This window comes from Amblyomma americanum, chromosome 3 (assembly GCF_052857255.1).
Source record: "Amblyomma americanum isolate KBUSLIRL-KWMA chromosome 3, ASM5285725v1, whole genome shotgun sequence".
NCBI classification, from domain to species: Eukaryota; Metazoa; Arthropoda; class Arachnida; order Ixodida; family Ixodidae; genus Amblyomma; species Amblyomma americanum.
In genome coordinates this window covers 49,135,130-49,279,308 of record NC_135499.1, presented here as the reverse complement: position 1 = coordinate 49,279,308, position 144,179 = coordinate 49,135,130, and the positions used below count along the sequence as shown (strand labels likewise).

Genomic DNA, 144,179 nt, shown 5'->3' with positions numbered 1-144,179 from the left:
TTCCTGGGTATTTATGTTTTGCTTGTAAGCGAACCTTGAGAGTGTTCACCAGCGCCACCCTCGTCCACAACGGTGGACGTAGCACGTCCTGTAATACCGCAAGTGTGACGTCTAACGGCGAGGGCGGAAACTGTGCAAGAGCCCTCTTATGCTACCTCTGGCATCAAGACTTCCAGAACCGAGACCCCCGTTAAGCTATTAGTAGACAAAGCAAATGTAGTGTGGGGCTCGTTTGACAAACATATTAAGGAAGCCAACAGTCACCGAAATCAAGGTGCATAGAGGAATGCTTTTTTTTATATCTAGTTCCAATCAATTAGTTTTTTAAGGAAAATTATTTATAAAGCAGCAGAAAAAACAACCATGCCGCCGGTGGGATCCGAACCCACGACCTCCGAATATGGCGTCCGGTGCGCTTACCATCTGAGCTACGGCGACGGCTGTCTAATCTGCTGCTTTCGTAGGTATTTATGTTTTGCGTGTAAGCGAACCTTGAGAGTGTTCACCAGCGCCACCCTCGTCCATAGCGGTGGACGTAGCACGTCCAGTAATACCGCAAGTGTGACGTAGAACGCCATCTAACGGCGAGGGCGGAAACTGTGCGAGAGCCCTCTTATGCTACCTATGGCATCAAGACTGCCAGAACCGAGACCCCCTTTAAGCTATTAGCAGACAAGGCAAATGAAGTGAGGGGCTCGTTTGACAAACATATTAAGGAAACCAACAGTCACCGAAATCAAGGTGCATAGGGGAAAGCTTCTTTTTTATATCTAGTGCCAATCAGTTAGCTTTTTAAATAAAATTACTTATAAAGCAGCAGAAAAAACAACCATGCCACCGGTGAGATCCGAACCCACGACCTCCGAGTATCGCGTCCGGTGCTCTTACCAACTGAGCTACCGTGACGGCTGTCTAATCTGCTGCTTTTGTGGGTATTTATTTATGTTTTTCGCGTAAGCGAACCTTGAGAGTGTTCTCCAGCGCCACCCTCGTGCATAGTGGTGGACGTAGCACGTCCTGTAATACCGCAAGTGTGACGTCTAACGGCGAGGGCGGAAACTGTGCAAGAGCCCTCTTATACTACCTATGGCATCAAGACTGCCAGAACCGAGACCCCCTTTAAGCTATTAGCAGACAAGGCAAATGAAGTGAGGGGGTCGTTTGACAAACATTTTAAGGAAACCAACACTCACTGAAATCAAGGTGCATAGAGGAATGCTTCTTTTTTATATCTAGTGCCAATCAATTAGTTTTTTAAAGAAAATTACTTATAAAGCAGCAGAAAAAACAACCATGCCGCCGGTGGGATCCGCGCCCACGATCTCCGAATATCGCTTCCGGTGCGCTTACCAACTGAGCTACGGCGACGGCTGTCTAATCTGCTGCTATCGTGGGTATTTATGTTTTGCGTGTAAGCGAACCTTGAGAGTCTTCACCAGCGCCACCCTCGTCCATAGCGGTAGACGTAGCACGTCCTGTAATACCGCAAGTGTGACGTAGAACGTCATCTAACGGCGAGGGCGGAAACTGTGCGAGAGCCCTCTTATGCTACCTATGGCATCTAGACTGCCAGAACCGAGGCCCCCGTTAAGCTATTAGCAGAAGAGGCAAATGAAGTGAGGGGCTCGTTTGACAAACATATTAAGGAAGCCAACAGTCACCGAATTCAAGGTGCACAGTGGAATGCTTCTTTTTTATATCTAGTGGCAATCAATTAGTTTTTTAAAGAAATTTACTTATAAAGCAGCAGAAAAAACCACCATCCCGCCGGTGGGATCCCAGCCCACGACCTCCGAATATGGCGTCCGGTGCGCTTACCAACTGAGCTACGGCGACGGCTGTCTAATCAGCTGGTTTTGTGGGTATTTATTTATGTTTTGCGTGTAAGCGAACCTTAAGGGTGTTCACCAGCGCCACCCTCGTGCATAGCGGTGGACGTAGCACGTCCTGTAATACCGCAATTGTGACGTAGAACATCATCTAACGGCGAGGGCGGAAACCGTGCGAGAGCCCTCTTATGCTACCTATAGCATCAAGACTGCCAGATCCGAGACCCCCGTTAAGCTATTAGCAGACAAGGCAAATGAAGTGAGGGGCTCGTTTGACAAACATTTTAAGGAAGCCAACAGTCACCGAAATCAAGGTGCATAGGGGAATGCTTCTTTTTTTATATCTAGTGCCAATCAATTAGTTTTTTTAAAGAAAAACTTATAAATAAGCAGAAAAAACAACCATGCCACTTGTGGGATCCGAACCCACGACATCCGAATATCGCGTCCGGTGCTCTTACCAACTGAGCTATGGCGACGGCTATCTAATCTGCTGCTTTCCTGGGTATTTATGTTTTGCTTGTAAGCGAACCTTGAGAGTGTTCACCAGCGCCACCCTCGTCCACAACGGTGGACGTAGCACGTCCTGTAATACCGCAAGTGTGACGTCTAACGGCGAGGGCGGAAACTGTGCAAGAGCCCTCTTATGCTACCTCTGGCATCAAGACTTCCAGAACCGAGACCCCCGTTAAGCTATTAGTAGACAAAGCAAATGTAGTGTGGGGCTCGTTTGACAAACATATTAAGGAAGCCAACAGTCACCGAAATCAAGGTGCATAGAGGAATGCTTTTTTTATATCTAGTGCCAATCAATTAGTTTTTTAAGAAACATTATTTATAAAGCAGCAGAAAAAACAACCATGCCGCCGGTGGGATCGAACCCACGACCTCCGAATATCGCGTCCGGTGCTTTACCAACCGAGCTCATGCGACGGCTGTCTAATTTGCTGCTTTCATGGGTATTTATGTTTTGCGTGCAAGCGAACCTTGAGAGTGTTCACCAGCGCCACCCTCGTCCATAGCGGTGGACGTAGCACGTCCTGTAATACCGCAAGTGTGACGTAGAACGTCATCTAACGGCGAGGGCGGAAACTGTGCGAGAGCCCTCTTATGGTAACTATGGCATCCAGACTGCAAGAACCGAGGCCCCCGTTAAGCTATTAGCAGAAAAGGCAAATGAAGTGAGGGGCTCGTTTGACAAACATATTAAGGAAGCCAACAGTCACCGAATTCAAGGTGCATAGTGGAATGCTTCTTTTTTATAACTAGTGCCAATCAATTAGTTTTTTAAATAAAATTATTTATAAAGCAGCAGAAAAAACAACCATGCCGCCGGTGGGATCCGAACCCACGACCTCCGAATATCGCGTCCGGTGCGCTTACCAACTGAGCAACGGCGACGGTTGTCTAATCTCCTGCTATCGTGGGTATTTATGTTTTGCGTGTAAGCGAACCTTGAGAGTCTTCACCAGCGCCACCCTCGTCCATAGCGGTGGACGTAGCACGTCCTGTAATACCGCAAGTGTGACGTAGAACGTCATCTAACGGCGAGGGCGGAAACTGTGCGAGAGCCCTCTTATGCTACCTATGGCATCAAGACTGCCAGAACCGAGATCCCATTTAAGCTATTAGCAGACAAAACAAATGAAGTGAGGGGCTCGTTTGACAAACATATTAAGGAAACCAACTGTCACCGAAATCAAGGTGCATAGGGTAATGCTTCTTTTTTATATCTAGTGCCAATCAATTAGTTTTTTTTGAAAATCGCTTATAAAGCAGAAGGGAAAACAACCATTCCGAAGGTGGATACCACCCGCGACCTCCGAATATCTCGTCCGGTGCTCTTACCAACTGAGCTACGGCGACGGCTGTCTAATCTCCTGCTTTCGTGGGTATTTATGTTTTGCGTGTAAGCGAACCTTGAGAGTGTTCACCAGCGCCACCCTCGTCCATAGCGGTGGACGTAGCACGTCCTGTAATACCGCAAGTGTGACGTAGAACGTCATCTAACGGCGAGGGCGGAAACTGTGCGAGAGCCCTCTTATGCTACCTATGGCATCAAGACTGCCATAACCAAGACCCCTGTTAAGCTATTAGCAGAAAAGGCAAATAAGGTGAGGGGCTCGTTTGACAAACAATTAAGGAAGCCAACAGTCACCGAAATCAAGGTGTATGGGGGAATGCTTCTTTTTTTATATCTAGTGCCATTCAATTAATTTTTAAAGAAAATTACTTATAAAGCAGCAGAAAGAACAGCCATGCCGAAGGTGAGATTCGAACTCACGACCACCGAATATCGCGTACGGTGGTTTACCAACTGAGCTAATGCGACGGCTGTCTAATTTGCTGCTTTCGTAAGTATTTATGTTTTGCGTGTAAGCGATCCTTGAGAGTGTTCACTAGCGCCACCCTCGTCCATAGCGGTGGACGTAGCACGTCCAGTAATACCGCAAGTGTGACGTAGAACGCCATCTAACGGCGAGGGCGGAAACTGTGCGAGAGCCCTCTTATGCTACCTATGGCATCTAGACTGCCAGAACCGAGACCCCCGTTAAGCTATTAGGAGAAAAGGCAAATGAAGTGAGGGGCTCGTTTGACAAACATATTAAGGAAGCCAACAGTAACCGAAATCAAGGTGCATAGGGGAAAGCTTCTTTTTTTATATCTAGTGCCAAACAATTAGTATTTTTAAATAGAATTACTTATAAAGCAGCAGAAAAACAACCATGCCGCCGGTGAGATCCGAACCCACGACCTCCGAGTATCGCGTCCGCTGTTCTTACCAACTGAGCTACCGTGACGGCTGTCTAATCTGCAGCTATCGTGGGTATTTATGTTTTGCGTGTAAGCGAACCTTGAGAGTGTTCACCAGTGCCAACCTCGTCCATAGCGGTGGACGTAGCACGTTCTGTAATACCGCAAGTGTGACGTCTAACGGCGAGGGCGGAAACTGTGCGAGAGCCCTCTTATGCTACCTCTGGCATCAAGACTGCCAGAACCGAGACCCCCGTTAAGCTATTAGCAGACAAGGCAAATGAGGTGAAGGGCTCGTTTGACAAACATATTAAGGAAGCCAACAGTCACCGAAATCAAGGTGCATAGAGGAATGCTTCTTTTTTATATCTAGTGCCAATCAATTAGTTTAAAAAAATAATTTATAAAGCAGCAGGAAAAACAACCATGCCGCCGGTGGGATCCGAACCCACGACCTGCGAATATGGCGTCCGGTGCGCTTACCATCTGAGCTACGGCGACGGCTGTCTAATCTGCTGCTTTCGTAGGTATTTATGTTCTGCGTGTAAGCGAACCTTGAGAGTGTTCACCAGCGCCATCCTCGTCCATAGCGGTGGACGTAGCACGTCCTGTAATGCCGCAAGTGTGACGTAAAACGTGATCTAACGGCGAGGGCGGAAACTGTGCGAGAGCCCTCTTACGCTACCTATGGCATCAAGATTGCGAGAACCGAGACCCCCGTTAAGCTATTAGCAGACAAGGAAAATGAAGTGAGGGGCTCGTTTGACAAACATATTAAGGAAACCAACACTCACTGAAATCAAGGTGCATAGAGGAATGCTTCTTTTTTATATCTAGTGCCAATCAATTAGTTTTTTAAAGAAAATTACTTATAAAGCAGCAGAAAAAACAACCATGCCGCCGGTGGAATCCGAGCCCACGACCTCCGAATATCGCGTCCGGTGCGCTTACCAACTGAGCTACGGCGACGGCTGTCTAATCTGCTGCTATCGTGGGTATTTATGTTTTGCGTGTAAGCGAATTTTGAGAGTGTTCACCAGCGCCACCCTCGTCCATAGCAGTGGACGTAGCACGTCCTGTAATACCGCAATTGTGACGTAGAACGTCATCTAACGGCGAGGGCGGAAACGGTGCGAGAGCCCTCTTATGCTACCTATGGCATCAAGACTGCCATACCCAAGACCCCTGTTAAGCTATTAGCAGAAAAGGCAAATAAGGTGAGGGGCTCGTTTGACAAACAATTAAGGAAGCCAACAGTCACCGAAATCAAGGTGTATGGGGGAATGCTTCTTTTTTTATATCTAGTGCCATTCAATTAATTTTTAAAGAAAATTACTTATAAAGCAGCAGAAAGAACAGCCATGCCGAAGGTGAGATTCGAACTCACGACCACCGAATATCGCGTACGGTGGTTTACCAACTGAGCTAATGCGACGGCTGTCTAATTTGCTGCTTTCTTGGGTATTTATGTTTTGCGTGTAAGCGAACCTTGAGAGTGTTCACTAGTGCCACCCTCGTCCATAGCGGTGGACGTAGCACGTCCTGTAATACTGCAAGTGTGACGTCTAACGGCGAGGGCGGAAACTGTGCGAGAGCCCTCTTATGCTACCTATGGCATCAAGACTGCCAGAACCGAGACCCCCGTTAAGCTATTAGCAGACAAGGCAAATGAGGTGAGGGGCTCGTTTGACAAACATATTAAGGAAGCCAACAGTCACCGAAATCAAGGTGCATAGAGGAATGCTTCTTTATTATATCTAGTGCCAATCAATTAGTTTTTTAAAGAAAATTATTTATAAAGCAGCAGGAAAAACAACCATGCCGCCAGTGGGATCCGAACCCACGACCTCCGAATATGGCGTCCGGTGCGCTTACCATCTGAGCTACGGCGACGGCTGTCTAATCTGCTGCTTTCGTAGGTATTTATGTTTTGCGTGTAAGCGATCCTTGAGAGTGTTCACTAGCGCCACCCTCGTCCATAGCGGTGGACGTAGCACGTCCAGTAATACCGCAAGTGTGACGTAGAACGCCATCTAACGGCGAGGGCGGAAACTGTGCGAGAGCCCTCTTATGCTACCTATGGCATCTAGACTGCCAGAACCGAGATCCCATTTAAGCTATTAGCAGACAAAACAAATGAAGTGAGGGGCTCGTTTGACAAACATATTAAGGAAACCAACTGTCACCGAAATCAAGGTGCATAGGGTAATGCTTCTTTTTTATATCTAGTGCCAATCAATTAGTTTTTTTTGAAAATCGCTTATAAAGCAGAAGAGAAAACAACCATTCCGAAGGGGGATCCCACCCGCGACCTCCGAATATCTCGTCCGGTGCTCTTACCAACTGAGCTACGGCGACGGCTGTCTAATCTCCTGCTTTCGTGGGTATTTATGTTTTGCGTGTAAGCGAACCTTGAGAGTGTTCACCAGCGCCACCCTCGTCCATAGCGGTGGACGTAGCACGTCCTGTAATACCGCAAGTGTGACGTAGAACGTCATCTAACGGCGAGGGCGGAAACTGTGCGAGAGCCCTCTTATGCTACCTATGGCATCAAGACTGCCATAACCAAGACCCCTGTTAAGCTATTAGCAGAAAAGGCAAATAAGGTGAGGGGCTCGTTTGACAAACAATTAAGGAAGCCAACAGTCACCGAAATCAAGGTGTATGGGGGAATGCTTCTTTTTTTATATCTAGTGCCATTCAATTAATTTTTAAAGAAAATTACTTATAAAGCAGCAGAAAGAACAGCCATGCCGAAGGTGAGATTCGAACTCACGACCACCGAATATCGCGTACGGTGGTTTACCAACTGAGCTAATGCGACGGCTGTCTAATTTGCTGCTTTCTTGGGTATTTATGTTTTGCGTGTAAGCGAACCTTGAGAGTGTTCACTAGTGCCACCCTCGTCCATAGCGGTGGACGTAGCACGTCCTGTAATACTGCAAGTGTGACGTCTAACGGCGAGGGCGGAAACTGTGCGAGAGCCCTCTTATGCTACCTATGGCATCAAGACTGCCAGAACCGAGACCCCCGTTAAGCTATTAGCAGACAAGGCAAATGAGGTGAGGGGCTCGTTTGACAAACATATTAAGGAAGCCAACAGTCACCGAAATCAAGGTGCATAGAGGAATGCTTCTTTATTATATCTAGTGCCAATCAATTAGTTTTTTAAAGAAAATTATTTATAAAGCAGCAGGAAAAACAACCATGCCGCCAGTGGGATCCGAACCCACGACCTCCGAATATGGCGTCCGGTGCGCTTACCATCTGAGCTACGGCGACGGCTGTCTAATCTGCTGCTTTCGTAGGTATTTATGTTTTGCGTGTAAGCGATCCTTGAGAGTGTTCACTAGCGCCACCCTCGTCCATAGCGGTGGACGTAGCACGTCCAGTAATACCGCAAGTGTGACGTAGAACGCCATCTAACGGCGAGGGCGGAAACTGTGCGAGAGCCCTCTTATGCTACCTATGGCATCTAGACTGCCAGAACCGAGACCCCCGTTAAGCTATTAGGAGAAAAGGCAAATGAAGTGAGGGGCTCGTTTGACAAACATATTAAGGAAGCCAACAGTAACCGAAATCAAGGTGCATAGGGGAAAGCTTCTTTTTTTATATCTAGTGCCAAACAATTAGTATTTTTAAATAGAATTACTTATAAAGCAGCAGAAAAACAACCATGCCGCCGGTGAGATCCGAACCCACGACCTCCGAGTATCGCGTCCGCTGTTCTTACCAACTGAGCTACCGTGACGGCTGTCTAATCTGCAGCTATCGTGGGTATTTATGTTTTGCGTGTAAGCGAACCTTGAGAGTGTTCACCAGTGCCAACCTCGTCCATAGCGGTGGACGTAGCACGTTCTGTAATACCGCAAGTGTGACGTCTAACGGCGAGGGCGGAAACTGTGCGAGAGCCCTCTTATGCTACCTCTGGCATCAAGACTGCCAGAACCGAGACCCCCGTTAAGCTATTAGCAGACAAGGCAAATGAGGTGAAGGGCTCGTTTGACAAACATATTAAGGAAGCCAACAGTCACCGAAATCAAGGTGCATAGAGGAATGCTTCTTTTTTATATCTAGTGCCAATCAATTAGTTTAAAAAAATAATTTATAAAGCAGCAGGAAAAACAACCATGCCGCCGGTGGGATCCGAACCCACGACCTGCGAATATGGCGTCCGGTGCGCTTACCATCTGAGCTACGGCGACGGCTGTCTAATCTGCTGCTTTCGTAGGTATTTATGTTCTGCGTGTAAGCGAACCTTGAGAGTGTTCACCAGCGCCATCCTCGTCCATAGCGGTGGACGTAGCACGTCCTGTAATGCCGCAAGTGTGACGTAAAACGTGATCTAACGGCGAGGGCGGAAACTGTGCGAGAGCCCTCTTACGCTACCTATGGCATCAAGATTGCGAGAACCGAGACCCCCGTTAAGCTATTAGCAGACAAGGAAAATGAAGTGAGGGGCTCGTTTGACAAACATATTAAGGAAACCAACACTCACTGAAATCAAGGTGCATAGAGGAATGCTTCTTTTTTATATCTAGTGCCAATCAATTAGTTTTTTAAAGAAAATTACTTATAAAGCAGCAGAAAAAACAACCATGCCGCCGGTGGGATCCGAGCCCACGACCTCCGAATATCGCGTCCGGTGCGCTTACCAACTGAGCTACGGCGACGGCTGTCTAATCTGCTGCTATCGTGGGTATTTATGTTTTGCGTGTAAGCGAATTTTGAGAGTGTTCACCAGCGCCACCCTCGTCCATAGCAGTGGACGTAGCACGTCCTGTAATACCGCAATTGTGACGTAGAACGTCATCTAACGGCGAGGGCGGAAACGGTGCGAGAGCCCTCTTATGCTACCTATGGCATCAAGACTGCCATAACCAAGACCCCTGTTAAGCTATTAGCAGAAAAGGCAAATAAGGTGAGGGGCTCGTTTGACAAACAATTAAGGAAGCCAACAGTCACCGAAATCAAGGTGTATGGGGGAATGCTTCTTTTTTTATATCTAGTGCCATTCAATTAATTTTTAAAGAAAATTACTTATAAAGCAGCAGAAAGAACAGCCATGCCGAAGGTGAGATTCGAACTCACGACCACCGAATATCGCGTACGGTGGTTTACCAACTGAGCTAATGCGACGGCTGTCTAATTTGCTGCTTTCTTGGGTATTTATGTTTTGCGTGTAAGCGAACCTTGAGAGTGTTCACTAGTGCCACCCTCGTCCATAGCGGTGGACGTAGCACGTCCTGTAATACTGCAAGTGTGACGTCTAACGGCGAGGGCGGAAACTGTGCGAGAGCCCTCTTATGCTACCTATGGCATCAAGACTGCCAGAACCGAGACCCCCGTTAAGCTATTAGCAGACAAGGCAAATGAGGTGAGGGGCTCGTTTGACAAACATATTAAGGAAGCCAACAGTCACCAAAATCAAGGTGCATAGAGGAATGCTTCTTTATTATATCTAGTGCCAATCAATTAGTTTTTTAAAGAAAATTATTTATAAAGCAGCAGGAAAAACAACCATGCCGCCAGTGGGATCCGAACCCACGACCTCCGAATATGGCGTCCGGTGCGCTTACCATCTGAGCTACGGCGACGGCTGTCTAATCTGCTGCTTTCGTAGGTATTTATGTTTTGCGTGTAAGCGATCCTTGAGAGTGTTCACTAGCGCCACCCTCGTCCATAGCGGTGGACGTAGCACGTCCAGTAATACCGCAAGTGTGACGTAGAACGCCATCTAACGGCGAGGGCGGAAACTGTGCGAGAGCCCTCTTATGCTACCTATGGCATCTAGACTGCCAGAACCGAGACCCCCGTTAAGCTATTAGGAGAAAAGGCAAATGAAGTGAGGGGCTCGTTTGACAAACATATTAAGGAAGCCAACAGTAACCGAAATCAAGGTGCATAGGGGAAAGCTTCTTTTTTTATATCTAGTGCCAAACAATTAGTATTTTTAAATAGAATTACTTATAAAGCAGCAGAAAAACAACCATGCCGCCGGTGAGATCCGAACCCACGACCTCCGAGTATCGCGTCCGCTGTTCTTACCAACTGAGCTACCGTGACGGCTGTCTAATCTGCAGCTATCGTGGGTATTTATGTTTTGCGTGTAAGCGAACCTTGAGAGTGTTCACCAGTGCCAACCTCGTCCATAGCGGTGGACGTAGCACGTTCTGTAATACCGCAAGTGTGACGTCTAACGGCGAGGGCGGAAACTGTGCGAGAGCCCTCTTATGCTACCTCTGGCATCAAGACTGCCAGAACCGAGACCCCCGTTAAGCTATTAGCAGACAAGGCAAATGAGGTGAAGGGCTCGTTTGACAAACATATTAAGGAAGCCAACAGTCACCGAAATCAAGGTGCATAGAGGAATGCTTCTTTTTTATATCTAGTGCCAATCAATTAGTTTAAAAAAAATAATTTATAAAGCAGCAGGAAAAACAACCATGCCGCCGGTGGGATCCGAACCCACGACCTGCGAATATGGCGTCCGGTGCGCTTACCATCTGAGCTACGGCGACGGCTGTCTAATCTGCTGCTTTCGTAGGTATTTATGTTCTGCGTGTAAGCGAACCTTGAGAGTGTTCACCAGCGCCATCCTCGTCCATAGCGGTGGACGTAGCACGTCCTGTAATGCCGCAAGTGTGACGTAAAACGTGATCTAACGGCGAGGGCGGAAACTGTGCGAGAGCCCTCTTACGCTACCTATGGCATCAAGATTGCGAGAACCGAGACCCCCGTTAAGCTATTAGCAGACAAGGAAAATGAAGTGAGGGGCTCGTTTGACAAACATATTAAGGAAACCAACACTCACTGAAATCAAGGTGCATAGAGGAATGCTTCTTTTTTATATCTAGTGCCAATCAATTAGTTTTTTAAAGAAAATTACTTATAAAGCAGCAGAAAAAACAACCATGCCGCCGGTGGGATCCGAGCCCACGACCTCCGAATATCGCGTCCGGTGCGCTTACCAACTGAGCTACGGCGACGGCTGTCTAATCTGCTGCTATCGTGGGTATTTATGTTTTGCGTGTAAGCGAATTTTGAGAGTGTTCACCAGCGCCACCCTCGTCCATAGCAGTGGACGTAGCACGTCCTGTAATACCGCAATTGTGACGTAGAACGTCATCTAACGGCGAGGGCGGAAACGGTGCGAGAGCCCTCTTATGCTACCTATGGCATCAAGACTGCCATAACCAAGACCCCTGTTAAGCTATTAGCAGAAAAGGCAAATAAGGTGAGGGGCTCGTTTGACAAACAATTAAGGAAGCCAACAGTCACCGAAATCAAGGTGTATGGGGGAATGCTTCTTTTTTTATATCTAGTGCCATTCAATTAATTTTTAAAGAAAATTACTTATAAAGCAGCAGAAAGAACAGCCATGCCGAAGGTGAGATTCGAACTCACGACCACCGAATATCGCGTACGGTGGTTTACCAACTGAGCTAATGCGACGGCTGTCTAATTTGCTGCTTTCTTGGGTATTTATGTTTTGCGTGTAAGCGAACCTTGAGAGTGTTCACTAGTGCCACCCTCGTCCATAGCGGTGGACGTAGCACGTCCTGTAATACTGCAAGTGTGACGTCTAACGGCGAGGGCGGAAACTGTGCGAGAGCCCTCTTATGCTACCTATGGCATCAAGACTGCCAGAACCGAGACCCCCGTTAAACTATTAGCAGACAAGGCAAATGAGGTGAGGGGCTCGTTTGACAAACATATTAAGGAAGCCAACAGTCACCGAAATCAAGGTGCATAGAGGAATGCTTCTTTATTATATCTAGTGCCAATCAATTAGTTTTTTAAAGAAAATTATTTATAAAGCAGCAGGAAAAACAACCATGCCGCCAGTGGGATCCGAACCCACGACCTCCGAATATGGCGTCCGGTGCGCTTACCATCTGAGCTACGGCGACGGCTGTCTAATCTGCTGCTTTCGTAGGTATTTATGTTTTGCGTGTAAGCGATCCTTGAGAGTGTTCACTAGCGCCACCCTCGTCCATAGCGGTGGACGTAGCATGTCCAGTAATACCGCAAGTGTGACGTAGAACGCCATCTAACGGCGAGGGCGGAAACTGTGCGAGAGCCCTCTTATGCTACCTATGGCATCTAGACTGCCAGAACCGAGACCCCCGTTAAGCTATTAGGAGAAAAGGCAAATGAAGTGAGGGGCTCGTTTGACAAACATATTAAGGAAGCCAACAGTAACCGAAATCAAGGTGCATAGGGGAAAGCTTCTTTTTTTATATCTAGTGCCAAACAATTAGTATTTTTAAATAGAATTACTTATAAAGCAGCAGAAAAACAACCATGCCGCCGGTGAGATCCGAACCCACGACCTCCGAGTATCGCGTCCGCTGTTCTTACCAACTGAGCTACCGTGACGGCTGTCTAATCTGCAGCTATCGTGGGTATTTATGTTTTGCGTGTAAGCGAACCTTGAGAGTGTTCACCAGTGCCAACCTCGTCCATAGCGGTGGACGTAGCACGTTCTGTAATACCGCAAGTGTGACGTCTAACGGCGAGGGCGGAAACTGTGCGAGAGCCCTCTTATGCTACCTCTGGCATCAAGACTGCCAGAACCGAGACCCCCGTTAAGCTATTAGCAGACAAGGCAAATGAGGTGAAGGGCTCGTTTGACAAACATATTAAGGAAGCCAACAGTCACCGAAATCAAGGTGCATAGAGGAATGCTTCTTTTTTATATCTAGTGCCAATCAATTAGTTTAAAAAAAATAATTTATAAAGCAGCAGGAAAAACAACCATGCCGCCGGTGGGATCCGAACCCACGACCTGCGAATATGGCGTCCGGTGCGCTTACCATCTGAGCTACGGCGACGGCTGTCTAATCTGCTGCTTTCGTAGGTATTTATGTTCTGCGTGTAAGCGAACCTTGAGAGTGTTCACCAGCGCCATCCTCGTCCATAGCGGTGGACGTAGCACGTCCTGTAATGCCGCAAGTGTGACGTAAAACGTGATCTAACGGCGAGGGCGGAAACTGTGCGAGAGCCCTCTTACGCTACCTATGGCATCAAGATTGCGAGAACCGAGACCCCCGTTAAGCTATTAGCAGACAAGGAAAATGAAGTGAGGGGCTCGTTTGACAAACATATTAAGGAAACCAACACTCACTGAAATCAAGGTGCATAGAGGAATGCTTCTTTTTTATATCTAGTGCCAATCAATTAGTTTTTTAAAGAAAATTACTTATAAAGCAGCAGAAAAAACAACCATGCCGCCGGTGGGATCCGAGCCCACGACCTCCGAATATCGCGTCCGGTGCGCTTACCAACTGAGCTACGGCGACGGCTGTCTAATCTGCTGCTATCGTGGGTATTTATGTTTTGCGTGTAAGCGAATTTTGAGAGTGTTCACCAGCGCCACCCTCGTCCATAGCAGTGGACGTAGCACGTCCTGTAATACCGCAATTGTGACGTAGAACGTCATCTAACGGCGAGGGCGGAAACGGTGCGAGAGCCCTCTTATGCTACCTATGGCATCTAGACTGCCAGAACCGAGGCCCCCGTTAAGCTATTAGCAGAAAAGGCAAATGAAGTGAGGGGCTCGTTTGACAAACATATTAAGGAAGCCAACAGTCACCGAATTCAAGGTGCACAGTGGAATGCTTCTTTTTTATAACTAGTGCCAATCAATTAGTTTTTTAAAGAAAATTACTTATAAAGCAGCAGAAAAAGCACCCATGCCACCGGAAGGATCCTAACCCACGATCTCCGAATATCGCGTCCGGTGCGCTTACCAACTGAGCTACGGCGACGGCTGTCTAATCTGCTGCTATCGTGGGTATTTATGTTTTGCGTGTAAGCGAACCTTGAGTCTTCACCAGCGCCACCCTCGTCCATAGCGGTGGACGTAGCACGTCCTGTAATACCGCAAGTGTGACGTAGAACGTCATCTAACGGCGAGGGCGGAAACTGTGCGAGAGCCCTCTTATGCTACCTATGGCATCAAGACTGCCATATCCAAGACCCCCGTTAAGCTATTAGCAGACAAGGCAAATGAGGTGAGGGGCTCGTTTGACAAACAATTAAGGAAGCCCACAGTCACCGAAATCAAGGTGCATAGCAGAATGCTTCTTTTTTTTATATCTAGTGCCAATCAATTAGTTTTTAAAGAAAATTACATATAAAGCAGCAGAAAAAACAACCATGCCGAAGGTGAGATTCGAACTCACGACCTCCGAATATCGCGTCTGTGGTTTACGAACTGAGCTAATGCGACGGCTGTCTAATTTGCTGCTTTCTTGGGTATTTATGTTTTGCGTGTAAGCGAACCTTGAGAGTGTTCACCAGTGCCACCCTCGTCCATAGCGGTGGACGTAGCACGTCCTGTAATACCGCAAGTGTGACGTCTAACGGCGAGGGCGGAAACTGTGCGAGAGCCCTCTTATGCTACCTCTGACATCAAGACTGCCAGAACCGAGACCCCCGTTAAGCTATTAGCAGACAAGGCAAATGAGGTGAGGGGCTCGTTTGACATACATATTAAGGAAGCCAACAGTCACCGAAATCAAGGTGCATTGAGGAATGCTTCTTTTTTATATCTAGTGCCAATCAATTAGTTTTTTAAAGAAAATTATTTATAAAGCAGCAGGAAAAACAACCATGACGCCGGTGGGATCCGAACCCACGACCTCCGAATATGGCGTCCGGTGCGCTTACCATCTGAGCTACGGCGACGGCTGTCTAATCTGCTGCTTTCGTAGGTATTTATGTTTTGCGTGTAAGCGAACCTTGAGAGTGTTCACCAGCGCCACCCTCGTCCATAGCGGTGGACGTAGCACGTCCAGTAATACCGCAAGTGTGACGTAGAACGCCATCTAACGGCGAGGGCGGAAACTGTGCGAGAGCCCTCTTATGCTACCTATGGCATCAAGACTGCCAGAACCGAGACCCCCTTTAAGCTATTAGCAGACAAGGCAAATGAAGTGAGGGGCTCGTTTGACAAACATATTAAGGAAACCAACAGTCACCGAAATCAAGGCGCATAGGGGAAAGCTTCTTTTTTATATCTAGTGCCAATCAGTTAGCTTTTTAAATAAAATTACTTATAAAGCAGCAGAAAAAACAACCATGCCACCGGTGAGATCCGAACCCACGACCTCCGAGTATCGCGTCCGGTGCTCTTACCAACTGAGCTACCGTGACGGCTGTCTAATCTGCTGCTTTTGTGGGTATTTATTTATGTTTTTCGTGTAAGCGAACCTTGAGAGTGTTCACCAGCGCCACCCTCGTGCATAGTGGTGGACGTAGCACGTCCTGTAATACCGCAAGTGTGACGTCTAACGGCGAGGGCGGAAACTGTGCAAGAGCCCTCTTATACTACCTATGGCATCAAGACTGCCAGAACCGAGACCCCCTTTAAGCTATTAGCAGACAAGGCAAATGAAGTGAGGGGGTCGTTTGACAAACATTTTAAGGAAACCAACACTCACTGAAATCAAGGTGCATAGAGGAATGCTTCTTTTTTATATCTAGTGCCAATCAATTAGTTTTTTAAAGAAAATTACTTATAAAGCAGCAGAAAAAACAACCATGCCGCCGGTGGGATCCGCGCCCACGATCTCCGAATATCGCTTCCGGTGCGCTTACCAACTGAGCTACGGCGACGGCTGTCTAATCTGCTGCTATCGTGGGTATTTATGTTTTGCGTGTAAGCGAACCTTGAGAGTCTTCACCAGTGCCACCCTCGTCCATAGCGGTAGACGTAGCACGTCCTGTAATACCGCAAGTGTGACGTAGAACGTCATCTAACGGCGAGGGCGGAAACTGTGCGAGAGCCCTCTTATGCTACCTATGGCATCTAGACTGCCAGAACCGAGGCCCCCGTTAAGCTATTAGCAGAAGAGGCAAATGAAGTGAGGGGCTCGTTTGACAAACATATTAAGGAAGACAACAGTCACCGAATTCAAGGTGCACAGTGGAATGCTTCTTTTTTATATCTAGTGGCAATCAATTAGTTTTTTAAAGAAATTTACTTATAAAGCAGCAGAAAAAACCACCATCCCGCCGGTGGGATCCGAGCCCACGACCTCCGAATATGGCGTCTGGTGCGCTTACCAACTGAGCTACGGCGACGGCTGTCTAATCAGCTGCTTTTGTGGGTATTTATTTATGTTTTGCGTGTAAGCGAACCTTAAGGGTGTTCACCAGCGCCACCCTCGTGCATAGCGGTGGACGTAGCACGTCCTGTAATACCGCAATTGTGACGTAGAACATCATCTAACGGCGAGGGCGGAAACCGTGCGAGAGCCCTCTTATGCTACCTATAGCATCAAGACTGCCAGATCCGAGACCCCCGTTAAGCTATTAGCAGACAAGGCAAATGAAGTGAGGGGCTCGTTTGACAAACATTCTAAGGAAGCCAACAGTCACCGAAATCAAGGTGCATAGGGGAATGCTTCTTTTTTTATATCTAGTGCCAATCAATTAGTTTTTTTAAAGAAAAATTTATAAATAAGCAGAAAAAACAACCATGCCACTTGTGGGAACCGAACCCAAGACATCCGAATATCGCGTCCGGTGCTCTTACCAACTGAGCTAATGCGACGGCTATCTAATCTGCTGCTTTCCTGGGTATTTATGTTTTGCTTGTAAGCGAACCTTGAGAGTGTTCACCAGCGCCACCCTCGTCCACAACGGTGGACGTAGCACGTCCTGTAATACCGCAAGTGTGACGTCTAACGGCGAGGGCGGAAACTGTGCAAGAGCCCTCTTATGCTACCTCTGGCATCAAGACTTCCAGAACCGAGACCCCCGTTAAGCTATTAGTAGACAAAGCAAATGTAGTGTGGGGCTCGTTTGACAAACATATTAAGGAAGCCAACAGTCACCGAAATCAAGGTGCATAGAGGAATGCTTTTTTTATATCTAGTTCCAATCAATTAGTTTTTTAAGGAAAATTATTTATAAAGCAGCAGAAAAAACAACCATGCCGCCGGTGGGATCCGAACCCACGACCTCCGAATATGGCGTCCGGTGCGCTTACCATCTGAGCTACGGCGACGGCTGTCTAATCTGCTGCTTTCGTAGGTATTTATGTTTTGCGTGTAAGCGAACCTTGAGAGTGTTCACCAGCGCCACCCTCGTCCATAGCGGTGGACGTAGCACGTCCAGTAATACCGCAAGTGTGACGTAGAACGCCATCTAACGGCGAGGGCGGAAACTGTGCGAGAGCCCTCTTATGCTACCTATGGCATCAAGACTGCCAGAACCGAGACCCCCTTTAAGCTATTAGCAGACAAGGCAAATGAAGTGAGGGGCTCGTTTGACAAACATATTAAGAAAACCAACAGTCACCGAAATCAAGGTGCATAGGGGAAAGCTTCTTTTTTATATCTAGTGCCAATCAGTTAGCTTTTTAAATAAAATTACTTATAAAGCAGCAGAAAAAACAACCATGCCACCGGTGAGATCCGAACCCACGACCTCCGAGTATCGCGTCCGGTGCTCTTACCAACTGAGCTACCGTGACGGCTGTCTAATCTGCTGCTTTTGTGGGTATTTATTTATGTTTTTCGTGTAAGCGAACCTTGAGAGTGTTCTCCAGCGCCACCCTCGTGCATAGTGGTGGACGTAGCACGTCCTGTAATACCGCAAGTGTGACGTCTAACGGCGAGGGCGGAAACTGTGCAAGAGCCCTCTTATACTACCTATGGCATCAAGACTGCCAGAACCGAGACCCCCTTTAAGCTATTAGCAGACAAGGCAAATGAAGTGAGGGGGTCGTTTGACAAACATTTTAAGGAAACCAACACTCACTGAAATCAAGGTGCATAGAGGAATGCTTCTTTTTTATATCTAGTGCCAATCAATTAGTTTTTTAAAGAAAATTACTTATAAAGCAGCAGAAAAAACAACCATGCCGCCGGTGGGATCCGCGCCCACGATCTCCGAATATCGCTTCCGGTGCGCTTACCAACTGAGCTACGGCGACGGCTGTCTAATCTGCTGCTATCGTGGGTATTTATGTTTTGCGTGTAAGCGAACCTTGAGAGTCTTCACCAGCGCCACCCTCGTCCATAGCGGTAGACGTAGCACGTCCTGTAATACCGCAAGTGTGACGTAGAACGTCATCTAACGGCGAGGGCGGAAACTGTGCGAGAGCCCTCTTATGCTACCTATGGCATCTAGACTGCCAGAACCGAGGCCCCCGTTAAGCTATTAGCAGAAGAGGCAAATGAAGTGAGGGGCTCGTTTGACAAACATATTAAGGAAGCCAACAGTCACCGAATTCAAGGTGCACAGTGGAATGCTTCTTTTTTATATCTAGTGGCAATCAATTAGTTTTTTAAAGAAATTTACTTATAAAGCAGCAGAAAAAACCACCATCCCGCCGGTGGGATCCGAGCCCACGACCTCCGAATATGGCGTCCGGTGCGCTTACCAACTGAGCTACGGCGACGGCTGTCTAATCAGCTGCTTTTGTGGGTATTTATTTATGTTTTGCGTGTAAGCGAACCTTAAGGGTGTTCACCAGCGCCACCCTCGTGCATAGCGGTGGACGTAGCACGTCCTGTAATACCGCAATTGTGACGTAGAACATCATCTAACGGCGAGGGCGGAAACCGTGCGAGAGCCCTCTTATGCTACCTATAGCATCAAGACTGCCAGATCCGAGACCCCCGTTAAGCTATTAGCAGACAAGGCAAATGAAGTGAGGGGCTCGTTTGACAAACATTCTAAGGAAGCCAACAGTCACCGAAATCAAGGTGCATAGGGGAATGCTTCTTTTTTATATCTAGTGCCAATCAATTAGTTTTTTTAAAGAAAAACTTATAAATAAGCAGAAAAAACAACCATGCCACTTGTGGGATCCGAACCCACGACATCCGAATATCGCGTCCGGTGCTCTTACCAACTGAGCTATGGCGACGGCTATCTAATCTGCTGCTTTCCTGGGTATTTATGTTTTGCTTGTAAGCGAACCTTGAGAGTGTTCACCAGCGCCACCCTCGTCCACAACGGTGGACGTAGCACGTCCTGTAATACCGCAAGTGTGACGTCTAACGGCGAGGGCGGAAACTGTGCAAGAGCCCTCTTATGCTACCTCTGGCATCAAGACTTCCAGAACCGAGACCCCCGTTAAGCTATTAGTAGACAAAGCAAATGTAGTGTGGGGCTCGTTTGACAAACATATTAAGGAAGCCAACAGTCACCGAAATCAAGGTGCATAGAGGAATGCTTTTTTTTATATCTAGTGCCAATCAATTAGTTTTTTAAGGAAAATTGTTTATAAAGCAGCAGAAAAAACAACCATGCCGCCGGTGGGATCGAACCCACGACCTCCGAATATCGCGTCCGGTGCTTTACCAACCGAGCTCATGCGACGGCTGTCTAATTTGCTGCTTTCATGGGTATTTATGTTTTGCGTGCAAGCGAACCTTGAGAGTGTTCACCAGCGCCACCCTCGTCCATAGCGGTGGACGTAGCACGTCCTGTAATACCGCAAGTGTGACGTAGAACGTCATCTAACGGCGAGGGCGGAAACTGTGCGAGAGCCCTCTTATGCTAACTATGGCATCCAGACTGCAAGAACCGAGGCCCCCGTTATGCTATTAGCAGAAAAGGCAAATGAAGTGAGGGGCTCGTTTGACAAACATATTAAGGAAGCCAACAGTCACCGAATTCAAGGTGCATAGTGGAATGCTTCTTTTTTATATCTAGTGCCAATCAATTAGTTTTTTAAAGAAAATTATTTATAAAGCAGCAGAAAAAACAACCATGCCGCCGGTGGGATCCGAACCCACGACCTCCGAATATCGCGTCCGGTGCGCTTACCAACTGAGCAACGGCGACGATTGTCTAATCTCCTGCTATCGTGGGTATTTATGTTTTGCGTGTAAGCGAACCTTGAGAGTCTTCACCAGCGCCACCCTCGTCCATAGCGGTGGACGTAGCACGTCCTGTAATACCGCAAGTGTGACGTAGAACGTCATCTAACGGCGAGGGCGGAAACTGTACGAGAGCCCTCTTATGCTACCTATGGCATCAAGACTGCCAGAACCGAGATCCCATTTAAGCTATTAGCAGACAAAACAAATGAAGTGAGGGGCTCGTTTGACAAACATATTAAGGAAACCAACTGTCACCGAAATCAAGGTGCATAGGGTAATGCTTCTTTTTTATATCTAGTGCCAATCAATTAGTTTTTTTTGAATATCGCTTATAAAGCAGAAGAGAAAACAACCATTCCGAAGGGGGATCCTACCCGCGACCTCCGAATATCTCGTCCGGTGCTCTTACCAACTGAGCTACGGCGACGGCTGTCTAATCTCCTGCTTTCGTGGGTATTTATGTTTTGCGTGTAAGCGAACCTTGAGAGTGTTCACCAGCGCCACCCTCGTCCATAGCGGTGGACGTAGCACGTCCTGTAATACCGCAAGTGTGACGTAGAACGTCATCTAACGGCGAGGGCGGAAACTGTGCGAGAGCCCTCTTATGCTACCTATGGCATCAAGACTGCCATAACCAAGACCCCTGTTAAGCTATTAGCAGAAAAGGCAAATAAGGTGAGGGGCTCGTTTGACAAACAATTAAGGAAGCCAACAGTCACCGAAATCAAGGTGCATGGGGGAATGCTTCTTTTTTTATATCTAGTGCCATTCAATTAATTTTTAAAGAAAATTACTTATAAAGCAGCAGAAAGAACAGCCATGCCGAAGGTGAGATTCGAACTCACGACCACCGAATATCGCGTACGGTGGTTTACCAACTGAGCTAATGCGACGGCTGTCTAATTTGCTGCTTTCTTGGGTATTTATGTTTTGCGTGTAAGCGAACCTTTAGAGTGTTCACTAGTGCCACCCTCGTCCATAGCGGTGGACGTAGCCCGTCCTGTAATACTGCAAGTGCGACGTCTAACGGCGAGGGCGGAAACTGTGCGAGAGCCCTCTTATGCTACCTTTGGCATCAAGACTGCCAGAACCGAGACCCCCGTTAAGCTATTAGCAGACAAGGCAAATGAGGTGAGGGGCTCGTTTGACAAACATATTAAGGAAGCCAACAGTCACCGAAATCAAGGTGCATAGAGGAATGCTTCTTTATTATATCTAGTGCCAATCAATTAGTTTTTTTAAAGAAAATTATTTATAAAGCAGCAGGAAAAACAACCATGCCGCCAGTGGGATCCGAACCCACGACCTCCGAATATGGCGTCCGGTGCGCTTACCATCTGAGCTACGGCGACGGCTGTCTAATCTGCTGCTTTCGTAGGTATTTATGTTTTGCGTGTAAGCGATCCTTGAGAGTGTTCACTAGCGCCACCCTCGTCCATAGCGGTGGACGTAGCACGTCCAGTAATACCGCAAGTGTGACGTAGAACGCCATCTAACGGCGAGGGCGGAAACTGTGCGAGAGCCCTCTTATGCTACCTATGGCATCAAGACTGCCAGAACCGAGACCCCCTTTAAGCTATTAGCAGACAAGGCAAATGAAGTGAGGGGCTCGTTTGACAAACGTATTAAGCAAACCAACAGTCACCGAAATCAAGGTGCATAGGGGAATGCTTCTTTTTTATATCTAGTGCCAATCAATTATTTTTTTAAAGAAAATTACTTATAAAGCAGCAGAAAAAAAAACCATGCCGAAGGTGGGATCCGAACCCACGACCTCCGAATATCGCGTCCGGTGCTTTACCAACTGAGCTACGGTGACGGCTGTCTAATTTGCTGCTTTCTTGGGTATTTATGTTTTGCGTGCAAGCGAACCTTGAGAGTTTTCACCAGCGGCACCCTCATCCATAGCGGTGGATGTAGCACGTCCTGTAATACCGCAAGTGTGACGTAGAACGTCATCTAACGGCGAGGGCGGAAACTGTGCGAGAGCCCTCTTATGCTACCTGTGGCATCTAGACTGCCAGAACCGAGACCCCCGTTAAGCTATTAGGAGAAAAGGCAAATGAAGTGAGGGGCTCGTTTGACAAACATATTAAGGAAGCCAACAGTAACCGAAATCAAGGTGCATAGGGGAAAGCCTCTTTTTTTATATCTAGTGCCAAACAATTAGTATTTTTAAATAGAATTACTTATAAAGCAGCAGAAAAACAACCATGCCGCCGGTGAGATCCGAACCCACGACCTCCGAGTATCGCGTCCGCTGTTCTTACCAACTGAGCTACCGTGACGGCTGTCTAATCTGCAGCTATCGTGGGTATTTATGTTTTGCGTGTAAGCGAACCTTGAGAGTGTTCACCAGTGCCAACCTCGTCCATAGCGGTGGACGTAGCACGTTCTGTAATACCGCAAGTGTGACGTCTAACGGCGAGGGCGGAAACTGTGCGAGAGCCCTCTTATGCTACCTCTGGCATCAAGACTGCCAGAACCGAGACCCCCGTTAAGCTATTAGCAGACAAGGCAAATGAGGTGAGGGGCTCGTTTGACAAACATATTAAGGAAGCCAACAGTCACCGAAATCAAGGTGCATAGAGGAATGCTTCTTTTTTATATCTAGTGCCAATCAATTAGTTTAAAAAAAATAATTTATAAAGCAGCAGGAAAAACAACCATGCCGCCGGTGGGATCCGAACCCACGACCTGCGAATTTGGTGTCCGGTGCGCTTACCATATGAGCTACGGCGACGGCTGTCTAATCTGCTGCTTTCGTAGGTATTTATGTTCTGCGTGTAAGCGAACCTTGAGAGTGTTCACCAGCGCCACCCTCGTCCATAGCGGTGGACGTAGCACGTCCAGTAATACCGCAAGTGTGACGTAGAACGCCATCTAACGGCGAGGGCGGAAACTGTGCGAGAGCCCTCTTATGCTACCTATGGCATCAAGACTGCCAGAACCGGGACCCACTTTAAGCTATTAGCAGACAAGGCAAATGAAGTGAGGGGCTCGTTTGACAAACATATTAAGGAAACCAACAGTCACCGAAATCAATGTGCATAGGCGAAAGCTTCTTTTTTATATCTAGTGCCAATCAATTAGTTTTTTTAAATAAAATTACTTATAAAGCAGCAGAAAAAACAACCATGCCACCGGTGAGATCCGAACCCACGACCTCCGAGTATCGCGTCCGGTGCTCTTACCAACTGAGCTACCGTGACGGCTGTCTAATCTGCTGCTTTTGTGGGTATTTATTTATGTTTTTTGTGTAAGCGAACCTTGAGAGTGTTCACCAGCGCCACCCTCGTGCATAGCGGTGGACGCATCACCTCCTGTAATACCGCAAGTGTGACGTCTAACGGCGGGGGCGGAAACTGTGCAAGAGCCCCCTTATACTACCTATGGCATCAAGACTGCCAGAACCGAGACCCCCTTTAAGCTATTAGCAGACAAGGCAAATGAAGTGAGGGGCTCGTTTGACAAGCATATTAAGGAAACCAACACTCACTGAAATCAAGGTGCATAGAGGAATGCTTCTTTTTTATATCTAGTGCCAATCAATTAGTTTTTTAAAGAAAATTACTTATAAAGCAGCAGAAAAAACAACCATGCCGCCGGTGGGATCCGAGCCCACGACCTCCGAATATCGCTTCCGGTGCGCTTACCAACTGAGCTACGGCGACGGCTGTCTAATCTGCTGCTATCGTGGGTATTTATGTTTTGCGTGTAAGCGAACCTTGAGAGTCTTCACCAGCGCCACCCTCGTCCATAGCGGTAGACGTAGCACGTCCTGTAATACCGCAAGTGTGACGTAGAATGTCATCTAACGGCGAGGGCGGAAACTGCGCGAGAGCCCTCTTATGCTACCTATGGCATCTAGACTGCCAGAACCGAGGCCCCGTTAAGCTATTAGCAGAAAAGGCAAATGAAGTGAGGGGCTCGTTTGACAAACATATTGTCACGTAATGGTGACGGCAGTCGAAGCAGCGATGAAGACGGACGAAAGGGGCTTCTAAAAGAAAACTGTTTATTGGGCTGACTTGCACCCAAAATGACTGAATCACTCGGCGGCGGCAATGCGACAAGCGTGCTCGGCGGTCGTCGAACAGAATGCCCGCCGCTGTCGGCCGTGCTCATTTTAAAGCTGATAGCGAACATTCGAGATAAAGGGCGCAAAGTTACTAGAACATTCCGGAGCAACGTAGAATCAGCTTTGCCTGGCTGCGATCAGTCGAGATAAATCTAGTCGCGTCTTGCGTCGCAAACAAAGCGATAAGGTGGTGTCGCGGCAGATTTGAAAAACGAACAAACACTGCAAATATTGGCGGCATTACTCCCCTCTCAAAGAAGCATCGACCCGATGCATTAAAACAAATAATGCGACTAGTAAGGGAAAAAAACGGATCTTGCGAAAATAGAGCATGGAAATGCAGCGGCCTTTAGCGCGCATAATACGGCTTCAGACGGACTACATGGACAACTTCTGGTCGTACGCGGCGTCGCTGGGATGCAGTCATTGCGTCAGGGATGTCTTCATAATCCAGTTCACCCAGCCGACGAAGAACCTTGTACGGGCCGAAATAGCGGCGGAAAAGCTTTTCACTCAATCCACGGCGGCGAATGGGCGTCCACACCCAGACTTGGTCTCCTGGCTTGTATTCCGCGTTGCGTCTTCGTAGGTTGTAGCGTCTGGCGTCGGACCGCTGCTGATCTTTGATCCGTAATCGGGCAAGCCTTCGAGCTTTTTCTGCGCGTTGAAGGTAGGCGGCAACGTCGACGTTCTCTTCTTCTGTAACGTTGGGCAGCATGGCGTCTAGCGTGGTCGTGGCATCCCTGCCATGGACGAGCCTAAAAGGCGTCATCTGGGTGGTCTCCTGCACTGCGGTGTTGTAGGCGAAGACGACGTAAGGCAGGATGACATCCCAGGTTTTATGTTCGGCATCGACATACATAGCGAGCATATCGGCGATGGTTTTTTTCAGGCGCTCGGTCAGTCCGTTGGTCTGCGGATGGTATGCAGTTGTCCTCCGGTGGCTGGTTTGGCTGTAGCGCAGGATGGCTTGCGTGAGTTCCGTCGTAAATGCTGTTCCTCTGTCCGTGATGAGCACATCGGGGGCGCATTGTCGAAGAAGAATGCACTCCACGAAAAATTTGGCCACTTCTGCTGCTGTTCCGTTCGGTAGGGCTTTCGCCTCGGCGTAGCGGGTCAGGTAGTCGGTCGCTATGATGATCCACTTATTTCCAGATGTTGACGTTGGAAAAGGGACAAGCAAGTCCATGCCAATCTGCTGAAAGGGTCTTGCGGGAGGTTCAATGGGGTTCAGAAATCCTGCTGGTCGTGTGGGAGGAGTCTTTCGTCGCTGACAATCTCGGCATGTTTTCACATAGTGTGCGACATCGGCAGACAGTCGGGGCCAGTAATACTTGTCTTGAATGCGGCGGAGGGTGCGAGTAAACCCGAGATGTCCAGCTGTCGGCTCGTCGTGTGAAGCCTGTAGAACTTCTTCGCGGAGACAAGTAGGTACAACAAGGAGGTAGGCTGTTTTGTTCGCTGTAAAGTTCTTCTTCACAAGGACCTCATTCTGCACACAGAAAGAAGACAGTCCTCGCTTGAATGAAGCGGGGGGTGAAGAAACCTTGCCTTCCAGGTACTCAATGAGGCCTCTTAGGTTGGGGTCCGAGCGTTGCTGCTGAGCAAAAGAGCTTGCGCTGATGGGTCCCAGGAAGGCGTCCTCATCGTCGTCCAGCGGCGGTGCATCTACAGGGGCTCGTGAGAGGCAATCGGCGTCAGTGTGCTTGCGTCCGGACTTGTAAACGACGGTGACGTCAAACTCCTGGAGACGCAGACTCCATCGAGCGAGTCGGCCAGAGGGATCCTTCAAATTGGCAAGCCAGCAGAGCGCGTGGTGGTCGCTGACCACCTTGAACGGCCGTCCGTAGAGGTAGGGGCGGAATTTCGACGTAGCCCAGATGATGGCAAGGCACTCCTTCTCAGTGGTCGAATAGTTAGCCTCGGCCTTGGAAAGGGAACGGCTAGCGTATGCGATGACCTTCTCCAGCCCGTCACTTTTTTGAACGAGAACGGCGCCTAGTCCCACGCTGCTTGCGTCGGTATGAACTTCAGTATCGGCGTTTTCATCAAAATGCGCAAGGATCGGTGGGGACTGTAAACGACGCTGAAGTTCCTTGAAGGCTTCGGCTTGCGGCGCTTCCCATTTAAACGGCACGTCTGCCTTCGTCAGTTGGGTCAGGGGCTCGGCGATGCGCGAAAAGTTTTTCACAAATCGTCGGTAATATGCGCATAGTCCGAGAAATCTGCGCACTGCTTTCTTATCGGCCGGCGGTTGAAACTGTTCAATAGCAGCTGTTTTCTGCGGGTCTGGGCGTACTCCTTCCTTGCTAACGATGTGGCCTAGAAACAGCAGCTCTTCGTAGGCAAAGTGGCATTTCTCTGCTTTCAAGGCTAGGCCAGACGACTTGATTGCGTCTAGTACTGTTCGAAGTCTTTTGAGGTGCTCTTCAAAGTTCGAGGCGAAGACAACGACGTCATCTAAATATACCAGACAAATCTGCCACTTCAGGCCTGCCAGCACTGTATCCATTACTCGCTGAAACGTCGCTGGTGCGGAACAGAGACCAAATGGCATCACCTTGAACTCAAACAGCCCATCCGGAGTTATGAATGCTGTCTTCTCGCGATCTCTTTCGTCGACCTCAATTTGCCAGTAGCCGCTCTTGAGGTCCATCGATGAGAAATAGTTGGCGTTGCAGAGGCGGTCCAGTGTGTCGTCGATGCGGGGGAGGGGGTAGACGTCCTTCTTTGTTATGTTGTTCAAGCGGCGGTAATCCACGCAGAATCGAAGTGCGCCGTCTTTTTTTCTCACTAGAACAACCGGTGCCGCCCATGGGCTGTTTGAAGGCTGGATGACGTCGCCGCGAAGCATTTCTTCGACTTGGTCCCGGATGGCCTGTCGTTCTCGCGGAGACACACGGTAGGGGCTTTGACGGAGAGGTCGGACGTGTTGATCCGTTATAATGCGATGCTTGGCAATTGGCGTCTGTCGCACCTTCGGCGATGTCGAAAAGCACTCACTGTAGTTTTGAAGCAGATTGCGGATCTGGTCTTGTCTGTTCCGGTGCAGGGCTGGGTTGATGTCGAAAGTGGGCGAGTTCTCTTGGTCAGGCGGATCTTCTGCGGAGGGGTCGGAGAGGACGAAGGAATCTCGTACGTCAGATATTTCGTCGTAGAAAGCAATCGTCGTTCCTCTCTTAATATTGCGGTATTCTTCGCTGAAGTTAGTCAGCAGTACTTCGGCCTGGCCATTGCGGAAATGTGCGATGCCTCTTGCGATGCTGATTCCTCGGTCTAGTAGCAACTGCATGTTCCCCTCGATGATGGCTTCAGTGTTTATGGCTTTCGTGGCGCCTACGGTCACGATAACGCTTGAACGGGGTGGGACGCTCACTTCTTCCTCCAGGACACTTAGGGCAACGTGATTTTCCCGAGTTTTCATCGAAGCGATGGCTTCGTCCGTCGAAAGCGTGATCAGCTTGGATCGCAGGTCGATGATCGCCTGATGCTCATTAAGGAAATCCATACCCAAGATCACTTCGCGGGAGCATTGCGGTAGCACAACAAAGGTCGCAGGTTAGGTATGTCCTTTGACAGTCACTCGCGCTGTGCATCGTCCTGATAGCGTAATGAGGTGGCCCCCAGCGGTGCGAATTTGTGGGCCGTCCCAAGCCGTTGTTACTTTTCTGAGCTGCGCAGCGAATGTTCCATTCATCACCGAGTAATCGGCTCCTGTGTCGACTAGAGCGGTAACTTTCCGGCCGTCGATAGTCACTTCTAGGTCGGAGGTCCTGGCTCTTGCATTGCATGTCGCTCTCGGCGTCGGGTCACGGCTTCGTCGCGTATGCGAGTCACGGGTTGGGCGTGTGGTCGAAGCTCCTCTGGGTGGCGGCGTCGATTTCAAGGTAGCTTGCGTCGTGGTCGAGGTTCTCATTGTGTGCGGCGTCGGTGCAGCGAGTGTCGGTTCTTCATGCGGCGTCGCGGGTACAGCGTCTTCATGGGGCGTGGTCGGTGGAGGATCTTCGGCGTTTAGCTCGTGAGCAACCTCACCTCCAGAGGTTGCTGCCTTTAGTTTCCCCTACGGGGGCTGGGCGACCTTCCTCGTACCGCTGCTGCGTAGCTGCGGCGTGGCGACGCAAAGCGCGAGGTTGACGGCGATGGTGAGCGCGAAAAGCGGTTCGGCGTGTACTCTTCTCGACGCAGGTACTCGTCGATTTCGTGCGGACGTTGTCCGAAGCGTGGTCTTGGGGCGTTAACGGCAAATCCTCGAAGACCGATACGTCGGTACGGGCAGTGACGAAGAATACGGCCGGCCTCACCGCAATGGAAGCACAACGGCCGGTTGTCGGAAGTCCTCCAGGCGTCGCATTTGCTGGGGCTTGAGCGTCGGTTATAGGCTGGGCGGGCGGGGGCTGGGAGGCGGCGTTGTGGAACAAGTGGCTTATCTCGGGGAGGACGTGGGGGTTGTCGTTGCGGCTGGGCAGTCCTTACTGCAGCGGCGTAGGTCATGGCCTGGGGTTCTGTGGCCGCCGGGGTGTTAAGTGCCTGTGGCACTTCTTCCCGTACCACGTCCATCAGAGTCGCTGCTTGTGGCTGTGGGGAGGATGGCAGTAATCGGCGTAGCTCCTCTCGGACGATTTCGCGGATAACTTCCCGCAAGCTGTCGCTGGTGGTGGCCGGCATGTCCGAACGGATTGCACAGGCAGAGGCAGGACAATTGTACTGCCGTGCTCGGACGTCGAGGGTCTTCTCAATCGTGCAGGCTTCTTACATGAATTCCTCGACTGTTTTTGGCGGCTGGCGGACGAGGCTTGCAAAGAGTTGTTCTTTTACGCTGCGCATTAAAAACTGAACTTTCTTTTCCTCGGCCATCTCGGGGTCGGCGCGGTGACACAGGCGCTTCATCTCCTCGACGTAACAGCGGACGGGCTCATTCGGAAGCTGGATCCTGGACTCGAGGAGTCGTTTGGCTCTTTATTTCCTTGCGACACTGGTGAATACCTTCGACAGTTCTCTCTTGAATAGCTCCTATGCCATGTCGTAAGGGACGACTCGTAGTTCTCGTACCACGTGCGTGCGGAGCCATCCAATGAGAATAACCCGTGTCCAATTTCTGCTGCATCATGCCACTTGTTGAACGACACCACGAGCTCAAATTGGTCTAACCATTCTTCAGGGTCTTCGCCTAGGGATCCATTGAAAGTTGGCGCCACCCGCGGCTGCTGTAGTATGATCGGTGTCGACATCTTCGGCGAGATTGCGGTGCTCGTAGCAGCGTCCTTTCGCTGTCTGGTGCGGTCCGGCAGTGCTGGCTCGTCCTCGGGTGCGAAGCGCTGAGGGCTGGCTTCATGACTTGAAGGGGGCGTTCGGAACATGTAAGGCCACCCCGCAACTCCACCAGATGTCACGTAGTGGTGACGGCAGTCGAAGCAGCGATGAAGACGGACGAAAGGGGCTTCTAAAAGAAAACTGTTTATTGGGCTGAATTGCACCCAAAATGGACAGAATCACTCGGCGGCGGCAATGCGACAAGCGTGCTCGGCGGTCGTCGAACAGAATGCCCGCCGCTGTCGGCCATGCTCAATTTAAAGCTGATAGCGAACATTCGAGATAAAGGGCGCAAAGTTACTAGAACATTCCGGAGCAACGTAGAATCAGCTTTGCCTGGCTGCGATCAATCGAGATAAATCTAGTCGCGTCTTGCGTCGCAAACAAAGCGATAAGGTGGTGTCGCGGCAGATTTGAAAAACGAACAAACACTGCAAATATTGGCGGCAATATTAAGGAAGCCAACAGTCACCGAATTCAAGGTGCATAGGGGAATGCTTCTTTTTTATATCTAGTACCAATCAATTAGTTTTTAAAAAAAAACTTATAAAGCAGCAGAAAAAACAACCATGCCAATTGTGGGATCCGAACCCACCACCTCCGAATATCGCGTCCGGTGCTCTTACCAACTGAGCTATGGCGACGGCTATCTAATCTGCTGCTTTCGTGGGTATTTATGTTTTGCGTGTAAGCGAACCTTGAGAGTGTTCACCAGTGCCACCATCGTCCATAGCGGTGGACGTAGCACGTTGTGTAATACCACTAGTGTGACGTCTAACGGCGAGGGCGGAAACTGTGCAAGAGCCCTCTTATGCTACCTATGGCATCAAGACTGCGAGAACCGAGACCCCCGTTAAGCTATTAGCAGACAAGGCGAATGAAGTGAGGGGCTCGTTTGACAAACATATGAAGGAAGCCAACAGTCACCGAAATCAAGGTGCATAGAGGAATGCTTCTTTTTTATATCTAGTGCCAATCAATCAGTTTTTAGAGAAAATTACTTATAAAGCAGCAGAAAAAACACCCATGCCGCCGGTGGGATCCGAACCCACGACCTCCAAATATCGCGTCCGGTGCGCTTACCAACTGAGCTACGGCGACGGTTGTCTAATCTGCTGCTATCGTGGGTATTTATGTTTTGCGTGTAAGCGAACCTTGAGAGTCTTCACCAGCGCCACCCTCGTCCATAGCGGTGGACGTAGCACGTCCTGTAATACCGCTAGTGTGACGTAGAACGTCATCTAACGGCGAGGGCGGAAACTGTGCGAGAGCCCTCTTATGCTACCTATGGCATCAAGACTGCCAGAACCGAGATCCCCTTTAAGCAATTAGCAGACAAAACAAATGAAGTGAGGGGCTCGTTTGACAAACATATTAAGGAAACCAACAGTCACCGAAATCAAGGTGCATAGGGTAATGCTTCTTTTTTTTATATCTAGTGCCAATCAATTAGTTTTTTTTTTGAAAATTGCTTATAAAGCAGCAGAAAAAACAACCATTCCGAAGGGGGGATCCTACCCGCGACCTCCGAATATCTCGTCCGGTGCTCTTACCAACTGAGCTACGGCGACGGCTGTCTAATCTCCTGCTTTCGTGGGTATTTATGTTTTGCGTGTAAGCGAACCTTGAGAGTGTTCACCAGCGCCAGCCTCGTCCATAGCGGTGGACGTAGCCCGTCCTGTAATACCGCAAGTGTGACGTAGAACGTCATCTAACGGCGAGGGCGGAAACTGTGCGAGAGCCCTCTTATGCTACCTATGGCATCAAGACTGCCATAACCAAGACCCCCGTTAAGCTATTAGCAGAAAAGGCAAATGAGGTGAGGGGCTCGTTTGACAAACAATTAAGGAAGCCAACAGTCACCGAAATCAAGGTGCATAGGGGAATGCTTCTTTTTTTGATATCTAGTGCCAATCAATTAGTTTTTAAAGAAAATTACTTATAAAGCAGCTGAAAAACAGCCATGCCGAAGGTGAGATTCGAACTCACGACCTCCGAATATCGCGTCCGGTGGTTTACCAACTGAGCTAATGCGACGGCTGTCTAATTTGCTGCTTTCTTGGGTATTTATGTTTTGCGTGTCAGCGAACCTTGAGAGTGTTCACCAGTGCCACCCTCGTCCATTGCGGTGGACGTAGCACGTCCTGTAATACCGCAAGTGTGACGTCAAACGGCGAATCGGAAACTGTGCGAGAGCCCTCTTATCCTACCTATGGCATCAAGACTGCCAGAACCGAGACCCCCGTTAAGCTATTAGCAGACAAGGCAAATGAGGTGAGGGGCTCGTTTGACAAACATATTAAGGAAGCCAACAGTCACCGAAATCAAGGTGCATAGAGGAATGCTTCTTTATTGTATCTAGTGCCAATCTATTAGTTTTTCAAAGAAAATTATTTATAAAGCAGCAGGAAAAACAACCATGCCACCGTTGTGATCCGAACCCACGACCTCCGAATATGGTGTCCGGTGCGCTTACCATCTGAGCTACGGCGACGGCTGTCTAATCTGCTGCTTTCGCAGGTATTTATGTTTTGCGTGTAAGCGAACCTTGAGAGTGTTCACCAGCGCCACCCTCGTCCATAGCGGTGGATGTAGCACATCCTGTAATACCGCAAGTGCGACGTAGAACGTCATCTAACGGCGAGGGCGGAAACTGTGCGAGAGCCCTCTTATTCGACCTATGGCATCAAGACTGCCAGAACCGAGACCCCCCTTAAGCTATTAGCAGAAAAGGCAAATGAAGTGAGGGGCTCGTTTGACAAACATATTAAGGAAGCCAACAGTAACCGAAATCAAGGTGCATAGGGGAAAGCTTCTTTTTTTATAGCTAGTGCCAATCAATTAGTTTTTAAAAAAATTACTTATAAAGCAGCATAAAAAACAAAGATTCCGCCGGTGGGATTCGAGCCCACGACCTCGGAATATCGCCTCTGGTGCTCTTACCAACTGAGCTACGGCGACGGCTGTCTTATCTGCTGCTTTCGTGGGTATTAATGTTTTGTGTGTAAGCGAACCATGAGAGTGTTCACCAGCGCCACCCTCGTCCATAGCGGTGGACGTAGCACGTCCTGTAATACCGCAAGTGTGACGTAGAACGTCATCTAACGGCGAGGGGGGAAACTGTGCGAGAGCCCTCTTATGCTACCTATGGCATCTAGACTGCCAGAACCGAGACCCCCGTTAAGCTATTAGCAGAAAAGGCAAATGAAGTGAGGGGCTCGTTTGACAAACATATTAAGGAAGCCAACAGTAACCGAAATCAAGGTGCATAGGGGAAAGCTTCTTTTTTATATCTAGTGCCAAAGAATTATATTTTGAAATAAAATTACTTATAAAGCAGCAGAAAAACAACCATGCCGCCGGTGAGATCCGAACCCACGACCTCCGAGTATCGCGTCCGCTGTTCTTACCCACTGAGCTACCGTGACGGCTGTCTAATCTGCAGCTATCGTGGGTGTTTATGTTTTGTGTGTAAGCGAACCTTGAGAGTGTTCACCAGTGCTACCCTCGTCCATAGCGGTGGACGTAGCACGTCCTGTAATACCGCAAGTGTGACGTCTAACGGCGAGGGCGGAAACTGTGAGAGAGCCCTCTTATGCTACCTATGGCATCAAGACTGCCAGAACCGAGATCCCCGTTGAGCTATTAGCAGACAAAACAATTGAAGTGAGGGGCTCGTTTGACAAACATATTAAGGAAACCAACAGTCACCGAAATCAAGGTGCATAGGGGAATGCTTCTTTTTTTATATCTAGTGCGAATCAATTAGTTTTTTAGAGAAAATTACTTATAAAGCAGCAGAAAAAAAAACCATGCCGAAGGTGGGATCCGAACCCACGACCTCCGAATATCGCGTCCGGTGCTTTACCAACTGAGCTACGGCGACGGCTGTATAATTTGTTGCTTTCTTGGGTATTTATGTTTTGCGTGCAAGCGAACCTTGAGAGTGTTCACCAGCGGCACCCTCGTCCATAGCGGTGGATGTAGCACGTCCTGTAATACCGCAATTGTGACGTAGAACGTCATCTAACGGCGAGGGCGGAAACTGTGCGAGAGCCCTCTTATTCGACCTATGGCATCAAGACTGCCAGAACCGAGACCCCCGTTAAGCTATTACCAGACATGGCAAATGAAGTGAGGGGCTCGTTTGACAAAGATATGAAGGAAGCCAACAGTCACCGAAATCAAGGTGCATAGAGGAATGCTTCTTTTTTATATCTAGTGCCAATCAATTAATTTTTTCAAGAAAATTACTTATAAAGCAGTCGAAAAAACAACCGTGCCGCCGGTGGGATCCGAACCCACGACCACCGAATATCGTGTCCGGTGCGCTTACCAACTGAGCTACGGCGACGGCTGTCTAATCTGCTGCTTTCTTGGGTATTTATGTTTTGCGTGCAAGCGAACCTTTAGAGTGTTCACCAGCTCCACCCTCGTCCATAGCGGTGGACGTAGCAAGTCCTGTAATACCGCAAGTGTGACGTAGAACGTCATCTAACGGCGAGGGCGGAAACTGTGCGAGAGCCCTCTTATGCTACCTATGGCATCAAGACTGCCAGAGCCGAGACCCCCGTTAAGCTATTAGCAGACAAGGCAAATGAAGTGAGGGGCTCGTTTGACAAACATATTAAGGCCAACAGTCACCGAAATCAAGATGCATAGAGGAATGCTTCTTTTTTATAGCTAGTGCCAATCAATTAGTTTTTTTAAAGAAAATTACTTATAAAGCAGCAGAAGAGAGAACCATGGCGCCGGTGGGATCGAACCCACGACCTCCGAATATCGCGTCCGGTGCGCTTACCAACTGAGCTACGGCGACGGTTTTTTTTTCGTTATTGCATGGAAGAACTTCTGTAGAAAGGAGGAAACTTCAATCAGACTAGTTCGCGTCTCAAGTTACCGGGCTGCTTAATATGAGCCCCCCATAGCCCTAACTCACCACTGCATCCCCATCAAAACATCAAAATTCAGGGAGGCACACACAAGCATCTAGGCACGGCAGCCAGCTTGGAGGTTCGTCGCGAGCAGCATATACACTCCTCACCAACGCACACTGTTCCCGAAACACAGATTTGGACGATCTTGGTGGCTCGGCATGTCTGTCCATCATACGGCTTTTCCAAAGACTGAATAGTCCCATCAACACAAACACGTCATAAGGCACAACAGAGTTTTTGTCAACAGGCAGAAATCTAATAGTGTATGGTGTAATTTCAATGTCCTTCTTAAGAGTTCGTTGTAGTATGTCCCAAAAGAACATGGCATCACGGCACAGGATAAAGCAATGATCAATTGTCTCAGGCACGTTACACAGACGACAATTCACATTCCAGGGTACAAACATCCCCTTGTCATTAAGAAATGTCTTGACAGGCAGCGTCGCTGTGTGTAGTTTGAAAAAGAACGTTTTAGCGGCTGCCTGAATGCACATCCGCCTAACACGCTTTAGAACACTGATGTCCAAAGACCCCAAATAAGGCTGCCGATACAATGTTGTAGGGAACAAAGACTCAGTGAGAGCCTGGGTCATCTGCTTTCTCGAGAGGCTATACAGGTAATCTAAAGAGAAGCGCACAGTGAGAAAATTGAAAGTGTCAGCAACCTCCTTAAGAAATCTTCATAAAGTCCCCTCGTGAGCCTGCACAGTCGGTGCGAATAAGTAAGGCAAATGAAATCTAAGCCGCCTAATGAGCACAGCTACCAGAAACGGGTCGTTTGCCGATTTGAAAAAGAAAAAACGGGAAACGAGTTGATGCACGAACAGGTGAACAAGGCCCACTCCACCACCCTCTAAGGGAAGGAACAAGTTGTCACGCCTCATCGGCTCCCATTGAGAGCGCCAAACGAATGCTGCAAATATTCTATGTATTGCTTGCACCTTCCTCCTCGCACAATGCAGGACTTGAAGGACATACGCGAGCTTTGCAAACAAAAAATGTTACAGACCTGTGCCCTCGCAAACACTGAGAGTTCCCTACCCATCCAAGCCTGTGTTTGCCGCCGTAGAGTTACAGTTTGTGAATCCCAGTAGGCTGTACTGTTGCGAACTTGGTGCAGCGGAACGCCTAGGTACTCAAGAGGGCTACAGTTCCAGCATATACCACCGAACTGGCTTGGCCTAGTTCCCCAATGACCCAACCAAAAGCCTTTGGATTTCTCTAAATTAAGAGCCGCGCCTGATACATCGCAGAACTGTTTAGTAAAGTTTAGAGCCTCGAGTACACTCTTTTTGTCAGAACAAAAGAGGGCGACATCATCAGCGTAAGCAAAAACTTTAACTTCACATTGAGCCAGAGAGAAACCGCGGATAGCTGCGCTGTTAATTATACTGAGACAGAAGGGTTCCAGATATAGGGCAAACAACAATGGAGACAGTGGACATCCTTGACGAACAGATGCTTCTAATGGTACTGGTTTCGTTAGCTCCTGATTAACAATAACCCTTGTATAGGAGTTCTTATAGCACAGCCGTATGCCATTGAGCAAGACGTCACTAATATTTGCATACTCCAAGACCGCGAACAAGAAATCGTGCCGAACTTTATCAAACGCCTTAGCCAAGTCAATTTGAATCAGAGCTACTTGGCCTATCTCATCTGATACTGTCTCTAATACTGCACGTGCAATTTTGATATGTGTTTGAATACTGCGGCCTCTAATACCACAGACCTGATACGGACCTATCAAGTCCATAATGACGAGCTGCAGACGACTGCTAAGAACCTTGGCAAAAATTTTTTAATCAACATTGCAAAGGGAAATTGGACGATATCCCTCAACAGTTTTCAACCGATTAGTATCTTTGCATTTGGGAATTAATATTGTGTGCCCAGAATAAAAAGTGGGAGGCAGGACACCCACATCATAAGATGCTTTGAAAACTTCCATTAAAAGAGGCACTAGGCAAGGCGAAAATGTTTTATAGAATTCGCTAGTAATACTATCTGGCCCAGGAGATTTCTGGCTCTGCAGGGCAGAAATGGCTGACTGAATTTCATCCAAAGTGATAGGTCCCTTCACTATAGCACACTTCTCATCATCAAGTCGAGGGAAGTTTCCGAGCAAGGAACTGTAATCGAAACCCTGACTTGGATCTTCGCAACTGCCAAACAGCTTCCGATAATAGTCGAAGAAAGCAGCAAGAATACCAGGCGCATCACTGTATGTGCAATCACCATACTGAATTTCCAATATTTCCTTTGCAAGAGCATTCTCTCTTTCATCACTCAGGGCCCGACGAGAAGGTTGCTTATCAAGAAACCTTCCGGGACCTAGATCGTATCAAGGCCCCCTTATATCTGTCTGTCGCAAATTGTTGAAGCTGTGCTTTTACGTTATTAATCTCTTCGAGATAGGCACCCGGGCTTACCCTCTCTAGCTCATGTAGCTCCGTTAGAGTGCGCCCAAGCTCACGAAGGTGGTGTCTCTTCAGGAAAGCGATTCTTGCTGAGGCCTCAATTGCCAAGTTTTTGATCTCCTGTTTAAACAAGTCCCACTTTTGAAAAATGGAAAGATCACGGCGTGACCATACGTCCTTCAAACAAGCAGGTAAAGCACGCTACGGCGACGGCTGTCTAATCTGCTGCTTTCGTGGTTATTTATGTTTTGCGTGTAAGCGAACCTTGAGAGTGTTCACAGCGCCACCCTCGTCCATAGCGGTGGACGTAGCACGTCCTGTAATACTGCAAGTGTGACGTAAAACGTCATCTAACGGCGAGGGCGGAAACTTTGCGAGAGCCCTCTTATGCTACCTATGGCATAAAGACTGCCAGAACCGAGACCCTCTTTAAGCTATTAGCAGACAATGCAAATGAAGTGAGGGGCTCGTTTGACAAACATATTAAGGAAACCAACAGTCACCGAAATCAAGTTGCATAGGGGAATGCTTCTTTTTTTATATCTAGTGCCAATCAATTAGTTTTTCTTGAAAATGCTTATAAAGCAGCAGAAAAACAACCATTCCGAAGGTGGCATCATACCCACGACCTCCGAATATCTCGTCCGATGCTCTTACCAACTGAGCTCGGCGACGGCTGTCTAATCTGCTGCTTTCGTGGGTATTTATGTTTTGCGTGTAAGCGAACCTTGAGAGTGTTCACCTACGCCACCCTCGTCCATAGCGGTGGACGTAGCAGGTCCTGTAATACCGCAAGTGTGACGTAGAGCGTCATCTAAAGGCGAGGGAGGAAACTGGGTGAGAGACTTCTTGTGCTACCTATGGCATCAAGACTGCCAGAACCGAGAGCCCCGTTAAGCTATTAGCATACAAGGCAAATGAAGTGAGGGGCTCGTTTGACAAACATATTAAGGAAGCCAACAGTCACCGAAAACAAGGTGCATAGGGGAATGCTTCTTGTTTTTTATATCCAGTGCCAAGCAATTAGTTTTTTGAAAATTGCTTATAAAGCAGCAGAAGAAACAACCAAGCCGAAGGTGGGATCCGAACCCACGACCCTTGAATATTGCGTCCGGTGCTCTTATCAACTTAGCTACGGCCACGGCTGTCTAATCTGCTGCTTTCGTGGATATTTATTCTTTGCGTGTAAGCGAACCTTGAGAGTTTTCACAAGCGCCACCCTCATCCATAGCGGTGGACGTAGCACGTCCTGTAATACCGCAAGTGTGACATAGAACGTCATCTAACGGCGAGGACGGAAACTGTGCGAGAGCCCTCTTATGCTACCTATGGCATCAAGACTGCCAGAACCGAGACCCCCGTTAAGCTATTAGCAGACAAGGAAAATGAGGTGAGGGGCTCATTTCACAAACATATTAAGGAAGCCAACAGTCACCGAAATCAAGGTGCATAGGGGAATGCTTCTTTTTTATATCTAGTGCCAATCAATTAGTTTTTTAAAGAAAATTACTTATAAAGCAGCAGAAAAAACAACCATGCCACCGGTGGGATCCGAACCCAGGACCTCCGAATATCGCGTCCGGTGCTCTTACCATCTGAGCTATGGCGACGGCTATCTAATCTGCTGCTTTCGCGATTATTTATGTTTTGCGTGCACGCGAACCTTGAGAGTGTTCACCAGCGGCACCCTCGTCCATAGCGGTGGATGTAGCACGTCCTGAAATACCGCAAGTGTGACGTAGAACATCATCCGACGGCGAGGGCGGAAACTGTGCGAGAGCCCTCTTATTCGACCTATGGCATCAAGACTGCCAGAACCGAGACCCACGTTAAGCTATTAGCAGACAAGGCAAATGAAGTGAGGGGCTCGTTTGACAAACATATTAAGGAAGCCAACAGTCACCGAAATCAAGGTGCATAGAGGAATGCTTCATTTTTTATAGCTAGAGCCGATCAATTAGTTTTAAAAAAACTTTACTTATAAAGCAGCAGAAAAGATAATAGCGCCGGTGGGATCGAACCCACGACCTTTGAATATGGCGTCCGGTGCGCTTCCCATCTGAGCTACGGCGACGGCTGTCTAATCGGCTGCTTTCGTGGGTATTTATGTTTTGCGTGTCAGCGAACCTTGAGAGTGTTCACCAGCGCCACCCTCGTCCATAGCGGTGGACGTAGCACGTCCTGTAATACCGCAAGTGTGACGTAGAACGTCATCTAACGGCGAGGGTGGAAACTGTGCGAGAGCCCGCTTATGCTACCTATGGCATCAAGACTGCCAGAACCGAGACCCCCTTTAAGCTATTAGCAGACAAGGCAAATGAAGTGAGGGGCTCGTTTGACAAACATATTAAGGAAACCAACAGTCACCGAAATCAAGGTGCATAGGGGAATGCTTCTTTCTTTATATCTAGTGCGAATCAATTAGTTTTTTAAAGAAAATTACTTATAAAGCAGCAGAAAAAACAACCATGCCACCGGTGGAATCCGAACCCACGACCTCCGAATATCGCGTCCGGTGCTCTTACCAACTGAGCTATGGCGACGGCTATCTAATCTGCTGCTTTCGCGATTATTTATGTTTTGCGTGTAAGCGAACCTTGAGAGTGTTCACCAGCGCCACCCTCGTACATAGCGGTGGACGTAGCACGTCCTGTAAAACCGCAAGTGTGACGTAGAACGTCATCTAATGGCGAGGGAGGAAACTCTGCGAGAGACCTCTTATGCTACCTATGGCATCAAGACTGCCAGAACCGAGACCCCCGTTAAGCTATTAGCAGACAAGGCAAATGAGGTGAGGGGCTCGTTTGACAAACATATTAAGGAAGCCAACAGTCACCGAGAACAAGGTGCATTGGGGAATGCTTCTTGTTTTTTATATCCAGTGCCAAGCAATTAGTTTTTTTGAAAATTGCTTATAAAGCAGAAAAAGAAACAACCATGCTGAAGGTGGGATCCGAACCCACGACCTCCGAATATTGCGTCCGGTGCTCTTACCAACTTAGCTACGGCCACGGCTGTCTAATCTGCTGCTTTCGTGGATATTTATGTTTTGCGTGTAAGCGAACCTTGAGAGTGTTCACAAGCGCCACCCTCGTCCATAGCGGTGGACGTAGTACGTCCTGTAATACCGCAAGTGTGACATAGAACGTCATCTAACGCCGAGGGCGGAAACTCTGCGAGAGCCCTCTTATGCTACCTATGGCATCAAGACTGCCAGAACCGAGACCCCCGTTAAGCTATTAGCAGACAAGAAAAATGAGGCGAGGGGCTCGTTTGACAAACATATTAAGGAAGCCAACAGTCACCGAAATCAAGGTGCCTAGGGGAATGCTTTTTTTATATCTAGTGCCAATCAATTCGTTTTTTTAAAGAAAATTGCTTATAAAGCAGCAGAAAAAACAACCATGCCACCGGTGGAATCCGAACCCAGGACCTCCGAATATCGCGTCCGGTGCTCTTACCAACTGAGCTATGGCGACGGCTATCTGCTGCTTTCGTGATTATTTATGTTTTGCGTGTAAGCGAACCTTGAGAGTGTTAACCGTTGCCACCCTGGTCCATAGCGGTGGACGTAGCACGTCCTGTAATATCGCAAGTGTGACGTAGAACGTCATCTAACGGCGAGGGTGGAAACTGTGCGAGAGCCCTCTTATGCTACCTATGGCACCAAGACTGCCAGAGCCGAGACCCCCTTTAGGCTTTTAGCAGACAAGGCAAATGAAGTGAGGGGCTCGTTTGACAAACATATTAAGGAAGCCAACAGTCACCGAAATCAAGGTGCATAGGGGAATGCATCTTTTTTTATATCTAGTGCCAATCAATTAGTTTTTAAAGAAATTTACTTATAAAGCAGCAGAAAAAACAACCATGCCGAAGGTGGGATCCGAACCCACGACCTCCGAATATCGCGTCCGGTGCTCTTACCAACTGAGCTATGGCAACGGCTATCTAATCTGCTGCTTTCGTGATTATTTATGTTTTCCGTGTAAGCGAACCTTGAGAGTGATCACCAGTGCCACCCTCGTCCATTGCGGTGGACGTAGCACGTCCTGTAATACCGCAAGTGAGACAGAACGACATCTAACGGCTAGGACGGAAACTGTGCGAGAGCCCTCTTATGCTACCTATGGCATCAAGACTGCCAGAACCGAGACCCCCGTTAAGCTATTAGCAGACAAGGCAAATGAGGTGAGGGGCTCGTTTGACAAACATATTAAGGAAGCCAACAGTCACCGAAATCAAGGTGCATAGAGGAATGCTTCTTTTTTATATCTAGTGCCAATCAGTTAGTTTTTAAAGAAAATTATTTATAAAGCAGCAGGAAAAACAACCATACCGCCGATGGGATCCGAACCCACGACCTCCGAATATGGCGTCCGGTGCGCTTACCATCTGAGCTACGGCGACGGCTGTCTAATCGGCTGCTTTCGTGGGTATTTATGTTTTGCGTGTCAGCGAACCTTGAGAGTGTTCACCAGCGCCACCCTCGTCCATAGCGGTGGACGTAGCACGTCCTGTAATACCGCAAGTGTGACGTAGAACGTCATCTAACGGTGAGGGTGGAAACTGTGCGAGAGCCCGCTTATGCTACCTATGGCATCAAGACTGCCAGAACCGAGACCCCCTTTAAGCTATTAGCAGACAAGGCAAATGAAGTGAGGGGCTCGTTTGACAAACATATTAAGGAAGCCAACAGTCACCGAAATCAAGGTGCATAGGGGAATGCTTCTTTTTTTTATATCTAGTGCGAATCAATTAGTTTTTTAAAGAAAATTACTTATAAAGCAGCAGAAAAAACAACCATGCCACCGGTGGAATCCGAACCCAGGACCTCCGAATATCGCGTCCGGTGCTCTTACCAACTGAGCTATGGCGACGGCTATCTAATCTGCTGCTTTCGCGATTATTTATGTTTTGCGTGTAAGCGAACCTTGAGAGTGTTCACCAGTGCCACCCTGGTCCATAGCAGTGGACGTAGCACGTCCTGTAATACCGCAAGTGTGACGTCTAACGGCGAGGGCGGAAACTGTGCGAGAGCCCTCTTATGCTACCTAGGGGCATCAAGACTGCCAGAACCGAGACCCCCGTTAAGCTATTAGCAGACAAGGCAAATGAAGTGAGGGGCCCGTTTGACAAACATATTAAGGAAGCCAACAGTCACCGAGAACAAGGTGCATTGGGGAATGCGTCTTGTTTTTTATATCCAGTGCCAAGCAATTAGTTTTTTTGAAAATTGCTTATAAAGCAGAAAAAGAAACAACCATGCCGAAGGTGGGATCCGAACCCACGACCTCCGAATATTGCGTCCGGTGCTCTTACCAACTTAGCTACGGCCACGGCTGTCTAATCTGCTGCTTTCGAGGATATTTATGTTTTGCGTGTAAGCGAACCTTGAGAGTGTTCACAAGCGCCACCCTCCTCCTTAGCGGTGGACGTAGTACGTCCTGTAATACCGCAAGTGTGACATAGAACGTCATCTAACGGCGAGGACGGAAACTGTGCGAGAGTCTTCTTATGCTACCTATGACATCAAGACTGCCAGAACCGAGACCCCCGTTAAGCTATTAGCAGACAAAGCAAATGAGGTGAGGGGCTCGTTTGACAAACATATTAAGCAAGCCAACAGTCACCGAAATCAAGGTGCATAGGGGAATGCTTCTTTTTTTATATCTAGTGCCAATCAATTAGTTTTTTTAAACAAAATTACTTATAAAGCAGCAGAAAAACAACCATGCCACCGGTGGGACCCGAACCCACGACCTCCGAATATCGCGTCCGGTGCTCTTGCCAACTGAGCTATGGCGACGGCTATCTGCTGCTTTCGTGATTATTTATGTTTTGCGTGTAAGCGAACCTTGAGAGTGTTCACCGTTGCCACCCTGGTCCATAACGGTGGACGTAGCACATCCTCTAATACCGCAAGTGTGACGTAGAACGTCATCTAACGGTGTGGGCGGAAACTGTGCGAGAGCCCTCTTATGCTACCTATGGCATCAAGACTGCCAAAACCGAGAGCCCCGTTAAGCTATTAGCAGACAAGGCAAATGAAGTGAGGGTCTCGTTTGGCAAACATATTAAGGAAGCCAACATTCACCGAAAACAAGGTGCATAGGGGAATGCTTCTTGTTTTTTTATATCCAGTGCCAAGCAATTAGTTTTTTTGAAAATTGCTTATAAAGCAGCAGAAGAAACAACCATGCCGCCGGTGGGATCCGAACCCACGACCTCCGAATATGGCGTCCGGTGCGCTTACCATCTGAGCTACGGCGACGGCTGTCTAATCTGCTGCTTTCGTGGGTATTTATGTTTTGCGTGTCAGCGAACCTTGAGAGTGTTCACCAGCGCCACCCTCGTCCATAGCGGTGGACGTAGCACGTCCTGTAATACCGCAAGCGTGACGTAGAACGTCATCTAACGGCGAGGGTGGAAGCTGTGCGAGAGTCCTCTTATGCTACCTATGGCATCAAGAGTGCCAGAACCGAGACCCCCTTTAAGGTATTAGCAGACAAGGCAAATGAAGTGAGGGGCTCGTTTGACAAACATATTAAGGAAACCAACAGTCACCGAAATCAAGGTGCTTAGGGGAATGCTTCTTTTTTTTATATCAAGTGCCAATCAATTAGTATTTTAAAGAAAACTACTTATAAAGCAGCAGAAAAAAAACCATTCCGAAGGTGGGATCCGAACCCACGACCTCCGAATATCGCGTCCGGTGCTTTACCAACTGAGCTACGGCGACGGCTGTGTAATTTGCTGCTTTCTTGGGTATTTATGTTTGGCGTGCAAGCGAACCTTGAGAGTGTTCACCAGCGGCATCCTCGTCCATAACAGTGGATGTAGCACGTCCTGTAATACCGCAAGTTTGACGCAGAACGTCATCTAACGGAGAGGGCGGAAACAGTGCGAGAGTCCTCTTATGCTACCTATGGCATCAAGACTGCCAGAACCGAGACCCCCGTTAAGCTATTAGCAGACAAGGCAAATGAAGTGAGGGGCTCGTTCGACAAACATATTAAGGAAGCCAACAGTCACCGAAAACAAGGTGCATAGGGGAATGCTTCTTGTTTTTATGTCTAGTGCCAATCAATTAGTTTTTTAAAGAAAATTACTCATAAAGAAGCAGAAAAAACAACCATGCCGCCGGTGGGATCCGAGCCCACTACCTTCGAATATCGCGTCTGGTGCTCTTACCAACTGAGCTACGGCGACGGTTGTCTAATCTCTGCTTTTGTGGGTATTTATGTTTTGCGTGTAAGCGAACCTTGAGAGTCACCAGCGCCACCCTCGTCCATAGCGGTGGACGTAGCACGCCCTGTAATACCGCAAGTGTGACATAGAACGTCATCTAACGGCGAGGGCGGAAACTGTGCGAGAGCCCTCTTATGCTACCTATGGCATCAAGACTGCCAGAACCGAGACCCCCTTTAAGCTATTAGCAGACAAGGCAAATGAAGTGAGGGGCTCGTTCGACAAACATATTAAGGAAGCCAACAGTCACCGAAAACAAGGTGCATAGGGGAATGCTTCTTGTTTTTATGTCTAGTGCCAATCAATTAGTTTTTTAAAGAAAATTACTCATAAAGAAGCAGAAAAAACAACCATGCCGCCGGTGGGATCCGAGCCCACTACCTTCGAATATCGCGTCTGGTGCTCTTACCAACTGAGCTACGGCGACGGTTGTCTAATCTCTGCTTTTGTGGGTATTTATGTTTTGCGTGTAAGCGAACCTTGAGAGTCACCAGCGCCACCCTCGTCCATAGCGGTGGACGTAGCACGCCCTGTAATACCGCAAGTGTGACATAGAACGTCATCTAACGGCGAGGGCGGAAACTGTGCGAGAGCCCTCTTATGCTACCTATGGCATCAAGACTGCCAGAACCGAGACCCCCTTTAAGCTATTAGCAGACAAGGCAAATGAAGTGAGGGGCTCGTTCGACAAACATATTAAGGAAGCCAACAGTCACCGAAAACAAGGTGCATAGGGGAATGCTTCTTGTTTTTATGTCTAGTGCCAATCAATTAGTTTTTTAAAGAAAATTACTCATAAAGAAGCAGAAAAAACAACCATGCCGCCGGTGGGATCCGAGCCCACTACCTTCGAATATCGCGTCTGGTGCTCTTACCAACTGAGCTACGGCGACGGTTGTCTAATCTCTGCTTTTGTGGGTATTTATGTTTTGCGTGTAAGCGAACCTTGAGAGTCACCAGCGCCACCCTCGTCCATAGCGGTGGACGTAGCACGCCCTGTAATACCGCAAGTGTGACATAGAACGTCATCTAACGGCGAGGGCGGAAACTGTGCGAGAGCCCTCTTATGCTACCTATGGCATCAAGACTGCCAGAACCGAGACCCCCTTTAAGCTATTAGCAGACAAGGCAAAGGAAGTGAGGGGCACGTTTGACAAACATATTAAGGAAACCAACAGTCACCGATATCAAGGTGCACAGGGGAATGCTTCTTTTTTTATATCTATTGCCAATCAATTAGTTTTTTAAAGAAAATTACTTATAAAGCAGCAGAAAAAAAAACCATGCCGAAGGTGGGATCCGAACCCGCGACCTCCGAATATCGCGTCCGGTGCTTTACCAACTGAGCTACTTTTTTTTTCTTTATTGCCTGGCTTTAACACAGAAAATTGCACATAACAAACAATCAACAAAAGACAAACGCTATGTACACCCGACTCGAAGTCAGCCAGCATGAGTCTGGCTTCGTCAACTTAAAAATCACGTAGTGTACAGAGTGGCTCTAGTCTTGAGAGCCACTCCGGAGGCTCCGCTGCGGCCTTCTGAATGGCCAGAAACATGTCCATACTTTCTCGAAAGTAGATTCGGGCAGGTCTTGCGTCTCTGTCACAGTGAAAGCCTGCCATTCTCGAGCGCCATATACAGTGGAGGCCTGTCAGCATTATTAAATCATAAGGCACCCCATCCTCATTTTCAACACATAAGTAACGGATGCCATACGGGTCTAGTGGAAATTCTTTCTTTAAGGTTCGCTGTAATACATCTCAGAAATTAACCCCTTCCCAACAGTGTAAAAATACATGGTCTATTGTTTCAGGCTTTCTGCAAATTAAACAGTGAGAACCCCAGGGTAAAAATAATTCCTTTCCCTCTAAAAATTTTTAACCGGTAAGGTTCCGGTGTGCAGCTTAAAAAAGAAGGTTTTGGTTCCTGATGGCACCTGCATGTTTTTACCTCTCTTTAAAACATCTTTGCCTTGGCCTCCACTGTACAAGGCCCTGTACAAGGGCACCGGGAAAACTACATCGCACAAAGCACGGTACAGTTTCTTTCGTTTCACAGTCGACAGAAAGTCATTTGAAAACCGCGCAGAAAGAAACCTTACACTGGCTACGATTTCCCGGTAAAAACCGGTGACCCTACTGTAAACGTCAGCAGTTCCGACTATGTACTCTGGAAGCAGATGCCGCAGCCTAACTTGGCATACGGTACGCAAAAACGGGTCTCTTGTGTCCCGAAGAAACAAAAAACGATTGACCAGCTGTCTCAAAAACAAATGGCCCAGTCCCAGCCCGCCGTCTTGAACCCGTCGGAACAGGTTGCTCCGGCTGCAGCGCTCCCATTCAGACGACCAGACAAAGATGGCGAAAATTCGGTGTAGCTTTTGAATACTTAACCGTGAACAGTGCAACACCTGCATGACGTACCAGAGCCTGCTGATAAAGAACAAGTTGCAAACAGTGGCTCTGGCGAAAATGGACAAGGTCATTCCTTTCCACTTATCAGCTCTTTCCCGTATCTCTTTAATCTGTCCTGTCCAATACTGTTCACTGTCACGGTAAGCAGCGAGTGGAACGCCCAAGTGTTTATCTGGCGTCGTCGTCCAAGGCACGCTGGCAAACCGCTCCGGCGTAGATGCCCACCTTCCGTGCCAAAGTCCGAGGCACTTCGACCAGTTAACCCCGCTTCCAGTAGCTTGGCTGAAATCTCGTACACATTGAACGGCCTCGCTTATGCCTCCCTCGTCAATGGCAAACACAGCAATGTCATCAGCGTACGCCAGAACCTTTACTTCGGCTGCTTGTAAACTGAATCCGGTAATACTTCTGTTTTTCAGTAGCTTCAAACAAAGGGTCTCCACATAAATACAAAATAAAAGGGGGCTGAGGGGACAGCCCTGGCGCACCGAACGCTGCACGCTAATGGGGGCCCCCAGACTCTTGTTAACGATCAATTTCGTCGTGCAGTTCCGGTACGCCAGGGCCACACCCTCGCGAATAACAGAACCAACGTTAACATGGCTTAATACTGCAAACAAAAGTTCATGGGCAACGCAGTCAAAAGCCTTTTCTAAATCGATCTGGAGAATAGCCACCTGACCATTTGTGTCATCACAGGTTTCTAAGACACTGCGCGCAACGTGAATATTTGTAAAAATAGACCGCCCTTTAATCCCGCAGGTCTGATGCGGACCAACTAAGTGATGAATCACGGTCTGCAGCCTTCGCGCCAAAATCTTCATAAAAATTTTGTACTCAACATTAGTGAGTGCTATCGGTCGGTATGCTGTCACCAGTCGTAATCTGTCTGTGTCGTCTGTTTTGGGAATCAGCACAGTATGGGACGACCCATAGGACGGAGGCAGTGCTTTGACTTTAAAAGCTTCGTTAAAGATTACCCTCAAGATCGGGGAAATTACATGTTTAAATTTTTTGCAGAATGCCGTGCTGAACCCGTCCGGTCCAGGCGACTTTCCTGGGTTTAAACTATCTATTGCTTGCTCGACTTCCTCTTGATTTATCTGCTGTTCTAATCTGTCTTTAGTTTCGTCGTCCAGATGCGGCATCTCGGCTAGAAACGCCTCCTTAAATGTGATAACATCTACCGGGTGCGATGGGAAGAGCGCCTGGTAATGCTCGAAAAAGGCTCCTTTGATGTGATCGATGTACGTTTTTGAAACACCTCCCCATTCTATTTCGTTAATGTGATTTCTTTCGGCACGGGTTTTTTCCAAACCAAGTGCTCGTTTCGTTGGCGCTTCCCCTGCAGCCATGTTTTCTGCCCTTGCCCTCACCAACGCTCCCCGATAACGTTCTTCTTCGATTATCTCTAGCTTTTGTTTGGTTTTTCTTATGTCCTCCATCCATTTACCAGGCGCTCGGTATTCCTGTTTTAACATCTTCTGAAGCAGTGTCTTTAGCTCAATTTCCTGTTGTTTTGCTTGATGACGTATACAAGTGGCTCTTTCTATTGCTTTTAATTTTAAAGTTTCCTTAGTGAGCTCCCACTGCTGCCATATCCTCATGTTGCTACTTGGTTCTATTTTTGCTACTTCTTCCCTTACAGCTCGGTTATAAAATTCGTCCTGAAGTAGCTTGTCATTCAACTTCCACATTTCCCATGAAAAACCACTCTGTAAAAAATTTTTTCCAAAAAAAACAGACATTTTCTGGCAGCTGTCCTGCCAGAAAATGTCTGTACAGTTCTGTTTTCCGTTTTTCATTTTTTCGGTTATTTTACAATGTTAGATTTTTATCATTTACCGAAAATCCCTGTAAAATTTCTGTGAAATTTCATTTTCTGTTTCAAAGCAAGTCTGTGATTTTCAGGTTTTTCTTTCTCATTATTTACTGAAAGCTTGTAAAATGTCTGTGAAATTCATTTTTCTGTTTTCAGTTATTCTGTTATTTTACAGTGTTTCTTTTCTGTCATGTGCAGAAAATCTGTGAAATTCACTTTTCTGTTTTCAGTTATTCTGTTATTTTACAATGTTTCTTTTCTATCATGTACAGAAAATCTGTGACTGCAAATTGAGTTTAGTTGTCTGTTTTTGGCTGCCCTGTTAATTTACACACAATTTTCTTTTTGGGTTGCAGAAAATATATTTGAAATTCCTGCAATGTTCTGTTTACTATTAGTTGTTCTTTTATTACAATTTTTTTCCCCGCACAAAATACGGTTTCTGTGCAAGCACAAGGGCTCATTAAATTACAAATACGATCTTTGCGTCGTTTATACCAATGAAAGTGTGATATTACATAATTCGTTGCTCGAGGGAAGTTGCGTGTAGTAATTTAAGAATATCTAAATGTGAAACGTTTGCACAACACACTGATTTTCATCAGTATAGCATTGCCTGAGAACCAAAAGCCAAGCAGCTTGATATGAATGAACACTTTATTAAATCGAAAGTCACATCAGCATCAGCAGTCTTCTATAGCTCGAAAACTATTTCTGAGCCCAACATAATAAAATGTTATACAACACAAGCAACAGAAACTAAAAATCTAGAAGTCATAGTCTTTCAAAGCCGTTGCGAGTGCAGCCACTCTTGGTGACAGGCAGTGCTGCTTCCCGCCATTCTTTTGCACCTTTGTTCCTCTTGCAGGATTAATACCTGCAATAGCCCTGAAAGAAAGAGCCACGAGCTATCACTAACGACCAGGCACAAAAACTTAATTTTTATAGTTGAAAGACAAAAATATATTCGTTCTACACTTGCACAACCACTCTGACAAGGGCGGATGTGTTAAAAAAATCAGGTCTCATATATGATCCGCTACGTAAGAGGGGTAAAAGCTAAGTAAAAAAAAAACACTAATATCTTACCTGTTCCCACCCAGAAATAAAACTCTAGCTTTGTGAGGCGTCACTTTGCTGCTCAAACCTTCTTTTCAAGCTCCTCATAGCGATAAAGTAGCAAGATTCGTTTTATCAACACCCACAGATCAGCATGACTCACAGGCAGTGCTGGGCGGAAAGAGCATACGATGCTTCTACAATGTCATTGTTTACGAGGCATGTGTTGGAGTTTCCGGTCATACAGGTACCATTGGAAACAGAAGTATCTAGGATGCTACTGAAGTAATTTAAGCACCTTGCTTCTCAGTGATCACCTCATTTTACTACCACATATTGAATGACTTGAGATCGACTTTCATCTCCACAAGTGAGGTTTTGATCCAGTGGGTAATGATAAAAGTGTCAGACTCGTTGGTAGCTTATGCACCCTAGGAACTCATAGCCACTACAGTACATGTGGCCCTATGAATGAGGAGGATTGAACGGATAAAACAAGGAGAAACGTGCTTTAATAAAACGTTAGGTCTCTTTTGCCTACCTTGCTACAACGGTTTGCCATGTCAGGACGCACCCCTCTCTCATAAAAAACAGCCTGAAATCCGTACCCCGATTCCATTACCTCAAGTGTGTGTGTGTGTGTGTGTGTGTGTGTGTGTGAGATGCGGCAGAAAAAGAGCGGGAGAGACATTTTTTCCTTCCGATTGATATTTTATATACAGGGTGATTTTTGTCACTTTTGAAGATATGTTTTAAATACTTAGCTACGTCGGTGTGGTCTTGTGAGCTGGACTGTACAGCAAGGCAGACATTAGGTGCCTCAAATGTATCTGTAGTTACATAATTAACTTTGACTGACTTTTCTATTTTTCATCTCAGAAGCAAGGTAGGTTATGTTGCAAAATTGATGGTCGTCAACTTTGAATATGAGCTGTTTTTAAATACTCCTAAATGGCAGTATCATTCCAGACATCGACCAACAAAAATACACATACGAAAGCTCGTTGAGTCAGCTTTCCACCATTGCATATTCATATAAAAATCTCTTCTCGCACTTCTAATGCATGCAGCAAGTACAGGCACAGTTAGTGTATTTTTATGATGTATAAGTTAACTAGATTTCGGCAAGAATACGATGCGCAGTTACGGCATTGTATAGATAGGTAAAGTGGGCCAGCCAATTGAACAAGCTTTCCTTTGAAATATATTGCCGAGTAACAAAATTTAAAAATAAGCCTAACCTTCGATGTTGCCAGATAAATTTTGCAATACAACCTTCCCTTTAAAAAGCAGAAATAGTAAAGTTTGTTAGCTAACTTAAGCTGATTAATCGTCTAATTATTCATCCTTATGAGGTACATAATGTCCACTTTGCAGTACAATCCAGCACAATAGAAAGCACCGGCGCATTTCTCACACTTTTTAAAATAGAAGGCTGCAAAGGTTAAAAAAAAATTAACGTTTATAATACAGTTGCGTGCTTGTCACTTGCTTTGTTTTTGGTGTTGTGCTTTATTATAACAAAACAAACAAAATACCTGATCTCAGACATTCACCTTTACTAGAATGCATCCTTGTCTGTATGCTCTTGCATTAGCCTTCCAGCAGAACTAATAGACAGCACACAGGCGTGATCCGAAGCTGCTGCTGTACTGTTAACTATAGAGATAAAAGGTTTCTTTATGACGTCTCGCTGTTTGACACATATTTTCGAAAATTAGACTGGATAATGAGGGCATGTTATTACATCAGTCAATGGTAAATCAATTATTAATTTCTTGTACTACAATGTTGCTAAAACTCCCTACCTTAAAGCAAATTTTCTTCGCTGCTGCTCCTATACTACAGCACACTACCAAATATCTTTAGTATTATTGTGTCCAAGTGCTAGTTCAATGCCAAACTGAAGAAATGCCAACTTTCACCTCTATAAGCAAACTTCATTGACAGTATGATATTCTCGATGAACACGCACACTGTTCAAAAAGCTTTTCAGTTGAAGTGAATTTTCTTCACGTACACTCAGTTTAGCAGCGTAGTAACCGCTTTTCTAAATAAGGTTTTGGAAGATTGGCAGACTGCAGTATGCATTTGCACAGGGCGTGCTGTGACGTCAGGCAAGTGTACAGGTGAGTGAACATTGGCTTCAGTTCTTACCTCTGTGTGAATTCCAAGCACAGGCTCGTCTCCTTCTGGTACTGGATGTTAAAAGCAAAATGGGCAAAGAACAGCAGCTTGAAGGCCTCGTCTGGCTTCGATGCATGAAGCACTGGATGGGTGTCCACGCAGATTGTGTATGAATTAGCAGTGAGAAAAGTCCATCCTGGAAAAGAGTTGGAAGGAAGCATTATTATTCGCTTTGTCCTTCTGCTTTTATTATGTCTTTCAGTTCCACGTAAAGTCTCTTTATTCAGAGGGGTGGGTCCATCACCATTAGGTTTAGGAGGATAAGTGAAAAACGAGGAAGGGATAACGACGAAGATTGCATTGACCTATATATGATAGGCACATCGAGCCAGCAATACTCATTAAGCATTTCAATCAGCGGGAAGTATCTTAATAAATTGCATACATTTGTCTAATATAATAAAGATTTGCATTTCGGACAAGGTAGCACCATATAGTGCATTTTTCAGCAATTTTTTTAAGAACTGCCCCTTTAGTCAGTCATCAGTATCTTACCTTTCACGCAGATGAAAGGACAGCTTGGCAGATCCCCCAAGTCATCGTCGCTGGCCATCTCCTTATATGAAAAATCCAATTCACATGTGCATTAGCATTAGGATCAGTCAATGGCATGTAATAAAAGAAAAATGTTGCCTTAAGTCCTCAACACAGACGCCATTTCACTTAAATATGAGTTACCATTGCGTCGCACGCTAAAACACACCGCAGAAAGTCTGCTGGCTTTGAGGATAAATTTTTGTTTATGGGCAAGGTTGACATAAAACTTCCAGATTTTTCTGTTATCTCAGTACAAATGTTAGAGACGTGGGTAAAACAATCACTGCACTACTGTTATAAAAGGCAGTGCTGACTTGGTTATTGAGAGGAATAAATTAATGGGACACTTCACATTGTGCATTAACGTGCGACGACTGCAAGGAAATAATGCAAACTACATTTGTCAGTTTTTACCTCTGTTAGCTTGTAGAACAGCTCTTTGTCTTCTCCGAAGATTGCGAGCAGTAGTAGTGGCATGGCTTCGTATTCAACTGCCATTGACTTCCTGTTAGTTTTGGCAGCTTCTATTTCTTGGAGACAAGACTTCACACATTCTTTTTTTACTTGGCTGTGTGCGTAATGAAAAACTTGCCGTCCAACAGTCTTTAGTCGGTCATCGAAAGTCTTTGCAACATTTGAGCCTAGCAAGATGTTTACGTGGTTGGTCAGGTGCTTTGCCTGAAACAGAAATGGCCAGCTTCGCTCAATGTCTCGAATATTTTTGGATGCATTGATAAGCTGACGTTGTGATGCATAAGTCTCTGACATGAGCTGTGCAACCATGGTCTCATCTGGAAACGCAAGCCTGAACTGCGACAGCAAGTCATCTTTTTTCTTCTCCTGTGAGTCAGCAGTCTCGTCAGATGGAAGCTTTGGTTGCCATGCCACACACCCATATGAGTCTCTCTGAATCTTCACTCGTTTGACACTCAAGTCCAGTTCATCGTCCGGTTCGAACTGATGTGGCTGCTCAGAGCTTGGCCTTCGTTTGTTGTTAACACAGTTTTCAAGTTTCCACAAGAGTGTCTCAATACCCGAGCCAATTACTGCCCCATTTAGGGTGTCCTCGAATGTCTTCGGGTAATGGCTCACAATTTCAGCTGCGATGGCCCTCAAGATCTTGCGACCTGGCTTCCTGTTTATGGCAAGAATATTGTCACTCACAAGTCGTACCATTTCATTCAAGTCGCTCTTTACTGGACGCTTCCCTTCTTGACAAGCCTTCATAAGCTGTGGTGGGAAAACCTCCCAAGGTGTAGAAAAGCTTGCACACTGTGTGCTTGTAGGCGATTGAATGTCGTTGGGAGAAAGTGACACTGGTGGGTTGGGCGTAGCCGCTGAGTGAAACCTTTCAAGAAGAATCCTTCTGCTGATGGGCTTTAAAAATTGCAAATCCTCTTCAACCACATACTTCAGATGTTCCAGGGACTCTACACCACATTGCTGCAGCTTCTGGACTGTCAGCTCTACAATCTCCTTGTCCAGGGCTGGCAGCCAGTTGATAATTAGTTGTTCCAACTCCATTGCAGCTATCTGAAACACAGTTCAAACTCCATCAAGTAATCCATGCTTCAAAACAAAAACAGGATAACTGCAGCGGGCAAGGTTGTACTGGATTAATGGTGTGTTGTCAAGCAAGCTGTCGAGCTCAATGCACTTGATTGGACCGTCATTACTTAAGATGTTAAAATACTGCATTCCTGGTTCATACGATGTACGAACAGTTTTTACAAGAAAAAAATGCCGGGCATCTTTTGACAGGATCAACTGTATTTCCCCAAACTTTAGTTCGCCGTTCTGCCGTGACATTACAACTAGCATTTTGCACTCATACAACAGACCCCGAATAGTTGCTTGCTGTGTTGAGAAAATTTCCCCTTCATCAGAAACAACTTCCCGAACTTTGTTCTGAATTTCAGGACTGCAAAGGCTGATCATGAAAGTAGATGCATTGTCGAGAACGTCAGTATTGCTTCCTGTGTTCTTGTAAGCTTGGAAAAGCTGATGCCGCTGAGATAAAGTCAACGTCAAATTCTTGAAATTTTGACAATTTCTAGCACATTTCTTGAAGTAGCTGTGTTTGCTCTCGCATCGCATTGTCCACAATCTGATCAGGGGACCAAACTGCATAATAAGCATTGGATAGTGAAGAAGGTAATGGTGTTTTGGCCTCAATGGAATATTTGGGAACAGAGCTGCTCTGCTTGTCATGTAATCTTCGATGATATCTTGGAGCCTCATAGCCATTGCACTTGTAACTGCTGGCGCAGTAACTAAAAGAACAATTTCTGACAGCAACAGAACCTGCTTCCAGACCTCATTCTCTGTAGACTGAACAGAACCGACTAGGAAGAGGGGAAGAAAACGAACCATATTCCAGTTCTGAATAGCATGGCCTCCAAGTGATTTCCTTGCAGGAACCTCACATGGTCTGTCATTGAGGTCGCTGTGCTTAAAAGGAAAGCCACCTATACGGTTATTGAGATCCTCTAGAGAAATCCACTCACAAACTGTGACAAAATATTGTATATACAAAGAAAGGTCGAATGACACTATGCCTTCAAAAAGATCGTGTGCCAAACAAGGGGGAAGCCCTGGTGCACAAACGTCGAAATACTTCAGATCGTTGAACAAAGACCTAAACTTTACTCCCTTTTCTGCACTTAAGGAACTATCGGCTGCTAAGGTTAGGACAGCACTGTTGTAATTGTCTGGTGTTCTCAGCTCGAATACACCTGACAATGCAAGTGGAGAAAAGAGGTCTCTTTTTTCCGCCAAACAAAACCTGCAGATGTGTGTTGCATTGCTAAAGTTTTCAACAAAGCCACCAATTCCATGGCTTCCAAGATTGTCACCGAGGATTGCGCACACTGTGCCAATCAGACGTGTGCCCTTTGTAGTGACGACTGTGCCTGCTTCGAGCTTTTTCAGATCATCAATCAGGGGTGCAAATATTTTGTCTTGACCAAAGTATTTAAAGTAAGTCTCACTGCAAAGCAAGCAGAGCTTGATGGAGTCAGTTGAGCATCTCTTCCATGAATAAAGATTGCCAAGAATTAAATAAACTGCAAGCAGCTTGTGCTTCTTCTTCGCAGAACCGAGTGGGTTTACGACTTCGAAAGCATCCTGGAAAAGAATTAGCTTTAACGCTTTTGGATGATCCTTGTAAAGTAAAATAGACTTGAAAACACTGCCATCAGTGAAGTCTTTCATTACTCTGTTGGTGTTTGGTAAGAGTTCATCACACTGCTTAACCACAGCTTCATTTTCTAGCATGGCCTCCAGTGTTTTTAATACTGGCACGTAATAGAATGTTGCATCCCTATTTCTTTTGTTTCTTCCCAGTAGTATTGTAACAGGCTCCACAAAGAGAAAGCGTTTCTTGAAATGTAAATTACGGGTGTGCTTACTGCGGAACACACCACCCGGATCTCTGTGCACAGCTAAGACAAGATCTGCTTCAAAAGCTTCGTCGATTATCTTGTCAACTTCTTCACTGCACACAACATGTTTGAGCCTAGCTTTAAGAATGGAAGTCATCATCGAAACATTAGCGGTCTGAATGTCATATATAGCCTCTGCTATCAGCTGCACAGTGGATGAAGGAACATGACGCTCTGACAGCAATCTCAGGTATAGATGAGCGAAAGCATCAGTAACTTCGTCACTGCATGTTTCCTGGCAGTCTCTGAGGGAACCTTCATGAGTACTTGCAATTGGAGCTTCTTCAAGCTCGTTGTCCCAGGAGTTCTCAGCAGACTGAATATTTCCTGTGACAGCTTCTGAAGCAATTGCACTGACCATAGTTTGAACCTGCGATTGTGGAGCTGAGTTTGTGGCCTTTACGTGGTAGCGTGAAAGGTGGGAGGAGAAAGAAGCCTTGTTCTTGTACACTTTGCTGCAGTTCTGAAATGGGCACTTCACCTCTGTCCCTTCGGTAATGTGACATTTCAAGTGTGCCACAAGAGATTTATAATCTTTGCAGAGCTGAATGCAGGCATCCACAGAGCACACAAAGTCACATCTGTGAACAGTTATAGCACTGCGGCTTTCGCCTTCTGCACGTCGTGCTTGTCTGTGTTCACGGCATATGTGGCTGTACACGCTGCCGACTTTACGGAACGTCTTGCAACAACTTCGAAAAGGGCACTTGACGCGGAACTGGTTCACATTTTTGTGCAAAGCGATGTGCTTGTAGAAGGAAGAGAGGGACGAAGTAATGTTGCTGCATATGCTGCAGGAGTACATCGCTGAAAAAACCAGAATGGAAATAATTAAATTTTTATCCACATAACTTTAAGATTGTTGGCTATACAAGGATAGAAACTGGGAGAGTATGGGAGTATGGGAGATGTGCACTTAACCTGCGCCACTAGTTCTTGCCGCCACAGCAGGAAGTAAGCCACCTTTCTTATTTTTCGGCTTTAACGCGTCGCCTTAATTGTACATTTTTTGTCGATCGTGATGCTCATCCTTCCTGCGCTACCACGATTGTACATACGTTAGATAAAAATTGCCTTGAGCTCAGTATGATCAATCATTAATTGGGAGACGCCTCGCATGCTGACTTTCAACCAATTAGTATAGCAGCACCGTAGATACTAATTTGTACTGTGAACAGCATGCATTTGAATACATAAGCTTGAACACACCTGTACTGAACATGGTAGAAGTCGTTTTCTTTTTTTATACTGAAACCCAAACAGTGCCTTACATAGGAGCTGCTATTTAGGCTTGTTCTCTGATATATGCATCTGTCACGCAAAGTAAATGGATGATCAGTGTTAGCTAGTCCACGTTGTACTTCTATCGTCGCATTTGCTTTGAATACCGCGGCCATGCACTAGTGCGTGATGATTGCGGTTTTATTTTGGCTTAGTTACAGGCTCTCTTGACTGAGCTGCAGCGTGATTGCGGATGCCTTAAGTTAGTATCTACTACTTTACAAAGGCCGGGAGCCTTCCGCTCAGGTTGTGAATGCATTTCTGCCAGTTTTTTAGCGCGAAAGCACTAATCCGGAGGTTCCTACCCCAAGAAAATTCTGCTCTTGCTTACTTGTGAAGCAGCTGCATAGCAGCAGCTGCATAGGAACACTATAACAGTTAGCCAAGCATAGTGATGACACTGTGCCTATACATGATAGCCATAACCAGGGTCAACCATGACCCGAACATGAGTTAACTTGGAATTTGGTGCCCGGGCCACCGCCAGATTTCAGCATGGTTCACCCAAAAATTGACCTCAGCCAAACTGGACCAAAACTGATTATAAGTAATCAGTTTTATTCAATACAAGTATATTTAGTCCTCTGCAATGTCCAGTTCAAGTACTGTTAATTTGATTACATTCGGAGAATTTTGGTTATTTAAGTCACTAATTACTCTTCACTAATTAGCGGTCACTAGTCAGGTACTACTAATTGTTAAATTATTGTCAAGTTCAAGTACTGTTTATTTGGTTGATTTTCTGGTAATTTAATTCCCTAATTGCTTTTGACTAATGAAGGGTCACTTATCAGAGGTCACCATTTCTCCTTTACTACCTCCAGGTCAAATACCGTTCGTCTGATTACATTCGGAGCATTTATAGCCATTTTATTCACTAATTGTTTATCGCTAATTAAGGGTCGGTAATTAAGTGTCAGTATTTAGTCCTTTACTACCTCGAGTTCAGGTAGTGTTCATTTCATTGTAATTTAAGCATGCTGTCAAGCATCTACGCCGTTTGCAATTCTGCTCCAGCCTCCGAAGAGAACTGACACGTGCGGGTGACCGACGACCCGTTCCCCGCATAACATGCATCTCACCGTCCAGAACTGTCCGTAATACGTGATATAGTCCAATATGGTAGTCTCATTAGCCGACAAACAGATCAAACAGCATATTCAACATTAAAATTTTCACAGCCATAGCAAAAGCCGTGTGGAATCTATTTGACGCTTATGCCGATACAGCGGCGGCGACCAGGCCGCCGAGCCTACTGAGGCGAAGACATGCTCCACCGCAATACACGGGGGAGCGCAGGCCGCGTAGCAACCGCAAAGCTGGAAACGAACGATCCACCTCCGGGTCGACGTTGCTTGTCGACAGCTAGGCAAGGGCCAAGACCGCAGCTTTGTTTACTCGAGAAAGTTCGCGTACGCATGCAGAGTCTGAACACTCGTGAGTTCAAAGATACCGTGAGCCGAACGGCCTCCGCTCAGCCGTAGCTCCGCGTGAGCAAGATGCGATGCCGCTGCATTCGAAACAACAAGCTGACGCAGGGCTGGAATCTCGCGAGACTGGTTCGGCTCGCGCGAGTGGCCGATGCGCCGGCCGAATGACGACAGTCGGCGCGGCGGCCAATGCCGCGAGCTGAAGCTCAAGCGAGAACCCGAGCCCAGGCAGACCTCAAATTTAACGCACACACCACGTTAAAACACGCTGCAAAGATTTCAGATAGCCTTTAGAGGCAATCGTGAATGCGATGAAAATTAAGGGCTGCGTGGTTGCGGTAGCGAGGCCGCGGCACGATTTAGAAGCTAGCACAATGAAATATGGAATAGACACACGACGCTTGCCGCTACGGCGGCGTCCGCGGCGGCAAGTGATTCGCACGTGAGCGCTCGTCCTGTTCGTTTTAACTTTTAACTGCGTGTCAAAGCTGCACCTTCACCATGAACAGTTTACGGAGCGTAGGCAGCTTGAAACCGCAAGGCGGAGGATGAAAGTTACGCAGGGCTAGGGCTTTCCCGCTATTTAGTGAGATGCGAGCTATGTGCCCATGCCTTAATATTTCGCTACAGTAATCCACCTCCATCGCACGCAACATCTACAATATAGTTTAGAGATTTCCACCGGTGACACAAAGCAAATCACACTGTCTGTATCAAGTGGCAGAGATTGTTTGTTCACTCACCTTTCCAAATGAAACGAATAAATCGATGCACGAAGACACCAAACCCCTCTTCATGCGGAAGTCATCTTGCGAAGTGCAGCTCCGCATCAAAAGCAATCACATAGTACTAGTTGTGCGAAAAATTTGGTTTACTACACTCTAGGCTTTAAAAAATAAACGGATGTTTTTAAGGTGTTCAGGTGCATTATTCGTAGCTTACTTCTTAATAGAGACGCACGTGACTAGACCACGGCGGTCAAAAACAGAAAATGTCTGTTTTTTTGCTTGATCACCTTTCTGTTTTTTCCAGTAACAGATTTTTTCCGTGCGGCAACAGTAAATTTCTGCAAAAACGCCTGTAATTTTACACACTTTTTTTACAGTGCATTCCCCTTCTTAATGAATCCTATGCAGCATTGAACCAAACAGTGGTCAGAAAATGATACCGGCATAACTACATAACTATTGCATTTAGGTACAGTTTCCGCGGATGCATAAATGTGGTCTAGCCGTGCGTGACTTGTGCCCTGGAATCGTGTGTACCTTACAGCACGCATTCCTTCAAGACACTCTGCTACATCCTCGAGGTTGCAGTTCACAATCATTCGTAACAACACTTCGGTGCTTTTGTCTCGGAAACCTCGGAGGCTTGTCTTGTCGCGCGCACTAAGGACACAGTTGTAATCGCCCATAACAATCAGCTGTCTGTCAGTGCGAAGCCGTTCTTCGACGCTTTCAAGAAACGCGGCTCGGTCATTAACCACATTAGGAGCGTAGAGGCAAACAATGCGCCAGTCTATGTTACTGAGCGAAAAATCAATGGACACGTGTCGACCCGACAAGCACGAATGATGACCGTGTACATCTATTCCCGGCAACTTCTTAACAAAAAGAATACAGCCAGCCGATGTGCCTACAGCATGGCTAACGACGGCAAAATACCTAGACGTGAAACGTCGCACCATGCTCCCGGTCTCTTCCTCACCATCGACTTTAGTCTCCTGCACTGCCAGTATATCAATATCTTGCTCCGTTATAAGTCTGTACAGCTGGCTTTGTTTTCTTTTACCTGCCAGGCCTCTGACGTTTAGGGTGGCGACTTTAAACGGAGTTGCAGAAGCCATTTTAACTTAGGAAGAAGAGACCGAAAGCACGGTGCTTACCTCCCGCGCCTAGCATGTCGCTAGACGATGCCGTCGCCGCCGGTGTCATCCGGCGCGATCACGTGCTCCTGGTCAGGAGGCGCCTTGTCGCCGCCACGCTTCTCAGCCGGAACTTTTGGGCGCGGTCTCAGACCGGCCCGGCGTGCTTGGGGCGTCTTTGCCGGCGGTTCCCCGACGCTGGGCTCCGCTGCCTTCTCCCCGTCGGCCTTGGTCTCGGCGTGTGGCCGCTTCGCAGGTGTAGTCACGCCGACGTTCATGCGGGAGTCGTCCTTTTCGTCGTGGCTCTCGCTGGCGGCCTTCCGTTCCACGTGCACGGACGAGCTCGCTCCATCTTTGGGCGTTTTCACAGGCGTCGAAGATGGGTCAGTAGCTGGCGACCCGCTCTCCTGAGCCACAGCCGTGTCGGTGTTGCTACTCGCAACAGCTGGCTGCACCGCCACCCCCCTCCGCTTTGCCCGTGTCGTCGGCACCGCTCGCTGCCTCCTCTGCTTCGACGACGTCCATCAGTTCTGCGGAGACGCTCGCTGCTACATGCCCGGTGGCCGACGCGTAGTTACGAACGCAGTCAGCCTCCGAGTGTCCATAGCGCCGGCATTTCGAACACCTGGGCACCTTGCAATCGCGGCGAACGTGCCCCGTGCCGCCGCAACGAAGGCACTGCATCGGCCGCCCGGGAACCACCACGAGAGCCAACTCGCCAGCGACTCGTACCTGGTGGGGCAGGTCGTCCACCTTCACACCTGGCTTCAGTTTCAGAAGCACGGTCCTCGTGGTGGACCCCTTCTCCTTCATGCCGGCGACGCGGCAACGCTCCCGAGTAACCTCGGTCACGTTGCCGAACGCTGCGAATGCCGTACGGATGTCCTCGTCGGCGACGCCGTGAAGCATCACTTTACCAACTGAGCTACGGCGACGGCTGTCTAATTTGCTGCTTTCTTGGGTATTTATGTTTGGCAGCAGTTTGGCAGCAGTGCACATCTTGACACAGTCACTAACGTTTCCTGCACTTTGCAGCTACAAATCCGGCATTTCATCGACCCAAGTTCCCGGGATCAGCTGTTCGCCGTAACCGGACACGCGCCAGATCTGACACGCGCCAGATCACCGCCCTGAAGGATCGCGGACCTATCGGTAGCTCCTGCGCCTGCGCCAACTGCTGACCCGCCACCTGGATCACCGTTAAATAGCTGCAGCACGTCGTACGGCACCGTAGTTTGGCAGCAGTGCACATCTTGACACAGTCACTAACGTTTCCTGCACTTTGCAGGTAAGCTGAATCTTTCTAGGCACTCTGTCCGTGGTTTTTGCATGTTTGCACTGCTGCCAAATAGTTTCATGCTCTGCACGTATTTCTTTGTACAATCGTAAACCATCTTAGCGCGAGAGTAGTGTATTTTTCATTGGTGCTTCCAAGTGTGCATCGTTTTCTTTTTCTTTTTTCTTTTTTTCTCGTCATCTGCTGTGAACCATGCCTAGCGAACTTGAGAAATTACGGGTTGAATTAAGGAAAGAACTTGCGAAGGACATTGCGGCATTGCGAAGCGTTCTTGAACGTGACTTGAGGAAGGAGCTGCGAGAAGTTTCACAGAGTATAGATAACAGTAGCAAGCAATACGATGACATGGTCAATGAGTGTGCTGCGCTGAAGGCAGAAAACAAATCCTTAAGGGCTGAAAATGCCGCGTTGACCTCTGACCGTAATGCGCTACAAAGTCAAGTGTCTGATTGTGAACTAAGGCTCAACAGCTTGGAACAATATTCCAGGAACCGAAACGTAGAGATCACTGGCCTGCCGGTAACCGAGAAGGAAAACCTTCCTGAGGTTATTGAGAGGATAGAGCAGGTTTTGAATGTACCCGTGACATCCGACGACATTGAAGTGTGCCACTGTGTGCCTACTAAGACCTCTTCGTGCCAGAACATTGTGCTACAGTTTCAGAAACGTTCAAAACGCGACGCCTTCCTTGAAAAAGCCTGAAAACAAAGAATTACCACAAGCGATCTTGGGCACCCTGATGAAGATGCAAATCCTGTCTATATAAATGAGCACCTGTGCCCTTCACTCAAGAAGCTGATGGGACTCACTGTTGCTCGTAAGAAAGATAAGCAATGGAAGTTTGCGTGGACGAGGAATGGCCGCATCTTTGCTAAGAAGGATGTAACTTCGTCAGTGGTCCGGATCGATTGCGTCAATGACCTGGAAAAGATAGTCTAAAGATTTCGTGCGCCTACTGAGATTTCCCTTTTGATTAGGCATGGCTTCCCAGTTCTTTCTACCTGCAGATATCAATAGCCTTTTTGCAAAAAACAAAAAAGTAACGTCATTCTTTCATCTTAACGCACAATCTCTGCGCAGTAAAGAGGATGAAATAATCGCATTTCTTGGCTTGTTTGATTTCGAGTTTGACATAATATTTTTCACTGAGACCTGGTACCGCACTGATCATGAAGCCCTTATCATGCCGCATTATAACTCATACGTGCTAAACCGCCCAAACAAAAAAGGCGGTGGAGTAATGATAGCTGCAAAGGAATCCGTTCGGTGTTCAGTTCTTCCTGACTTTACTAAATCATATGAAGATTTTGAAATACTTTCTCTAAAGGCTGGGCAGAACATTTTTTCTGTTTTGTACAGACCTCCATGTGGTAGCATCCCAAACTTTCTTTCATTTCTTGACACTTTTTTAACATGGATAACAGAAAACAGATTTTACTTAGTCCTTGGCGGCGACATCAACATAGACTTTTCTACACCCTCAACTCAGCAGCGTCAAATAAATAACCTGTTAGACTGTAACGGTTTCAATAATGCCATCATTGATCCAACACGCCTGTCCACATCGACTGCAACTTCAATAGATGCTTTCATTACAAATTTGCATGACAAGTCAATCGTGTCTGGCGTTATCTCTGGCCAGGTTAGTGATCACCTACCGATTTTTTACTTCATAGATAGTCGTATAACAAAGTCCAATAAAACTACTCCGCAACAGCGACAGTTAGTGAATAAGGATACCTTGACACGCTTTCGGTCTAGACTTGAGCAAATAGACTGGAGTCCAGTTTATGAGGTTACAGATCCTGACAAAGCATATGATATATTTATAAGCATCATAAAACCGGTATATATTGAATGCTTCCCATATCGAAGCACCAGAAAACCACAGAGTGCTCGTAAGCCATGGATAAACAAAGAATGCTTAAAGATGATAAAACACAAAAACTACCTTTATAATTGTTTCATTAAGAATAGAAGCAGTGATGACTTTCTTATATTTAAGGCGTACAGAAACAAGGTGACATCATTTCTGCGTCAGGCAAAGAAAGAGTGCTTCCATAATCTATTCAACAAGGATGTTCTGAAGCGAAGTGATAAGGTATGGAAACAACTTAATACCATTATTAACCCATCCAAGAGCATTAATTAACTGGAAGTCATGATAGATGATGAGACGTTATCAGGAAAAAAGCTGGCTGATTCTTTTAACGATTTCTTTGTGTCTGTTGCGCATACTATTCATGACCCTACCTAAATGAGATATCTTGGTCAATCAAACTCGTTTACCGCTTTCCTGGCTCCAACAGACCAAAACGAGATTATGCGATGCTTTAATAGCCTCAAAAATAGCAAGTCGAAGGACGTGGATGGGTTCCTGATCCTACCGTTCAAACATGCAATTGATGTCCTTTGTCCTATCTTAGACCATGTATTTAACTGCTGTTTCGCCCAGGGCACCTTTCCTAGTAGGATGCAAACTGCAAGGGTCATCGTAATTCATAAAGGAGGGGATACTAACAATTTATCCAATTACCGTCCGATATCTATACTCCCGTTATTTTCCAAATGTTTAGAAAAGCTGTTACATAGCAGGATTCTAGGTTTTTGTGAAAAGCATAAGTTGATCACACCCAGTCAGCATGGATTTAGGAAATTACACTCCACTGAGACCGCTCTTCTTACACAGAAGGAGCTGATTTTAGAATCTTTCGAACACAAAGAACTAACACTAGGCATTTTTATAGATTTTTCTAAGGCGTTCGATCGCGTTAATCACGAAACCTTATTACTAAAACTAGACAGATATGGCTTCCGAGGTTGTTTTTATAGTATCATTAAATCATATTTAGAGGCCCGCTTTCAGCAGGTTGTGATTGATAACACACTATCTGACCCCAAGCATATTGCTGCCGGCGTACCGCAGGGTAGCATACTCGGACCGCTACTTTTTAATCTCTACATTAATGATATTGTAAACATTGACCCTAACACAACTTTTGTTATCTACGCTGATGACACCAGCCTATTTTTCAGGGCACCATGTGTATCGAGTCTGGAAGTAAATGCTACGAGGTGCCTACGTTCGCTACACCACTGGTCACTTTCCAATTCGCTGAATATCAATATAAGCAAAACAAAAGCTGTGATTTTTAGACCCCGTAATAAGTCTGTTTCTGAGTTAACGTTATCGATCGGTTCATCAAAAATACACGTTTCCTCTTCCGTTAAAAGCCTTGGTGTCACATTCCACGAGAACTTATCTTGGGATGTTCATTTTGATAATACAGTTGCCAAAATTTCAAGAGTAGTAGGTATCCTGTCCAAGTTTCGGTACTACTTTCCACAATGCATAAAAAAACATTTGTACGACTCTTTGCTCACCAGTGTTATAACTTATTGTTTGTTAGTCCGGGGTACAACCACTGTCTCCAATATTACAAAACTCCATGCACTACAGAAAAAAGCAGTTCGTGCAATTAACAACATCCCAAATGATGTACACACCAAACCTGTCTTTGAGGCATTACACATTGTACCTATTGTGCAATTGTACTCTGTCATGCTCCGCAAAAAGTACACATCAAATATTAATCAAGGAACTGCATTTCTCGCTGATTTGTCTCGACTAACATGCAGAGAACGCCCCTACAATACGCGCATCGGAGACAACTGGTATTTACCGCGAACGCGAACTAACTACGGCAGACAAATGCTGTCCTATAATATCCCGTCCATTTTAAACAATTTGTGAAAAACTGTAATTAGTGAAGAGTAACAGCATATAGTTTCTTTCTTTAGTGTACTAACTCAGCCTGCTTTTATGCCTTCCCTCTTTACGAGATATGTTTGATGGTTATGTGTTTTTTGATGCCCTGAACGTGTTTTATTTTCGATGCAATGTGCTTTTGTTTTAAATATGTCACAGGCATAACATATAATGTACCGTTGTGTGATTGTGGGTTTTTGTGCACAATGTAGTTGCTGTAGGGGGCGGGGACCTCCGTCAAGCCTCTATAGGCTTTTTGTCCCCGCTCCCCACATCCTTGATGTGAAATAAACCTGATTGATTGATTGCGTGCAAGCAAACCTTGAGAGTGTTCGCCAGCGCCACCCTCGTCCATAGCGGTGGACGTAGCACGTCCTGTAATACCGCAAGTGTGACGTAGAACGTCATCTAACGCCGAGGGCGGAAACTGTGCGTGAGACCTCTTATGCTAGCTATGGCATCAAGACTGCCAGAACCGAGACCCTGGTTAATCTATTAGCAGACAAGGCAATGATGTGAGGGGCTCGTTTGACAATCATATTAAGGAAGCCAATAGACACCGAAATCAAGGAGCGTAGAGGAATGCTTCTTTTTTATATCTAGTGCCAATCAATTAGTTTTTAAAGAAAATTACTTATAAACCAGCAGAAAAAACAACCATGCCGCCGGTTGGATCCGAACCCACGACCTCCGAGTATCGCGTCTGGTGCTCTTACCAACTGAGCTACCGTGACGGCTGTCTAATCTGCTGCTTTTGTGGGTATTTATTTATGTTTCGCGTGTAAGCGAACCTTGAGAGTGTTCACTAGCGCCACCCTCGTGCGTAGCGATGGACGTAGCACGTCCTGTAATACCGCAAGTGTGACGTAGAACGTCATCTAACGGCGAGGGCGGAAACTTTGCGAGAGCCCTCTTATGCTACCTATGGCATCAAGACTGCCAGAACCGAGACCCTCTTTAAGCTATTAGCAGACAATGCAAATGAAGTGAGGGGCTCGTTTGACAAACATATTAAGGAAACCAACAGTCACCGAAAACAAGGTGCATAGGGGAATGCTTCTTTTTTTATATCTAGTGCCAATCAATTAGTTTTTTGAAAGTTGCTTATAATGCAGCAGAAAAAACAACCATTCCGAAGGTGGGATCCCACCCACGACCTCCGAATATCTCGTCCGATGCTCTTACCAACTGAGCTACGGCGACGCCTGTCTAATCTGCTGCTTTCGTGGGTATTTATGTTTTGCGTGTAAGCGAACCGTGAGAGTGTTCACCTACGCCACCCTCGTCCATAGCGGTGGACGTAGCACGTCCTGTAATACCGCAAGTGTGACGTAGAACGTCATCTAATGGCGAGGGAGGAAACTGTGTGAGAGACTTCTTGTGCTACCTATGGCATCAAGACTGCCAGAACCGAGAGCCCCGTTAAGCTATTAGCAGACAAGGCTAATGAAGTGAGGGGCTCGTTTGACAAACATATTAAGGAAGCCAACAGTCACCGAAAACAAGGTGCATTGGGGAATGCTTTTTTTTATATCTAGTGCCAATCAATTAGTTTTTTTAAAGAAAATTGCTTATAAAGCAGCAGAAAAAACAACCATGCCACCGGTGGAATTTGAACCCAGGACCTCCGAATATCGCGTCCGGTGCTCTTACCAACTGAGCTATGGCGACGGCTATCTAATCTGCTGCTTTCGAGGATATTTATGTTTTGCGTGTAAGCGAACCTTGAGAGTGTTCACAAGCGCCACCCTCGTCCTTAGCGGTGGACGTAGTACGTCCTGTAATACCGCAAGTGTGACATAGAACGTCATCTAACGGCGAGGACGGAAACTGTGCGAGAGTCTTCTTATGCTACCTATGACATCAAGACTGCCAGAACCGAGACCCCCGTTAAGCTATTAGCAGACAAGGCAAATGAGGTGAGGGGCTCGTTTGACAAACATATTAAGGAAGCCAACAGTCACCGAAATCAAGGTGCATAGGGGAATGCTTCTTTTTTATATCTAGTGCCAATCAGTTAGTTTTTTGAAACAAAATTACTTATAAAGCAGCAGAAAAAACAACCATGCCGAAGGTGGGATCCGAACCCACGACCTCCGAATATCGCGTCCGGTGCTTTTACCAACTGAGCTATGGCAACGGCTATCTAATCTGCTGCTTTCGTGATTATTTATGTTTTCCGTGTAAGCGAACCTTGAGAGTGTTCACCAGTGCCACCCTCGTCCATAGCGGTGGACGTAGCACGTCCTGTAATACCGCAAGTGAGACAGAACGACATCTAACGGCTAGGACGGAAACTGTGCGAGAGCCCTCTTATGCTACCTATGGCATCAAGACTGCCAGAACCGAGACCCCCGTTAAGCTATTAGCAGACAAGGCAAATGAGGTGAGGGGCTCGTTTGACAAACATATTAAGGAAGCCAACAGTCACCGAAATCAAGGTGCATAGAGGAATGCTTCTTTTTTATATCTAGTGCCAATCAGTTAGTTTTTAAAGAAAATTATTTATAAAGCAGCAGGAAAAACAACCATACCGCCGATGGGATCCGAACCCACGACCTCCGAATATGGCGTCAGGTGCGCTTCCCATCTGAGCTACGGCGACGGCTGTCTAATCGGCTGCTTTCGTGGGTATTTATGTTTTGCGTGTCAGCGAACCTTGAGAGTGTTCACCAGCGCCACCCTCGTCCATAGCGGTGGACGTAGCACGTCCTGTAATACCGCAAGTGTGACGTAGAACGTCGTCTAACGGCGAGGGTGGAAACTGTGCGAGAGCCCGCTTATGCTACCTATGGCATCAAGACTGCCAGAACCGAGACCCCCTTTAAGCTTTTAGCAGACAAGGCAAATGAAGTGAGGGGCTCGTTTGACAAACATATTAAGGAAACCAACAGTCACCGAAATCAAGGTGCATAGGGGAATGCTTCTTTTTTTATATCTAGTGCGAATCAATTAGTTTTTAAAGAAAATTACTTATAAAGCAGCAGAAAAAACAACCATGCCACCGGTGGAATGCGAACCCAGGACCTCCGAATATCGCGTCCGGTGCTCTTACCAACTGAGCTATGGCGACGGCTATCTAATCTGCTGCTTTCGCGATTATTTATGTTTTGCGTGTAAGCGAACCGTGAGAGTGTTCACCTACGCCACCCTCGTCCATAGCGGTGGACGTAGCACGTCCTGTAATACCGCAAGTGTGACGTAGAACGTCATCTAATGGCGAGGGAGGAAACTGTGTGAGAGACTTCTTGTGCTACCTATGGCATCAAGACTGCCAGAACCGAGAGCCCCGTTAAGCTATTAGCAGACAAGGCTAATGAAGTGAGGGGCTCGTTTGACAAACATATTAAGGAAGCCAACAGTCACCGAAAACAAGGTGCATTGGGGAATGCTTTTTTTTATATCTAGTGCCAATCAATTAGTTTTTTTAAAGAAAATTGCTTATAAAGCAGCAGAAAAAACAACCATGCCACCGGTGGAATTTGAACCCAGGACCTCCGAATATCGCGTCCGGTGCTCTTACCAACTGAGCTATGGCGACGGCTATCTAATCTGCTGCTTTCGAGGATATTTATGTTTTGCGTGTAAGCGAACCTTGAGAGTGTTCACAAGCGCCACCCTCGTCCTTAGCGGTGGACGTAGTACGTCCTGTAATACCGCAAGTGTGACATAGAACGTCATCTAACGGCGAGGACGGAAACTGTGCGAGAGTCTTCTTATGCTACCTATGACATCAAGACTGCCAGAACCGAGACCCCCGTTAAGCTATTAGCAGACAAGGCAAATGAGGTGAGGGGCTCGTTTGACAAACATATTAAGGAAGCCAACAGTCACCGAAATCAAGGTGCATAGGGGAATGCTTCTTTTTTATATCTAGTGCCAATCAGTTAGTTTTTTGAAACAAAATTACTTATAAAGCAGCAGAAAAAACAACCATGCCGAAGGTGGGATCCGAACCCACGACCTCCGAATATCGCGTCCGGTGCTTTTACCAACTGAGCTATGGCAACGGCTATCTAATCTGCTGCTTTCGTGATTATTTATGTTTTCCGTGTAAGCGAACCTTGAGAGTGTTCACCAGTGCCACCCTCGTCCATAGCGGTGGACGTAGCACGTCCTGTAATACCGCAAGTGAGACAGAACGACATCTAACGGCTAGGACGGAAACTGTGCGAGAGCCCTCTTATGCTACCTATGGCATCAAGACTGCCAGAACCGAGACCCCCGTTAAGCTATTAGCAGACAAGGCAAATGAGGTGAGGGGCTCGTTTGACAAACATATTAAGGAAGCCAACAGTCACCGAAATCAAGGTGCATAGAGGAATGCTTCTTTTTTATATCTAGTGCCAATCAGTTAGTTTTTAAAGAAAATTATTTATAAAGCAGCAGGAAAAACAACCATACCGCCGATGGGATCCGAACCCACGACCTCCGAATATGGCGTCCGGTGCGCTTCCCATCTGAGCTACGGCGACGGCTGTCTAATCGGCTGCTTTCGTGGGTATTTATGTTTTGCGTGTCAGCGAACCTTGAGAGTGTTCACCAGCGCCACCCTCGTCCATAGCGGTGGACGTAGCACGTCCTGTAATACCGCAAGTGTGACGTAGAACGTCGTCTAACGGCGAGGGTGGAAACTGTGCGAGAGCCCGCTTATGCTACCTATGGCATCAAGACTGCCAGAACCGAGACCCCCTTTAAGCTTTTAGCAGACAAGGCAAATGAAGTGAGGGGCTCGTTTGACAAACATATTAAGGAAACCAACAGTCACCGAAATCAAGGTGCATAGGGGAATGCTTCTTTTTTTATATCTAGTGCGAATCAATTAGTTTTTAAAGAAAATTACTTATAAAGCAGCAGAAAAAACAACCATGCCACCGGTGGAATGCGAACCCAGGACCTCCGAATATCGCGTCCGGTGCTCTTACCAACTGAGCTATGGCGACGGCTATCTAATCTGCTGCTTTCGCGATTATTTATGTTTTGCGTGTAAGCGAACCTTGAGAGTGTTCACCAGTGCCACCCTCGTCCATAGCGGTGGACGTAGCACGTCCTGTAATACCGCAAGTGTGACGTCTAACGGCGAGGGCGGAAACTGTGCGAGAGCCCTCTTATGCTACCTATGGCATCAAGACTGCCAGAACCGAGACCCCCGTTAAGCTATTAGCAGACAAGGCAAATGAGGTGAGGGGCTCGTTTGACAAACATATTAAGGAAGCCAACAGTCACCGAGAACAAGGTGCATTGGGGAATGCTTCTTGTTTTTTATATCCAGTGCCAAGCAATTAGTTTTTTGAAAGTTGCTTATAATGCAGCAGAAAAAACAACCATTCCGAAGGTGGGATCCCACCCACGACCTCCGAATATCTCGTCCGATGCTCTTACCAACTGAGCTACGGCGACGCCTGTCTAATCTGCTGCTTTCGTGGGTATTTATGTTTTGCGTGTAAGCGAACCGTGAGAGTGTTCACCTACGCCACCCTCGTCCATAGCGGTGGACGTAGCACGTCCTGTAATACCGCAAGAGTGACGTAGAACGTCATCTAATGGCGAGGGAGGAAACTGTGTGAGAGACTTCTTGGGCTACCTATGGCATCAAGACTGCCAGAACCGAGAGCCCCGTTAAGCTATTAGCAGACAAGGCTAATGAAGTGAGGGGCTCGTTTGACAAACATATTAAGGAAGCCAAGAGTCACCGAAAACAAGGTGCATTTGGGAATGCTTCTTGTTTTTTATATCCAGTGCCAAGCAATTAGTTTTTTGAAAGTTGCTTATAATGCAGCAGAAAAAACAACCATGCCGAAGGTGGGATCCGAACCCACGACCTCTGAATATTGCGTCCGGTGCTCTTACCAACTTAGCTACGGCCACGGCTGTCTAATCTGCTGCTTTCGTGGATATTTATGTTTTGCGTGTAAGCGAACCTTGAGAGTGTTCACAAGCGCCACCCTCGTCCATAGCGGTGGACGTAGTACGTCCTGTAATACCGCAAGTGTGACATAGAACGTCATCTAACGCCGAGGGCGGAAACTCTGCGAGAGCCCTCTTATGCTACCTATGGCATCAAGACTGCCAGAACCGAGACCCCTGTTAAGCTATTAGCAGACAAGAAAAATGAGGCGAGGGGCTCGTTTGACAAACATATTAAGGAAGCCAACAGTCACCGAAATCAAGGTGCCTAGGGGAATGCTTTTTTTATATCTAGTGCCAATCAATTAGTTTTTTTAAAGAAAATTGCTTATAAAGCAGCAGAAAAAACAACCATGCCACCGGTGGAATTTGAACCCAGGACCTCCGAATATCGCGTCCGGTGCTCTTACCAACTGAGCTATGGCGACGGCTATCTAATCTGCTGCTTTCGCGATTATTTATGTTTTGCGTGTAAGCGAACCTTGAGAGTGTTCACCAGTGCCACCCTCGTCCATAGCGGTGGACGTAGCACGTCCTGTAATACCGCAAGTGTGACGTCTAACGGCGAGGGCGGAAACTGCGAGAGCCCTCTTATGCTACCTATGGCATCAAGACTGCCAGAACCGAGACCCCCGTTAAGCTATTAGCAGACAAGGCAAATGAGGTGAGGGGCTCGTTTGACAAACATATTAAGGAAGCCAACAGTCACCGAGAACAAGGTGCATTGGGGAATGCTTCTTGTTTTTATATCCAGTGCCAAGCAATTAGTTTTTTTAAAAATTGCTTATAAAACTGAAAAAGAAACAACCATGCCGAAGGTGCTATCCGAACCCACGACCTCCGAATATTGCGTCCGGTGCTCTTACCAACTTAGCTACGGCCACGGCTGTCTAATCTGCTGCTTTCGAGGATATTTATGTTTTGCGTGTAAGCGAACCTTGAGAGTGTTCACAAGCGCCACCCTCGTCCTTAGCGGTGGACGTAGTACGTCCTGTAATACCGCAAGTGTGACATAGAACGTCATCTAACGGCGAGGACGGAAACTGTGCGAGAGTCTTCTTATGCTACCTATGACATCAAGACTGCCAGAACCGAGACCCCCGTTAAGCTATTAGCAGACAAGGCAAATGAGGTGAGGGGCTCGTTTGACAAACATATTAAGGAAGCCAACAGTCACCGAAATCAAGGTGCATAGGGAATGCTTCTTTTTTTATATCTAGTGCCAATCAGTTAGTTTTTTGAAACAAAATTACTTATAAAGCAGCAGAAAAAACAACCATGCCGAAGGTGGGATCCGAACCCACGACCTCCGAATATCGCGTCCGGTGCTTTTACCAACTGAGCTATGGCAACGGCTATCTAATCTGCTGCTTTCGTGATTATTTATGTTTTCCGTGTAAGCGAACCTTGAGAGTGTTCACCAGTGCCACCCTCGTCCATAGCGGTGGACGTAGCACGTCCTGTAATACCGCAAGTGAGACAGAACGACATCTAACGGCTAGGACGGAAACTGTGCGAGAGCCCTCTTATGCTACCTATGGCATCAAGACTGCCAGAACCGAGACCCCCGTTAAGCTATTAGCAGACAAGGCAAATGAGGTGAGGGGCTCGTTTGACAAACATATTAAGGAAGCCAACAGTCACCGAAATCAAGGTGCGTAGAGGAATGCTTCTTTTTTATATCTAGTGCCAATCAGTTAGTTTTTAAAGAAAATTATTTATAAAGCAGCAGGAAAAACAACCATACCGCCGATGGGATCCGAACCCACGACCTCCGAATATGGCGTCCGGTGCGCTTCCCATCTGAGCTACGGCGACGGCTGTCTAATCGGCTGCTTTCGTGGGTATTTATGTTTTGCGTGTCAGCGAACCTTGAGAGTGTTCACCAGCGCCACCCTCGTCCATAGCGGTGGACGTAGCACGTCCTGTAATACCGCAAGTGTGACGTAGAACGTCATCTAACGGCGAGGGTGGAAACTGTGCGAGAGCCCGCTTATGCTACCTATGGCATCAAGACTGCCAGAACCGAGACCCCCTTTAAGCTTTTAGCAGACAAGGCAAATGAAGTGAGGGGCTCGTTTGACAAACATATTAAGGAAACCAACAGTCACCGAAATCAAGGTGCATAGGGGAATGCTTCTTTTTTTATATCTAGTGCGAATCAATTAGTTTTTTAAAGAAAATTACTTATAAAGCAGCAGAAAAAACAACCATGCCACCGGTGGAATGCGAACCCAGGACCTCCGAATATCGCGTCCGGTGCTCTTACCAACTGAGCTATGGCGACGGCTATCTAATCTGCTGCTTTCGCGATTATTTATGTTTTGCGTGTAAGCGAACCTTGAGAGTGTTCACCAGTGCCACCCTCGTCCATAGTGGTGGACGTAGCACGTCCTGTAATACCGCAAGTGTGACGTCTAACGGCGAGGGCGGAAACTGTGCGAGAGCCCTCTTATGCTACCTATGGCATCAAGACTGCCAGAACCGAGACCCCCGTTAAGCTATTAGCAGACAAGGCAAATGAGGTGAGGGGCTCGTTTGACAAACATATTAAGGAAGCCAACAGTCACCGAAATCAAGGTGCATAGAGGAATGCTTCTTTTTTATATCTAGTGCCAATCAGTTATTTTTTAAAGAAAATTATTTATAAAGCAGCAGGAAAAACAACCATGCCGAAGGTGGGATCCGAACCCACGACCTCCTATTATTGCGTCTGGTGCTCTTACCAACTTAGCTACGGCCACGGCTGTATAATCTGCTGCTTTCGTGGATATTTATGTTTTGCGTGTAAGCGAACCTTGAGAGTGTTCACAAGCGCCACCCTCGTCCATAGCGGTGGACGTAGCACGTCCTGTAATACCGCAAGTGTGACATAGAACGTCATCTAACAGCGAGGACGGAAACTCTGCGAGAGCCCTCATATGCTACCTATGGCATCAAGACTGCCAGAACCGAGACCCCCTTTAAGCTATTAGCAGACAAGGCAAATGAAGTGAAGGGCTCGTTTGACAAACATATTAAGGAAACCAACAGTCACCGATATCAAGGTGCACAGGGGAATGCCTCTTTTTTATATCTATTGCCAATCAATTAGTTTTTTAAAGAAAATTACTTATAAAGCAGCAGAAAAAAAACCACGCCGAAGGTGGGATCCGATCCCACGACCTCTGAATATCGCGTCCGGTGCTTTACCAACTGAGCTACGGCGACGGCTGTCTAATTTGCTGCTTTCTTGGGTATTTATGTTTTGCGTGCAAGCGAACCTTGAGAGTGTTCGCCAGCGGCACCCTCGTTCATAGCGGTGGATGTAGCACGTCCTGTAATACCGCAAGTGTGACGTAGAACGTCATCTAACGGCGAGGGCGGAAACTGTGCGAGAGCCTTCTTATTCGACCTATGGCATCAAGACTGCCAGAACCGAGACCCCCGTTAAGCTATTACCAGACAAGGCAAATAAAGTGAGGGGATCATTTGACAAACATATTAAGGAAGCCAACAGTCACCGAAATCAAGGTGCATAGAGGAATGCTTCTTTTTTTATAGCTAGTGCCAATCAATTAGTTTTAAAAAACATTTTCTTATAAAGCAGCAGAAAAGACAACAATGGCGCCGGTGGGATCGAGCCCACGACCTCCGAATATCGCGTCCGGTGCTCTTACCAACTGAGCTACGGTGACGGCAGTCTAATCTGCTGCTTTCGTGGGTATTTATGTTTTGCGTGTAAGCGAACCTTGAGAGTGTTCACCCTGCCACCCTCGTCCTTAGCGGTGGACGTAGCACATCCTGTAATACCGCAAGTGTGACGTAGAACGTCATCTAACGGCGAGGGCGGAAACTCTGCGAGAGCCCTCTTATACTACCTATGGCATCAAGACTGCCAGAACCGAGAGCCCCGTTAAGCTATTAGCAGACAAGGCAAATGAAGTGAGGGGCTCGTTTGACAAACATATTAAGGAAGCCAACAGTCACCGAAAACAAGGTGCATAGGGGAATGCTTCTTGTTTTATATATCCAGTGCCAAGCAATTAGTTTTTTGAAAATTGCTTATAAAGCAGCAGAAGAAACAACCATGCCGAAGGTGGGATCCGAACCCACGACCTCCGAATATTGAGTCCGGTGCTCTTACCAACTTAGCTACGGCCACGGCTGTATAATCTGCTGCTTTCGTGGATATTTACGTTTTGCGTGTAAGCGAACCATGAGAGTGTTCACAAGCGCCACCCTCGTCCATAACGGTGGACGTAGCACGTCCTGTAATACCGCAAGTGTGATATAGAACGTCATGTAACGGCGAGGACGGAAACTGTGCGAGAGCCCTGATATGCTACCTATGGCATCAAGACTGCCAGAACCGAGACCCCCGTTAAGCTATTAGCAGACAAGGCAAATGAGGTGAGAGGCTCGTTTGACCAACATATTTAGGAAGCCAACAGTCACTGAAATCAAGGTGCATAGGGGAATGCTTCGTTTTTTATATCTAGTGCCAATCAATTAGTTTTTTTAAAGAAAATTACTTATAAAGCAGCAGGAAAAACAACCATGCCGCCGGTGGGATCCGAACTCACGACTTCCGAATATGGCGTAGGTGCGCTTACCATCTGAGCTACGGCGACGGCTGTCTAATCTGCTGCTTTCGTGGGTATTTATGTTTTGCTTGTAAGCGAACCTTGAGAGTGTTCACCAGCGGCACCCTCGTCCATTGCGGTGGACGTTGCACGTCCTGTAATACCGCAAGTGTGACGTAGAACGTCATCTAACGGCGAGGGCGGAAACGGTGCGAGAGCCCTCTTATTCGACCTATTTCATCAAGACTGCCAGAACCGAGACCCTCTTTAAGCTATTAGCAGACAAGGCAAATGAGGTGAGGGGCTCGTTTGACAAACATATTAAGGAAACCAACAGTCACCGAAATCAAGGTGCATAGGGGAATGCTTCTTTTTTTTATATCTAGTGCCAATCAATAAGTTTTTTAAAGAAAATTACTTATAAAGCAGCAGAAAAAAAATCCATTCCGAAGGTGAGATCCGAACCCACGACCTCCGAATATCGCGTCCGGTGCTTTACCAACTGAGCTACGGCGACGGCTGTCTAATTTGCTGCTTTCTTGGGTATTTATGTTTTGTGTGCAAGCGAACCTTGAGAGTGTTCACCCTGCCACCCTCGTCCATAGCGGTGGACGTAGCACGTCCTGTAATTTCGCAAGTGTGAAGTAGAACGTCATCTAACGCCGACGGCGGAAACTGTGCGAGAGCCCTCTTATGCTACCTATGGCATCAAGACTGCCAGAACCGAGACCCCCGTTAAGCTATTAGCAGACAAGGCAAATCAACGGAGGGGCTCGTTTGACAAACATATGAAGGAAGCCAACAGTCACCGAAATCAAGGTGCATAGAGGAATGCTTCTTTTTTATATCTAGTGCCAATCAATCAGTTTTTTTAAAGAAAATTACTTATAAAGCAGCAGAAAAAACAACCATGCCGCCGGTGGGATCCGAACCCACGACCTCAGAATATCTCGTCCGGTGCTCTTACCAACTGAGCTACGGCGACGGCTGTCGAATCTTCTGCTTTCGTGGGTATTTATGTTTCGCGTGTAAGCGAACCTTGAGAGTGTGCACCAGCGCCACCCTCGTCCATAGCGGTGGGCGTAGCACGTCCTGTAATACCGCAAGTGTGACGTAGAACGTCATCTAACGGCGAGGGCGGAAACTGTGCGAGAGCCCTCTTATGCTACCTATGGCATCAAGACTGCCAGAACCGAGACCCCCTTTAAGCTATTAGCAGACAAGGCAAATGAAGTGAGGGGCTCGTTTGACAAACATATTAAGGAAACCAACAGTCACCGAAATCATGGTGCATAGGGGAATGCTTCTTTTTTTATATCTAGTGCCAATCAATTAGTTTTTTAAAGAAAATTACTTGTAAAGCAGCAGAAAAAAAAACCATTCCAAAGGTGAGATCCGAACCCACGACCTCCGAATATCGCGTCCGGTGCTTTACCAACTGAGCTACGGCGACGGCTGTCTAATTTGCTGCTTTCTTGGGTATTTATGTTTTGCGTGCAAGCGAGCTTTGAGAGTGTTCACCCTGCCACCCTCGTCCATAGCGGTGGACGTAGCACATCCTGTAATATCGCAAGTGTGACGTAGAACATCATCTAACGGCGAGGGCGGAAACTGTGCGAGAGCCCTCTTATACTACGTATGGCATCAAGACTGCAAGAACCGAGAGCCCCGTTAAGCTATTAGCAGACAAGGCAAATGAAGTGAGGGGCTCGTTTGACAAACATATTAAGGAAGCCAACAGTCACCGAAAACAAGGTGCATAGGGGAATGCTTCTTGTTTTTTATATCCAGTGCCAAGCAAATAGTTTTTTGAAAATTGCTTATAAAGCAGCAGAAGAAACAACCATGCCGAAGGTGGGATCCGGACCCACGACCTCCGAATATTGCGTCCGGTGCTCTTACCAACTTAGCTACGGCCACGGATGTCTAATCTGCTGCTTTCGCGGATATTTATGTTTTGCGTGTAAGCGAACCTTGAGAGTGTTCACCCTGCCACCCTCGTCCATAGCGGTGGACGTAGCACGTCCTGTAATGCCGCAAGTGTGACATAGAACGTCACCTAACGGCGAGGACGGAAACTGTTAGAGAGCCCTCATATGCTACCTAAGGCATCAAGACTGCCAGAACCGAGACCCCCGTTAAGCTATTAGCAGACAAGGCAAATGAGGTGAGGGGCTCGTTTGACAAACATATTAAGGAAGCCAACAGTCACCGAAATCAAGGTGCATAGGGGAATGATTCGTTTTTTATATCTAGTGCCAATCAATTAGTTTTTTTAAATAATATTACTTATAAAGCAGGACAAAAAACAACCATGCCGCCGGTGGGATCCGAACCCACGACCTCCGAATATGGCGTCCGGTGCGCTTACCATCTGAGCTACGGCGACGGCTGTCTAATCTGCTGCTTTCGTGGGTATTTATGTTTTGCGTGTAAGCGAACCGTGAGAGTGTTCACCAGCGCCACCCTCGTCCATAGCGGTGGACGTTGCACGTCCTGTAATACCGCAAGTGTGACGTAGAACGTCATCTAACGGCGAGGGCGGAAACGATGTGAGAGCCCTCTTATTCGACCTATTTCATCAAGACTGCTAGAACCGAGACCCTCTTTAAGCTATTAGCAGACAAGCAAATGAGGTGAGGGGCTCGTTTGACAAACATATTAAGGAAACCAACAGTCACCGAAATCAAGGTGCATAGGGGAATGCTTCTTTTTTTATATCTAGTGCCAATCTATTAGTTTTTAAAGAAAATTACTTATAGAGCAGCAGAAAAAACAACCATTCCACCGGTGGGATCCGAACCCACGACCTCCGAATATTGCGTCCGGTGCTTTTACCAACTGAGCTATGGCGGCGGCTATCTAATCTGCTGCTTTCGTGGGTATTTATGTTTTGTGTGGAAGCGAACCTTGAGAGTGTTCACCAGCGCCACCCTCGTCCATAGCGGTGGACGTAGCACGTCCTGTAATTCCGCAAGTGTGAAGTAGAACGTCATGTAACGCCGAGGGCGGAAACTGTGCGAGAGCCCTCTTATGCTACCTATGGCATCAAGACTGCCAGAACCGAGACCCCCGTTAAGCTATTAGCAGACAAGGCAAATCAAGGGAGGGGCTCGTTTGACAAACATATGAAGGAAGCCAAGAGTCACCGAAATCAAGGTGCATAGAGGAATGCTTCTTTTTTATATCCAGTGCCAATCAATCAGTTTTTTTAAAGAAAATTACTTATAAAGCAGCAGAAAAAACAACCATGCCGCCGGCGGGATCTGAACCCACGACCTCAGAATATCTCGTCCGGTGCTCTTACCAACTGAGCTACGGCGACGGCTGTCTAATCTTCTGCTTTCGTGGGTATTTATGTTTTGCGTGTAACCGAACATTGAGAGTGTTCGTCAGCGCCACCCTCGTCCATAGCGGTGGACGTAGCACGTCCTCTAATACCGTAAGTGTGACGTAGAACGTCATCTAATGGCGAGGGAGGAAACTGTTCGAGAGACCTCTTATGGCATCAAGACTGCCAGAACCGAGAGCCCCGTTAAGCTATTAGCAGACAAGGCAAATGAAGTGAGGGGCTCGTTCGACAAACATATTAAGGAAGCCAACAGTCACCGAAAACAAGGTGCTTAGGGGAATGCTTCTTGTTTATATATCTAGTGCCAATCAATTATTTTTTAAAGAAAATTACTCATAAAGAAGCAGAAACAACAACCATGCCGCCGGTGGGATCCGAACCCACGACCTCCGAATATGGCGTCCGGTGCGCTTACCACCTGAGCTACGGTGACGGCTGTCTAATCTGCTGCTTTCGTGGGTATTTATGTTTTGCGTGTCAGCGAAGCTTGAGAGTGTTCACCAGCGCCACCCTCGTCCATAGCGGTGGACGTAGCACGTCCTGTAATACCGCAAGTGTGACGTAGAACATCATCTAACGGCGAGGGGGGAAACTCTGCGAGAGCCCTCTTATACTACCTATGGCATCAAGACTGCCAGAACCGAGAGCCCGTTAAGATATTAGCAGACAAGGCAAATGAAGTGAGGGGCTCGTTTGACAAACATATTAAGGAAGCCAACAGTCACCGAAAACAAGGTGCATAGGGGAATGCTTCTTGTTTTTTATATCCAGTGCCAAGCAAATAGTTTCTTGAAAATTGCTTATAAAGCAGCAGAAGAAACAACCATGCCGAAGGTGGGATCCGGACCAACGACCGCCGAATATTGCGTCCGGTGCTCTTACCAACTTAGCTACGGCCACAGATGTCTAATCTGCTGCTTTCGTGGATATTAATGTTTTGCGTGTAAGCGAACCTTGAGAGTGTTCACAAGCGCCACCCTCGTCCATAGCGGTGGACGTAGCACGTCCTGTAATACCGCAAGTGTGACATAGAACGTCATCTAACGGCGAGGACGGAAACTGTTAGAGAGCCCTCATATGCTACCTAAGGCATCAAGACTGCCAGAACCGAGACCCCCGTTAAGCTATTAGCAGACAAGGCAAATGAGGTGAGGGGATCGTTTGACAAACATATTAAGGAAGCCAACAGTCACCGAAATCAAGGTGCATAGGGGAATGCTTCGTTTTTTATATCTAGTGCCAATGAATTAGTTTTTTTAAAGAAAATTACTTATAAATCAGCACAAAAAACAACCATGCCGCCGGTGGGATCCGAACCCGCGACCTCCGAATATGGCGTCCGGTGCGCTTACCATCTGAGCTACGGCGACGGCTGTCTAATCTGCTGCTTTCATGGGTATTTATGTTTTGCGTGTAAGCGAACCTTGAGAGTGTTCACCAGCGCCACCCTCGTGCATAGCGGTGGACGTTGCATGTCCTGTAATACCGCAAGTGTGACGTAGAACGTCATCTAACGGCGAGGGCGGAAACGGTGCGAGAGCCCTCTTATTCGACCTATTTCATCAAGACTGCCAGAACCGAGACCCTCTTTAAGCTATTAGCAGACAAGGCAAATGAGGTGAGGGGCTCGTTTGACAAACATATTAAGGAAACCAACAGTCACCGAAGTCAAGGTGCATAGGGGAATGCTTCTTTTTTATATCTAGTGCCAATCAATTAGTTTTTAAAGAAAATTACTTATAAAGCAGCAGAAAAAACAACCATGCCACCGGTGCGTTCCGAACCCACGACCTCCGAATATCGCGTCCGGTGCTCTTACCAACTGAGCTATGGCGACGGCTATCTAATCTGCTGCTTTCGTGGGTATTTATGTTTTGTGTGGAAGCGAACCTTGAGAGTATTCACCAGCGCCACCCTCGTCCATAGCGGTGGACGTAGCACGTCCTGTAATACCGCAAGTGTGACGTAGAACGTCATCTAATGGCGAGGGAGGAAACTGTGCGAGAGACCTCTTATGCTACCTATGGCATCAAGACTGCCAGAACCGAGAGCCCCGTTAAGCTATTAGCAGACAAGGCAAATGAAGTGAGGGGCTCGTTCGACAAACATATTAAGGAAGCCAACAGTCCCCGAAAACAAGGTGCATAGGGGAATGCTTCTTGTTTTTATATCTAGTGCCAATCAATTAGATTTTAAAAAATTACTTATAAAGCAGCAGAAAAGACAACAATGGCGCCGGTGGGATCGAGCCCACGACCTCCGAATATCGCGTCCGATGCTCTTACCAACTGAGCTACGGTGACGGCTGTCTAATCTGCTGCTTTCGTCGGTATTTATGTTTCGCGTGTAAGCGAACCTTGAGAGTGTGCACCAGCGCCACCCTCGTCCATAGCGGTGGACGTAGCACGTCCTGTAATACCGCAAATGTGACGTAGAACGTCATCTAACGGCGAGGGCGGAAACTGTGCGAGAGCCCTCTTATGCTACCTATGGCATCAAGACTGCCAGAACCGAGACCCCCTTTAAGCTATTAGCAGACAAGGCAAATGAAGTAAGGGGCTCGTTTGACAAACATATTAAGGAAACCAACAGTCACAGAAATCAAGGTGCATAGAGGAATGCTTCTTTTTTATACCTAGTGCCAATCAATTAGATTTAAAAAAAAATTACTTATAAAGCAGCAGAAAAGACAACAATGGCGCCGGTGGGATCGAGCCCACGACCTCCGAATATCGCGTCCGATGCTCTTACCAACTGAGCTACGGTGACGGCTGTCTAATCTGCTGCTTTCGTCGGTATTTATGTTTCGCGTGTAAGCGAACCTTGAGAGTGTGCACCAGCGCCACCCTCGTCCATAGCGGTGGGCGTAGCACGTCCTGTAATACCGCAAGTGTGACGTAGAACGTCATCTAACGGCGAGGGCGGAAACTGTGCGAGAGCCCTCTTATGCTACCTATGGCATCAAGATTGCCAGAACCGAGACCCCCTTTAAGCTATTAGCAGACAAGGCAAATGAAGTGAGGGGCTCGTTTGACAAACATATTAAGGAAACCAACAGTCACCGAAATCATGGTGCATAGGGGAATGCTTCTTTTTTTATGTCTAGTGCCAATCAATTAGTTTTTTAAAGAAAATTACTTGTAAAGCAGCAGAAAAAAAAACCATTCCGAAGGTGAGATCCGAACCCACGACCTCCGAATATCGCGTCCGGTGCTTTACCAACTGAGCTACGGCGACGGCTGTCTAATTTGCTGCTTTCTTGGGTATTTATGTTTTGCGTGCAAGCGAGCTTTGAGAGTGTTCACCCTGCCACCCTCGTCCATAGCGGTGGACGTAGCACATCCTGTAATATCGCAAGTGTGACGTAGAACATCATCTAACGGCGAGGGCGGAAACTGTGCGAGAGCCCTCTTATACTACCTATGGCATCAAGACTGCCAGAACCGAGAGCCCCGTTAAGCTATTAGCAGACAAGGCAAATGAAGTGAGGGGCTCGTTTGACAAACATATTAAGGAAGCCAACAGTCACCGAAAACAAGGTGCATAGGGGAATGCTTCTTGTTTTTTATATCCAGTGCCAAGCAAATAGTTTTTTGAAAATTGCTTATAAAGCAGCAGAAGAAACAACCATGCCGAAGGTGGGATCCGGACCCACGACCTCCGAATATTGCGTCCGGTGCTCTTACCAACTTAGCTACGGCCACGGATGTCTAATCTGCTGCTTTCGCGGATATTTATGTTTTGCGTGTAAGCGAACCTTGAGAGTGTTCACCCTGCCACCCTCGTCCATAGCGGTGGACGTAGCACGTCCTGTAATGCCGCAAGTGTGACATAGAACGTCACCTAACGGCGAGGACGGAAACTGTTAGAGAGCCCTCATATGCTACCTAAGGCATCAAGACTGCCAGAACCGAGACCCCCGTTAAGCTATTAGCAGACAAGGCAAATGAGGTGAGGGGCTCGTTTGACAAACATATTAAGGAAGCCAACAGTCACCGAAATCAAGGTGCATAGGGGAATGATTCGTTTTTTATATCTAGTGCCAATCAATTAGTTTTTTTAAATAATATTACTTATAAAGCAGGACAAAAAACAACCATGCCGCCGGTGGGATCCGAACCCACGACCTCCGAATATGGCGTCCGGTGCGCTTACCATCTGAGCTACGGCGACGGCTGTCTAATCTGCTGCTTTCGTGGGTATTTATGTTTTGCGTGTAAGCGAACCGTGAGAGTGTTCACCAGCGCCACCCTCGTCCATAGCGGTGGACGTTGCACGTCCTGTAATACCGCAAGTGTGACGTAGAACGTCATCTAACGGCGAGGGCGGAAACGATGTGAGAGCCCTCTTATTCGACCTATTTCATCAAGACTGCTAGAACCGAGACCCTCTTTAAGCTATTAGCAGACAAGGCAAATGAGGTGAGGGGCTCGTTTGACAAACATATTAAGGAAACCAACAGTCACCGAAATCAAGGTGCATAGGGGAATGCTTCTTTTTTTATATCTAGTGCCAATCTATTAGTTTTTAAAGAAAATTACTTATAGAGCAGCAGAAAAAACAACCATTCCACCGGTGGGATCCGAACCCACGACCTCCGAATATTGCGTCCGGTGCTTTTACCAACTGAGCTATGGCGGCGGCTATCTAATCTGCTGCTTTCGTGGGTATTTATGTTTTGTGTGGAAGCGAACCTTGAGAGTGTTCACCAGCGCCACCCTCGTCCATAGCGGTGGACGTAGCACGTCCTGTAATTCCGCAAGTGTGAAGTAGAACGTCATGTAACGCCGAGGGCGGAAACTGTGCGAGAGCCCTCTTATGCTACCTATGGCATCAAGACTGCCAGAACCGAGACCCCCGTTAAGCTATTAGCAGACAAGGCAAATCAAGGGAGGGGCTCGTTTGACAAACATATGAAGGAAGCCAAGAGTCACCGAAATCAAGGTGCATAGAGGAATGCTTCTTTTTTATATCCAGTGCCAATCAATCAGTTTTTTAAAAGAAAATTACTTATAAAGCAGCAGAAAAAACAACCATGCCGCCGGCGGGATCTGAACCCACGACCTCAGAATATCTCGTCCGGTGCTCTTACCAACTGAGCTACGGCGACGGCTGTCTAATCTTCTGCTTTCGTGGGTATTTATGTTTTGCGTGTAACCGAACATTGAGAGTGTTCGTCAGCGCCACCCTCGTCCATAGCGGTGGACGTAGCACGTCCTCTAATACCGTAAGTGTGACGTAGAACGTCATCTAATGGCGAGGGAGGAAACTGTTCGAGAGACCTCTTATGGCATCAAGACTGCCAGAACCGAGAGCCCCGTTAAGCTATTAGCAGACAAGGCAAATGAAGTGAGGGGCTCGTTCGACAAACATATTAAGGAAGCCAACAGTCACCGAAAACAAGGTGCTTAGGGGAATGCTTCTTGTTTATATATCTAGTGCCAATCAATTATTTTTTAAAGAAAATTACTCATAAAGAAGCAGAAACAACAACCATGCCGCCGGTGGGATCCGAACCCACGACCTCCGAATATGGCGTCCGGTGCGCTTACCACCTGAGCTACGGTGACGGCTGTCTAATCTGCTGCTTTCGTGGGTATTTATGTTTTGCGTGTCAGCGAAGCTTGAGAGTGTTCACCAGCGCCACCCTCGTCCATAGCGGTGGACGTAGCACGTCCTGTAATACCGCAAGTGTGACGTAGAACATCATCTAACGGCGAGGGGGGAAACTCTGCGAGAGCCCTCTTATACTACCTATGGCATCAAGACTGCCAGAACCGAGAGCCCGTTAAGATATTAGCAGACAAGGCAAATGAAGTGAGGGGCTCGTTTGACAAACATATTAAGGAAGCCAACAGTCACCGAAAACAAGGTGCATAGGGGAATGCTTCTTGTTTTTTATATCCAGTGCCAAGCAAATAGTTTCTTGAAAATTGCTTATAAAGCAGCAGAAGAAACAACCATGCCGAAGGTGGGATCCGGACCAACGACCGCCGAATATTGCGTCCGGTGCTCTTACCAACTTAGCTACGGCCACAGATGTCTAATCTGCTGCTTTCGTGGATATTTATGTTTTGCGTGTAAGCGAACCTTGAGAGTGTTCACAAGCGCCACCCTCGTCCATAGCGGTGGACGTAGCACGTCCTGTAATACCGCAAGTGTGACATAGAACGTCATCTAACGGCGAGGACGGAAACTGTTAGAGAGCCCTCATATGCTACCTAAGGCATCAAGACTGCCAGAACCGAGACCCCCGTTAAGCTATTAGCAGACAAGGCAAATGAGGTGAGGGGATCGTTTGACAAACATATTAAGGAAGCCAACAGTCACCGAAATCAAGGTGCATAGGGGAATGCTTCGTTTTTTATATCTAGTGCCAATGAATTAGTTTTTTTAAAGAAAATTACTTATAAATCAGCACAAAAAACAACCATGCCGCCGGTGGGATCCGAACCCGCGACCTCCGAATATGGCGTCCGGTGCGCTTACCATCTGAGCTACGGCGACGGCTGTCTAATCTGCTGCTTTCATGGGTATTTATGTTTTGCGTGTAAGCGAACCTTGAGAGTGTTCACCAGCGCCACCCTCGTGCATAGCGGTGGACGTTGCATGTCCTGTAATACCGCAAGTGTGACGTAGAACGTCATCTAACGGCGAGGGCGGAAACGGTGCGAGAGCCCTCTTATTCGACCTATTTCATCAAGACTGCCAGAACCGAGACCCTCTTTAAGCTATTAGCAGACAAGGCAAATGAGGTGAGGGGCTCGTTTGACAAACATATTAAGGAAACCAACAGTCACCGAAGTCAAGGTGCATAGGGGAATGCTTCTTTTTTATATCTAGTGCCAATCAATTAGTTTTTAAAGAAAATTACTTATAAAGCAGCAGAAAAAACAACCATGCCACCGGTGCGTTCCGAACCCACGACCTCCGAATATCGCGTCCGGTGCTCTTACCAACTGAGCTATGGCGACGGCTATCTAATCTGCTGCTTTCGTGGGTATTTATGTTTTGTGTGGAAGCGAACCTTGAGAGTATTCACCAGCGCCACCCTCGTCCATAGCGGTGGACGTAGCACGTCCTGTAATACCGCAAGTGTGACGTAGAACGTCATCTAATGGCGAGGGAGGAAACTGTGCGAGAGACCTCTTATGCTACCTATGGCATCAAGACTGCCAGAACCGAGAGCCCCGTTAAGCTATTAGCAGACAAGGCAAATGAAGTGAGGGGCTCGTTCGACAAACATATTAAGGAAGCCAACAGTCCCCGAAAACAAGGTGCATAGGGGAATGCTTCTTGTTTTTATATCTAGTGCCAATCAATTAGATTTTAAAAAATTACTTATAAAGCAGCAGAAAAGACAACAATGGCGCCGGTGGGATCGAGCCCACGACCTCCGAATATCGCGTCCGATGCTCTTACCAACTGAGCTACGGTGACGGCTGTCTAATCTGCTGCTTTCGTCGGTATTTATGTTTCGCGTGTAAGCGAACCTTGAGAGTGTGCACCAGCGCCACCCTCGTCCATAGCGGTGGACGTAGCACGTCCTGTAATACCGCAAATGTGACGTAGAACGTCATCTAACGGCGAGGGCGGAAACTGTGCGAGAGCCCTCTTATGCTACCTATGGCATCAAGACTGCCAGAACCGAGACCCCCTTTAAGCTATTAGCAGACAAGGCAAATGAAGTAAGGGGCTCGTTTGACAAACATATTAAGGAAACCAACAGTCACAGAAATCAAGGTGCATAGAGGAATGCTTCTTTTTTATACCTAGTGCCAATCAATTAGATTTAAAAAAAAATTACTTATAAAGCAGCAGAAAAGACAACAATGGCGCCGGTGGGATCGAGCCCACGACCTCCGAATATCGCGTCCGATGCTCTTACCAACTGAGCTACGGTGACGGCTGTCTAATCTGCTGCTTTCGTCGGTATTTATGTTTCGCGTGTAAGCGAACCTTGAGAGTGTGCACCAGCGCCACCCTCGTCCATAGCGGTGGGCGTAGCACGTCCTGTAATACCGCAAGTGTGACGTAGAACGTCATCTAACGGCGAGGGCGGAAACTGTGCGAGAGCCCTCTTATGCTACCTATGGCATCAAGATTGCCAGAACCGAGACCCCCTTTAAGCTATTAGCAGACAAGGCAAATGAAGTGAGGGGCTCGTTTGACAAACATATTAAGGAAACCAACAGTCACCGAAATCATGGTGCATAGGGGAATGCTTCTTTTTTTATGTCTAGTGCCAATCAATTAGTTTTTTAAAGAAAATTACTTGTAAAGCAGCAGAAAAAAAAACCATTCCGAAGGTGAGATCCGAACCCACGACCTCCGAATATCGCGTCCGGTGCTTTACCAACTGAGCTACGGCGACGGCTGTCTAATTTGCTGCTTTCTTGGGTATTTATGTTTTGCGTGCAAGCGAGCTTTGAGAGTGTTCACCCTGCCACCCTCGTCCATAGCGGTGGACGTAGCACATCCTGTAATATCGCAAGTGTGACGTAGAACATCATCTAACGGCGAGGGCGGAAACTGTGCGAGAGCCCTCTTATACTACCTATGGCATCAAGACTGCCAGAACCGAGAGCCCCGTTAAGCTATTAGCAGACAAGGCAAATGAAGTGAGGGGCTCGTTTGACAAACATATTAAGGAAGCCAACAGTCACCGAAAACAAGGTGCATAGGGGAATGCTTCTTGTTTTTTATATCCAGTGCCAAGCAAATAGTTTTTTGAAAATTGCTTATAAAGCAACAGAAGAAACAACCATGCCGAAGGTGGGATCCGGACCCACGACCTCCGAATATTGCGTCCGGTGCTCTTACCAACTTAGCTACGGCCACGGATGTCTAATCTGCTGCTTTCGCGGATATTTATGTTTTGCGTGTAAGCGAACCTTGAGAGTGTTCACCCTGCCACCCTCGTCCATAGCGGTGGACGTAGCACGTCCTGTAATGCCGCAAGTGTGACATAGAACGTCACCTAACGGCGAGGACGGAAACTGTTAGAGAGCCCTCATATGCTACCTAAGGCATCAAGACTGCCAGACACGAGACCCCCGTTAAGCTATTAGCAGACAAGGCAAATGAGGTGAGGGGTTCGTTTGACAAACATATTAAGGAAGCCAACAGTCACCGAAATCAAGGTGCATAGGGGAATGATTCGTTTTTTATATCTAGTGCCAATCAATTAGTTTTTTTAAATAAAATTACTTATAAAGCAGCACAAAAAACAACCATGCCGCCGGTGGGATCCGAACCTACGACCTCCGAATATGGCGTCCGGTGCGCTTACCATCTGAGCTACGGCGACGGCTGTCTAATCTGCTGCTTTCGTGGGTATTTATGTTTTGCGTGTAAGCGAACCGTGAGAGTGTTCACCAGCGCCACCCTCGTCCATAGCGGTGGACGTTGCACGTCCTGTAATACCGCAAGTGTGACGTAGAACGTCATCTAACGGCGAGGGCGGAAACGATGCGAGAGCCCTCTTATTCGACCTATTTCATCAAGACTGCTAGAACCGAGACCCCCTTTAAGCTATTAGCAGACAAGGCAAATGAGGTGAGGGGCTCGTTTGACAAACATATTAAGGAAACCAACAGTCACCGAAATCAAGGTGCATAGGGGAATGCTTCTTTTTTTATATCTAGTGCCAATCTATTAGTTTTTAAAGAAAATTACTTATAGAGCAGCAGAAAAAACAACCATTCCACCGGTGGGATCCGAACCCACGACCTCCGAATATTGCGTCCGGTGCTTTTACCAACTGAGCTATGGCGGCGGCTATCTAATCTGCTGCTTTCGTGGGTATTTATGTTTTGTGTGGAAGCGAACCTTGAGAGTGTTCACCAGCGCCACCCTCGTCCATAGCGGTGGACGTAGCACGTCCTGTAATTCCGCAAGTGTGAAGTAGAACGTCATGTAACGCCGAGGGCGGAAACTGTGCGAGAGCCCTCTTATGCTACCTATGGCATCAAGACTGCCAGAACCGAGACCCCCGTTAAGCTATTAGCAGACAAGGCAAATCAAGGGAGGGGCTCATTTGACAAACATATGAAGGAAGCCAACAGTCACCGAAATCAAGGTGCATAGAGGAATGCTTCTTTTTTATATCCAGTGCCAATCAATCAGTTTTTTTAAAGAAAATTACTTATAAAGCAGCAGAAAAAACAACCATGCCGCCGGCGGGATCTGAACCCACGACCTCAGAATATCTCGTCCGGTGCTCTTACCAACTGAGCTACGGCGACGGCTGTCTAATCTTCTGCTTTCGTGGGTATTTATGTTTTGCGTGTAAGCGAACATTGAGAGTGTTCGTCAGCGCCACCCTCGTCCATAGCGGTGGACGTAGCACGTCCTGTAATAACGTAAGTGTGACGTAGAACGTCATCTAATGGCGAGGGAGGAAACTGTTCGAGAGACCTCTTATGGCATCAAGACTGCCAGAACCGAGAGCCCCGTTAAGCTATTAGCAGACAAGGCAAATGAAGTGAGGGGCTCGTTCGACAAACATATTAAGGAAGCCAACAGTCACCGAAAACAAGGTGCATAGGGGAATGCTTCTTGTTTTTATATCTAGTGCCAATCAATTATTTTTTAAAGAAAATTACTCATAAAGAAGCAGAAACAACAACCATGCCGCCGGTGGGATCCGAACCCACGACCTCCGAATATGGCGTCCGGTGCGCTTACCATCTGAGCTACGGCGACGGCTGTCTAATCTGCTGCTTTCGTGGGTATTTATGTTTTGCGTGTCAGCGAAGCTTGAGAGTGTTCACCAGCGCCACCCTCGTCCATAGCGGTGGACGTAGCACGTCCTGTAATACCGCAAGTGTGACGTAGAACATCATCTAACGGCGAGGGTGGAAACTCTGCGAGAGCCCTCTTATACTACCTATGGCATCAAGACTGCCAGAACCGAGACCCCCTTTAAGCTATTAGCAGACAAGGCAAATGAAGTGAGGGGCTCGTTTGACAAACATATTAAGGAAACCAACAGTCACCGAAATTAAGGTGCATAGGGGAATGCTTCATTTTATATCTAGTGCCAATCAATTATTTTTTTAAAGAAAATTACTTATAAAGCAGCAGAAAAAAAAACCATTCCGAAGGTGAGATCCGAACCCACGACCTCCGAATATCGCGTCCTGTGCTTTACCAACTGAGCTACGGCGACGGCTGTCTAATTTGCTGCTTTCTTGGGTATTTATGTTTTGTGTGCAAGCGAACCTTGAGAGTGTTCACCCTGCCACCGTCGTCCATAGCGGTGGACGTAGCACATCCTGTAATATCGCAAGTGTTACGTAGAACGTCATCTAACGGCGAGGGCGGAAACTGTGCGAGAGCCCTCTTATACTACCTATGGCATCAAGACTGTCAGAACCGAGAGCCCGTTAAGATATTAGCAGACAAGGCAAATGAAGTGAGGGGCTCGTTTGACAAACATATTAAGGAAGCCAACAGTCACCGAAAACAAGGTGCATAGGGGAATGCTTCTTGTTTTTTATATCCAGTGCCAAGCAAATAGTTTCTTGAAAATTGCTTATAAAGCAGCAGAAGAAACAACCATGCCGAAGGTGGGATCCGGACCAACGACCGCCGAATATTGCGTCCGGTGCTCTTACCAACTTAGCTACGGCCACAGATGTCTAATCTGCTGCTTTCGTGGATATTTATGTTTTGCGTGTAAGCGAACCTTGAGAGTGTTCACAAGCGCCACCCTCGTCCATAGCGGTGGACGTAGCACGTCCTGTAATAACGCAAGTGTGACATAGAACGTCATCTAACGGCGAGGACGGAAACTGTTAGAGAGCCCTCATATGCTACCTAAGGCATCAAGACTGCCAGAACCGAGGCCCCCGTTAAGCTATTAGCAGACAAGGCAAATGAGGTGAGGGGATCGTTTGACAAACATATTAAGGAAGCCAACAGTCACCGAAATCAAGGTGCATAGGGGAATGCTTCGTTTTTTATATCTAGTGCCAATCAATTAGTTTTTTTAAAGAAAATTACTTATAAATCAGCACAAAAAACAACCATGCCGCCGGTGGGATCCGAACCCGCGACCTCCGAATATGGCGTCCGGTGCGCTTACCATCTGAGCTACGGCGACGGCTGTCTAATCTGCTGCTTTCATGGGTATTTATGTTTTGCGTGTAAGCGAACCTTGAGAGTGTTCACCAGCGCCACCCTCGTGCATAGCGGTGGACGTTGCATGTCCTGTAATACCGCAAGTGTGACGTAGAACGTCATCTAACGGCGAGGGCGGAAACGGTGCGAGAGCCCTCTTATTCGACCTATTTCATCAAGACTGCCAGAACCGAGACCCTCTTTAAGCTATTAGCAGACAAGGCAAATGAGGTGAGGGGCTCGTTTGACAAACATATTAAGGAAACCAACAGTCACCGAAGTCAAGGTGCATAGGGGAATGCTTCTTTTTTTATATCTAGTGCCAATCAATTAGTTTTTAAAGAAAATTACTTATAAAGCAGCAGAAAAAACAACCATGCCACCGGTGGGTTCCGAACCCACGACCTCCGAATATCGCGTCCGGTGCTCTTACCAACTGAGCTATGGCGACGGCTATCTAATCTGCTGCTTTCGTGGGTATTTATGTTTTGTGTGGAAGCGAACCTTGAGAGTATTCACCAGCGCCACCCTCGTCCATAGCGGTGGACGTAGCACGTCCTGTAATACCGCAAGTGTGACGTAGAACGTCATCTAATGGCGAGGGAGGAAACTGTGCGAGAGACCTCTTATGCTACCTATGGCATCAAGACTGCCAGAACCGAGAGCCCCGTTAAGCTATTAGCAGACAAGGCAAATGAAGTGAGGGGCTCGTTCGACAAACATATTAAGGAAGCCAACAGTCCCCGAAAACAAGGTGCATAGGGGAATGCTTCTTGTTTTTATATCTAGTGCCAATCAATTAGTTTTTAAAGAAAATTACTCATAAAGAAGCAGAAAAAACAACCATGCCGCCGGTGGGATCCGAGCCCACTACCTCCGAATATCGCGTCCGGTGCTCTTACCAACTGAGCTACGGCGACGGTTGTCTAATCTGTGCTTTTGTGGGTATTTATATTTTGCGTGTAAGCGAACCTTGAGAGTGTTCACCAGCGCCACCCTCGTCCATAGCGGTGGACGTAGCACGTCCTGTAATACCGCAAGTGTGACGTAGAACGTCATCTAAAGGCGAGGGCGGAAACTGTGCGAGAGCCCTCGTATGCTACCTATGGCATCAAGACTGCCAGAACCGAGACCCCCTTTAAGCTATTAGCAGACAAGGCAAATGAAGTGAGGGGCTCGTTTGACAAACATATTAAGGAAACCAACAGTCACAGAAATCAAGGTGCATAGAGGAATGCTTCTTTTTTTATACCTAGTGCCAATCAATTAAATTTAAAATAAAATTACTTATAAAGCAGCAGAAAAGACAACAATGGCGCTGGTGGGATCGAACCCACGACCTCCGAATATCGCGTCCGATGCTCTTACCAACTGAGCTATGGCGACGGCTATCTAATCTGCTGCTTTCGTGGGTATTTATGTTTTGTGTGGAAGCGAACCTTGAGAGTGTTCACAAGCGCCACCCTCGTCCATAGCGGTGGACGTAGCACGTCCTGTAATTCCGCAAGTGTGAAGTAGAACGTCATCTAACGCCGAGGGCGGAAACTGTGCGAGAGCCCTCTTATGCTACCTATGGCATCGAGACTGCCAGAACTGAGACCCCCGTTAAGCTATTAGCAGACAAGGCAAATCAAGGGAGGGGCTCGTTTGAAAAACATATGAAGGAAGCCAACAGTCACCGAAATCAAGGTGCATAGAGGAATGCTTCTTTTTTATATCTAGTGCCAATCAATCAGTTTTTTTAAAGAAAATTACTTATAAAGCAGCAGAAAAAACAACCATGCCGCCGGTGGGATCCGAACCCACGACCTCCGAATATCGCGTCCGGTGCTCTTACCAACTGATCTACGGTGACGGCTGTCTAATCTGCTGCTTTGGTGGGTATTTATGTTTTGCGTGTAAGCGAACTTTGAGAGTGTTCACCCGCGCCACCCTCGTCCATAGCGGTGGACGTAGCACATCCTGTAATACCGCATGTGTGACGTAGAACGTCATCTAACGGCGAGGGCGGAAACTGTGCGAGAGCCCTCTTATGCTACCTATGACATCAAGACTGCCAGAACCGAGACCCCCTTTAAGCTATTAGCAGACAAGGAAAATGAGGTGAGGGGCTCGTTTGACAAACATATTAGGGAAGCCAACTGTCACCGAAATCAAGGTGCATATGGGAATGCTTCTTTTTTTATATCTAGTGCCAATCAATTAGCTTTTTGTAAAGAAAATTACTTATAGAACCGCAGAAAAAACATCCATGCCACCGTTGGGATTTGAACCCACGACCTCCGAATATCGCGTCCGGTGCTCTTAGCAACTGAGCTACTGTGACGGCTGTCTAATCTGCTGCTTTCGTGGGTATTTATGTTTTGCGTGTAAGCGAACCTTGAGAGTGTTCACCCGCGCCATCCTCGTCCATAGCGGTGGACGTAGCACATCCTGTAATACCGCAAGTGTGTCGTAGAACGTCATCTAACGGCGAGGGCGGAAACTGTGCGAGAGCCCTCTTATGCTAGCTATGGCATCAAGACTGCCAGAACCGAGACCCTCGTTAATCTATTAGCAGACAAGGTAAATGATGTGAGGGGCTCGTTTGACAAACATATTAAGGAAGCCAATAGGCACCAAAATCAAGGTGCTTAGGGGAATGCTTCTCTTTATATCTAGTGCCAATCAATTAGTTTTTTAAAGAAAATTACTTATAAATCAGCAGAAAAAACAACCATTCCGAAGGTGGGATCCCACCCACGACCTCCGAATATCTCGTCCGGTGCTCTTACCAACTAAGCTACGGCGACGGCTGTCTAATCTGCTGCTTTGGTGGGTATTTATGTTTTGCTTGTAAGCGAACCTTGAGAGTGTTCACCAGCGTCACCCTCGTCCATAGCGGTGGACTTAGCACGTCCTGTAATACCGCTAGTGTGACGTGGAACTTCATCTAATGGCGAGGGAGGAAACTGTGCGAGACCTCTTATGCTACCTATGGCATCAAGACTTCCAGAACCGAGAGCCCCGTTAAGCTATTAGCAGACAAGGCAAATGAAGTGAGTGGCTCGTTTGACAAACATATTAAGGAAGCCAACAGTCACCGAAAACAAGGTGCATAGGGGAATGCTTCTTGTTTTTTATATCCAGTGCCAAGCAATTAGTTTTTTTTGAAAATTGCTTATAAAGCAGCAGAAGAAACAAACATGCCGAAGGTGGGATCCGAACCCACGACCTCCGAATATTGCGTCCGGTGCTCTTACCAACTCAGCTACGGACACGGCTGTCTAATCTGCTGCTTTCGTGGATATTTATGTTTTGCGTGTAAGCGAACCTTTAGAGTGTTCACAAGCGCCACCCTCGTCCATAGCGGTGGACGTAGCACGTCCTGTAATACCGCAAGTGTGACGTCTAACGGCGAGGGCGGAAACGGTGCGAGAGCCCTCTTATGCTAGCTATGGCATCAAGACTGCCAGAACCGAGACCCCCGTTAAGCTATTAGCAGACAAGGCAAATGAGGTGAGGGGCTCGTTTGACAAACATAATAAGGAAGTCAACAGTCACCGAAAACAAGGTGCATATGGGAATGCTTCTTGTTTTTTATATCCAGTGCCAAGCAATTAGTTTTTTTTGAAAATTGCTTATAAAGCAGCAGAAGGAACAACCATGCCGAAGGTGGGATCCGAACCCACGACCTCCGAATATTGCGTCCGGTGCTCTTACCAACTTAGCTACGGCCACGGCTGTCTAATCTGCTGCTATCGTGGATATTTATGTTTTGCGTGTAAGCGAACCTTGAGAGTGTTCACAAGCGCCACCCTCGTCCATAGCGGTGGACGTAGCACGTCCTGTAATACCGCAAGTGTGACATAGAACGTCATCTAACGGTGAGGACGGAAACTGTGCGAGAGCCCTCTTATGCTACCTATGGCAGCAAGACTGCCAGAACCGAGACTCCTGTTAAGCTATTCGTAGACAAGGCAAATGCGGTGAGCGGCTCGTTTGACAAACATATTAAGGAAGCCAACAGTCACCGAAATCAAGGTGCATAGGGGAATGCTTCTTTTTTTGTATCTAGTGCCAATCAATTAGTTTTAATAAAGAAAATTACTTATAAAGCAGCAGAAAAAACAACCATGCCACCGGTGGGATCCGAACCCACGACCTCCGAATATCGCGTCCGGTGCTCTTACCAACTGAGCTATGGCGACGGCTATATAATCTGCTGCTTTCGTGATTATTTATGTTTTGCGTGCAAGCGAACCTTGAGAGTGTTCACCAGTGCCACCCTCGTTCACAGCGGTGGACGTAGCACGTCCTGTAATACCGCAAGAGTTACGTCTAACGGCGAGGGCGGAAACTGTGTGAGAGCCCTCTTGTGCTACCTATGGCATCAAGACTGTCAGAATCGAGACCCCCTTTAAGCTATTAGCAGACAAGGTAAATGAAGTGATGGCCTCGTTTGACAAACATATTAAGGAAACCAACAGTCACCGAAATCAAGGTGAATAGGGGAATGCCTCTTTTTTTATATCCAGTGCCAATCAATTAGCTTTTTGTAAAAAAAATTACTTATAGAAAAGCAGAAAAAACATCCATGCCACCGGTGGGATTCGAACCCACGACCTCCGAATATCGCGCCCGGTGCTCTTACCAACTGAGCTACTATTTTTTTCTTTATTGCCTGGCTTTAACACAGAAAATTGCACATAACAAACAATCAACAAAAGACAAACGCTATGGACACCCGACTCGAAGTCAGCCAGCATGAGTCTGGCTGCGTCAACCAACTGAGCTACGGTGACGGCTGTCTAATCTGCTGCTTTCGTGGGTATTTATGTTTTGCGTGTAAGCGAACCTTGAGAGTGTTCACCCGCGCCACCCTCGTCCATAGCGGAGGACGTAGCACATCCTGTAATGCCACAAGTCTGACGTAGAACGTCATCTAACGGCGAGGGCGGAAAATGTGCGAGAGCCCTCTTATGCTACCTATGGCATCAAGACTGCCAGAACCGAGACCCCCTTTAAGCTATTAGCAGACAAGGGAAATGAAGTGAGGGTCTCGTTTGACAAACATATTAAGGAAACCAACACTCACCGAAATCAAGGTGCATAGGGAAATGCTTCTTTTTTTATATCTAGTGCCAATCAATTAGTTTTTTTAAAGAAAATTACTTTTAAAGCAGCAGAAAAAACAACCATGCAACCGGTGGGATCCGAACCCACGACCGCCGAATATTGCGTCCGGTGCTCTTACCAACTTAGCTACGGACACGGCTGTCTAATCTGCTGCTTTCGTGGATATTTATGTTTTGCGTGTAAGCGAACCTTGAGAGTATTCAGAAGCGCCACCCTCGTCCATAGCGGTGGACGTAGCACGTCCTCTAATACCGCAAGTGTGACGTCTAACGGCGATGGCGGAAACTGTGCGAGAGCCCTCTTATGCTAGCTATGGCATCAAGACTGCCAGAACCGAGACCCCCGTTAAGCTATTAGCCGACAAGGCAAATGAGGTGAGGGGCTCGTTTGACAAACATATTAAGGAAGTCAACAGTCACCGAAAACAAGGTGCATATGGGAATGCTTCTTGTTTTTTATATCCAGTGCAAAGCAATTAGTTTCTTTGAAAATTGCTTATAAAGCAGCAGAAGGAACAACCATGCCGAAGGTGGGATCCGAACCCACGACCTCCGAATATTGCGTCCGGTGCTCTTACCAACTTAGCTACGGCCACGGCTGTCTAATCTGCTGCTATCGTGGATATTTATGTTTTGCGTGTAAGCGAACCTTGAGAGTGTTCACAAGCGCCACCCTCGCCCATAGCGGTGGACGTAGCACGTCCTGTAATACCGCAAGTGTGACATAGAACGTCATCTAACGGTGAGGACGGAAACTGTGCGAGAGCCCTCTTATGCTACCTATGGCATCAAGACTGCCAGAACCGAGACTCCCGTTAAGCTATTACCAGACAAGGCAAATGAGGTGAGGGGCTCGTTTGACAAACATATTAAGGAAGCCAACAGTCACCGAAATCAAGGTGCATAGGGGAATGCTTCTTTTTTATATCCAGTGCCAATCAATTAGCTTTTTGTAAAGAAAATTTCTTACAGAACAGCAGAAAAAACATCCATGCCACCGGTGGGATTCGAACCCACGACCTCCGAATATCGCGTCCGGTGCTCTTACCAACTGAGCTACGGTGACGGCTGTCTAATCTGCTGCTTTGGTGGGTATTTATGTTTTGCGTGTAAGCGAACCTTGAGAGTGTTCACAAGCGCCACCCTCGTCCATAGCGGTGGACGTAGCACATCCTGTAATACCACAAGTGTGACGTAGAACGTGATCTAACGGCGAGGGCGGAAACTGTGCGAGAGCCCTCTTATGCTACCTATGGCATCAAGACTGCCAGAACCGAGACCCCCTTTAAGCTATTAGCAGACAAGAGAAATGAGGTGAGGGGCTCGTTTGACAAACATATTAAGGAAGCCAATAGTCACCGAAATGAAGGTGCATATGAGAATGCTTCTTTTTTTATATCTAGTGCCAATCAATTAGTTTTTTTTAAAAAAAATTACTTATGAAGCAGCAGAAAAAACAACCATGCAACCGGTGGGATCCGAACCCACGACCTCCGAATATCGCGTCCGGTGCTCTTACCAACTGAGCTATGGCGACGGCTATCTAATCTGCTGCTTTCGTGGGTATTTATGTTTTGTGTGGAAGCGAACCTTGAGAGTGTTCACCAGCGCCACCCTTGTCCATAGCGGTGGACGTAGCACGTCCTGTAATTACGCAAGTGTGAAGTAGAACGTCATCTAACGCCGAGGGCGGAAACTGTGCGAGAGCCCTCTTATGCTACCTATGGCATCAAGACTGCCAGAACCGAGACCCCCGTTAAGCTATTAGCAGACAAGGCAAATCAAGGGAGGGGCTCGTTTGACAAACATATGAAGGAAGCCAACAGTCACCGAAATCAAGGTGCATATAGAAATGCTTCTTTTTTATATCTAGTGCCAATCAATCAGTTTTTTTAAAGAAAATTACTTATAAAGCAGCAGAAAAAACAACCATGCCGCCGGTGGGATCCGAACCTACGACCTCCGAATATTGCGTCCGGTGCTCTTACCAACTTAGCTACGGACACGGCTGTCTAATCTGCTGCTTTCGTGGGTATTTATGTTTCGCGTGTAAGCGAACCTTGAGAGTGTTCACCAGCGCCACCCTCGTCCATAGCGGTGGACGTAGCACGTCCTGTAATACCGCAAGTGTGACGTAGAACGTCATCTAACAGCGAGGGCGGAAACTGTGCGAGAGCCCTCTTATGCTACCTATGGCATCAAGACTGCCAGAACCGAGACCCCCTTTAAGCTATTAGTAGACAAGGCAAATGAAGTGAGGGGCTCGTTTGACAAACATATTAAGGAAACCAACAGTCACCGAAATCAAGGTGCATAGGGGAATGCTTCTTTTTTTATATCTAGTGCCAATCAATTAGTTTTTTAAAGAATATTACTTATAAAGCAGCAGAAAAAAAAACATTCCGAAGGTGAGATCCGAACCCACGACCTCCGAATATCGCGTCCGGTGCTTTACCAACTGAGCTACGGCGACGGCTGTCTAATTTGCTGCTTTCTTGGGTATTTGTGTTTTGCGTGCAAGCGTGCCTTGAGAGTGTTCACCCTGCCACCCTCGTCCATAGCGGTGGACGTAGCACATCCTGTAATATCGCAAGTGTGACGTTGAACGTCATCTAACGGCGAGGGCGGAAAATATGCGAGAGCCCTCTTATACTACCTATGGCATCAAGACTGCCAGAACCGAGAGCCCCGTTAAGCTATTAGCAGACAAGGCAAATGAAGTGAGGGGCTCGTATGACAAACATATTAAGGAAACCAACAGTCACAGAAATCAAGGTGCATAGAGGAATGCTTCTTTTTTTATACCTAGTGCCAATCAATTAGATTTAAAAAAAATTACTTATAAAGAAGCAGAAAAGACAACAATGGCGCCGGTGGGATCGAACCCACGACCTCCGAATATCGCATCCGATGCTCTTACCAACTGAGCTACGGTGACGGCTGTCTAATCTGCTGCTTTCGTGGGTATTTATGTTTCGCGTGTAAGCGAACCTTGAGAGTGTTCACCAGCGCCACCCTCGTCCATAGCGGTGGACGTAGCACGTCCTGTAATACCGCAAGTGTGACGTAGAACGTCATCTAACAGCGAGGGCGGAAACTGTGCGAGAGCCCTCTTATGCTACCTATGGCATCAAGACTGCCAGAACCGAGACCCCCTTTAAGCTATTAGTAGACAAGGCAAATGAAGTGAGGGGCTCGTTTGACAAACATATTAAGGAAACCAACAGTCACCGAAATCAAGGTGCATAGGGGAATGCTTCTTTTTTTATATCTAGTGCCAATCAATTAGTTTTTTAAAGAATATTACTTATAAAGCAGCAGAAAAAAAAACATTCCGAAGGTGAGATCCGAACCCACGACCTCCGAATATCGCGTCCGGTGCTTTACCAACTGAGCTACGGCGACGGCTGTCTAATTTGCTGCTTTCTTGGGTATTTGTGTTTTGCGTGCAAGCGTGCCTTGAGAGTGTTCACCCTGCCACCCTCGTCCATAGCGGTGGACGTAGCACATCCTGTAATATCGCAAGTGTGACGTTGAACGTCATCTAACGGCGAGGGCGGAAAATATGCGAGAGCCCTCTTATACTACCTATGGCATCAAGACTGCCAGAACCGAGAGCCCCGTTAAGCTATTAGCAGACAAGGCAAATGAAGTGAGGGGCTCGTATGACAAACATATTAAGGAAGCCAACAGTCACCGAAAACAAGGTGCATAGGAGAATGCTTCTTGTTTTTTATATCCAGTGCCAAGCAAATAGTTTTTTGAAAATTGCTTATAAAGCAGCACAAGAAACAACCATGCCGAAGGTGGGATCCGGACCCACGACCTCCGAATATTGCGCCCGGTGCTCTTACCAACTTAGCTACGGCCACGGATGTCTAATCTGCTGCTTTCGTGGATATTTATGTTTTGCGTGTAAGCGAACCTTGAGAGTGTTCACAAGCGCCACCCTCGTCCATAGCGGTGGACGTAGCACGTCCTGTAATATCGCAAGTGTGACAAAGAACGTCACCTAACGGCGAGGACGGAAACTGTTAGAGAGCCCTCATATGCTACCTAAGGCATCAAGACTGCCAGAACCGAGACCCCCGTTAAGCTATTAGCAGACAAGGCAAATGAGGATAGGGGCTCGTTTGACAAACATGTTAAGGAAGCCAACAGTCACCGAAATCAAGTTGCATAGGGGAATGCTTCGTTTTTTATATCTAGTGCCAATCAATTAGTTTTTTTAAAGAAAATTACTTATAAAGCAGCACAAAAAACAACCATGCCGCCGGTGGGATCCGAACCAACGACCTCCGAATATGGCGTCCGGTGCGCTTATCATCTGAGCTATGGCGACGGCTGTCTAATCTGCTGCTTTCGTGGGTATTTATGTTTTGCGTGTAAGCGAACCTTGAGAGTGTTCACCCGCGCCACCCTCGTCCATAGCGGTGGACGTTGCACGTCCTGTAATACCGCAAGTGTGACGTCTAACGGCGAGGGCGGAAACTGTGCGAGAGCCCTTTTGTGCTACCTATGGCATCAAGACTGTCAGAACCGAGACCCCCTTTAAGCTATTAGCAGACAAGGCAAATGAGGTGAGGGGCTCGTTTGACAAACATATTAAGGAAACCAACAGTCACCGAAATCAAGGTGCATAGGGGAATGCTTCTTTTTTATATGCAGTGCCAATCAATTAGCTTTTTGTAAAAAAAAATTACTTAAGAACAGCAGAAAAAACATCCATGCCACCGGTGGGATTCGAACCCACGACCTCCGAATATCGCGTCCGGTGCTCTTACCAACTGAGCTACGGTGACGGCTGTCTAATGTGCTGCTTTCGTGGGTATTTATGTTTTGCGTGTAAGCGAACCTTGAGAGTGTTCACCCGCGCCACCCTCGTCCATAGCGGTGGACGTAGCACATCCTGTAATACCACAAGTGTGACGTAGAACGTCATGTAACGGCGAGGGCGGAAACTGTGCGAGAGCCCTCTTATGCTACCTATGGCATCAAGACTGCCAGAACCGAGACCCCCTTTAAGCTATTAGCAGACAAGGGAAATGAAGTGAGGGGCTCGTTTGACAAACATATTAAGGAAACCAACACTCACCGAAATCAAGGTGCATAGGGGAATGCTTCTTTTTTTATATCCAGTGCCAATCAATTAGCTTTTTTTAAAGAAAATTACTTATAGAACAGGCGAAAAAAACCATGCCACCGGTGGGATTCGAGCCCACAACCTCCGTATATCGCGTCCGGTGCTCTTACCAACTGAGCTACGGCGACGGCTGTCTAATCTGCTGCTTCCGTGGGTATTTATGTTTTGCGTGTAAGCGAACCTTGAGAGTGTTCACCAGCGCCACCCTCGTCCATAGCGGTGGACGTAGCACGTCCTGTAATACCGCAAGTGTGACGTAGAACGTCATATAAAGGCGAGGGCGGAAACTGTGCGAGAGCCCTCTTATGCTAGCTATGACATCAAGACTGCCAGAACCGAGACCCTCTTTAAGCTATTAGCAGACAAGGCAAAGGAGGTGAGGGGCTCGTTTGACAAACATATTAAGGAAACCAACAGTCACCGAAATCAAGGTGCATAGGGGAATGCTTCTTTTTTTATATCTAGTGCCAATCAATTAGTTTTTTAGAGAAAATTACCTATAATGCAGCAGAAAGAACAACCATGCAACCGGTGGGATCCGAACCCACGACCTCCGAATATCGCGTCCGGTGCTCTTACCAACTGAGCTACGGACACGGCTATCTAATCTGCTGCTTTCGTGGGTATTTATGTTTTGTGTGGAAGCGAACCTTGAGAGTGTTCACCAGCGCCACCCTCGTCCATAGCGGTGGACGTAGCACGTCCTGTAATTCCGCAAGTATGAAGTAGAACGTCATCTAACACCGAGGGCGGAAACTGTGCGAGAGCACTCTTATGCTACCTATGGCATCAAGACTGCCAGAACCGAGACCCCGGTTAAGCTATTAGCAGACAAGGCAAATCAAGGGAGCGGCTCGTTTGACAAACATATGAAGGAAGCCAACAGTCACCGAAATCAAGGTGCATATAGGAATGCTTCTTTTTTATATCTAGTGCCAATCAATCAGTTTTTTTAAAGAAAATTACTTATAAAGCAGCAGAAAATACAACCATGCCGCCGGTGGGATCCGAGCCCACGACCTCCGAATATCACGTCCGGTGCTCTTACCAACTGAGCTACGGTGACGGCTGTCTAATCTGCTGCTTTGGTGGGTATTTATGTTTTGCGTGTAAGCGAACCTTGAGAGTGTTTACCCGCGCCACCCTCGTCCATAGCGGTGGACGTAGCACATCCTGTAATACCGCAAGTGTGACGTAGAACGTCATCTAACGGCGAGGGCGGAAACTGTGCGAGAGCCCTCTTATGCTACCTATGGCATCAAGACTGCCAGAACCGAGACCTCCTTTAAGCTATTAGCAGACAAGGGAAATGAGGTGAGGGGCTCGTTTGACAAACATATTAAGGAAGCCAACAGTCACCGAAATCAAGGTGCATATGAGAATGCATCTTTTTTTATATCTAGTGCCAATCAATTAGTTTTTTAAAGAAAATTACTTATGAAGCAGCAGAAAAAACAACCATGCCACCGGTGCGATCCGAACCCACGACCTCCGAATATCGCGTCCGGTGCTCTTACCAACTGAGCTACGGTGACGGCTGTCTAATCTGCTGCTATCGTGGGTATTTATGTTTTGCGTGTAAGCGAACCTTGAGAGTGTGTAACCAGCGCCACCCTCGTCCATAGCGGTGGACGTAGCACGTCCTGTAATACCGCAAATGTGACGTAGAACGTCATCTAACGGCGAGAGGGAAACTGTGCGAGAGCCCTCTTATGCTACCTATAGCATCAAGACTGCCAGAACCGAGACCCCCTTTAGGCTATTAGCAGACAAGGGAAATGAAGTGAGGGGCTCGTTTGACAAACATATTAAGGAAACCAACAGTCACCGAAATCAAGGTGCATAGGGGAATGCTTCTTTTTTTATATCCAGTGCCAATCAATTAGCTTTTTGTAAAAAAAATTACTTAAGAACAGCAGAAAAAACATCCATGCCACCGGTGGGATTCGAACCCACGACCTCCGAATATCGCGTCCGGTGCTCTTACCAACTGAGCTACGGTGACGGCTGTCTAATGTGCTGCTTTCGTGGGTATTTATGTTTTGCGTGTAAGCGAACCTTGAGAGTGTTCACCAGCGCCACCCTCGTCCATAGCGGTGGACGTAGCACGTCCTGTAATACCGCAAGTGTGACGTAGAACGTCATCTAAAGGCGAGGGCGGAAACTGCGAGAGCCCTCTTATGCTAGCTATGGCATCAAGACTGCCAGAACCGAGACCCTCTTTAAGCTATTAGCAGACAAGGCAAATGAGGTGAGGGGCTCGTTTGACAATCATATTAAGGAAACCAACAGTCACCGAAATCAAAGTGCATAGGGGAATGCTTCTTTTTTTTATATCTAGTGCCAATCAATTAGTTTTTTAAAGAATATTACTTATAAAGCAGCAGACAAAACAACCATGCAACCGGTGGGATCCGAACCCACGTCCTCCGAATATCGCGTCCGGTGCTCTTACCAACTGAGCTATGGCGACGGCTATCTAATCTGCTGCTTTCGTGGGTATTTATGTTTTGTGTGGAAGCGAACCTTGAGAGTGTTCACTAGCGCCACCCTCGTTCACAGCGGTGGACGTAGCACGTCCTGTAATACCGCAAGAGTGACGTCTAACGGCGAGGGCGGAAACTGTGTGAGAGCCCTCTTGTGCTACCTATGGCATCAAGACTGTCAGAATCGAGACCCCCTTTAAGCTATTAGCAGACAAGGTAAATGAAGTGAGGGGCTCGTTTGTCAAACATATTAAGGAAACCAACAGTCACCGAAATCAAGGTGAATAGGGGAATGCCTCTTTTTTTATATCCAGTGCCAATCAATTAGCTTTTTGTAAAAAAAATTACTTATAGAAAAGCAGAAAAAACATCCATGCCACCGGTGGGATTCGAACCCACGACCTCCGAATATCGCGCCCGGTGCTCTTACCAACTGAGCTACTATTTTTTTTCTTTATTGCCTGGCTTTAACACAGAAAATTGCACATAACAAACAATCAACAAAAGACAAACGCTATGGACACCCGACTCGAAGTCAGCCAGCATGAGTCTGGCTGCGTCAACCAACTGAGCTACGGTGACGGCTGTCTAATCTGCTGCGTTCGTGGGTATTTATGTTTTGCGTGTAAGCGAACCTTGAGAGTGTTCACCCGCGCCACCCTCGTCCATAGCGGAGGACGTAGCACATCCTGTAATGCCACAAGTCTGACGTAGAACGTCATCTAACGGCGAGGGCGGAAAATGTGCGAGAGCCCTCTTATGCTACCTATGGCATCAAGACTGCCAGAACCGAGACCCCCTTTAAGCTATTAGCAGACAAGGGAAATGAAGTGAGGGGCTCGTTTGACAAACATATTAAGGAAACCAACACTCACCGAAATCAAGGTGCATAGGGGAATGCTTCTTTTTTTATATCCAGTGCCAATCAAGTAGCTTTTTTTAAAGAAAATTACTTATAGAGCAGGCGAAAAGACAACCAAGCCACCGGTGGGATCCGAGCCCACTACCTCCGAATATCGCGCCCGGTGCTCTTACCAACTGAGCTACGGCGACGGTTGTCTAATCTGTCCTTTGTGGGTATTTATGTTTTGCGTGTAAGCGAACCTTGAGAGTGTTCACCAGCGCCACCCTCGTCCATAGCGGTGGACGTAGCACGTCCTGTAATACCGCAAGTGTGACGTAGAACGTCATCTAAAGGCGAGGGCGGAAACTGTGCGAGAGCCCTCTTATGCTACCTATGGCATCAAGACTGCCAGAACCGAGACCCCCTTTAAGCTATTAGCAGACAAGGCAAATGAAGTGAGGGGCTCGTTTGACAAACATATTAAGGAAACCAACAGTCACAGAAATCAAGGTGCATAGAGGAATGCTTCTTTTTTTATACCTAGTGCCAATCAATTAAATTTAAAAAAAAATTACTTATAAAGCAGCATGAAAAACAACCATGCCACCGGTGGGATCCGAACCCAACACCTCCGAATATCGCGTCCGGTGCTCTTACCAACTCAGCTATGGCGACGGCTATCTAATCTGCTGCTTTCGTGATTATTTATGTTTTGCGTGTATGCGAACCTTGAGAGTGTTCACCAGTGCCACCCTCGTTCATAGCGGTGGACGTAGCACGTCCTGTAATTCCGCAAGTGTGACGTCTTACGGCGAGGGCGGAAACTGTGCGAGAGCCCTTTTTTGCTACCTATGGCAACAAGACTGCCAGAACCGAGACCCCCTTTAAGCTACTAGCAGACAAGGCAAATGAAGTGAGGGGATCATTTGACAAACATATTAAGGAAACCAACAGTCACCGAAATCAAGGTGCATAGAGGAATGCTTCTTTTTTTATAGCTAGTGCCAATCAATTAGTTTTTTAAAGAAAATTACTTATAAATCAGCAGAAAAAACAACCATTCCGAAGGTGGGATCCCACCCACGACCTCCGAATATCGCGTCCGGTGCTCTTACCAACTGAGCTATGGCGACGGCTATCTAATCTGCTGCTTTCGTGATTATTTATGTTTTGCGTGCAAGCGAACCTTGAGAGTGTTCACCAGTGCCACCCTCGTTCACAGCGGTGGACGTAGCACGTCCTGTAATACCGCAAGTGTGACATAGAACGTCATCTAACGGCGAGGGTGGAAACTGTGCGAGAGCCCTCGTATGCTACCTATGGCATCAAGACTGCCAGAACCGAGAGCCCCGTTAAGCTATTAGCAGACAATGCAAATGAAGTGAGGGGCTCGTTTGACAAACATATTAAGGAAACCAACAGTCACCGAAAACAAGGTGCATAGGGGAACGCTTCTTGTTTTTTATAACCAGTGCCAAGCAATTACTTTTTTTGAAAATTGCTTATAAGCAGCAGAAGAAACAACCATGCCGAAGGTGGGATCCGAAGCCCCGACCTCCGAATATTGCATCCGGTGCTCTTGCCAACTTAGCTACGGCCACGGCTGTCTAATCTGCTGCTTTCGTGGATATTTATGTTTTGCGTGTAAGCGAACCTTGAGAGTGTTCACAAGCGCCACCCTCGTCCATAGCGGTGGACGTAGCACGTCCTGTAATACCGCAAGTGTGACATAGAACGTCATCTAACGGCGAGGACAGAAACTGTGCGAGAGCCCTCTTATGCTACCTATGACATCAAGACTGCCAGAACCGAGACCCCCATTAAGCTATTAGCAGACAAGGCAAATGAGGTGAGGGGCTCGTTTGACAAACATATTAAGGAAGCCAAAAGTCACCGAAATCAAGGTGCATAGGGGAATGCTTCTTTTTTATATCTAGTGCCAATCAATTAGTTTTTTAAAGAAAATTACTTCTAAAGCAGCAGAAAAAACAACCATGCCACCGGTGGGATCCGAACCCACGACCTCCGAATTTCGCGTCCGGTGCTCTTACCAACTGAGCTATGGCGACGGCTATCTAATCTGCTGCTTTCGTGATTATTCATGTTTTGCGTGCAAGCGAACCTTGAGAGTGTTCACCAGTGCCACCCTCGTTCACAGCGGTGGACGTAGCACGTCCTGGAATACCGCAAGTGTGGCGTCTAACGGCGAGGGCGGAAACTGTGCGAGAGCCCTCTTGAGCTACCTATGGCATCAAGACTGTCAGAACCGAGACCCCCTTTAAGCTATTAGCAGACAAGGCAAATGAAGTGAGGGGCTCGTTTGACAAACATATTAAGGAAACCAACAGTCACCGAAATCAAGGTGCATAGGGGAATGCTTCTTTTTTTATATCCAGTGCCAATTAATTAACTTTTTGTAAAGAAAATTACTTATAGAACAGCAGAAAAAACATCCATGCCACCTGTGGGATTCGAACCCATGACCTCCGAATATCGCGTCCGGTGCTCTTACCAACTGAGCTACGGTGACGGCTGTCTAATCTGCTGCTTTCGTGGGTATTTATGTTTTGCGTGTAAGCGAACCTTGAGAGTGTTCACCCGCGCCACCCTCGTCCATAGCGGTGGACGTAGCACATCCTGTAATACCGCAAGTGTGACGTAGAACGTCATCTAACGGCGAGGGCGGAAACTGTGCGAGAGCCCTCTTATGCTACCTGTGGCATCAAGACTGCCAGAACCGAGACCCTCGTTAATCTATTAGCAGACAAGGCAAATGATGTGAGGGCCTCGTTTGACAAACATATTAAGAAAGCCAATAGTCACCGAAATCAAGGTGCATAGGCGAATGCTTCTTTTTTTATATCTAGTGCCAATCAATTAGTTTTTTTAAAGAAAATTTTTATAAAGCAGCAGAAAAATCAACCATGCCACCGGTGGGATCCGAACCCATGACCTCCGAATATCGCGTCCGGTGCTCTTACCAACTGAGCTATGGCGACGGCTATCTAATCTGCTGCTTTCGTGATTATTTATGTTTTGCGTGTAAGCGAACCTTGAGAGTGTTCACCAGTGCCACCCTCGTTCATAGCGGTGGACGTAGCACGTCCTGTAATACCGCAAGTGTGACGTCTAACGGCGAGGGCGGAAACTGTGCGAGAGCCCTCTTATGCTACCTATAGAATCAAGACTGCCAGAACCGAGACCCCCTTAAGCTACTAGCAGACAAGGCAAATGAAGTGAGGGGATCGTTTGACAAACATATTAAGGAACCCAACAGTCACCGAAATCAAGGTGCATATAGGAATGCTTCTTTTTTTATAGCTAGTGCCAATCAATTAGTTTAAAAAAAATTACTTATAAAGCAGCAGAAAAGACAACAATGGCGCCGGTGGGATCGAACCCACGGCCTCCGAATATCGCGTCCGGTGCTCTTACCAACTGAGCTACGGTGACGGCAGTCTAATCTGCTGCTTTCGTGGGTATTTATGATTTGCGTGTAAGCGAACCTTGAGAGTGTTCACCCGCGCCACCCTCGTCCATAGCGGTGGACGTAGCACATCCTGTAATACCGCAAGTGTGACGTAGAACGTCATCTAACGGCGAGGGTGGAAACTGTGCGAGAGCCCTCTTAAGCTACCTATGGCATCAAGACTGCCAGAACCGAGAGCCCCGTTAAGCTATTAGCAGACAATGCAAATGAAGTGAGGGGCTCGTTTGACAAACATATTAAGGAAACCAACAGTCACCGAAAACAAGGTGCATAGGGGTATGCTTCTTGTTTTTTATATCCAGTGCCAAGCAATTAGGTTTTTTGAAAATTTCTTATAAAGCAGCAGAAGAAACAACCATGCCGAAGGTGGGATCCGAAGCCCAGACCTCCGAATATTGCGTCCGGTGCTCTTGCCAACTTAGCTACAGCCACGGCTGTCTAATCTGCTGCTTTCGTGGATATTTATGTTTTGCGTGTAAGCGAACCTTGAGAGTGTTCACAAGCGCCACCCTCGTTCATAGCAGTGGACGTAGCACGTCCAGTAATACCGCAAGTGTGACGTAGAACGTCATCTAACGGCGAGGGCGGAAACTGTGCGAGAGCCCTCTTATGCTACCTATGACATCAAGACTGCCAGAACCGAGACCCCCATTAAGCTATTAGCAGACAAGGCAAATGAGGTGAGGGGCTCGTTTGACACACATATTAAGGAAGCCAAAAGTCACCGAAATCAAGGTGCATAGGGGAATGCTTCTTTTTTATATCTAGTGCCAATCAATTAGTTTTTTTAAAGAAAATTACTTATAAAGCAGCAGAAAAAACAACCATGCCACCGGTGGGATCCGAACCCACGACCTCCGAATATCGCGTCCGGTTCTCTTACCAACTGAGCTATGGCGACGGCTATCTAATCTGCTGCTTTCGTGATTATTTATGTTTTGCGTGTAAGCGAACCTTGAGAGTGTTCACCAGTGCCACCCTCGTTCATATCGGTGGACGTAGCACGTCCTGTAATACCGCAAGTGTGACGTAGAACGTCATCTAACGGCGAGGTCGGAAACGGTGCGAGAGCCCTCTCATTCGACCTATGGCATTAAGACTGCCAGAACCGAGACCCCCGTTAAGCTATTAGCAGACAAGGCAAATGAAGTGAGGGGATCGTTTGACAAACATATTAAGGAAGCCAGCAGTCACCAAAATCAAGGTACATTGGGGAATGCTTCTTTTTATATCTAGTGCCAATCAATTAGTTTTTAAAGAAAATTACTTATAAATCAGCAGAAAAAACAACCATTCCGAAGGTGGGTATCCCACCCACGACCTCCGAATATCTCGTCCGGTGCTCTTACCAACTGAGCTACGGCGACGGCTGTCTAATCTGCTGCTTTCGTGGGTATTTATGTTTTGCGTGTAAGCGAACCTGGAGAGTGTTCACCCGCGCCACCCTCATCCATAGCGGTGGACGTAGCACATCCTGTAATACCGCAAGTGTGACGTAGAACGTCATCTAGCGGCGAGGGCGGAAACTGTGCGAGGGCCCTCTTATGCTACCTATGGCATGAAGACCGCCAGAACCGAGACCCAGTTTAAGCTATTAGCAGAAAAGGGAAATGAAGTGAGGGGCTCGTTTGATAAACATATTAAGGAAACCAACAGTCACTGAAATCAAGGTGCATAGGGGAATGCTTCTTTTTTATATCCAGTGCCAATCAATTAGCTTTTTTTAAAGAAAATTACTTATAAAACAGCAGAAAAGACAACCATGCCACCGGTGGGATTCGAACCCACGATCTCTGAATATCGCCTCTGGTGCTCTTACCAACTGAGCTACGGCGACGGCTGTCTAATCTGCTGTGTTCGTGGGTATTTATGTTTTGCGTGTAAGCGAACCTTGAGAGTGTTCACCATCGCCACCCTCGTCCATAGCGGTGGACGTAGCACGTCCTGTAATACCGCAAGTGTGACGTAGAACCTCATCTAACGGCGAGGGCGGAAACTGTGCGAGAGCCCTATTATGCTACCTATGGCATCTAGACTGTCAGAACCGAGACCCCCGTTAAGCTATTTGCAGAAAAGGCAAATGAAGTGAGGGGCTCGTTTGACAAACATATTAAGGAAGCCAACAGTCACCGAAATCAAGGTGCATAGAGGAATGCTTCTTTTTTATATCTAGTGCCAATCAATCAGTTTTTTTAAAGAAAATTATAAAGCAGCAGAAAAAACAACCATGCCGCCGGTGGCATCCGAACCCACGACCTCAGAATATCTCGTGCGGTGCTCTTACCAACTGAGCTACGGCGACGGCTGTCTAATCTTCTGCTTTCGTGGGTATTTATGTTTTGCGTGTAAGCGAACATTGAGTGTGTTCACCAGCGCAACCCTCGTCCATAGCGGTGGACGTAGCACGTCCTGTAATACCGCAAGTGTGACGTAGAACGTCATCTAATGGCGAGGGAGGAAACTGTGCGAGAGACCTCTTATGCTACCTATGGCATCAAGACTGCCAGAACCGAGAGCCCCGTTAAGCTATTAGCAGACAAGGCAAATGAAGTGAGGGGCTCGGTCGACAAACATATTAAGGAAGCCAACAGTCCCCGAAAACAAGGTGCATAGAGGAATGCTTCTTGTTTTTATATCTAGTGCCAATCAATTAGTTTTTTAAACAAAATTACTCATAAAGAAGCAGAAAAAACAACCATGCCGCCGGTGGGATCCGAGCCCACTACCTCCGAATATCGCGTCCGGTGCTCTTACCAACTGAGCTACGGCGACGGTTGTCTAATCTCTGCTTTTGTGGGTATTTATGTTTTGCGTGTAAGCGATCCTTGAGAGTGTTCCCCAGCGCCACCCTCGTCCATAGCGGTGGACGTAGCACGTCCTGTAATACCGCAAGTGTGACGTAGAACGTCATCTAAAGGCGAAGGCGGAAACTGTGCGAGAGCCCTCTTATGCTACCTATGGCATCAAGACTTCCAGAACCGAGACCCCCTTTAAGCTATTAGCAGACAAGGCAAATGAAGTGAGGGGCTCGTTTGACAAACATATTAAGGAAACCAACAGTCACAGAAATCAAGGTGCATAGAGGAATGCTTCTTTTTTTATACCTAGTGCCAATCAATTAGATTTAAAAAAAATTACTTATAAAGAAGCAGAAAAGACAACAATGGCGCCGGTGGGATCGAACCCACGACCTCCGAATATCGCATCCGATGCTCTTACCAACTGAGCTACGGTGACGGCTGTCTAATCTGCTGCTTTCGTGGGTATTTATGTTTCGCGTGTAAGCGAACCTTGAGAGTGTTCACCAGCGCCACCCTCGTCCATAGCGGTGGACGTAGCACGTCCTGTAATACCGCAAGTGTGACGTAGAACGTCATCTAACAGCGAGGGCGGAAACTGTGCGAGAGCCCTCTTATGCTACCTATGGCATCAAGACTGCCAGAACCGAGACCCCCTTTAAGCTATTAGTAGACAAGGCAAATGAAGTGAGGGGCTCGTTTGACAAACATATTAAGGAAACCAACAGTCACCGAAATCAAGGTGCATAGGGGAATGCTTCTTTTTTTATATCTAGTGCCAATCAATTAGTTTTTTAAAGAATATTACTTATAAAGCAGCAGAAAAAAAAACATTCCGAAGGTGAGATCCGAACCCACGACCTCCGAATATCGCGTCCGGTGCTTTACCAACTGAGCTACGGCGACGGCTGTCTAATTTGCTGCTTTCTTGGGTATTTGTGTTTTGCGTGCAAGCGTGCCTTGAGAGTGTTCACCCTGCCACCCTCGTCCATAGCGGTGGACGTAGCACATCCTGTAATATCGCAAGTGTGACGTTGAACGTCATCTAACGGCGAGGGCGGAAAATATGCGAGAGCCCTCTTATACTACCTATGGCATCAAGACTGCCAGAACCGAGAGCCCCGTTAAGCTATTAGCAGACAAGGCAAATGAAGTGAGGGGCTCGTATGACAAACATATTAAGGAAGCCAACAGTCACCGAAAACAAGGTGCATAGGAGAATGCTTCTTGTTTTTTATATCCAGTGCCAAGCAAATAGTTTTTTGAAAATTGCTTATAAAGCAGCACAAGAAACAACCATGCCGAAGGTGGGATCCGGACCCACGACCTCCGAATATTGCGCCCGGTGCTCTTACCAACTTAGCTACGGCCACGGATGTCTAATCTGCTGCTTTCGTGGATATTTATGTTTTGCGTGTAAGCGAACCTTGAGAGTGTTCACAAGCGCCACCCTCGTCCATAGCGGTGGACGTAGCACGTCCTGTAATATCGCAAGTGTGACAAAGAACGTCACCTAACGGCGAGGACGGAAACTGTTAGAGAGCCCTCATATGCTACCTAAGGCATCAAGACTGCCAGAACCGAGACCCCCGTTAAGCTATTAGCAGACAAGGCAAATGAGGATAGGGGCTCGTTTGACAAACATGTTAAGGAAGCCAACAGTCACCGAAATCAAGTTGCATAGGGGAATGCTTCGTTTTTTATATCTAGTGCCAATCAATTAGTTTTTTTAAAGAAAATTACTTATAAAGCAGCACAAAAAACAACCATGCCGCCGGTGGGATCCGAACCAACGACCTCCGAATATGGCGTCCGGTGCGCTTATCATCTGAGCTATGGCGACGGCTGTCTAATCTGCTGCTTTTGTGGGTATTTATGTTTTGCGTGTAAGCGAACCTTGAGAGTGTTCACCCGCGCCACCCTCGTCCATAGCGGTGGACGTTGCACGTCCTGTAATACCGCAAGTGTGACGTCTAACGGCGAGGGCGGAAACTGTGCGAGAGCCCTTTTGTGCTACCTATGGCATCAAGACTGTCAGAACCGAGACCCCCTTTAAGCTATTAGCAGACAAGGCAAATGAGGTGAGGGGCTCGTTTGACAAACATATTAAGGAAACCAACAGTCACCGAAATCAAGGTGCATAGGGGAATGCTTCTTTTTTATATGCAGTGCCAATCAATTAGCTTTTTGTAAAAAAAAATTACTTAAGAACAGCAGAAAAAACATCCATGCCACCGGTGGGATTCGAACCCACGACCTCCGAATATCGCGTCCGGTGCTCTTACCAACTGAGCTACGGTGACGGCTGTCTAATGTGCTGCTTTCGTGGGTATTTATGTTTTGCGTGTAAGCGAACCTTGAGAGTGTTCACCCGCGCCACCCTCGTCCATAGCGGTGGACGTAGCACATCCTGTAATACCACAAGTGTGACGTAGAACGTCATCTAACGGCGAGGGCGGAAACTGTGCGAGAGCCCTCTTATGCTACCTATGGCATCAAGACTGCCAGAACCGAGACCCCCTTTAAGCTATTAGCAGACAAGGGAAATGAAGTGAGGGGCTCGTTTGACAAACATATTAAGGAAACCAACACTCACCGAAATCAAGGTGCATAGGGGAATGCTTCTTTTTTTATATCCAGTGCCAATCAATTAGCTTTTGTTAAAGAAAATTACTTATAGAACAGGCGAAAAAAACCATGCCACCGGTGGGATTCGAGCCCACAACCTCCGTATATCGCGTCCGGTGCTCTTACCAACTGAGCTACGGCGACGGCTGTCTAATCTGCTGCTTCCGTGGGTATTTATGTTTTGCGTGTAAGCGAACCTTGAGAGTGTTCACCAGCGCCACCCTCGTCCATAGCGGTGGACGTAGCACGTCCTGTAATACCGCAAGTGTGACGTAGAACGTCATATAAAGGCGAGGGCGGAAACTGTGCGAGAGCCCTCTTATGCTAGCTATGACATCAAGACTGCCAGAACCGAGACCCTCTTTAAGCTATTAGCAGACAAGGCAAAGGAGGTGAGGGGCTCGTTTGACAAACATATTAAGGAAACCAACAGTCACCGAAATCAAGGTGCATAGGGGAATGCTTCTTTTTTTATATCTAGTGCCAATCAATTAGTTTTTTAGAGAAAATTACCTATAATGCAGCAGAAAGAACAACCATGCAACCGGTGGGATCCGAACCCACGACCTCCGAATATCGCGTCCGGTGCTCTTACCAACTGAGCTACGGACACGGCTATCTAATCTGCTGCTTTCGTGGGTATTTATGTTTTGTGTGGAAGCGAACCTTGAGAGTGTTCACCAGCGCCACCCTCGTCCATAGCGGTGGACGTAGCACGTCCTGTAATTCCGCAAGTATGAAGTAGAACGTCATCTAACACCGAGGGCGGAAACTGTGCGAGAGCACTCTTATGCTACCTATGGCATCAAGACTGCCAGAACCGAGACCCCGGTTAAGCTATTAGCAGACAAGGCAAATCAAGGGAGCGGCTCGTTTGACAAACATATGAAGGAAGCCAACAGTCACCGAAATCAAGGTGCATATAGGAATGCTTCTTTTTTATATCTAGTGCCAATCAATCAGTTTTTTTAAAGAAAATTACTTATAAAGCAGCAGAAAATACAACCATGCCGCTTGTGGGATCCGAGCCCACGACCTCCGAATATCACGTCCGGTGCTCTTACCAACTGAGCTACGGTGACGGCTGTCTAATCTGCTGCTTTGGTGGGTATTTATGTTTTGCGTGTAAGCGAACCTTGAGAGTGTTTACCCGCGCCACCCTCGTCCATAGCGGTGGACGTAGCACATCCTGTAATACCGCAAGTGTGACGTAGAACGTCATCTAACGGCGAGGGCGGAAACTGTGCGAGAGCCCTCTTATGCTACCTATGGCATCAAGACTGCCAGAACCGAGACCCCCTTTAAGCTATTAGCAGACAAGGCAAATGAGGTGAGGGGCTCGTTTGACAAACATATTAAGGAAGCCAACAGTCACCGAAATCAAGGTGCATAGGGGAATGATTCGTTTTTTATATCTAGTGCCAATCAATTAGTTTTTTTAAATAATATTACTTATAAAGCAGGACAAAAAACAACCATGCCGCCGGTGGGATCCGAACCCACGACCTCCGAATATGGCGTCCGGTGCGCTTACCATCTGAGCTACGGCGACGGCTGTCTAATCTGCTGCTTTCGTGGGTATTTATGTTTTGCGTGTAAGCGAACCGTGAGAGTGTTCACCAGCGCCACCCTCGTCCATAGCGGTGGACGTTGCACGTCCTGTAATACCGCAAGTGTGACGTAGAACGTCATCTAACGGCGAGGGCGGAAACGATGTGAGAGCCCTCTTATTCGACCTATTTCATCAAGACTGCTAGAACCGAGACCCTCTTTAAGCTATTAGCAGACAAGCAAATGAGGTGAGGGGCTCGTTTGACAAACATATTAAGGAAACCAACAGTCACCGAAATCAAGGTGCATAGGGGAATGCTTCTTTTTTTATATCTAGTGCCAATCTATTAGTTTTTAAAGAAAATTACTTATAGAGCAGCAGAAAAAACAACCATTCCACCGGTGGGATCCGAACCCACGACCTCCGAATATTGCGTCCGGTGCTTTTACCAACTGAGCTATGGCGGCGGCTATCTAATCTGCTGCTTTCGTGGGTATTTATGTTTTGTGTGGAAGCGAACCTTGAGAGTGTTCACCAGCGCCACCCTCGTCCATAGCGGTGGACGTAGCACGTCCTGTAATTCCGCAAGTGTGAAGTAGAACGTCATGTAACGCCGAGGGCGGAAACTGTGCGAGAGCCCTCTTATGCTACCTATGGCATCAAGACTGCCAGAACCGAGACCCCCGTTAAGCTATTAGCAGACAAGGCAAATCAAGGGAGGGGCTCGTTTGACAAACATATGAAGGAAGCCAAGAGTCACCGAAATCAAGGTGCATAGAGGAATGCTTCTTTTTTATATCCAGTGCCAATCAATCAGTTTTTTTAAAGAAAATTACTTATAAAGCAGCAGAAAAAACAACCATGCCGCCGGCGGGATCTGAACCCACGACCTCAGAATATCTCGTCCGGTGCTCTTACCAACTGAGCTACGGCGACGGCTGTCTAATCTTCTGCTTTCGTGGGTATTTATGTTTTGCGTGTAACCGAACATTGAGAGTGTTCGTCAGCGCCACCCTCGTCCATAGCGGTGGACGTAGCACGTCCTCTAATACCGTAAGTGTGACGTAGAACGTCATCTAATGGCGAGGGAGGAAACTGTTCGAGAGACCTCTTATGGCATCAAGACTGCCAGAACCGAGAGCCCCGTTAAGCTATTAGCAGACAAGGCAAATGAAGTGAGGGGCTCGTTCGACAAACATATTAAGGAAGCCAACAGTCACCGAAAACAAGGTGCTTAGGGGAATGCTTCTTGTTTATATATCTAGTGCCAATCAATTATTTTTTAAAGAAAATTACTCATAAAGAAGCAGAAACAACAACCATGCCGCCGGTGGGATCCGAACCCACGACCTCCGAATATGGCGTCCGGTGCGCTTACCACCTGAGCTACGGTGACGGCTGTCTAATCTGCTGCTTTCGTGGGTATTTATGTTTTGCGTGTCAGCGAAGCTTGAGAGTGTTCACCAGCGCCACCCTCGTCCATAGCGGTGGACGTAGCACGTCCTGTAATACCGCAAGTGTGACGTAGAACATCATCTAACGGCGAGGGGGGAAACTCTGCGAGAGCCCTCTTATACTACCTATGGCATCAAGACTGCCAGAACCGAGAGCCCGTTAAGATATTAGCAGACAAGGCAAATGAAGTGAGGGGCTCGTTTGACAAACATATTAAGGAAGCCAACAGTCACCGAAAACAAGGTGCATAGGGGAATGCTTCTTGTTTTTTATATCCAGTGCCAAGCAAATAGTTTCTTGAAAATTGCTTATAAAGCAGCAGAAGAAACAACCATGCCGAAGGTGGGATCCGGACCAACGACCGCCGAATATTGCGTCCGGTGCTCTTACCAACTTAGCTACGGCCACAGATGTCTAATCTGCTGCTTTCGTGGATATTAATGTTTTGCGTGTAAGCGAACCTTGAGAGTGTTCACAAGCGCCACCCTCGTCCATAGCGGTGGACGTAGCACGTCCTGTAATACCGCAAGTGTGACATAGAACGTCATCTAACGGCGAGGACGGAAACTGTTAGAGAGCCCTCATATGCTACCTAAGGCATCAAGACTGCCAGAACCGAGACCCCCGTTAAGCTATTAGCAGACAAGGCAAATGAGGTGAGGGGATCGTTTGACAAACATATTAAGGAAGCCAACAGTCACCGAAATCAAGGTGCATAGGGGAATGCTTCGTTTTTTATATCTAGTGCCAATGAATTAGTTTTTTTAAAGAAAATTACTTATAAATCAGCACAAAAAACAACCATGCCGCCGGTGGGATCCGAACCCGCGACCTCCGAATATGGCGTCCGGTGCGCTTACCATCTGAGCTACGGCGACGGCTGTCTAATCTGCTGCTTTCATGGGTATTTATGTTTTGCGTGTAAGCGAACCTTGAGAGTGTTCACCAGCGCCACCCTCGTGCATAGCGGTGGACGTTGCATGTCCTGTAATACCGCAAGTGTGACGTAGAACGTCATCTAACGGCGAGGGCGGAAACGGTGCGAGAGCCCTCTTATTCGACCTATTTCATCAAGACTGCCAGAACCGAGACCCTCTTTAAGCTATTAGCAGACAAGGCAAATGAGGTGAGGGGCTCGTTTGACAAACATATTAAGGAAACCAACAGTCACCGAAGTCAAGGTGCATAGGGGAATGCTTCTTTTTTATATCTAGTGCCAATCAATTAGTTTTTAAAGAAAATTACTTATAAAGCAGCAGAAAAAACAACCATGCCACCGGTGCGTTCCGAACCCACGACCTCCGAATATCGCGTCCGGTGCTCTTACCAACTGAGCTATGGCGACGGCTATCTAATCTGCTGCTTTCGTGGGTATTTATGTTTTGTGTGGAAGCGAACCTTGAGAGTATTCACCAGCGCCACCCTCGTCCATAGCGGTGGACGTAGCACGTCCTGTAATACCGCAAGTGTGACGTAGAACGTCATCTAATGGCGAGGGAGGAAACTGTGCGAGAGACCTCTTATGCTACCTATGGCATCAAGACTGCCAGAACCGAGAGCCCCGTTAAGCTATTAGCAGACAAGGCAAATGAAGTGAGGGGCTCGTTCGACAAACATATTAAGGAAGCCAACAGTCCCCGAAAACAAGGTGCATAGGGGAATGCTTCTTGTTTTTATATCTAGTGCCAATCAATTAGATTTTAAAAAATTACTTATAAAGCAGCAGAAAAGACAACAATGGCGCCGGTGGGATCGAGCCCACGACCTCCGAATATCGCGTCCGATGCTCTTACCAACTGAGCTACGGTGACGGCTGTCTAATCTGCTGCTTTCGTCGGTATTTATGTTTCGCGTGTAAGCGAACCTTGAGAGTGTGCACCAGCGCCACCCTCGTCCATAGCGGTGGACGTAGCACGTCCTGTAATACCGCAAATGTGACGTAGAACGTCATCTAACGGCGAGGGCGGAAACTGTGCGAGAGCCCTCTTATGCTACCTATGGCATCAAGACTGCCAGAACCGAGACCCCCTTTAAGCTATTAGCAGACAAGGCAAATGAAGTAAGGGGCTCGTTTGACAAACATATTAAGGAAACCAACAGTCACAGAAATCAAGGTGCATAGAGGAATGCTTCTTTTTTATACCTAGTGCCAATCAATTAGATTTAAAAAAAAATTACTTATAAAGCAGCAGAAAAGACAACAATGGCGCCGGTGGGATCGAGCCCACGACCTCCGAATATCGCGTCCGATGCTCTTACCAACTGAGCTACGGTGACGGCTGTCTAATCTGCTGCTTTCGTCGGTATTTATGTTTCGCGTGTAAGCGAACCTTGAGAGTGTGCACCAGCGCCACCCTCGTCCATAGCGGTGGGCGTAGCACGTCCTGTAATACCGCAAGTGTGACGTAGAACGTCATCTAACGGCGAGGGCGGAAACTGTGCGAGAGCCCTCTTATGCTACCTATGGCATCAAGATTGCCAGAACCGAGACCCCCTTTAAGCTATTAGCAGACAAGGCAAATGAAGTGAGGGGCTCGTTTGACAAACATATTAAGGAAACCAACAGTCACCGAAATCATGGTGCATAGGGGAATGCTTCTTTTTTTATGTCTAGTGCCAATCAATTAGTTTTTTAAAGAAAATTACTTGTAAAGCAGCAGAAAAAAAAACCATTCCGAAGGTGAGATCCGAACCCACGACCTCCGAATATCGCGTCCGGTGCTTTACCAACTGAGCTACGGCGACGGCTGTCTAATTTGCTGCTTTCTTGGGTATTTATGTTTTGCGTGCAAGCGAGCTTTGAGAGTGTTCACCCTGCCACCCTCGTCCATAGCGGTGGACGTAGCACATCCTGTAATATCGCAAGTGTGACGTAGAACATCATCTAACGGCGAGGGCGGAAACTGTGCGAGAGCCCTCTTATACTACCTATGGCATCAAGACTGCCAGAACCGAGAGCCCCGTTAAGCTATTAGCAGACAAGGCAAATGAAGTGAGGGGCTCGTTTGACAAACATATTAAGGAAGCCAACAGTCACCGAAAACAAGGTGCATAGGGGAATGCTTCTTGTTTTTTATATCCAGTGCCAAGCAAATAGTTTTTTGAAAATTGCTTATAAAGCAGCAGAAGAAACAACCATGCCGAAGGTGGGATCCGGACCCACGACCTCCGAATATTGCGTCCGGTGCTCTTACCAACTTAGCTACGGCCACGGATGTCTAATCTGCTGCTTTCGCGGATATTTATGTTTTGCGTGTAAGCGAACCTTGAGAGTGTTCACCCTGCCACCCTCGTCCATAGCGGTGGACGTAGCACGTCCTGTAATGCCGCAAGTGTGACATAGAACGTCACCTAACGGCGAGGACGGAAACTGTTAGAGAGCCCTCATATGCTACCTAAGGCATCAAGACTGCCAGAACCGAGACCCCCGTTAAGCTATTAGCAGACAAGGCAAATGAGGTGAGGGGCTCGTTTGACAAACATATTAAGGAAGCCAACAGTCACCGAAATCAAGGTGCATAGGGGAATGATTCGTTTTTTATATCTAGTGCCAATCAATTAGTTTTTTTAAATAATATTACTTATAAAGCAGGACAAAAAACAACCATGCCGCCGGTGGGATCCGAACCCACGACCTCCGAATATGGCGTCCGGTGCGCTTACCATCTGAGCTACGGCGACGGCTGTCTAATCTGCTGCTTTCGTGGGTATTTATGTTTTGCGTGTAAGCGAACCGTGAGAGTGTTCACCAGCGCCACCCTCGTCCATAGCGGTGGACGTTGCACGTCCTGTAATACCGCAAGTGTGACGTAGAACGTCATCTAACGGCGAGGGCGGAAACGATGTGAGAGCCCTCTTATTCGACCTATTTCATCAAGACTGCTAGAACCGAGACCCTCTTTAAGCTATTAGCAGACAAGGCAAATGAGGTGAGGGGCTCGTTTGACAAACATATTAAGGAAACCAACAGTCACCGAAATCAAGGTGCATAGGGGAATGCTTCTTTTTTTATATCTAGTGCCAATCTATTAGTTTTTAAAGAAAATTACTTATAGAGCAGCAGAAAAAACAACCATTCCACCGGTGGGATCCGAACCCACGACCTCCGAATATTGCGTCCGGTGCTTTTACCAACTGAGCTATGGCGGCGGCTATCTAATCTGCTGCTTTCGTGGGTATTTATGTTTTGTGTGGAAGCGAACCTTGAGAGTGTTCACCAGCGCCACCCTCGTCCATAGCGGTGGACGTAGCACGTCCTGTAATTCCGCAAGTGTGAAGTAGAACGTCATGTAACGCCGAGGGCGGAAACTGTGCGAGAGCCCTCTTATGCTACCTATGGCATCAAGACTGCCAGAACCGAGACCCCCGTTAAGCTATTAGCAGACAAGGCAAATCAAGGGAGGGGCTCGTTTGACAAACATATGAAGGAAGCCAAGAGTCACCGAAATCAAGGTGCATAGAGGAATGCTTCTTTTTTATATCCAGTGCCAATCAATCAGTTTTTTAAAAGAAAATTACTTATAAAGCAGCAGAAAAAACAACCATGCCGCCGGCGGGATCTGAACCCACGACCTCAGAATATCTCGTCCGGTGCTCTTACCAACTGAGCTACGGCGACGGCTGTCTAATCTTCTGCTTTCGTGGGTATTTATGTTTTGCGTGTAACCGAACATTGAGAGTGTTCGTCAGCGCCACCCTCGTCCATAGCGGTGGACGTAGCACGTCCTCTAATACCGTAAGTGTGACGTAGAACGTCATCTAATGGCGAGGGAGGAAACTGTTCGAGAGACCTCTTATGGCATCAAGACTGCCAGAACCGAGAGCCCCGTTAAGCTATTAGCAGACAAGGCAAATGAAGTGAGGGGCTCGTTCGACAAACATATTAAGGAAGCCAACAGTCACCGAAAACAAGGTGCTTAGGGGAATGCTTCTTGTTTATATATCTAGTGCCAATCAATTATTTTTTAAAGAAAATTACTCATAAAGAAGCAGAAACAACAACCATGCCGCCGGTGGGATCCGAACCCACGACCTCCGAATATGGCGTCCGGTGCGCTTACCACCTGAGCTACGGTGACGGCTGTCTAATCTGCTGCTTTCGTGGGTATTTATGTTTTGCGTGCCAGCGAAGCTTGAGAGTGTTCACCAGCGCCACCCTCGTCCATAGCGGTGGACGTAGCACGTCCTGTAATACCGCAAGTGTGACGTAGAACATCATCTAACGGCGAGGGGGGAAACTCTGCGAGAGCCCTCTTATACTACCTATGGCATCAAGACTGCCAGAACCGAGAGCCCGTTAAGATATTAGCAGACAAGGCAAATGAAGTGAGGGGCTCGTTTGACAAACATATTAAGGAAGCCAACAGTCACCGAAAACAAGGTGCATAGGGGAATGCTTCTTGTTTTTTATATCCAGTGCCAAGCAAATAGTTTCTTGAAAATTGCTTATAAAGCAGCAGAAGAAACAACCATGCCGAAGGTGGGATCCGGACCAACGACCGCCGAATATTGCGTCCGGTGCTCTTACCAACTTAGCTACGGCCACAGATGTCTAATCTGCTGCTTTCGTGGATATTTATGTTTTGCGTGTAAGCGAACCTTGAGAGTGTTCACAAGCGCCACCCTCGTCCATAGCGGTGGACGTAGCACGTCCTGTAATACCGCAAGTGTGACATAGAACGTCATCTAACGGCGAGGACGGAAACTGTTAGAGAGCCCTCATATGCTACCTAAGGCATCAAGACTGCCAGAACCGAGACCCCCGTTAAGCTATTAGCAGACAAGGCAAATGAGGTGAGGGGATCGTTTGACAAACATATTAAGGAAGCCAACAGTCACCGAAATCAAGGTGCATAGGGGAATGCTTCGTTTTTTATATCTAGTGCCAATGAATTAGTTTTTTTAAAGAAAATTACTTATAAATCAGCACAAAAAACAACCATGCCGCCGGTGGGATCCGAACCCGCGACCTCCGAATATGGCGTCCGGTGCGCTTACCATCTGAGCTACGGCGACGGCTGTCTAATCTGCTGCTTTCATGGGTATTTATGTTTTGCGTGTAAGCGAACCTTGAGAGTGTTCACCAGCGCCACCCTCGTGCATAGCGGTGGACGTTGCATGTCCTGTAATACCGCAAGTGTGACGTAGAACGTCATCTAACGGCGAGGGCGGAAACGGTGCGAGAGCCCTCTTATTCGACCTATTTCATCAAGACTGCCAGAACCGAGACCCTCTTTAAGCTATTAGCAGACAAGGCAAATGAGGTGAGGGGCTCGTTTGACAAACATATTAAGGAAACCAACAGTCACCGAAGTCAAGGTGCATAGGGGAATGCTTCTTTTTTATATCTAGTGCCAATCAATTAGTTTTTAAAGAAAATTACTTATAAAGCAGCAGAAAAAACAACCATGCCACCGGTGCGTTCCGAACCCACGACCTCCGAATATCGCGTCCGGTGCTCTTACCAACTGAGCTATGGCGACGGCTATCTAATCTGCTGCTTTCGTGGGTATTTATGTTTTGTGTGGAAGCGAACCTTGAGAGTATTCACCAGCGCCACCCTCGTCCATAGCGGTGGACGTAGCACGTCCTGTAATACCGCAAGTGTGACGTAGAACGTCATCTAATGGCGAGGGAGGAAACTGTGCGAGAGACCTCTTATGCTACCTATGGCATCAAGACTGCCAGAACCGAGAGCCCCGTTAAGCTATTAGCAGACAAGGCAAATGAAGTGAGGGGCTCGTTCGACAAACATATTAAGGAAGCCAACAGTCCCCGAAAACAAGGTGCATAGGGGAATGCTTCTTGTTTTTATATCTAGTGCCAATCAATTAGATTTTAAAAAATTACTTATAAAGCAGCAGAAAAGACAACAATGGCGCCGGTGGGATCGAGCCCACGACCTCCGAATATCGCGTCCGATGCTCTTACCAACTGAGCTACGGTGACGGCTGTCTAATCTGCTGCTTTCGTCGGTATTTATGTTTCGCGTGTAAGCGAACCTTGAGAGTGTGCACCAGCGCCACCCTCGTCCATAGCGGTGGACGTAGCACGTCCTGTAATACCGCAAATGTGACGTAGAACGTCATCTAACGGCGAGGGCGGAAACTGTGCGAGAGCCCTCTTATGCTACCTATGGCATCAAGACTGCCAGAACCGAGACCCCCTTTAAGCTATTAGCAGACAAGGCAAATGAAGTAAGGGGCTCGTTTGACAAACATATTAAGGAAACCAACAGTCACAGAAATCAAGGTGCATAGAGGAATGCTTCTTTTTTATACCTAGTGCCAATCAATTAGATTTAAAAAAAAATTACTTATAAAGCAGCAGAAAAGACAACAATGGCGCCGGTGGGATCGAGCCCACGACCTCCGAATATCGCGTCCGATGCTCTTACCAACTGAGCTACGGTGACGGCTGTCTAATCTGCTGCTTTCGTCGGTATTTATGTTTCGCGTGTAAGCGAACCTTGAGAGTGTGCACCAGCGCCACCCTCGTCCATAGCGGTGGGCGTAGCACGTCCTGTAATACCGCAAGTGTGACGTAGAACGTCATCTAACGGCGAGGGCGGAAACTGTGCGAGAGCCCTCTTATGCTACCTATGGCATCAAGATTGCCAGAACCGAGACCCCCTTTAAGCTATTAGCAGACAAGGCAAATGAAGTGAGGGGCTCGTTTGACAAACATATTAAGGAAACCAACAGTCACCGAAATCATGGTGCATAGGGGAATGCTTCTTTTTTTATGTCTAGTGCCAATCAATTAGTTTTTTAAAGAAAATTACTTGTAAAGCAGCAGAAAAAAAAACCATTCCGAAGGTGAGATCCGAACCCACGACCTCCGAATATCGCGTCCGGTGCTTTACCAACTGAGCTACGGCGACGGCTGTCTAATTTGCTGCTTTCTTAGGTATTTATGTTTTGCGTGCAAGCGAGCTTTGAGAGTGTTCACCCTGCCACCCTCGTCCATAGCGGTGGACGTAGCACATCCTGTAATATCGCAAGTGTGACGTAGAACATCATCTAACGGCGAGGGCGGAAACTGTGCGAGAGCCCTCTTATACTACCTATGGCATCAAGACTGCCAGAACCGAGAGCCCCGTTAAGCTATTAGCAGACAAGGCAAATGAAGTGAGGGGCTCGTTTGACAAACATATTAAGGAAGCCAACAGTCACCGAAAACAAGGTGCATAGGGGAATGCTTCTTGTTTTTTATATCCAGTGCCAAGCAAATAGTTTTTTGAAAATTGCTTATAAAGCAACAGAAGAAACAACCATGCCGAAGGTGGGATCCGGACCCACGACCTCCGAATATTGCGTCCGGTGCTCTTACCAACTTAGCTACGGCCACGGATGTCTAATCTGCTGCTTTCGCGGATATTTATGTTTTGCGTGTAAGCGAACCTTGAGAGTGTTCACCCTGCCACCCTCGTCCATAGCGGTGGACGTAGCACGTCCTGTAATGCCGCAAGTGTGACATAGAACGTCACCTAACGGCGAGGACGGAAACTGTTAGAGAGCCCTCATATGCTACCTAAGGCATCAAGACTGCCAGACACGAGACCCCCGTTAAGCTATTAGCAGACAAGGCAAATGAGGTGAGGGGTTCGTTTGACAAACATATTAAGGAAGCCAACAGTCACCGAAATCAAGGTGCATAGGGGAATGATTCGTTTTTTATATCTAGTGCCAATCAATTAGTTTTTTTAAATAAAATTACTTATAAAGCAGCACAAAAAACAACCATGCCGCCGGTGGGATCCGAACCTACGACCTCCGAATATGGCGTCCGGTGCGCTTACCATCTGAGCTACGGCGACGGCTGTCTAATCTGCTGCTTTCGTGGGTATTTATGTTTTGCGTGTAAGCGAACCGTGAGAGTGTTCACCAGCGCCACCCTCGTCCATAGCGGTGGACGTTGCACGTCCTGTAATACCGCAAGTGTGACGTAGAACGTCATCTAACGGCGAGGGCGGAAACGATGCGAGAGCCCTCTTATTCGACCTATTTCATCAAGACTGCTAGAACCGAGACCCCCTTTAAGCTATTAGCAGACAAGGCAAATGAGGTGAGGGGCTCGTTTGACAAACATATTAAGGAAACCAACAGTCACCGAAATCAAGGTGCATAGGGGAATGCTTCTTTTTTTATATCTAGTGCCAATCTATTAGTTTTTAAAGAAAATTACTTATAGAGCAGCAGAAAAAACAACCATTCCACCGGTGGGATCCGAACCCACGACCTCCGAATATTGCGTCCGGTGCTTTTACCAACTGAGCTATGGCGGCGGCTATCTAATCTGCTGCTTTCGTGGGTATTTATGTTTTGTGTGGAAGCGAACCTTGAGAGTGTTCACCAGCGCCACCCTCGTCCATAGCGGTGGACGTAGCACGTCCTGTAATTCCGCAAGTGTGAAGTAGAACGTCATGTAACGCCGAGGGCGGAAACTGTGCGAGAGCCCTCTTATGCTACCTATGGCATCAAGACTGCCAGAACCGAGACCCCCGTTAAGCTATTAGCAGACAAGGCAAATCAAGGGAGGGGCTCATTTGACAAACATATGAAGGAAGCCAACAGTCACCGAAATCAAGGTGCATAGAGGAATGCTTCTTTTTTATATCCAGTGCCAATCAATCAGTTTTTTTAAAGAAAATTACTTATAAAGCAGCAGAAAAAACAACCATGCCGCCGGCGGGATCTGAACCCACGACCTCAGAATATCTCGTCCGGTGCTCTTACCAACTGAGCTACGGCGACGGCTGTCTAATCTTCTGCTTTCGTGGGTATTTATGTTTTGCGTGTAAGCGAACATTGAGAGTGTTCGTCAGCGCCACCCTCGTCCATAGCGGTGGACGTAGCACGTCCTGTAATAACGTAAGTGTGACGTAGAACGTCATCTAATGGCGAGGGAGGAAACTGTTCGAGAGACCTCTTATGGCATCAAGACTGCCAGAACCGAGAGCCCCGTTAAGCTATTAGCAGACAAGGCAAATGAAGTGAGGGGCTCGTTCGACAAACATATTAAGGAAGCCAACAGTCACCGAAAACAAGGTGCATAGGGGAATGCTTCTTGTTTTTATATCTAGTGCCAATCAATTATTTTTTAAAGAAAATTACTCATAAAGAAGCAGAAACAACAACCATGCCGCCGGTGGGATCCGAACCCACGACCTCCGAATATGGCGTCCGGTGCGCTTACCATCTGAGCTACGGCGACGGCTGTCTAATCTGCTGCTTTCGTGGGTATTTATGTTTTGCGTGTCAGCGAAGCTTGAGAGTGTTCACCAGCGCCACCCTCGTCCATAGCGGTGGACGTAGCACGTCCTGTAATACCGCAAGTGTGACGTAGAACATCATCTAACGGCGAGGGTGGAAACTCTGCGAGAGCCCTCTTATACTACCTATGGCATCAAGACTGCCAGAACCGAGACCCCCTTTAAGCTATTAGCAGACAAGGCAAATGAAGTGAGGGGCTCGTTTGACAAACATATTAAGGAAACCAACAGTCACCGAAATTAAGGTGCATAGGGGAATGCTTCATTTTATATCTAGTGCCAATCAATTAGTTTTTTAAAGAAAATTACTTATAAAGCAGCAGAAAAAAAAACCATTCCGAAGGTGAGATCCGAACCCACGACCTCCGAATATCGCGTCCTGTGCTTTACCAACTGAGCTACGGCGACGGCTGTCTAATTTGCTGCTTTCTTGGGTATTTATGTTTTGTGTGCAAGCGAACCTTGAGAGTGTTCACCCTGCCACCGTCGTCCATAGCGGTGGACGTAGCACATCCTGTAATATCGCAAGTGTTACGTAGAACGTCATCTAACGGCGAGGGCGGAAACTGTGCGAGAGCCCTCTTATACTACCTATGGCATCAAGACTGTCAGAACCGAGAGCCCGTTAAGATATTAGCAGACAAGGCAAATGAAGTGAGGGGCTCGTTTGACAAACATATTAAGGAAGCCAACAGTCACCGAAAACAAGGTGCATAGGGGAATGCTTCTTGTTTTTTATATCCAGTGCCAAGCAAATAGTTTCTTGAAAATTGCTTATAAAGCAGCAGAAGAAACAACCATGCCGAAGGTGGGATCCGGACCAACGACCGCCGAATATTGCGTCCGGTGCTCTTACCAACTTAGCTACGGCCACAGATGTCTAATCTGCTGCTTTCGTGGATATTTATGTTTTGCGTGTAAGCGAACCTTGAGAGTGTTCACAAGCGCCACCCTCGTCCATAGCGGTGGACGTAGCACGTCCTGTAATAACGCAAGTGTGACATAGAACGTCATCTAACGGCGAGGACGGAAACTGTTAGAGAGCCCTCATATGCTACCTAAGGCATCAAGACTGCCAGAACCGAGGCCCCCGTTAAGCTATTAGCAGACAAGGCAAATGAGGTGAGGGGATCGTTTGACAAACATATTAAGGAAGCCAACAGTCACCGAAATCAAGGTGCATAGGGGAATGCTTCGTTTTTTATATCTAGTGCCAATCAATTAGTTTTTTTAAAGAAAATTACTTATAAATCAGCACAAAAAACAACCATGCCGCCGGTGGGATCCGAACCCGCGACCTCCGAATATGGCGTCCGGTGCGCTTACCATCTGAGCTACGGCGACGGCTGTCTAATCTGCTGCTTTCATGGGTATTTATGTTTTGCGTGTAAGCGAACCTTGAGAGTGTTCACCAGCGCCACCCTCGTGCATAGCGGTGGACGTTGCATGTCCTGTAATACCGCAAGTGTGACGTAGAACGTCATCTAACGGCGAGGGCGGAAACGGTGCGAGAGCCCTCTTATTCGACCTATTTCATCAAGACTGCCAGAACCGAGACCCTCTTTAAGCTATTAGCAGACAAGGCAAATGAGGTGAGGGGCTCGTTTGACAAACATATTAAGGAAACCAACAGTCACCGAAGTCAAGGTGCATAGGGGAATGCTTCTTTTTTTATATCTAGTGCCAATCAATTAGTTTTTAAAGAAAATTACTTATAAAGCAGCAGAAAAAACAACCATGCCACCGGTGGGTTCCGAACCCACGACCTCCGAATATCGCGTCCGGTGCTCTTACCAACTGAGCTATGGCGACGGCTATCTAATCTGCTGCTTTCGTGGGTATTTATGTTTTGTGTGGAAGCGAACCTTGAGAGTATTCACCAGCGCCACCCTCGTCCATAGCGGTGGACGTAGCACGTCCTGTAATACCGCAAGTGTGACGTAGAACGTCATCTAATGGCGAGGGAGGAAACTGTGCGAGAGACCTCTTATGCTACCTATGGCATCAAGACTGCCAGAACCGAGAGCCCCGTTAAGCTATTAGCAGACAAGGCAAATGAAGTGAGGGGCTCGTTCGACAAACATATTAAGGAAGCCAACAGTCCCCGAAAACAAGGTGCATAGGGGAATGCTTCTTGTTTTTATATCTAGTGCCAATCAATTAGTTTTTAAAGAAAATTACTCATAAAGAAGCAGAAAAAACAACCATGCCGCCGGTGGGATCCGAGCCCACTACCTCCGAATATCGCGTCCGGTGCTCTTACCAACTGAGCTACGGCGACGGTTGTCTAATCTGTGCTTTTGTGGGTATTTATATTTTGCGTGTAAGCGAACCTTGAGAGTGTTCACCAGCGCCACCCTCGTCCATAGCGGTGGACGTAGCACGTCCTGTAATACCGCAAGTGTGACGTAGAACGTCATCTAAAGGCGAGGGCGGAAACTGTGCGAGAGCCCTCGTATGCTACCTATGGCATCAAGACTGCCAGAACCGAGACCCCCTTTAAGCTATTAGCAGACAAGGCAAATGAAGTGAGGGGCTCGTTTGACAAACATATTAAGGAAACCAACAGTCACAGAAATCAAGGTGCATAGAGGAATGCTTCTTTTTTTATACCTAGTGCCAATCAATTAAATTTAAAATAAAATTACTTATAAAGCAGCAGAAAAGACAACAATGGCGCTGGTGGGATCGAACCCACGACCTCCGAATATCGCGTCCGATGCTCTTACCAACTGAGCTACGGTGACGGCTGTCTAATCTGCTGCTTTCGTGGGTATTTATGTTTCGCGTGTACGCGAACCTTGAGAGTGTTCACCAGCGCCACCCTCGTCCATAGCGGTGGACGTAGCACGTCCTGTAATACCGCAAGTGTGACGTAGAACGTCATCTAACGGCGAGGGCGGAAACTGTGCGAGAGCCCTCTTATGCTACCTATGGCATCAAGACTGCCAGAACCGAGACCCCCTTTAAGCTATTAGCAGACAAGGCAAATGAAGTGAGGGGCTCGTTTGACAAACATATTAAGGAAACCAACAGTCACCGAAATCAAGGTGCATAGGGGAATGCTTCTTTTTTTATATCTAGTGCCAATCAATTAGTTTTTTAAAGAAAATTACTTATAAAGCAGCAGAAAAAAAACATTCCGAAGGTGAGATCCGAACCCACGACCTCCGAATATCGCGTCCGGTGCTTTACCAACTGAGCTACGGCGACGGCTGTCTAATTTGCTGCTTTCTTGGGTATTTATGTTTTGCGTGCAAGCGAGCCTTGAGAGTGTTCACCCTGCCACCCTCGTCCATAGCGGTGGACGTAGCACATCCTGTAATATCGCAAGTGTGACGTAGAACGTCATCTAACGGCGAGGGCGGAAAATGTGCGAGAGCCCTCTTATACTACCTATGGCATCAAGACTGCCAGAACCGAGAGCCCCGTTAAGCTATTAGCAGACAAGGCAAATGAAGTGAGGGGCTCGTTTGACAAACATATTAGGAAGCCAACAGTCACCGAAAACAAGGTGCATAGGGGAGTGCTTCTTGTTTTTTATATCCAGTGCCAAGCAAATAGTTTTTTGAAAATTGCTTATAAAGCAGCAGAAGAAACAACCATGCCGAAGGTGGGATCCGGACCAACGACCGCCGAATATTGCGTCCGGTGCTCTTACCAACTTAGCTACGGCCACAGATGTCTAATCTGCTGCTTTCGAGGATATTTATGCTTTGCGTGTAAGCGAACCTTGAGAGTGTTCACAAGCGCCACCCTCGTCCATAGCGGTGGACGTAGCACGTCCTGTAATACCGCAAGTGTGACCTAGAACGTCATCTAACGGCGAGGACGGAAACTGTTAGAGAGCCCTCATATGCTGCCTAAGGCATCAAGACTGCCAGAACCGAGACCCCGTTAAGCTATTAGCAGACAAGGCAAATGAGGTGAGGGGATCGTTTGACAAACATATTAAGGAAGCCAACAGTCACCGAAATCAAGGTGCATAGGGGAATGCTTCGTTTTTTATATCTAGTGCCAATCAATTAGTTTTTTTAAAGAAAATTACTTATAAATCAGCACAAAAAACAACCATGCCGCCGGTGGGATCCGAACCCACGACCTCCGAATATGGCGTCCGGTGCGCTTACCATCTGAGCTACGGCGACGGCTGTCTAATCTGCTGCTTTCGTGGGTATTTATGTATTGCGTGTAAGCGAACCTTGAGAGTGTTCACCAGCGCCACCCTCGTGCATAGGGGTGGACGTTGCACGTCCTGTAATACCGCAAGTGTGACATAGAACGTCATCTAACGGCGAGGGCGGAAACGGTGCGAGAGCCCTCTTATTCGACCTATTTCATCAAGACTGCCAGAACCGAGACCCTCTTTAAGCTATTAGCAGACAAGGCAAATGAGGTGAGGGGCTCGTTTGACAAACATATTAAGGAAACCAACAGTCACCGAAGTCAAGGTGCATAGGGGAATGCTTCTTTTTTTATATCTAGTGCCAATCAATTAGTTTTTAAAGAAAATACTTATAAAGCAGCAGAAAAAACAACCATGCCACCGGTGGGATCCGTACCCACGACCTCCGAATATCGCGTCCGGTGCTCTTACCAACTGAGCTATGGCGACGGCTGTCTAATCTGCTGCTTTCGTGGGTATTTATGTTTCGCGTGTAAGCGAACCTTGAGAGTGTTCACCAGCGCCACCCTCGTCCATAGCGGTGGACGTAGCACGTCCTGTAATACCGCAAGTGTGACGTGGAACGTCATCTAACGGCGAGGGCATAAATTGTGCGAGAGCCCTCTTATGCTACCTATGGCATCAAGACTGCCAGAACCGAGACCCCCTTTAAGCTATTAGCAGTCAAGGCAAATGAAGTGAGGGGCTCGTTTGACAAACATATTAAGGAAACCAACAGTCACCGAAATCAAGGTGCATAGGGGAATGCTTCTTTTTTTATATCTAGTGCCAATCAATTAGTTTTTTAAAGAAAAAAACTTATAAAGCAGCAGAAAAAAACATTCCGAAGGTGAGATCCGAACCCAGGACCTCCGAATATCGCGTCCGGTGCTTTACCAACTGAGCTACGGCGACGGCTGTCTAATTTGCTGCTTTCTTGGGTATTTATGTTTTGCGTGCAAGCGAGCCTTGAGAGTGTTCACCCTGCCACCCTCGTCCATAGCGGTGGACGTAGCACATCCTGTAATATCGCAAGTGTTACGTAGAACGTCATCTAACGGCGAGGGCGGAAAATGTGCGAGAGCCCTCTTATGCTACCTATGGCATCAAGACTGCCAGAACCGAGAGCCCCGTTAAGCTATTAGCAGACAAGGCAAATGAAGTGAGGGGCTCGTTTGACAAACATATTAAGGAAGCCAACATTCACCGAAAACAAGGTGCATAGGGGAGTGCTTCTTGTTTTTTATATCCAGTGCCAAGCAATTAGTTTTTAAAGAAAATACTTATAAAGCAGCAGAAAAAACAACCATGCCACCGTTGGGATCCGAACCCACGACCTCCGAATATCGCGTCCGGTGCTCTTACCAACTGAGCTATGGCGACGGCTATCTAATCTGCTGCTATCGTGGATAATTATGTTTTGCGTGTAAGCGAACCTTGAGAGTGTTCACAAGCGCCACCCTCGTCCATAGCGGTGGACGTAGCACGTCCTGTATTACCGCAAGTGTGACGTCTAACGGCGATGGCGGAAACTGTGCGAGAGCCCTCTTATGCTACCTATGGCATCAAGACTGTCAGAGCCGAGACCCCCTTTAAGCTATTAGCAGACAAGGCAAATGAAGTGAGGGGCTCGTTTGACAAACATATTAAGGAAACCAATAGTCACCGAAATCAAGGTGCATAGGGGAATGCTTCTTTTTTTATATCCAGTGCCAATCAATTAGCTTTTTGTAAAGAAAATTACTTATAGAACAGCAGAAAAAACATCCATGCCACCGTTGGGATTTGAACCCACGACCTCCGAATATCGTGTCCGGTGCTCTTAGCAACTGAGCTACGGTGACGGCTGTCTAATCTGCTGCTTTCGTGGGTATTTATGTTTTCCGTGTAAGCGAACCTTGAGAGTGTTCACCCGCGCCACCCTCGCCCATAGCGGTGGACGTAGCACATCCTGTAATACCGCAAGTGTGACGTAGAACGTCATCTAATGGCGAGGGCGGAAACTGTGCGAGAGCCCTCTTATGCTAGCTATGGCATCAAGACTGCCAGAACCGAGACCCTCGTTAATCTATTAGCAGACAAGGTAAATGATGTGAGGGGCTCGTTTGACAAACATATTAAGGAAGCCAATAGGCACCAAAATCAAGGTGCTTAGGGGAATGCTTCTTTTTATATCTAGTGCCAATCAATTAGTTTTTTAAAGAAAATTACTTATAAATCAGCAGAAAAAACAACCATTCCGAAGGTGGGATCCCACCCACGACCTCCGAATATCTCGTCCGGTGCTCTTACCAACTAAGCTACCGCGACGGCTGTCTAATATGCTGCTTTGGTGGGTATTTATGTTTTGCTTGTAAGCGAACCTTGAGAGTGTTCACCAGCGCCACCCTCGTCCATAGCGGTGGACGTAGCACGTCCTGTAATACCGCTAGTGTGACGTGGAACGTCATCTAACGGCGAGGGCGGAAACTGTGCGAGAGCCCTCTTATGCTACCTATGGCATCAAGACTGCCAGAACCGAGACCCCCTTTAAGCTATTAGCAGACAAGGGAAATGAAGTGAGGGGCTCGTTTGACAAACATATTAAGGAAACCAACACTCACCGAAATCAAGGTGCATAGGGGAATGCTTCTTTTTTTATATTCAGTGCCAATCAATTAGCTTTTTTTAAAGAAAATTACTTTTAAAGCAACAGAAAAGACAACCATGGCGCCGGTGGGATCGAGCCCACGACCTCCGAATATAGCGTCCGGTGCTCCTACCAACTGAGCTACGGTGACGGCTGTCTAATCTGCTGCTATCGTGGGTATTTATGTTTTGCGTGTAAGCGAACCTTGAGAGTGTGTAACCAGCGCCACCCTCGTCCATAGCGGTGGACGTAGCACGTCCTGTAATACCGCAAATGTGACGTAGAACGTCATCTAACGGCGAGGGCGGAAACTGTGCGAGAGCCCTCTTATGCTACCTATAGCATCAAGACTGCCAGAACCGAGACCCCCTTTAAGCTATTAGCAGACAAGGCAAATGAAGTGAGGGGCTCGTTTGACAAACATATTAAGGAAACCAACAGTCACCGAAATCAAGGTGCATAGGGGAATGCTTCTTTTTTTATATCCAGTGCCAATCAATTAGCTTTTTGTAAAAAAAATTACTTATAGAACAGCAGAAAAACATCCATGCCACCGGTGGGATTCGAACCCACGACCTCCGAATATCGCGTCTGGTGCTCTTACCAACTGAGCTACGGTGACGGCTGTCTAATCTGCTGCTTTCGTGGGTATTTATGTTTTGCGTGTAAGCGAACCTTGAGAGTGTTCACCCGCGCCACCCTCGTCCATAGCGGTGGACCTAGCACATCCTGTAATACCACAAGTGTGACGTAGAACGTCATCTAACGGCGAGGGCGGAAACTGTGCGAGAGCCCCCTTATGCTACCTATGGCATCAAGACTGCCAGAACCGAGACCACCTTTAAGCTATTAGCAGACAAGGGAAATGAAGTGAGGGGCTCGTTAGACAAACATATTAAGGAAACCAACACTCGCCGAAGTCAAGGTGTATAGGGGAATGCTTCTTTTTTTATATCCAGTGCCAATCAATTAGCTTTTTTTAAAGAAAATTACTTATAGAACAGGCAAAAAAACAACCATGCCACCGGTGGGATTCGATCCCACGTCCTCCGAATATCGCGTCCGGTGCTCTTACCAACTGAGCTATGGCGACGGCTATCTAATCTGCTGCTTTCGTGGGTATTTATGTTTTGTGTGGAAGCGAACCTTGAGAGTGTTCACAAGCGCCACCCTCGTCCATAGCGGTGGACGTAGCACGTCCTGTAATTCCGCAAGTGTGAAGTAGAACGTCATCTAACGCCGAGGGCGGAAACTGTGCGAGAGCCCTCTTATGCTACCTATGGCATCGAGACTGCCAGAACTGAGACCCCCGTTAAGCTATTAGCAGACAAGGCAAATCAAGGGAGGGGCTCGTTTGAAAAACATATGAAGGAAGCCAACAGTCACCGAAATCAAGGTGCATAGAGGAATGCTTCTTTTTTATATCTAGTGCCAATCAATCAGTTTTTTTAAAGAAAATTACTTATAAAGCAGCAGAAAAAACAACCATGCCGCCGGTGGGATCCGAACCCACGACCTCCGAATATCGCGTCCGGTGCTCTTACCAACTGAGCTATGGCGACGGCTATCTAATCTGCTGCTTTCGTGATTATTTATGTTTTGCGTGCAAGCGAACCTTGAGAGTGTTCACCAGTGCCACCCTCGTTCACAGCGGTGGACGTAGCACGTCCTGTAATACCGCAAGTGTGACGTAGAGCGTCATCTAACGGCGAGGGCGGAAACTGTGCGAGAGCCCTCTTGTGCTACCTATGGCATCAAGACTGTCAGAACCGAGACCTCCTTTAAGCTATTAGCAGACAAGGCAAATGAGGTGAGGGGCTCGTTTGACAAACATGTTAAGGATACCAACAGTCACCGAAATCAAGGTGCATAGGGGAATGCTTCTTTTTTTATATCCAGTGCCAATCAATTAGCTTTTTGTAAAGAAAATTTCTTATAGAACAGCAGAAAAAACATCCATGCCACCGGTGGGATTCGAGCCCACGACCTCCGAATATCGCGTCCGGTGCTCTTACCAACTGATCTACGGTGACGGCTGTCTAATCTGCTGCTTTGGTGGGTATTTATGTTTTGCGTGTAAGCGAACTTTGAGAGTGTTCACCCGCGCCACCCTCGTCCATAGCGGTGGACGTAGCACATCCTGTAATACCGCAAGTGTGACGTAGAACGTCATCTAACGGCGAGGGCGGAAACTGTGCGAGAGCCCTCTTATGCTACCTATGACATCAAGACTGCCAGAACCGAGACCCCCTTTAAGCTATTAGCAGACAAGGAAAATGAGGTGAGGGGCTCGTTTGACAAACATATTAGGGAAGCCAACTGTCACCGAAATCAAGGTGCATATGGGAATGCTTCTTTTTTTATATCTAGTGCCAATCAATTAGCTTTTTGTAAAGAAAATTACTTATAGAACCGCAGAAAAAACATCCATGCCACCGTTGGGATTTGAACCCACGACCTCCGAATATCGCGTCCGGTGCTCTTAGCAACTGAGCTACTGTGACGGCTGTCTAATCTGCTGCTTTCGTGGGTATTTATGTTTTGCGTGTAAGCGAACCTTGAGAGTGTTCACCCGCGCCATCCTCGTCCATAGCGGTGGACGTAGCACATCCTGTAATACCGCAAGTGTGTCGTAGAACGTCATCTAACGGCGAGGGCGGAAACTGTGCGAGAGCCCTCTTATGCTAGCTATGGCATCAAGACTGCCAGAACCGAGACCCTCGTTAATCTATTAGCAGACAAGGTAAATGATGTGAGGGGCTCGTTTGACAAACATATTAAGGAAGCCAATAGGCACCAAAATCAAGGTGCTTAGGGGAATGCTTCTCTTTATATCTAGTGCCAATCAATTAGTTTTTTAAAGAAAATTACTTATAAATCAGCAGAAAAAACAACCATTCCGAAGGTGGGATCCCACCCACGACCTCCGAATATCTCGTCCGGTGCTCTTACCAACTAAGCTACGGCGACGGCTGTCTAATCTGCTGCTTTGGTGGGTATTTATGTTTTGCTTGTAAGCGAACCTTGAGAGTGTTCACCAGCGTCACCCTCGTCCATAGCGGTGGACTTAGCACGTCCTGTAATACCGCTAGTGTGACGTGGAACTTCATCTAATGGCGAGGGAGGAAACTGTGCGAGACCTCTTATGCTACCTATGGCATCAAGACTTCCAGAACCGAGAGCCCCGTTAAGCTATTAGCAGACAAGGCAAATGAAGTGAGTGGCTCGTTTGACAAACATATTAAGGAAGCCAACAGTCACCGAAAACAAGGTGCATAGGGGAATGCTTCTTGTTTTTTATATCCAGTGCCAAGCAATTAGTTTTTTTTGAAAATTGCTTATAAAGCAGCAGAAGAAACAAACATGCCGAAGGTGGGATCCGAACCCACTACCTCCGAATATTGCGTCCGGTGCTCTTACCAACTCAGCTACGGACACGGCTGTCTAATCTGCTGCTTTCGTGGATATTTATGTTTTGCGTGTAAGCGAACCTTTAGAGTGTTCACAAGCGCCACCCTCGTCCATAGCGGTGGACGTAGCACGTCCTGTAATACCGCAAGTGTGACGTCTAACGGCGAGGGCGGAAACGGTGCGAGAGCCCTCTTATGCTAGCTATGGCATCAAGACTGCCAGAACCGAGACCCCCGTTAAGCTATTAGCAGACAAGGCAAATGAGGTGAGGGGCTCGTTTGACAAACATAATAAGGAAGTCAACAGTCACCGAAAACAAGGTGCATATGGGAATGCTTCTTGTTTTTTATATCCAGTGCCAAGCAATTAGTTTTTTTTGAAAATTGCTTATAAAGCAGCAGAAGGAACAACCATGCCGAAGGTGGGATCCGAACCCACGACCTCCGAATATTGCGTCCGGTGCTCTTACCAACTTAGCTACGGCCACGGCTGTCTAATCTGCTGCTATCGTGGATATTTATGTTTTGCGTGTAAGCGAACCTTGAGAGTGTTCACAAGCGCCACCCTCGTCCATAGCGGTGGACGTAGCACGTCCTGTAATACCGCAAGTGTGACATAGAACGTCATCTAACGGTGAGGACGGAAACTGTGCGAGAGCCCTCTTATGCTACCTATGGCAGCAAGACTGCCAGAACCGAGACTCCTGTTAAGCTATTCGTAGACAAGGCAAATGCGGTGAGCGGCTCGTTTGACAAACATATTAAGGAAGCCAACAGTCACCGAAATCAAGGTGCATAGGGGAATGCTTCTTTTTTTGTATCTAGTGCCAATCAATTAGTTTTAATAAAGAAAATTACTTATAAAGCAGCAGAAAAAACAACCATGCCACCGGTGGGATCCGAACCCACGACCTCCGAATATCGCGTCCGGTGCTCTTACCAACTGAGCTATGGCGACGGCTATATAATCTGCTGCTTTCGTGATTATTTATGTTTTGCGTGCAAGCGAACCTTGAGAGTGTTCACCAGTGCCACCCTCGTTCACAGCGGTGGACGTAGCACGTCCTGTAATACCGCAAGAGTTACGTCTAACGGCGAGGGCGGAAACTGTGTGAGAGCCCTCTTGTGCTACCTATGGCATCAAGACTGTCAGAATCGAGACCCCCTTTAAGCTATTAGCAGACAAGGTAAATGAAGTGATGGCCTCGTTTGACAAACATATTAAGGAAACCAACAGTCACCGAAATCAAGGTGAATAGGGGAATGCCTCTTTTTTTATATCCAGTGCCAATCAATTAGCTTTTTGTAAAAAAAATTACTTATAGAAAAGCAGAAAAAACATCCATGCCACCGGTGGGATTCGAACCCACGACCTCCGAATATCGCGCCCGGTGCTCTTACCAACTGAGCTACTATTTTTTTCTTTATTGCCTGGCTTTAACACAGAAAATTGCACATAACAAACAATCAACAAAAGACAAACGCTATGGACACCCGACTCGAAGTCAGCCAGCATGAGTCTGGCTGCGTCAACCAACTGAGCTACGGTGACGGCTGTCTAATCTGCTGCTTTCGTGGGTATTTATGTTTTGCGTGTAAGCGAACCTTGAGAGTGTTCACCCGCGCCACCCTCGTCCATAGCGGAGGACGTAGCACATCCTGTAATGCCACAAGTCTGACGTAGAACGTCATCTAACGGCGAGGGCGGAAAATGTGCGAGAGCCCTCTTATGCTACCTATGGCATCAAGACTGCCAGAACCGAGACCCCCTTTAAGCTATTAGCAGACAAGGGAAATGAAGTGAGGGTCTCGTTTGACAAACATATTAAGGAAACCAACACTCACCGAAATCAAGGTGCATAGGGAAATGCTTCTTTTTTTATATCTAGTGCCAATCAATTAGTTTTTTTAAAGAAAATTACTTTTAAAGCAGCAGAAAAAACAACCATGCAACCGGTGGGATCCGAACCCACGACCGCCGAATATTGCGTCCGGTGCTCTTACCAACTTAGCTACGGACACGGCTGTCTAATCTGCTGCTTTCGTGGATATTTATGTTTTGCGTGTAAGCGAACCTTGAGAGTATTCAGAAGCGCCACCCTCGTCCATAGCGGTGGACGTAGCACGTCCTCTAATACCGCAAGTGTGACGTCTAACGGCGATGGCGGAAACTGTGCGAGAGCCCTCTTATGCTAGCTATGGCATCAAGACTGCCAGAACCGAGACCCCCGTTAAGCTATTAGCCGACAAGGCAAATGAGGTGAGGGGCTCGTTTGACAAACATATTAAGGAAGTCAACAGTCACCGAAAACAAGGTGCATATGGGAATGCTTCTTGTTTTTTATATCCAGTGCAAAGCAATTAGTTTCTTTGAAAATTGCTTATAAAGCAGCAGAAGGAACAACCATGCCGAAGGTGGGATCCGAACCCACGACCTCCGAATATTGCGTCCGGTGCTCTTACCAACTTAGCTACGGCCACGGCTGTCTAATCTGCTGCTATCGTGGATATTTATGTTTTGCGTGTAAGCGAACCTTGAGAGTGTTCACAAGCGCCACCCTCGCCCATAGCGGTGGACGTAGCACGTCCTGTAATACCGCAAGTGTGACATAGAACGTCATCTAACGGTGAGGACGGAAACTGTGCGAGAGCCCTCTTATGCTACCTATGGCATCAAGACTGCCAGAACCGAGACTCCCGTTAAGCTATTACCAGACAAGGCAAATGAGGTGAGGGGCTCGTTTGACAAACATATTAAGGAAGCCAACAGTCACCGAAATCAAGGTGCATAGGGGAATGCTTCTTTTTTATATCCAGTGCCAATCAATTAGCTTTTTGTAAAGAAAATTTCTTACAGAACAGCAGAAAAAACATCCATGCCACCGGTGGGATTCGAACCCACGACCTCCGAATATCGCGTCCGGTGCTCTTACCAACTGAGCTACGGTGACGGCTGTCTAATCTGCTGCTTTGGTGGGTATTTATGTTTTGCGTGTAAGCGAACCTTGAGAGTGTTCACAAGCGCCACCCTCGTCCATAGCGGTGGACGTAGCACATCCTGTAATACCACAAGTGTGACGTAGAACGTGATCTAACGGCGAGGGCGGAAACTGTGCGAGAGCCCTCTTATGCTACCTATGGCATCAAGACTGCCAGAACCGAGACCCCCTTTAAGCTATTAGCAGACAAGAGAAATGAGGTGAGGGGCTCGTTTGACAAACATATTAAGGAAGCCAATAGTCACCGAAATGAAGGTGCATATGAGAATGCTTCTTTTTTTATATCTAGTGCCAATCAATTAGTTTTTTTTAAAAAAAATTACTTATGAAGCAGCAGAAAAAACAACCATGCAACCGGTGGGATCCGAACCCACGACCTCCGAATATCGCGTCCGGTGCTCTTACCAACTGAGCTATGGCGACGGCTATCTAATCTGCTGCTTTCGTGGGTATTTATGTTTTGTGTGGAAGCGAACCTTGAGAGTGTTCACCAGCGCCACCCTTGTCCATAGCGGTGGACGTAGCACGTCCTGTAATTACGCAAGTGTGAAGTAGAACGTCATCTAACGCCGAGGGCGGAAACTGTGCGAGAGCCCTCTTATGCTACCTATGGCATCAAGACTGCCAGAACCGAGACCCCCGTTAAGCTATTAGCAGACAAGGCAAATCAAGGGAGGGGCTCGTTTGACAAACATATGAAGGAAGCCAACAGTCACCGAAATCAAGGTGCATATAGAAATGCTTCTTTTTTATATCTAGTGCCAATCAATCAGTTTTTTTAAAGAAAATTACTTATAAAGCAGCAGAAAAAACAACCATGCCGCCGGTGGGATCCGAACCTACGACCTCCGAATATTGCGTCCGGTGCTCTTACCAACTTAGCTACGGACACGGCTGTCTAATCTGCTGCTTTCGTGGATATTTATGTTTTGCGTGTAAGCGAACCTTGAGAGTATTCAGAAGCGCCTCCCTCGTCCATAGCGGTGGACGTACCACGTCCTCTAATACCGCAAGTGTGACGTCTAACGGCGAGGGCGGAAACTGTGCGAGAGCACTCTTATGCTAGCTATGGCATCAAGACTGCCAGAACCGAGGCCCCCGTTAAGCTATTAGCAGACAAGGCAAATGAAGTGAGGGGCTCGTTTGACAAACATATTAAGGAAACCAACAATCACCGAAATCAAGGTGCATAGGGGAATGCTTATTTTTTTATATCTAGTGCCAATCAATTAGTTTTTTAAAGAAAATTACTTATAAAGCAGCAGAAAAAAAAACCATTCCGAAGGTGAGATCCGAACCCACGACCTCCGAATATCGCGTCCGGTGCTTTACCAACTGAGCTACGGCGACGGCTGTCTAATTTGCTGCTTTCTTGGGTATTTATGTTTTGTGTGCAAGCGAACCTTGAGAGTGTTCACCCTGCCACCCTCGTCCATAGCGGTGGACGTAGCACATCCTGTAATATCGCAAGTGTGACGTAGAACGTCATCTAACGGCGAGGGCGGAAACTGTGCGAGAGCCCTCTTATACTACCTATGGCATCAAGACTGTCAGAACCGAGAGCCCCGTTAAGCTATTAGCAGACAAGGCAAATGAAGTGAGGGGCTCGTTTGACTAACATATTAAGGAAGCCAACAGTCACCGAAAACAAGGTGCATAGGGGAATGCTTCTTGTTTTTTATATCCAGTGCCACGCAAATAGTTTTTTGAAAATTGCTTATAAAGCAGCAGAAGAAACAACCATGCCGGAGGTGGGATCCGGACCCACGACCGCCGAATATTGCGTCCGGTGCTCTTACCAACTAAGCTACGGCCACAGATGTCTAATCTGCTGCTTTCGTGGATATTTATGTTTTGCGTGTAAGCGAACCTTGAGAGTGTTCACAAGCGCCACCCTCGTCCATAGCGGTGGACGTAGCACGTCCTCTAATACCGCAAGTGTGACGTCTAACGGCGAGGGCGGAAACTGTGCGAGAGCCCTCTTATGCTAGCTATGGCATCAAGACTGCCAGAACCGAGACCCCCGTTAAGCTATTAGCAGACAAGGCAAATGAGGTGAGGGGCTCGTTTGACAAATATATTAAGGAAGTCAACAGTCAACGAAAACAAGGTGCATATGGGAATGCTTCTTGTTTTTTATATCCAGTGCAAAGCAATTAGTTTCTTTGAAAATTGCTTATAAAGCAGCAGAAGGAACAACCATGCCGAAGGTGGGATCCGAACCCACGACCTCCGAATATTGCGTCCGGTGCTCTTACCAACTTAGCTACGGCCACGGCTGTCTAATCTGCTGCTATCGTGGATATTTATGTTTTGCGTGTAAGCGAACCTTGAGAGTGTTCACAAGCGCCACCCTCGTCCATAGTGGTGGACGTAGCACGTCCTGTAATACCGCAAGTGTGACATAGAACGTCATCTAACGGTGAGGACGGAAACTGTGCGAGAGCCCTCTTATGCTACCTATGGCATCAAGACTGCCAGAACCGAGACTCCCGTTAAGCTATTAGCAGACAAGGCAAATGAGGTGAGGGGCTCGTTTGACAAACATATTAAGGAAGCCAACAGTTACCGAAATCAAGGTGCATAGGGGAATGCTTCTTTTTTTATATCCAGTGCCAATCAATTAGCTTTTTGTAAAGAAAATTTCTTATAGAACAGCAGAAAAAACATCCATGCCACCGGTGGGATTCGAACCCACGACCTCCGAATATCGCGTCCGGTGCTCTTACCAACTGAGCTACGGTGACGGCTGTCTAATCTGCTGCTTTGGTGGGTATTTATGTTTTGCGTGTAAGCGAACCTTGAGAGTGTTCACCCGCGCCACCCTCGTCCATAGCGGTGGACGTAGCACATCCTGTATTACCGCAAGTGTGACGTAGAACGTCATCTAACGGCAAGGGCGGAAACTGTGCGAGAGCCCTCTTATGCTACCTATGGCATCAAGACTGCCAGAACCGAGACCCCCTTTAAGCTATTAGCAGACAAGGGAAATGAGGTGAGGGGCTCGTTTGACAAACATATTAAGGAAGCCAATAGTCAACGAAATCAAGGTGCATATGAGAATGCTTCTTTTTTTATATCTAGTGCTAATCAATTAGTTTTTTTAAAGAAAATTACTTATGAAGCAGCAGAAAAAACAACCATGCCACCGGTGCGATCCGAACCCACGACGTCCGATTATCGCGTCCGGTGCTCTTACCGACTGAGCTATGGCGACGGCTATCTAATCTGCTGCTATCGTGGATATTTATGTTTTGCGTGTAAGCGAACCTTGAGAGTGTTCACAAGCGCCACCCTCGTCCATAGCGGTGGACGTAGCACGTCCTGTAATACCGCAAGTGTGACGTCTAACGGCGATGGCGGAAACTGTGCGAGAGCCCTCTTATGCTACCTATGGCATCAAGACTGTCAGAGCCGAGACCCCCTTTAAGCTATTAGCAGACAAGGCAAATGAAGTGAGGGGCTCGTTTGACAAACATATTAAGGAAACCAATAGTCACCGAAATCAAGGTGCATAGGGGAATGCTTCTTTTTTTATATCCAGTGCCAATCAATTAGCTTTTTGTAAAGAAAATTACTTATAGAACAGCGGAAAAAACATCCATGCCACCGTTGGGATTTGAACCCACGACCTCCGAATATCGTGTCCGGTGCTCTTAGCAACTGAGCTACGGTGACGGCTGTCTAATCTGCTGCTTTCGTGG

At 47.2% G+C, this 144,179-nt stretch overlaps 1 protein-coding gene and 13 non-coding genes across 14 annotated transcripts; all 14 read right to left on the bottom strand.

The window, feature by feature from the left end:
- Window positions 1-49,326: 49,326 nt before the first annotated feature.
- LOC144124578 (uncharacterized) lies at window positions 49,327-59,686 on the bottom strand. Its single transcript, XM_077657321.1, has 5 exons — window positions 59,350-59,686; window positions 52,867-53,985; window positions 52,411-52,471; window positions 51,886-52,051; window positions 49,327-49,557 (listed from the first exon to the last, which is right to left on the bottom strand). Exons 1-5 carry the CDS (start codon window positions 59,434-59,436, stop codon window positions 49,437-49,439), a joined length of 1,554 nt encoding a protein of 517 aa, XP_077513447.1. The 5' UTR covers window positions 59,437-59,686; the 3' UTR covers window positions 49,327-49,436.
- Window positions 59,687-76,919: 17,233 nt separating this feature from the next.
- Window positions 76,920-76,993, bottom strand: TRNAS-AGA (transfer RNA serine (anticodon AGA)). The gene has a single exon. It is a non-coding gene; the product is annotated as a tRNA-Ser (tRNA).
- A 2,266-nt stretch (window positions 76,994-79,259) lies between these two features.
- Window positions 79,260-79,333, bottom strand: TRNAS-AGA (transfer RNA serine (anticodon AGA)). The gene has a single exon. It is a non-coding gene; the product is annotated as a tRNA-Ser (tRNA).
- Window positions 79,334-84,396: 5,063 nt separating this feature from the next.
- On the bottom strand, window positions 84,397-84,470 carry TRNAS-AGA (transfer RNA serine (anticodon AGA)). The gene has a single exon. It is a non-coding gene; the product is annotated as a tRNA-Ser (tRNA).
- A 5,063-nt stretch (window positions 84,471-89,533) lies between these two features.
- On the bottom strand, window positions 89,534-89,607 carry TRNAS-AGA (transfer RNA serine (anticodon AGA)). The gene has a single exon. It is a non-coding gene; the product is annotated as a tRNA-Ser (tRNA).
- A 7,988-nt stretch (window positions 89,608-97,595) lies between these two features.
- Window positions 97,596-97,669, bottom strand: TRNAS-CGA (transfer RNA serine (anticodon CGA)). The gene has a single exon. It is a non-coding gene; the product is annotated as a tRNA-Ser (tRNA).
- A 3,662-nt stretch (window positions 97,670-101,331) lies between these two features.
- Window positions 101,332-101,405, bottom strand: TRNAS-CGA (transfer RNA serine (anticodon CGA)). The gene has a single exon. It is a non-coding gene; the product is annotated as a tRNA-Ser (tRNA).
- Window positions 101,406-103,677: 2,272 nt separating this feature from the next.
- TRNAS-CGA (transfer RNA serine (anticodon CGA)) lies at window positions 103,678-103,751 on the bottom strand. The gene has a single exon. It is a non-coding gene; the product is annotated as a tRNA-Ser (tRNA).
- Window positions 103,752-113,593: 9,842 nt separating this feature from the next.
- Window positions 113,594-113,667, bottom strand: TRNAS-CGA (transfer RNA serine (anticodon CGA)). The gene has a single exon. It is a non-coding gene; the product is annotated as a tRNA-Ser (tRNA).
- A 2,739-nt stretch (window positions 113,668-116,406) lies between these two features.
- On the bottom strand, window positions 116,407-116,480 carry TRNAS-AGA (transfer RNA serine (anticodon AGA)). The gene has a single exon. It is a non-coding gene; the product is annotated as a tRNA-Ser (tRNA).
- Window positions 116,481-121,543: 5,063 nt separating this feature from the next.
- Window positions 121,544-121,617, bottom strand: TRNAS-AGA (transfer RNA serine (anticodon AGA)). The gene has a single exon. It is a non-coding gene; the product is annotated as a tRNA-Ser (tRNA).
- A 5,063-nt stretch (window positions 121,618-126,680) lies between these two features.
- On the bottom strand, window positions 126,681-126,754 carry TRNAS-AGA (transfer RNA serine (anticodon AGA)). The gene has a single exon. It is a non-coding gene; the product is annotated as a tRNA-Ser (tRNA).
- A 13,599-nt stretch (window positions 126,755-140,353) lies between these two features.
- Window positions 140,354-140,427, bottom strand: TRNAS-CGA (transfer RNA serine (anticodon CGA)). Its single transcript has one exon. It is a non-coding gene; the product is annotated as a tRNA-Ser (tRNA).
- Window positions 140,428-143,148: 2,721 nt separating this feature from the next.
- Window positions 143,149-143,222, bottom strand: TRNAS-CGA (transfer RNA serine (anticodon CGA)). Its single transcript has one exon. It is a non-coding gene; the product is annotated as a tRNA-Ser (tRNA).
- Between the last annotated feature and the right edge of the window lie 957 nt (window positions 143,223-144,179).

Coding starts and splice junctions, on each gene's coding strand:
- LOC144124578 (XM_077657321.1), bottom strand. CDS start 59,436: ATGCGGAGCTGCACTTCGCAAGATGACTTCCGCATGAAGAGGGGTTTG. Junction 53,986..59,349: donor TATTCGTTTCATTTGGAAAG/GTGAGTGAACAA, acceptor ACTGTGTTTCAG/ATAGCTGCAATGGAGTTGGA. Junction 52,472..52,866: donor TGTTCTACAAGCTAACAGAG/GTAAAAACTGAC, acceptor TTTTCATATAAG/GAGATGGCCAGCGACGATGA.